The following is a 144,179-nucleotide window of genomic DNA, read 5'->3' on the forward strand; positions in this document are numbered from 1 at the left end:
TTAGTAATAAAAAAACACAACAAAGAAAACTAATCAACAAATTCAAACTTCTTAGTGAAATCAACTTCAACTTCACCCCTAACTATCTCTAACTTATAGAAAAGTATAGAAAGAACTCTTTCATAAGGTATGAGGAAAGTTATTTCCTCCCGAGAAGTCTTTATCATTTCCTTCAAGAAGTTGAAAATGGTAAGAGGAAGATTAACTTTGATGTTGTAGTTGAGGAATAACACGAGATGCTTGTCATACCAAATAAACGTTTCTAGTTCTTTCTCTCTTGGGCGGAGATTTGCCACTAGAAGTTAAAACCAAATTTTTTCAATTGAGATTAGAGAAGCACGGGTGGAGAGATTATTTTGGTTGGCGAAAATTATGTGAAGGTGGGTTGCATAGACATTATTGAATTCATAATGTTCAACACAACTACCAAACTCTTCATAGTGGATTGTCATAGCAATCAGTGATGGAGTAATGTATAAATTAGTGGCATTAACATAGGACTGAATGATTTCTTGATGACCAGCTGAAACAACAGAGGCATTCAACCAGAACTCTTTAACGAGGTTAGTGTATATGGGGCCATGTAGAATATTGTTAAAGTAACCATTCAACTTTTATTTGTTAACAACTTTCCTCAATTTTGGTTCAAAACGTTCGAAATCATTAAAATAAGCATACTTTTCATTGATAATGAATAATAGATTTGCATCCATTTTTTATAAGAAAAAAAGGAATTTGAAACAAGGAAACAGAGAGTTGGTAGTAGGACGTTGATACATTTATAAGAGATGTTACAACTAGATTATATAGTTGATTATTGTTATTCTAGTTATATGATTCAAATGCATGCGCGACACGTCGACATTCTAATCTCTCTTATAAAGGAATTTTTTATTTGTAAATTAAATTTTCTAACCCATCGGTGTTCCTAAAAACCGAGGTAACATTTAGTGTTAAAATTGAAACCTCTATATTAATTGTATTTTTTATTTGAAAATTAAATGTTCTAACCCGTCGATTTTTCTAAAAACCGAGGGATAATTTAGCGTTAAAATAGAGCGTTACAATTGAAACCTCTATATTAATTATATTTTTTATTTGTAAATTAAATGTTCTAACCCGTCAATTTTTCTAAAAACCGAGGGATACTTTAGCATTAAAATCGAGGGCATTTATCAAATTATTGCCGTCCATTAATTTCATGACTATCAACGCTCAAGATATTACCATTAGTGATTTGCGCGAAACATAAATAACTTCCATTATAAAAAGTTCTCTATCATGAATTGCATTATGAATATCAAGAATTACCAATCGTTAGTTGGTCCAGTGGTGATTGGCGCTGGACTTGGTAGGGAGAACCACGGTTCGATCCCCCGCAACTGCAATCGGGAGGGGGCTTGACCCACTTGATGCCAGAGCTGTTCCCCCGAACCGGACTAAACCGGTGGTTATAAACCAAAAAAAAAAAATCTAGATCTTCTGGAAATTAATTTACCTAACCCTTTTTTTTTTAGTTTTGAGAAAAGAGTTTTCTAGTATTTGATCTTGTCCAGAATATCAAGCAATTGAAGATTCAACTTATGATATTCATGGACAATTAATGTAATATTTTGGGTAAACACGGTAACTAAGTTTTATTTAAAAAATGTAATATTATAGGTAAACACTGTAACGAATTTTATTAAAAAAAAACTAAAGACTCCTTGGTTTTCTTGATAAACTCAGATAAAAAAACGCTAATTTTTATAAATAATAAAAGTGTTGAAACTAAAGTTCGAACTCATGCGCTAATAAATTTTTACCTCAATATTTTAAATACCGAAGTGATAAGACTTTATTTTTTATGGCAATTTTATTTACCTCACTTCTATTGTTGGGATAAAACGTAGTTCTCGTCCGACATTAGAAACATTATTTATAGTAGTTAACTAGGAGTAAGTTAAATCAACTTCATTAAGCTGATGCACAACTTCAACTAAACCAGCTCCAAACAATAAACTTGTAAAAAAATGTTAGATATAAGATGAATTTTTGGCAGATCATTCTATATAAAGCAAAATCTTCAAACCTTTTTCATTAGTTAAATCTTACAAGTAAAGTAACCTCCTCATTTTGTGTAAGAACATTGTATACGAATTTATTCTTGTTAAGTTCCTTTTTCACTATATAAGCATCTAAACTTGCAAAATAAGTCAAATATAAAAACTAGAAAATAGAGGACCTTTTATTTTTAATGCATAAAAATTAGTCTAACATGCTTCTGTCCAAATATAACCTTATATAGAACTAAAACAACATTTGGGCATTGTTGAGTATGATAAATCCTATTACACAACTGCATGTAGAGTAGGTTGTAGACCAACAAAGGAAGAGGACAAAGGAGTTGTAATATATTTGTTAATAAAAGACTATGTAAGAAATGTCTCAACAATTGCATTTGGCTAGAACTTCATTTTCCATAAACAAAAGACTAATTTGTGCACGTGTTTTACTCATAGTTGGGATATTAGTGATGCATACCATAAATTTTTTTTTTATACATGATTATATGACCAGTTTAAAGTTGCAAATACAAGAACCTCATTTTCCTTATGATAATTTTCTTGCCTAAGAAGATTTCATTAGTGGTCTTTATTAACCTATGGATAGGCTAATTTATCCAAGAGACGTGGGTGATAAGATGAGTGGAAGTAGAGATTGTAATGGTAATGCTGAAGAAGAAGAAGTTAATATTTAAAATATCAATCAAATCAATATAAATTGAAAACTATTTACAATAAAAACACCCATAAAAAAGAGAATATTTGTTACAACTCACAAAGCATGCATTGGAACAATTTGATATGAATGACATAAGAAAAATGGAAAAAAATTGGTTTCTTGTGCATAAGCTACTACTTTTAGCACGAAGAAATGATCAAAGAAGAGATAATGCATGTTCTTTCAAAAGCATAATAAAATTTATTGAATGATTAGAATGGTTACATACAAGAAAAGTCTAAACAAACTTGATACAACATAACTTGCTCAACACGTTACTTAACTAGCTTTAATTACTTTTTAATCAAATAATTAATTACTAACCAAATCTTAACAAACTGTTTGGTCAATCGCTTTCAAACAAAGATTGCAATTTAACATACTACTTAATTCATGTTTGAAAATGTTTGTATTAGGACTTTCCCACAAGGGCAAAAAGTCATCTACAATGGTATTTCATGGTGGTTGTTGAAGTCCTACTCTTGTGAGGTGAGAGACTCTACAGATGATCTGTGTGATTAGGTATAAATATATATAGCGTGTAATGATTTATCTCTTTCCCTTGAGGAGAGAAATATTTATAGAGACCATTTAGACTTAAGGATTTAGTAATCTTGGGTGGCGAAAGCTGCTCACCCCTAATTAGAAGAAATTACTTATCACCTATTCTTAATTAGGGGTGTTCAAAACCAAACCAACCCAATGAAAAACTGCAAACCAAACCAAACCAAACTGAAACCGCAAAAAACCGCATTTGGTTCGGATTAGTTTGAGTCATCTTTTAATAAAACCGCACGGTTTGGTTCGGTTTGCGGTTAGTATTTTGTAAACCGAACCAAACCGAATCAAACCGCATTATGTTACAACCTAACTTTTACTTAACTCACATCCAACTCAAACTTAAATCTATAATACCTTAACCTTATGATTACGAACAATTTTCTCGTTCTTACACATGATTTTAGTCCCGATCTTCTCAAATCTCTAATAGCATTATCGCGTCTTCTTTGCCACATACATCTTTCCTCTTTTTCTATAATTTCTACTCTCTTATATTCTTTCTTTTTCACCTTCTCATTTTTATACAAATGTTCCTTATTTCAGTTTCATTTTTATCGCGCATCTTCTCTAATCTCTCAACTCTTTTGTTTTTTTTCTTTTTCACCTTCACTAATATCTCGTCTCTTCTATTTATTTGTTTCATTCTAATAATTTTTATATTGTTTTATACTATTATTTTATTTTATGTTTATTATTCCACTTTTGTCTAATTTAATTTTTACAAATTAAATAGAAAGTTGTTGTCAAAATATGTCGAGTTTTGTTGTTATTTGATAGTGTATGAATGTCTAAATACAAAGTTATGTTGTCATCTATTTGTATATGTATGGTTCAATAAAATATTTGTAAAAAACCGAATCAACCGAACCGAACCAAACCGCATTAGTTTGGTTTGATTTGGTTCGAATTTTTTTTAAAAGCCAACCGAACCAAACCAAACCGCACGATTTTTTCTCTTGCGGTTCGGATGATTTTTTTCGTCAAAACCGCCCAAACTGCACCGCGAACACCCCTATTCCTAATCACCTATTCCTCAGGAGTTAGTGGAGGACTCTCTCTCCTATGACTAATATCTTTACACATCTTTAAGGGTCTTTAGAGCATCTTTAATGAAAGAACTTATTTTTGGTTGTTTGAGTTAATTTTTGTGGGACCAATTGCCACATGCATTTAAGCAACAACTAAACAATTTAAACCAATTTTTTTTTTTTTTTTTGCTTTTGCACTCTGGTTACTAGGTGAAAGGGGCCCTAGTAATTCAGAGCTCGTGCCGAGAGGTACGGGCACTGGCCAAGTATTGTTCCCACCTAGGATCAGTGTCCATGTGGATTACTAATGTTTTATAATTGTTGTCACTCTAAAGTTCAATTGTTTTCTCCACTAAGAAAAATCAATTGTCATACTTTTAGAAGAATTTTATTTTTCTTAAAGGAAAAGTCATGCAAATGGATCAGTGTCCACGTGGATTTGTCAGTTCTGCAATCTGCAGCTAAGTGCCCCCTATCTTGGAATTCATCTAAAACTAATGTGTGGACATCCATAGTGATTCGCTTAGTGAAGTTAGAGCTGTTGCTGTAGCTACCTTGCATGTATTTGCATACCATGTGCGCCTCCATCTCTATCTGAATTTATGGAAAATTATTGTTATATTTATAGATTTTCATTTTTTCTTCAATAAATGTAAAATTTGATTTTTATTGTATCGTTTCTTCACATCTACGTAAAAGGATTTCCATGTTTATTTTGTGCTGAATAGAAAATATGTGAACCTACATAATCATGAATGTGAATGATCGACGTGGAAACAAATGAGTTTGTCAATGAACAATATTTACTAGCACTACCTTCATCCTAGAATACTTATATCATTTAGTTATTTCATATACTAAAAAAAAAAGAATAAAAGATTTATTCAATTTATATTAATTATTAATAGATTTTTATTACCATAATATAAATTTGAAAAGTGATAGAATTTAGAATCCTTTGATTTATGAAAATGAAGGATTTGAATTTGAAGAGTAAGAGGGAGTAATTAAGAGTGAAAATATTTTCATTAATTTTGATAGCAATATATTCTCCAAAGTATTTATATATATTTACAAGTGGATTGAGATACAAACAACACACTAAATAATTAAAAATTAAAAATTTTATACCTGTAATCGGCTACTCAACATGTAACTGATTACAGTGGCTATAAAACAGAAAAATACTAACTTGGTTACCGATTACTGCGAATGTGTAACCGGTTACATGATAAGTGTCAAAATGTCGTTATTTTGAGTATATATTTGTGACACTTATCGATTCTATTTTTTTGGTTTTTGTAATAAAATCCCAACTTTTGCGTAAGTATTAATATAGTTGCGTTTTGATTCGTTTTATGTACCGTTTGATAGCTTTTCCTAGGTATTGATGCATATCGGAGCCTTGAGGAATAAAGTGTCGAAGGCACGACGTCGATTTTGCAGTTTTGGAGCAATAAAATGAAAATTATGCAGAAGCTCGCTTAGCCAAGTTGAAGCGTGCTTGCACAAACACAAAATAGAGAAGAAATTTTTTTTGAGCTCGCTGAGCCTGATTATCTCGCTTAGCCAGATCCACTGTACCAGATATTTATTGACAGCTCGCTGAGCGAGCCTGCGGAAATTTTTCTTTATATTCTTTCATTTGTAACATTTAAGGTTATGGGGTTTTGGAGATTTTCGCTCCCTAACTTCATCTCTCTCATTTTTAGGTTGGATTAGGTTAGAAAACAACTATGGAGCTTGCATTTGGATGATTGGAGGTGGATTGAGCGTCGAACAGAGCTGATAAATCGGGAGATTTTCGGTTCATTTCTCTTTCTCTTTGTGTTTTCTCTTATAGTTGGGTTTTGTGTATGTATTTACTTTGAAATCATGTATATTTTTCGCCCATGGCGTTATATAAAACCTGCTTTACAAATTTGTGTTGATTGTTGTCTTAATTTTTGCTTTGTGCTCGGGATTTGGGTTGTTATAGACATATCATCTCGACTCCTTATCTAGAATGATTATCTGTTAGTTTATGAAATCTAGAGATAGTTTTAGAGCTAATAATCTTTATGGGTGTCAAAGCTTAATGCTTATGTGTTGGTTGTGTCGGCTGAGAGATCGTCAATATGATTAATATGGATGTCTGATGTGTTGCTGAAGTGTGTTGAGAGATCGTCGTCGAGATGATATAGTAGTCCTCTCTACTTTGGATTAGAAATGACTTAGGGTGTGAGTGATGCCGGATGACATTGACAAGTATTGTAGGTTGAGTATAATTGCTCGATAAGTTTTAGTTTGTGATAAGTAGATTGTATGCAATACTTGATAAGTCTTTTCTTTCTGAAGAATGAATTCTTTTGTGTTGATATTTACTTTTCCGTTTTTATACTTTTTACCCATTCAAGCAAAGTTCAAAACCATAAAAGCCGTTGAATGACATTCTACACCATTCTCTGTGGACATGATAATTCCCGGATAAATATTTCCAAAAATTTTGTTGCTTGCCGCTATGCCTGCTTCAACATTACACCCTATACAAAATCACTTATTTTCAACTTATTTGACTTTTTCTCACACCTATAATCGATTACAATCCTGTGGTAACCGATTATAGCACTTGAACGATAGTTTTTTACTTAACACACCACCTTAATTCAAGTGCTCCAAGTCTTCCATGCACATGTTCATCTTCAATCTCTTGAGCACTTCAATTGCGGCCCTCTCGGTCATCAAATCAGCCACTTGGTGTTCACTTCTACAATATATCAATATCAACCTTCCTTCACTAATAAGCTCTTGCAAGTAGTGAAACCTCGTCTAAATATGCTTTCTCCTCCCAAATGCATTTGGGTTCTTAGCAATGTCTATAGCGAAAGCGTTATCAACCAAGACTGTTACAACATCACCCTCACCGCTGCTCAACTTTTCAAAAGATTCACTAGTCGCATGGCTTAACACCACACATCGAAGCAACAATATACTCGGCCTTACAAAAAGAGAGTGCCACTACCGGTTCCTTTTTCGAACACCAAGAGGTTGGTGTTCCACTGAACATAAAGATGTATCCAACTGTAGACTTTTGATCATCTTTATCTCCATAACAATTGCAATCGGTAAAACCGAGTAAATTGCATTTTATGCCTGTGTCCGCTGCAGGAAAGGAATTCCGTAACCAATATATCTTTTGAGGTATCTTATAATCCTTTCGACTACTGCCAAGTGAGACACCTTTGGTCTCTCCATGAATATACTCACAATATCAACACTAAATGCCCAATTCTACATATTGTACACGTAACGCAAGGATCCAATCAACCTCCTATACTGAGTTAGATTAACATCTTGCCCATCCTCATTCTTCGACAATTTTAGCCTCAGTTTAGGTGGAGTAATGGTAGCATTACAATGTTCCATTTCAAAATATATAGTGCATGCCTCATTTGGTGCATGAACAGTCCCTTCTTGGACTTGTGATACTCAATACCAAGGAAGTATGTCATGAGGCAAAGGTTGGTTATTTCTAACTCTTTCATAAGCTCACTCTTAAACATAGAAATGCACTTTTTATTGCTACCTGTGATCAACAAATCGTTTATGTATAGACAAAGGATTATCACCCCTTTATTTTTATCCCTCTTCACATACACACCATGTTCAGATACACAATTCTTGAAGCCAAACTCCCTTAAGAAACCATATAAAGTTTTCTACAACTTTGTAGAACTTTGACTCTTGGGTTTTCACAACAAAACCAAGGTCTTCTCTACATAAACTTCCTCTTCAAGCGGTCCATTTGAAAACACATATTTGATATCCATTTGATAGATAGACCAAATAGTTGTTATTCATAATACCAACGACTAGTCTAATGGTTTTAACTCTATCAACCATTGAAAATACCTCTTCAAAATTTATTCCATCTCTTTGCAAAGATCCCTTTGCAAATAATCGAGCCTTATGCTTGATTAGTTCACCCTTGGGATTTGCCTTGAGTTTGAACACCCATCTTACACCAATCGGCTTCATTCCATCAGGTAGATTAACTAACTCCCAAGTATTTTTTCCTCAATCGAATATAGCTCCTACTTCATAGCACAAGTCCACTTTGGATCACTCAAGGCCTTTTCCATCTTAACAGGTTCGGATTCGGCAATAAGTGTAAAATGGAGAAAATCACCATCATCACTGACTTTGTTGTCTCGGAACATCTCACAATATTGGAGTCTTGGAGGAAAACCTCTTTTCCTTGTTGATCTTCTCATATTTTCTTTAATTCAGGCTTCGACAGAGTCTGGTTCTACACTCTCAAACTCTACAAAATCTAGATTTTCAATGTTGTAACTGATTACAACTTTTATGTAGCCGGTCACAGGTTAGTGCAACTCTTTAATTTTGTCAAAAATGAATTCTTGGCCAATCACACCCCTTTTGTTTGCTGCATCATACAATTTTTAACCTCCAGTGGAATGATATCCGACATGTATCATCAATGCTCCCTTGTCATCCATCTTTTTTCTAAGCTCCCCCGGCAAATATCAATACTCTATGAAACCAAAAACTCTCAATTGGTTCAGATTCAGTTTGAATCTAGGCCATGCCTCTTCCATTGTTATCGTCTCAAGCTTTTTTATTGAACACTTATTCAACACATAGGAAGTTTTTGGATACCGTTTATCCCCATAACTCCTTCGGCAAGTTCTTCCATTCAACATGCTTCTCACCATGTTCATAATTGATTTATTCTTTCTTTCGGCAACACCATTTTGCTGCGGAGTGTAGGGTGGCACTACCTCATATACTATCCCCTCTTGATTAAAAAAATTCCCAAAGTCATTTGATACATATTTGCCTCCACCATCTATTTTGAGAACTTTGAGCTTGTGGTCGGTTTGTCGTTCAACCATGGAGTTGTGGCAGCTTTGTCTCTTGTTGTCGATGAATGTGATAAAATATATATTTCCACCAATCGAGTCAACTTGCATTGGTCCACAAACATCAAAATACACCACCTCAAGGTGATTTTTGGTTCTACAACCTGCATCCTTTCTGAATTTACCATTATGTTGCTTTGCTTTCACACATTCTTCACAAATTCCAGCCGGTATGTTGATCAATGACAAACTCGTTACCATTTCGCTCTTTTGCAATGCATTAATATCTCTAAAATTGATATGCCCAAGATGATAGTGCTATTGTAGCAAGACACCTATGCTCCATCACCTTCAATTCAATCTTAAAGGTTCTATTGGAAAACATACGAGCTTTTAAGACCAAAACCCTATTTGAATCCATTACGCGTAGCACCTTGTTCTTCATGTGAATCTTGTTACCCTTATGAAGCAATTGACCAATACTTAGAAGGTTACCCTTTATTCCTAGAATGTACAGTACATATTTGATCAAGGAATTTACACCATCTCTTCTCATGATCACAACATCATTGATCCCATCGACTGCTAAAATGGTGTCATCCGCGAACTTCACTTTGTTCTTCATGGCACAATTGATTTTAACAAACCAATTATTCCTCCCCGTCATATAAGTAGAACATCCAAAATCCAAGTATCATTCTTTGATGCACTAAACTCCCTCTTTCGCACTTATTATAATGTTTTTTGCTGCCCGTAACCAGTTACATCATGTTTCTATAGCATTCTCGAAACTGCTGCTATTGTCCCGCAGCCTGTTGCTGCAGTATTCTCCGTCTGTGATCATGACCAAGAGTGTGTGTGTGTGTGTTATCCTCATCAAACTCTTGTCTTGCAACCTTTACTTCATTCCCTTGAGGTTCTTTCTTATTCGCGTTACACTCTCTTGCAAAATGGTTGAACTTTTGACAATTAAAGCATTGTATCTTGCTTCTGTCAATCTTTTCCCTTTCACCTTTAAAGTTTCCTTGACCAGCATTCTTGTTGCAGTTTCTATCACCCTTTTGACAATTCGAATTCTTGGAACTTTGGAACACTCTTCCACTAAAATTCAAAAATCCCCTTTACCCGTCATGAGCCATTTTCCTTTCGACTTCTTGTTCTTCTCATTGAAACTACCTTGCAAAGCAATCTCCGCTTTTGCCTTGTCACTATTTCTCTCCTCCATCCTTTTCTCATGAGCCTCAAGAGAGCTTTGTAGCTCCTCTTTGTTCATCATCGCAAGATCCCTTGATTATTCAATTGCCAATACTATGTTGTCAAATCTTGTCGTCAAAGAGTGCAAGCTTTTCTTGACAACATTCTTCTCCGCAACAAATACTCCACATGCTTATATTTGGTTCTCCAATCGAGTAGTTCTCGTCACGTAATCGTATATTGTCTCATTTTACTCCATTTGAATTAATTCGAGTTGACGTTTATGAGTTTGTAACCTCACAACCTTTGCCTTATCAGTCTCTACATATGCCTTTTCCAAGATTTCCCATGCTTGATTCGATGATTCGCAATCATCAAATTTCTTAAGGTTGTCACTATCCACATATTAATGGATCAAAAATAATTGTTTGAAATATTTATTCTTCTCTTTCTTATGTGTTTTTAGCTGTGCATCTGTTGCACCTTCGACAAGAGGATTCACCCCATTCTTGATCTCTTCAAGAACATCTTGGTAGACAAATAACACTTGTATTTGATTGCACCATTTGTCCTAATTCTTCTTATTAAGGACATGTATGTTTATAGGGGTTCTTTCATGGAAGACAAAATTCATGTTGCACACTAGGTATTTGATGGGTCGAACTAGACTCTTGATATCAAATGTTTGAACTTGGAATCACTTGGTTGGTGAAAATGGAGAGTTTGAATATGGATTGTGAGAGAGATAGAGAGTTAGAGAGAGAAAGAGTAATTAAGGGTGAAAATATTTTCATTAAATTTGACAACCATATCTCCAAGGAATTTATATGTTTACAAGTGGATTGTGATACAAGTAACAAGCCAAATAACTAAAAACTGAAAATTCCGTTCCTGTATCTGGTTACACAAAGCCAACAACAGTTATAAATGCTACAAAACAGAAAAATTCTAACAATGGTAATCAGTTACTACGAATGCGTAATTAGTTACACCCTATACAAAATCACTTATTTTCAGCTTATTTGACTGTTTCTCACAACTGTAACCGGTTACAATATTGTGGTAACCGGTTACAACACTTGAATTATAGTTTTTCACATAACAAAGATGATAATCATAGTTTCTATGGGTCATGCATGTATTTGATGCCAATCCAATAATTAACCTAATAAAAAGTAGGTCTAGAAATATCACCTGCCCCCTTTTTAAAGCAGACAAATGGGTTGACTCGTCAATATATGTGTTTTAAAAATGTATTAATTAAGGTTCTGTTTGATTAAAAGAGTGGTTGGTTGATAAGCTAATTGATTGTTTATAGCTTATGACTAATGGTTGATGACCGATAATTTATAGCTTATATGTGATGGCTGATGACTTATAACTGATAAGCTAATTGAGTATTTGGTAAAATGAGTTGTTCAATTATTTGATAAGCTATAAGGTACAACGTTATTTGAAATAGCGCCTGAAAAATAAGTTATAAGCTAGTAAAATAAGCGATAAGCTTGTTATGAAAAGTCTGTTATCAAATATGTCTTTTATTGTCATATGAGCTTATAAGTTATAAGCTTAAAAAATGTCTTGTAAAAAAGAGCCTTAAAATATTTATGAAAAGTATAAAATTAAATGAATATATAAAAAATTTAAGAAAATAAAGATATGAGTTTACGAGTGCATTAAAAATATAAAATTATCATTTAATATATTATTATACCAAATGACTTAGACACGTATTTTGAGGACGCCCTAAAGGCATCCTATGGAGAATTCATTAATCTCATCAATGCCACATATTGACAATCAAATTTTGATCAATAGTTCACATCGTACAATCTAAAAGACCCAACATAGAATTTTCCTCGTAAACACACAGACTCCGACAGAAGGATAATAATACACATTCTCTAACTTTAAAAACTTCACACTCTTGAACAATATACTAATCTGATTTTCAGTGTGTATGTATGTATATTTCTTCATCTGAGAAGCTTTCATCATCATATATTGGGATTTTTAACCTTCATTTTTTATTTAGGTTCATTTCAAATAATCAGCGTCATTTACTAGGATAAAAAGTATACGATTTCACCTTAATTTTACTATCGAAATATAAAGTGGCCCCTAAATTGTGAGCATTGTGGTTCTTCCTTCCCAACCATTCATTAAAGAATTCAAACCATCATTGTAGTTATTTACTGTCATACCATAAAGTGTAATTAACTGGTTGCTTTGTTGGTATTTTAAAATATAAATAAACTAGGGGTTAATGGTTCTTTGACCATCAAAATCATAAAACCTAGTCACATCAATGAACTGTGGATTTTTGTTTGTTTCATTGCAGAGATAAATTAGAATTTTGAGCAAACTATACTTCAATTTTATTTCTATGAATAGATGATATACTCTCATTTTGCTATATATATATATATATATATATATATATATATATATATATATATATATATATATATATATATATATATATATATATATATATATATATATATATAATCCTTCATACAATACTAACTTATTAAAATAATTTATTATTGTGTTGCATCGTTTAATTCAGCTTTTTACATCATATGACAAGTTGCAAAAAGAAAGACAAGATCACTACATTATGTTATTTATTTACTGTCATACCATAAAGTGTAATTAACTGGTTGCATTGTTGGTATTTTAAAATATAAATAAAATAGGGGTTAATGGTTCTTTGACCATCTAAATCATAAAACCTAGTCACATCAATGAACTGTGGATTTTTTAATTTTTTCTAATCTTACAGGCCCACCCCTACGTCAATGTATCAGATATCAAATTAGTTACAAATTCCAAGATGAATGGTGTAAAAAGTGGATATTAGAAAAGTGTATCATGAGTCTCACATGTGCTTACTATATACGTTGATAATTTTTATTGGGTTATGCATGGTTGGGATGAACATGTGGAACTCCCGTATTGAGCCTTTGATCGGCCCAGAACACAAACCACAAGTTGTCTCACTCTCGTCTCTGCCACATTTGTAACCCTAATTCTCCGACACCTAGATTTTATTAAATGGTCACCACCTTTCTCTATTTGGGATTTGGGGATCTTGCACCATATTTATTCAAAGGAAAATATTTATGGTAAAGGGATAAGAGGTTCCCCTCCATCTACCAAAATATACGATTCTAATAGAAAATTTGGTCCGAGAGCTAGATAAATTTTCATAGTCCAGATCTTCCTCTTTTGAAGGACTTGAACTTAACATCGAAATTCTTTATCTCAATGCTTTGTTAGCAAAATCAACAAATATTTGGTCTCAAATTACATCTAGAAGCCATTTTGGTTTGATTTCCATAATGGGAATATACATGAGGGATACATAAATTGATAAATCTTCTGGTGTTGGGTCAGTCAGAGTTGCAAGTGTCAAAGTATAAACTATAAAGTGTATTGAAAAGTGTCTCTAATTTTCACTTTTGCGATGGCCAGTTTATATATGATCTCATAAAATCAATTTCAATAAAACCAATTAATTGGTCATTAAGATCTATGTTTCATTATTTTCATGAGGTCAATTAATTGGAATCAAATCATTTGCTTCTCTGTCTAAGACGAACCATTTATGGGTACTAATATATCTTAAATGCCCCATTTATGTATTAAATGCTCTATTTGCCCCATGGGAATCGGGTGGGTTCTGCTAGTCCTGGTTTAGGTCCGACCCAAATTACTGGATTATACAGAGTCCCTCAAACATAGGGATGACAATTGTATCCATACCTAATGTGTATCCGCAAAAATTACTCATAATAGGTAAGGTAAGAACCCACAAATATGGGTACGGGCGCGGGTACGAGTACCTTAGTATCAACTCCGCCCCATACCTACACAGTGTATATTTGTATATATTTATTGATATTCTCATATAAAAAATGTATATCTATAACTTTAAAAAATAAATCACAATTAAATTATTACACATTTTAATATAACTGTTCCTTTATTTCACAATTCAATAGTAAAATCTTTGAAGTTTTTGTTAATTTTGTTAAGAAATTAAAATAATATTATATTTTTCAATTGATAGATTTATTTTTAGTAGAATTGCGGGTAACAAGTATGGATACTTAGGTTCCCTCGGGGTATGAGTACGAGTATAAATTTTGATGCTCACGTGGGTATGGGCTCGATTACAGGGATTTTTTTTCAAACTGTGAGTATGGGGACGGGTACTATAGTACCCTACCCATACTCTAAATATTTTCATCCCTACTATAACTTGAGGTATATAAGAGTGAGATGCTTTGGGTGAGAGACCAGATTATACACAGTCCATTAAGCATAGAATTTGTAAGGTTGATATGCTTTGAGCAAGTGATCGCATTATGCATAGTCTTTTAATTGATGTTTTCCTTATATAAGTGCAATATGTCGATTCTTCTTTAAGGGTGAGATGTCCATTATTCTGTAATTTCGTGATGTGCATTCTTCTGTAATGGCAACATATCCATTCGTTGGTAAGGGCGAGATGTCCATTCTTCCGTAAAGGCGACACATCCATTCATTTGTAAGGGCAAGATATCCAATTTTTTATAAGGGTGAAATATTTATTCTCTAGTAAGGGAGGGATTTCATTCTTTTGTAAGGGCAAGATGTCCATTCTTCCGTAAGGTCTACACGAAGTCGCGACTTATCTTGTTGCAATTATTTTCTTGTCTCTTGACCTTTCTATTTTCACTAGGGACTTAACTTTGGTTAGCCCTAATTATTGGTAAGTGCCTTAGGACTCACATAGAAATCAGGTTATCATTAATCTCTATGTATCTAGGTGGCTAGCATTAAATGTGGCCACCTTCTTGTCTGCAACTTACGTCTTTAAATAGAAAAGCTCATTCCTATTCAAAATTAGGCCAACCTATGCTCTTACACAAAATTATTCTGCGATTTCTTCTCAACTCTTTTTCTCTCTTGTTATTATCCATTTTCTAACAATTGTAGGAAATCGAGTTTTGATGGTCCTTCATCATAGACAATAATTTGTACTATCTGCTCATCCCGAGGGGGTGGTACCAATTGAGGATGTGACACCCTATAATACAACTTAAAGTATTTGAAGTCAACATCATGTGGGATGTTAGCAGGTAAAAATGGAAGCCTCTCCTAAATATGTGTATAATCTAACCATGGAAGTGGCATATCCATTGAGGTGCTTGCAGGTAAACATGGAACATCTCCTAAATATCTGTATAATGTAACCAGTGTGGATGCCCTAGCTATATCTACCACAAACAAATAGGTTGGTAAATAGTTTCAGATATATTGCCTCTACAAGAGCAAAAGTCTTGTCGAAAAAAATAGTGGAACCAAACAACATCATCATGTAGGCTCTGGTAGCAACATCCATATGATCAACAACTCAATGATGCACAAATAAATCGAGCATCCACTCAATCTTATAATAAGGACCTCCTTCAAGCACAAACCTCTTTTATTTCCTCCTCTAAAGGCACTCCAAAAATCTCAACAACATGGTCAATAACACCTTCTTCAGTAATAACCTCTACGGGGTCCCAAAAATCACCCCTGATTGGAAGGTGTAGTAGACAAGAATCATCGACCAATTTAATGCTCATCTCATCAGATGACATATGAAAGGATGATGTCTCTAGGTGTCATCTCTCTACGAATACATTTAGTAGATTTTGGTCAATTCTACTCATACGAATTATCTGGAGGAAGATAAACCACCATCATCCAACCAACTCTCAAACTCTGGAAGAGATATATTGGAACCCACTCTTTCAACTTACTTCCATGTGCAGCCACTTTTAGTTCTTCCTTCGAACCTCTTTCATAAAAAATAATTTAAAAGATCAAAATTATTCTTTATAAACAATAAATAAAATTATAGATTATTCAACAAAAAGTATCTAAGATTTACTTACCTCATTTTACCATAAATGACGAGCGACATACTGCTCATATCACACGAGAAGAAACATATTGTACGGCCCACCGGATAAAGAAGCGTTTGCTACACATATCCACCTCCATGATCCTCCTATACATCTTGTCCAAATAGCACTCCTCGTTCTACACCTCCACGATGAATGATTCTACCATTACTTCCTTTGTGTCTCACCATTGATCTAAAAAAACAATTTTTTTTATCAACTTTCCAAAAAAATAAAACAAAACCAGAAGACTTTCACAAATGACTTCTGATGAAAAAAAATCAAGGGTTCAGAGAACTTACTCTAAAGTATTTCGGTATATTAAGCTTGTGGACCGAATAACTGGGAAGTAAGACTTCTAGTGATCATATGTGGACCAGAAGACTTGGAAAAAGAGTTTAAGTGTCGATATGTTGACAGATAACTTGGGATAACGTCTTACAGTTTTGTTTCGTTGCCAGAAAACTTGGGGTAAATATTTCGGATGTTGTTTTTTCTATCAAAAAACTTAAAAATTTATGGTTTTAGTGTTGTGGATCAGATAACGTCGTGGTAAGACTTCTGGTTCACAAAATAATTTTCAAAATTCTCTATACTTTTTTCAATGGACTATAAAATTTTGTATTGGAATATATATATATATATATATATATATATATATATATATATATATATATATATATATATATATATATATATATATATATATATATATATATATATATATATGGGGTTTGCTAACGTAGACCCACTTGATTTTATGAAAGTCTATTATTTAGTTAAAGCTTGCTAAAACACCCCTTCATAAAAATAAGTGGGTGTATTTTAGCAAACCCCACAAGGGTTTGCTAAAATAAACCCACTTATTTTTATGAAAGTGTGTTTTAGTAACATGCACCTTAAGGTGCATTTAACCACTTTTTAGTTTACGTTTACTAAAATAGACATTCATAAAAATAAGTGGGTCTACGTTAGCAAACCCTTGTTGGGGGTGGGGATAAATAAAAAGAAATGGGTTAAAATTTGACAATTTCTTTATCCACCCCCAAGGGGTGAAAACCCCTGCTGAAAACCCAAAAATACCCTTCGGAAATGCATCTCCGAAAAAATTTGAATTTTGGTTAATTCGAAGATGCATCTCCGAAAACACCCAGAAAAATTGAGATTTTGGTTAGTTCGGATATACATATCCGAAAAAATCCCCAAAAATGGTCAGAGATTTTTTCGGATATGAATATCCGAAAAATATCAAAAAATTGAAAATTTGGAATATTAATTAATTTAGATATTATAAAATTGATATAATTTATAAGTTATGAATAATAATGATAATTATACGGTTGATATTTCTATTCTAATTCCAATTATAAATTAAAAATTAAAACTCATAAAAAATTTAATTATTTTTTAATAAATTTCATATTAATAATGGCTAAAATTATAACTAATACATAACAACTATAATTATATAAAAATTAAATACATTAATAGTTATTTAACAAAAATTTAAAATAAAAAAATCAAGTAAGAATAAAATTATTTACTACTTTATTTATATTTTAATATAAATTTTGAATTACATTGTTTTTCAAAATAATAAATAAAAATCACAAATATAAAAAATATTTTAATAATTAAATATGATAAAAAAAATCATTTTTCATTTAGTTTAAAAAAATTACAAGATTTTGTCTTAATTTTATTTAGTGAATAAATTATATATTTAATTTTATATGATTCAAAATTTACTTACGAAATATAATAATAATATTTTTCATTTATACAAGTTAATAAAATAATTTTTAACTTTAAAGTTGTTTTGTAAATTTTCTTTATAAAATAAATTTTTTTAACTATAAAATTGTTTTTGAAAATTAGTTTAAGAAATGATTTTTTTTATGTATCGTAAAAAAAATAGTAAATAAATATTTTTATTATTATTCTGATTATTATTAATTATATATATAAGAATATGGTGTTGATTTAAATATTTATTAGACTAATATTATTATTATATTTTGATTGTAATGATATATATTTAATAATATATTTTAATTTTTTAATAATTATTGAGTATATTCGGATATGTATAGTTCGGATCTGAATCTCTGAGACACCCCTTTCCTAAAAAAAATGGTGTTTTCAGAAATGTATCTACATTTTTTTAATTAAAAAAAAGTGTCTTCGGATATGCACTTTCGGAATCACTTTTTTTTTTCAAAAAAATACATCCACAGATGCATTTTTGAAATATTGAAACATTTAAAAAATTTTGTCGCAAATTTTTAAAAGGTAGGGACGGATAAAGAAATTTTCTAAAATTTCTTATAAATAATTGTGAGGCCCAAATTAACATAGACTATGGATTAGTATGTAGTACACTGGGCTTGTGAGTCATTGTTGGTATATGATTTTCCGATTTCCATATTGCTCGTATATTTATTAAACTTTGTAAAGTAGGTGAACATTTATTAAAATGATGAGTGTTAATACTTTCAAATTGAAGAATCAAATTAAAAATTTACATTAAAGAGCTAAATAGAATAGTTTATTTTTAACATAAAATTTACTTTCAAATTAAAAAGTTTATATCCTTTTAATCAATCCTAATTAGTATAGTTCACTTTCAGCATTTTAGAATATGTTTCGTAATTAAATTTTTCGACCTTGGACACCTTAAAATATTTATATAATTTTAATTAATATTTTTGAGCTTCAATAATATTAGAAGTACATAATAATTCAAATGTATGGTATAAGCTTCTATAAACATTTTGGTGGAAACAGTTTAAAAAAATAAGCTATTCTAAGATGCAGGGACTGGTTGTTTCGTTGGCGTAATCAATTACGCCAAAAGATGTAATCGATTACAAAGGCTTTTTTCTGTTTTATATTCTCATTTGTAACATTGAAATTTTAATGTCAAATTATATTCTCATTTTTACTCTCTCATTATTCATCTTCTCTAGTTAACGCATTTTCTCCTTTGATTCACCATAGAATTTTGTGTATGTTCTAATATTTGGCATCAAGAGCTTGGTTCTGATCCATAACTTTTGCAAAGATGACTATCGTCTCCGACGATCGAGTCCCACTAATCTTTCAACCCTTAATTCGAAGAACTACGATAAATGGTGCAAACAAATGAAGGTGTTGTTTGGCTATCAAGATGTTCTTGAAGTGGTTAAAAATAGAGTTACTCCACTTGGGACAGAAGCTACAGATGCTCAGAAGGCTGCACACAAGGAAGAAGAGAAGAAAGATTACAAGGCACTCTTCTTGATTCATTCTTGTGTCGATGGTGACAACTTTGAGAAATTGGCGATTACGATTCGACAAAGCAAACATGAGAGATCTTGTAGAAATCTTATGAAGGGGCTAATAAAGCAATGGTGGTGAGGTTACAAACTCACAAGCGACAGTTTGAATTGGTTCAAATGGAAGAGAATGAGATAATCAACGACTATGTAATGTGCATTATGCGTTTGGTGAATCAAATGAAGTCTTGCAGAGAAACCGTTTCGAACAAGAATGTTGTATCAAAAATCTTGCGTTCTTTGACACCAAAATTTGACAACATTGTAGTGGCGATCTAAGAGTCGAAGGATATTTCAACATTGAGCAAAGAGAGCTTCAAAGCTCTCTTGAGGCTCATGAGAAAATGATGGACAAAAGGGGAAATGACAAGGCTAAAGTGGAGATTGCGTTGGAAGCACGATTCAACGTGAAGAGTAAAAGATCAAACGGAAAATGGCCTTCGAAAGGAAAGGCAAATTTCCAAAATTTTGGTGGAAAAGATTCACAAAATTTGAAGGGTTCGATTGGGAAAAGAGGTGAGAGCAGCTCCAAAGATAGTGGTCAAGGCAACCACACCAAGAAAATTGACAAGAGTAATGTGAAGTGTTACAGTTGTCATAAACTTGGTCATTTCGCAAGAGATTGTAATGCAAAATCAAGGGAAGATCAAAGAGATGAGGCTAAGGTTGCTCGACAGGAGGTGGATGATGGAAAAATGCTTTTAGTCATGATCATAGAGGAGAATTATGGAATTAATAAGCTGACGGACAATAACATTAGCAATTGCAAGTTGTTGGACAACAGCTGCAACAGTGTGAAAAATGTTGCAGAAACGCGTTCAGAGAAAAATGTAATGGTAACGGTTCGAGATGGAGTTCAAGGAAATGATGATTGGCATTTGGATTCTGGTTGTTCAACACATATGACGGGTAGAAAGGATTGGTTTGTCAAAATAAATCAAGCCACGAAGAATAAGATGAAATTTGTGGACGACATGACCTTAGCAGCCGACGGGGTTGGTGATGATTTTATCATGAGAAGGGATGGTCGGCATTGCTTTGATAAAATATGTGTTATACATTCTAGGAATTACATGTAATATCTTGAGCATTGGCCAATTGTTTGAGAAGAATTACATGATCCGCATGGAAAACAAGAATTTACGTGTTTTGGACCGAAATGGGGTTTTAGTCCTTAAAACGCCTATGGTTTCCAATAGGACTTTCAAGATAGAGTCGAAGGTGATAAAGCATAGGTGTCTTGCTATAACGGCAAGTCGAGAAGAGTGGTTGTGGCATTACCTTCTTGGACATCTCAATTTTAGAGACCTTGACGCGTTACAAAGGGATGGTATGGTAACCGAGTTGCCCAAAATAATGTTCGAGCTGAGATATATGAAGACTGTGTGCAAGGGAAGCTGCACAAGAGTAGTTTCAGCGAGGATGTAGGTCATAGGACCAAACATCATCTTAAGGTGGTGTACTCTTATGTGTACGGTCCAATGCAAGTCGACTCGTATGGTGGAAATAGGTAGTTTGTCACTTTTATCGATGATTTTAGTAGGAAACTATGGATATATCTAATCAAGAGAAAGGATGGGGATATTTGATGTGTTCAAAATATTCAAGTCTATGGTTGAGAGGCAAAGTGGTCATAAACTCAAAATTATCAAAATGGATGGTGGAAGCGAATATACCTCAAATGAGTTTGGGAAGTATTATGATGAAGAGGGGGATATTTCATGAGATTGTTCCACCCTACACGCCACAACATAACGGTGTTTCCTAGAGGAAAAAACGTTCGATAATGAACATGGTTCGAAGCATGTTAAAGGGAAAAGACTTGTCGAATGAGCTATGGGGTGAAGCCGTTTCTACAACCGCTTAATACTTATAGAATTATGTAAATGCAAGGAGTTGTTTCTCATAACTTGCTTAATACTTCTGTGTTAATATCTCGTGTACTTCATATTTGTCTCGTGTACTTAACATTTGTGTAATCCGCTTGTAGAAAGCAATCATGTAAACACAACTTTTAAATCAATTAATATTAATTACTCCTTGAGTGACTAAGTGTTATTCTGTAGACTCAAGAAGACTTTGACAGGTTGTCAATATGGAAAAATCACCTTCAAGGGACCAGATAGGTCCGAATTCTTAAGGAGTCAATGATTATTAAATTTCTTAGGGGGTCGGGTAGGTTATAATTCTTAAGAGATCACTAACAGGTTGATTATTGCTTTGATTTTTAGCCACCGACAATTATCCCGTGCATTTGTAATTATTTTGATGATAGTGGATTAAGTCCTTGTTTAAGGCAAAATCACCTTAGTGGGTGGATAGGATTAACCTTTCTAAGGTGAATATGTATAAAGTGTATGTGTCATACTTTTCTTCATAGCACTCTCTTTTGTTCATCATTTGATTGAATAGAATTTATAATGGGAAAAGTTTTTAGAAAACTCAATTCAAACCCCCTTTCTTGTGTTTTTTTCTCAACCTTAATAAGAGCTTGGTATCTTCTACAGTTTGAGGATATGATGGTATTACTTAGTTTCTTGATCATTTTCAAACTTCATATAGCTAGAACAATGTGTTTTGATTATGCATTGTTTACTTTATGCATTTTTGTGTCTACAACAACTGCATTCACTCTTTGATACTGTCTGTGGTGCCATAAAGATACTATCAAATTTATTTTATTTACATATTATTCGATTGTTTGATTCTTTACCCAGATAATGAAAAAGAGCAACTTCAAGATTGCAACTAGAGATAGAATTAATGTTGCAGTTTTTGGACAAGATCTTCTAAATCTTCCAATCAAAGTTAGTGAATCTAAGGTTTACAATAAGCTATATGATAAGTTAATTTTATGATTGATTAATGATGTGCTTTTAGCTGTTACTAATATGTTTCTTTTTGTTGTTGAATGTAGCTTGATAATAAGCTTTTGCAAAAATATTTTGAAGTGCATCCCTATAATAACCTTCCAGATTTCTATTATAAGGTAATGTATGAAAACTACACTTATTAACATCAAGAACATGAATCAAAGGATGATGCTTCTACAAGAATGTCATAATCTCCAAACTACATATCCTACATAATCCATAATCCATAGCCCTAGTAGCAAATGGAACAATATTCTCAATAGCCTATTTGTGTATTTTGTTAACTTTTCTTATCAAGAGTAGTACTTATTGTTATATTTATGAAGTTTTCTTCTTTAATGTATGCTATTTTCTCTTTCAGGGTGTATTTATAGAAAGATGTGGAACAACCCTAGACCATGGTGTTGCAAGAAGATGGAAGGTCTTGCTTTTGGTAAGGGTGTTGCCCTACTGAGTCTGCTGCTTGCTGTGACGATCATTACAGTTGTTTCCCTCATGAGTATCCTGTTTGTGACACTTATGTAGGTTATTTTGAATGTTATATATATTTAACCGTTCCTAAATGGTTATTTTGAAAACCATTAAAACAATGTTTCTCCTCAACAATTGGCACAAGTTTTTCTATAAATAGAGATACTTTATTAGGCATAAAAGACATATAAAAATAATGTATTTCAAGAGCCAAAAATCACATCTAAATTATTTCCTTATTTTTTAGTGAACGAGAATAAATGAGGAAAATTTATTCGGTAAAATATCCTGAAAAGGATTCGTCGGTTAACTCATTTGCATCCAATTTTTTAAATTGGTGGACGAATCGAACCTAAAGCTTAGTGTAAACACACGCTTTGAAATTTATTTTGTGCAATTTTTATCGTACCGTTTTCATCTTCTTCTTTTCCATGTTTTGTAGCAGACCCCAACACAAGATCTAATAGACTCGAGATTGTATTAATGAATTTTCTAGAGTGTTTTTTGGCCTATACAATAATATTAGATTGATATAGGTTATGAACATAAAATATCATAAAACAATTTTAAATTTAACATTTATATTTATTTGTTTTCCATTATATTTTATTAAATATTTTTTGTTTCATGTTTTCTTTATCTTCATAAGTAGAAAGTGAGCAATGACTTCTTTAAACCTTTTCTTCTTTATAATTTTTTTTTTTCATTTTTAATCTTTAATAATCTAAATCTATCATTATTTTTAATGATATTTCAACAAAGATTTAAGATAATGAACTCTCTCGTGCAGACACACGAATCTTCTACCAATCATTATTAAAAACTTATATACAGTTGTGAGTATTACAAATTGAACTTCAATAATGATGTTCAATTTGACAATATTGATTTCTGTTATAGAACTAAATTTTTTAAACTTTTAGAAACATTTTCAAGCAATATGCAATTTGATATTTTAATTATGTTGGTGTAATTTTTTACCACCTTTTAAAGAAAATCGCTTTTAATATAAGGGAGAATATAATTTTCGTTAAAAAAAATCTTTCTATAAATTTTTTAAAAAATAAAATAATAATTTTAAAAAATAAAATTTTTCAAAAAACCTTATACACAAATATAACTAAAATACTCAAAAACCTTATTAACAAATATAACTCAAATACTCCTATTTAAAATAATTTAATAAATTCTAAATAAACCAATCTTAAAATCAATAATATTGAAAACTTCCCCATATATTTTTTAAAATAACTATCTTTTTAATAAAAGTTTCAAAATATACATCTTTCTCAATTAATTTCTCAATTAATTTCTAAAGTACGTAGGTTTCAAATAAAACAGTTTGCATTGCAGAGCATTCGCCAAACTAATTGGCAACATCATTGAAAAAGTAAGAATACTAACCAATTGAATTGGCGACTATACTATGTTTAGCCAATTAAATTGATGATAGTGTACAATCCAAAAGAAGAGTCGCCAATTCAATTGGCTCTTTTGTGTGGCAGATTTTTTAATTTTTTTTAATTAATAAAAATAATTAATTAATAAAAATAGTTGAATAGAAATTAATAATATTTAATTTAAGTTAGATTACATAAGAGAATTTTTTTACACTAAAGATGATGATCCATTTGATCATAAATGCCACCGATGTCTTTTGATTCACCCCAAGTATTTGAAACGAGATTTCTAAAATATTACCATCATCAGATTCTCTAATAAGTTCTTATAATTCAACCTAATAAAGTATATGTCTCTTCTCTCACGTTATAAAACTTTCCGACACTAGCTTTCATACTCTCTAACACAATTTCGAAGGTGATTAATAAATCAATAAAAAAATAAAAAATATCAAAAAGTATATAACACAATTTGGGAGGTGACTAAAAAAATAAAGAAAAATAATGAAAAGCCTTGACTTCAAACTTAACCCTAATTATATTATAGTGTCAAATTATTTTTATAGACAATTTTACCATTTCTTGTGATCCTCTCTAATTCGAAAGAGTAATCTAATCGAGTTCATAAAATACTATGGCAAAAAAAAAAACATGCATTAGATATCTTTCCATTTTCTTTCTATCCTTAAAATGCATCAAATAAGCTTTGTAATCAATTCTACGAAACCAATTAAATTGAAAAGTCAAGTCTAAACAATGAAATCAATCAATCAATAAAGTCAAATTTATGAATGGCTTACAATATGTATGCAAAAAATGTAACAAACCAACATGGGGTGTAAGAGATCATTAAATGTATCTATTTGGCAGGTGTTTTACTTTGGGCCATGTGGTGTTGTTGGTTTTAATATGCAAAAGAAAGCATTCAAACCTTTTCTGGTCTAAATCTAAACATTAGTCTTTGGATTCCCATGACATAGTACAGTTGGTGGGGTTTCTGATTCAGAAAATCACAATGAGTTTTGCATTCTTCAATAAAACAGTACAGTTACATCCACTTCTTATTCCATTCAGAGAAACCTTTCAAAACATGAGTAAAGAATCAAACTACTAGTGTTTCCGTCTTTATAGTAATTGATGTTTATTATAACTTTGGTAGTAGCAATGAATTCTGAATTTTCTCTGATGTATTGTCTATATCAAAATTGAAAGACCTTTGCATTCACAATTGAAATATGTAACAAACATGAATGTTATAGAACTCGAATTTATAGACGGATGTAGAAGAATCTAGAGAAGTTGGTTAGAGTCAGTTACAACTACATACATCTGGAGAAGTTGGTTACAATTCTGTTACAGTTTGTTAGTTAGTTACAGTTTGTTACATTCAGTTATTGGCTATAACTGATGTAACTGTTTTTCATGAAACAAATTACACTAATTAATAGATTGAAATTGAGGGATAAAAAGGTTTAATTTCATGGTTACATATTCAAGGTTCTTAATTGATCGGGCTTCTCAATTTTTTTATCTGCAGACGAAATGATAATAACCACTAAAAATTCAGAGACATAATTATACGAGTCACCGCTCGAATCCTGGTGTTGACATCCAATCTAACAATATCGACTTTTGTAAATTGAAATCTTTGATGTAGAAACTAAAATGGGGATCGAGGGCGCTTTTATAACCGGGCGGATATTCTACAAAAGTGAAGCTAAATAGACCATGAATACATTAAATTTCTAGAAGTTTCTATACTAGAACAAGAATCATAAAATTGAAAAACAAATTCATTCATATAGTTTTTATTTATTAGCAATTTAGCATATACAAACATAAGCACTTCATTTAATTGATCACACAATTCAGAACAATTACATCAAGAGTAAAAAAGGTGACAACAACAACATCAAAATATATAAGGAATTTGGAAGAAATCATCAACAGTTTCGTTTCGACTAAACGACTGAGACGAAGAGCTATGACTAAAATTATCATTAAAATCACTGCAAGAGAAAAACTCCGGAAAAGGCGGCAAACTAACATTAGAATTCATCAAATCATGCGAAGAAGAACTCGGAGTATTAGCAGCAGCAGTAGTAGCAGCAACAGCAGCGCAACAGGCGAGGCGATCCTTCGCCACAGCAAGATCATGTTGAAGCTCAACCATCTTTCTTTGCAAAATCGCTATAGCACCTATGCATCCATAAACAGGATCTTTAAGCCTGGCATCAGCTTCATAAGCCAAAGAATTCACAGTTTCTTCCCTCTGTTCCTCCGGAACTTCGATCAGAATCTTGCTCACATTGCTTGCTCCGAAAACTTTGTGGACTTTGGCGAATTTCTTGCACTCGTCGGAGCGAAAGTAGGGTGCGAATATACAATTTGGTATGCATCTTCTTTTGAGAAACTTGCAGGCTGCACAAGAGGAACTTGACCTTGGTTCATAGCCTTTCATGATGATGATGAATGTATGGTTCTCACTATTGGTATTTTTTTTGTGATTTGTTTCTATTTAAAGGCAATAGCATTTATTGGCCTATTAGATCATGTGAAGTCCTGGTTTGGGAATTGCATGGGCCAATGCTGTCTTTTCAATACACTTTTTCTGTATAAAATAATTAGGTCAAATGGATCCCAACTCCTGAGAGTTTATCAGATTGTGAGTAAATGACTTAAGAATATCAAAGAGAAAATTTTACTTATTTAATTCAAAAAATTGATTGAGATGGTAAAGATTTTCTAAATTAAATAGAGGTCTTAGATTTGAACCTCATTCTCAATGGTTAAATTTTTTTAAAGAGAATTTTTTCTTTTGTTAAAAAAAAAATTTATTTGAGAGATTAGTTTTTACAATTACGTGTTTTTAATTTATATAAAAAATTAATAATTTTTAAAATAATATTAAAATTTAAATCACAGATTTAACTTGAATATTTACTTAATTGAACTGACTTACTTTTAATTATTGGAAAATGTTAACCAGTGTCCTCAGGGTAATGATTAAAACTTTAAAATAATAAATTTATCTCGATAATATGATATTTAATGTCTTGAAAATTAAAATATTCAATTTTTTATAAAATATTTTCTTTTTTTTGGAATGCTTAACCATTGCCCTGAGGGCACCGATTAACGAGACCCTTAATTATTTTATATTTTTATGTTTTGGGCTTAAATTTTATTATTTATGATTTCTTTGGCTTTAGTCAAACAATTCTCATTATAGGTCATATTCATTTATATTGAGAGTGCTAAAGTAGGTCCAAATAATTGATTCATGTGGAAATGGGTGGTATGTATTGATTGTTTTCAAGTTAGACATGATAGTGCATGACTTTTTGTAAAAAAAAAAAATTATTGAAGTAAAGAAATCATGATCTTAATAAAAGTAAAATTTTCCTCAATAAAAGCAAAACTAAAATTATTTATGGTGGCAAAATTTTAAAAAAAAATGGAAAAATTGACATAATTGATTATGTAAATTTAAAATTTTGATCCATCATGCAAAAAATGAGATGATTCGGAAATGCAACTTTAGTAACAAAACTCACATAAAAACGGATGAGACAAAAAAAAATTACTAATAACTAGGGGTGGCAAAACGGGCCCGGCCCGTTGGGCATGCCCGTTTTACCCGCACTTTAGTACAGGGCGGGCTAAGGTTTTAGGCCCTCACCCTCTAATGTGACCGCTCCACCCCGCCCCGTTTTCAACGCGGGCTTTTGCGGGCATGTGCATTTTCATAAATTTTTATGTTTTTAGGCTTAAAAGGTGCAATGCCCACGGGCTTTGCCCGCCCCGCCCTCACTTTTTTGCGGGGCGGGGCTAGGTTTTAGGACCGCATCTTCAACTATGCCCGCCCCGCCCCGCTCCGTTTATTTGCGGGCTTTTGCGGGGCGGGCTAAACGGGCGCGGGCATGCCCGTTTGCCACCCCTACTAATAACAGCATATATTAGACAAACTGGACCCGTTTTAGTACCTTTAAAATTATCTTTTCAATAGGAAGGATATGGCCACAAATACATTAGGGAAACAAATAAGATCAAGTTGAGTACTATTTACATGTAGTTGAAGTCTTCAATACACATATTGGAGCCAAAATTAAAACTATTTAAGATATTTATAAACTTTCAATCATTGGATATTTCATTTGTTTGTATTGTTATTAATATTTTATTTTTCAATTCTACCTGCTTTATAAAGACCGAAAGTGGAAGTTTAAGGTGATTCAGAATATAAAATAAGATGCGACTTTCCTTTTTTATTTCTAAAAGAAGAAACAAAAAATGTAGGCGTAGGGTCTATATATTTCCTTCTTTTTTTTTTTTAACAAAATCACTGTCTGTTTCTACATATTTATCATGATTAAAATTTAATTAAATATAAGTTCTACACATTTTATTACAGTTGAACCGTTACTAATTAATTAAAAAAATGACAGAAAATATTAAAAAAATTGAAATAGCCACATGAAGCTTCCTAGCACCAAAAATGAAGTTTACAAAGATAATTGAAATATTAAAGTAAAGAGTTTAAAGTGTGTTGAAAATGAAGATATGCAAATATTCAACTAGGTAGTAAATGTCATGAATAACGACTTTCAATCATTGATTATTAGAATACAATTGTGGGAGTGCAAATGTATAGATCTTCTGTCACATTATAGAATCTTGAGTGATAATCAAGAATTCATTGTTAGGTACTCTGATAGCCCAGTTTGGAGGGACTTGCGTCACCAGATTTAAACATTAGTTAAAAGATTCTTACACACAATTTCTTAACTATAAAATATTGGATTTAATTTTCCTTTATTAGAATTATTAAGCTCTTTAACTTTTAGATATTTTATGGCATGCCAATTATTCATTTATTTATTTTTAATTTTTTTTCAAAATGAAGTTGACAACTTTTGCCAAAATGCATGCGTTAATTCTTCGAATCGAAAAGAATTCTAATAAGTGATAAAACTCTCTCTTAAACGTGGTTGGAGTCGGCCAAATCAATTGAAAGATATTGTTCGAATTTAAAAAAGGAGTTTAATAGAGATATTTGCATTGCGGTTTGAATTTATTTTGAAGAAAAATGCAGCCGACTCAAAAATGAAATTACTTAGGTTTTAGTTTGCTTTTGAATAATAGGTTATAAAATCCAATTCAATTCAATATCATGCAATTCAATTTGGATTAATTTACAATTTTAATTTAATCAATTTAGATTTAAACACCTCTAACTCTACTATATATATTACATATAATATTACATATAATAGTTAGTTTGTTTTGGATTTATAGTCACACGATTTATATTTTTCTAAGAAGATTTATACTTTTTAAATTATATGAATAATCAGATATACCTCTGTTATTATATTTGGTCCCCTCCGTCAATTTCAAGCAACAAAAAAAAAGTTAAGTTCTGGTGTCATCTGTTATTCTATTTGGTCTCCTCCGTCAATTTCAAGCAACAAAAAAAAAGTTAAGTTCTTGTTTCATGGATGTTGAATAAGGCTCAAGGTTCAAATATGACTTAGCATTTGTACTATAAATTAGGGTTTCCACTTAATGTAATCTTATTGTGGCCATCTTTATGACACCTACTTGAGTGGAACCCCTACTTATAGTACAAATACTTAGTCACATTTAAACTTTGAGCCTAGTTGTACATGCACATCATCACTACTTGACTTTTTTTGTTGTTAGAAATTGACGGAATAAATCAACTAAGATAACCGAAGTGAAGTTAAGGAACTAACTTGTAATTTTTTTTAGTTAAGAGACTAAAATGGAAGTGTAAATTAGTTAAGGGACTTGTGGACTAAATATACCATATTTAAAACACAACAGCTTTGTGCAATTCCTTTTAGGATTTATCCTATGTTTGGTATGAGATTAAAAAAGATAAAATAGATTAATAGTATTAAAGCAGTATCATAAGTTTTTCTTTAGTCATTACATAATAAATTTGTCACTAAATATATATTTTGTGGTGCTTTAATTAGAAATTAACAATGATTTGTAGGGTAATTTTAATAATTTATTGGATAGTTTTTTTATTGCCTCACATTAAAGGGCCTAACTCGTTACAATTTATCTTTTCATAATTATTTAATTTAATTTACTTGATGAATACATAGGTTTTTTGGGGGCCCTTAAAATATTGAGGCTCTCTATTGTAGCACTGTTTGCACATGCACAGAGTCGCCCCTGGACGTAGTCTTATATTAGTGTTGCGGGTTACAGATTTTTAATAATTATGAGGCAGCCTAAGGTCAAAAGACAAATAATGCAAAGAGTAAATTTTACTAAGAGTCGCCTTTAATACTAGAAAGATAAGTATTGTAAATTTACTGAGATTCAACATGGGTAGTATTATCTTCACTTATCTTGGTTGCCATATTTTTGTGAGAAAACCAAATTCTATTAATTTTCAGGCACCGGCGGATATGATCAAAACCAAACTAGAAATCAAGGAAATATCACCTCTTTTTATTATGGGAAGGGCACAATTGGTAAGATAGGCCATTTATTCATTCCAAATTTATTTGTGGTCTAGGAAGACTATAGAAAAATTCCTTAGAAATCCCCATAATATTTAAGGGTTGTTTGACATTTGATTAAAATGTTATTACTCAATATTAAGATGATGAATTTCAGAATTTTTATGGCAAACCTGGCCATAACTTTTATCTGGTAACTCTGTTACAAATTCTTAAATTCAGCATCATGATATTGAGTAATAATATTATAATCAAATGTCAAACATCCTCTAAGCTAATGTTTTAGGATTTCTAAAAAATTAGCTTATCTTCTAATATTAACCATCTAACTAATTATCCTATTACTTCAACCACTTAATCATGTCCTAAAAGAAACTCACCATTAGCCACACTTATGTCACTCCCTATCATTTATCATAATTTAAATTGATAATATTACTAATAATCACATTTTGAACATTACACTTTCATTGCTCTCAATAGAAGACTTTGTATCCTGAGTAGGAATCACGGTGACATGAGGGACTTCGTCTTCCCCGTCTACAATTTGGGCGTCCTTGATGTTCTTTACCCCAGTTCGGTAGATGAAGTCCACATGTTCTTTACCCAGTTTGAAATACTTGTCAAAGGTCTCGACCTTTTCATCTTTGCACTGTGATAAGTCATCCATTCTCTTCTCTGGAGAGAGAAAGGTCGCCTTAAGAGATTCTTCAAAGTTCTTTAGCTTATTTTCCATCTGAGTGAGCGTCTTACCGACTTTCTAGGAATCTTCCCTTGCCTTCTCCAGGGCCTCTTTTAGTTTCCCTTCAAGTCATTTTATCTCATCATGCTCATCATTTACAGTCTTCAGTGTTCTTATTCTTGAGCTAGTGCCATTTTCGTGGTATTCAACTCGACCTCCATGTTAGACATATTCCTAGTCCCCATTCTACTCACCACCTCATAGTCGTTGGGAAAGTTTTTGGTGATGGGGAGGCGAATAGTCACATAACTTTTGGTATTGAATTGTGTATTCCAAAGGGATGGCTTCATAGAACCCTCTGGTTGGTTTTCAGAGACTTCTTCTCTGATGGGAGATTTGATTTTATCATCTTCATCGGTCACATCCTCCAAAATGATCGTCTCCACATTCTTCATGTCATTATCCTTCTAGTTTTGAGCGGAGGTCAAACTCTCTATAAATTTGTCATTCTTCATAACTTTGATGGGTTTGAGGTTAAGAATGACATTCCTCTCAGTATATCTCTTTCTACCTTTGATCATAAGGCCTCTAGAGTAGATTTTTGATTATCAGTCTATTTTTAACCTCGACTAGCTTTCTTTTTAGCCATGCAATCTTCCCTTTAAGTAACCTGCACGGGTGTCATTATTTTTGTAAAAAAGAAAACATTAAGCATTAGGAGATAAAAATCCTATTAATAACTGAATTTCCTTTTGGATTTGTTGCATTATGCAAAACAACATGAAGTTTGTTCAAGCTAGTTTTAGTGCAGAAGGGACACATGTGGAACCCGATGTTCCAACATGTGTGCTACAAAATCTAGTCTCTTACAACAAACAAATGTTATTGCAGTTATTATTCTGAGTATTCTATCTAAGATTCACTCTACAAAGAAGATCTACATATTCAAGATGAAGAGTTACTTTGGATGTACTGGTGCAACATGTGTGCAGTGCAACATCTAGCCATATGGATGTTGCTTGGTACGCAATTTATGATTGGGATTGAATAAGATTTATTGCAGTTATTTTAACAATGTTTATTTGATTTGTTTGACAGCTGAAGATGTTCAAATCACATTTAAATGGAGATTAAAATTTGAATTTGAAATATAACAAATTGTATCTTATTGTTGGAGACAATCATGGAGAAGATCATATCCAACTGAATCAACTATTTTTTGGACTAAATCAAATTAGATATCCAAAGGAGAAAAGCTTAGAAGACATTGCTATATAAGGAGGCTTAGTCTCAAGTTTGATACGTGGATTTTGTGCGCAAGGTTTAGAATCTTTATGCTAGGGTTTGAGTCTTTGTAACTTGTATTTCACGCAATTGCCATCATAAGGAATAGTGTAGAATCTTTGTGTACACCACTTTATGTTTCAATAACTTGGCATAGTTGTCGGTTTTTCTTAATTGATTTATAATATTCAACATTCAATAGGATTGTTATTGAAGTTGATCACTTGGGATTAGTGATTAAAAAAAGGTGAGAGAGGTTATCATATTTAGTGAGATACCTAAATAGAAAGTCACTAAAATTTGGAATAGGCATTGAACAAAACGGGGTTGTTGTTCATAGAAGATTAAGTGTACAAATTCGAAGTAGTGAATTTCCTTCCTTGGGTAGAATGTCCTCCAGATGTAGATGTTGTTTGCACCAAACTAGGTTACCAATATCTAACATTATTAATTACTTTTACATTGACTATGTATTACTATCTATCTATATGTTAAATTTGGCTTAACTTGTTGGACTAGTTGTTCCAACACCATGTCCAACATCTGTCCCTTTAGGAACATAATTTCAAGAACACCTGAAGAATTTAAACTTACGCAAATACTTGTCAATTTTTTTAACTTCATATCGGTCGAGCTCCAACATCTGTCCACTTACACTTTTTTTAACAACGTTATTGAAGCCTCATATGTTAGAGATCTCACGAAATTGTATAAATATTGTATGAAAAATGCAAGTATAGGTAGATGGTGGAGTTCTAGAACCGAGCCGAACTGAAATTGTACTCGAACTGAACCAAAGCTGAAAAATGAAAAATACTTAAAATAAATTAAAAAATTAAAAATATTGAAAAATTGTTTAATGGTTCGGTTCTTTAATAAACGGTTCGGTTTGAGAAAAAATTATCTTCTAACGGTTCAATATGGTTCGAGATTTTGAAATGGTATACCACACCAATAATTTCAGTTCTTAGTAAATTGAAACGGTTCAGTTCAGTTTGAGTGATTTTTACTATAATTTAATTTGGTTCGATTCAGTTTTTCTCACGAACCATATCATAAACTCTATGTGTATCTCATCTATCTTGGTGGTAATCCTGTTTCATGGCTCTCAGGAAAACACGTTGTCCATGTTTTGCATGTCTCCAACAAAGATCAAAATTGCACGTTTACTCGGTAAGCCTTTACATCGAACTAAATTTGAAGAACTAAGATCCAAGATGCAAGTCTTTGATGGTATATTGAAGCACAATCGAGCATGAGTCAATGACAACACGTTAACATTTCACCAAATCCTTGTAACAACCTTCTAAATCAAATTTGGTTTGCATGTTTTCTAATTAATATGATTTCATTCATAGTTACAGAAATGTCACATTATTTCGTTTTGTTATTGTAAGGTTTCATAAACAAAACAAAAAAAAGGGCATGTCTTGTATTCTTATTTTGGCTAATAAATACGCTTTTTTTTTTAACCAATACTACTGCTTAAAAAAAATTTTGTTTAGTAAGATATGTTTAGCTTATGATTTATTTCTTATAAATTCATATGATAATTTAGACTCGTTTAGTAACGGTCTTTTCATCACGAATTTATAGCTTATTTTAATAGCTTATAGCTTATTTTTCATATGCTATTTTAAACAGCGTTTTAGCTTATGTCTTATAGTTTATTATTTTTCTTTTTTTTTATTTTTATTATTTTAATCAAAATTTATTTTTTAATTCTTATAATTTAAAATAAAATATAATTATACATTAAATATCTTTTATGTTATTTTAATTGAAATGTGTTATAAAAGTTCACTAAAGTCAAAACAAACTTCAAGTTATTATAATTTTTTTTACAATTATTAGTTAAAAAGTGAAACACACAATAATTATCAATCATTTATCTAATTTATGAGTGGTAACACATCCTAGTTGGAAAGAAAAAAAAGATAAACAAAGGTAACTTTTATGATTATATTAATTTCGATTAGGTATGAAAGTGGGGTACCCTGAAAAGAAGAAGATAAATGTCACTTCAAACTCAAAGTCTATAATGTGGTTGTAGAATGAAGAAAATGATGGGTGATGATAATGCATTGCATGCACCAAAATATCAAATTTCTAAGATCCATGAGCCCACTTGTTTAAATGCGCGTCGTTTTCCCTCAAAACAAAAAATGGACAATGGAATGTGGGGGTGAATGGCCCTTTAATAGTAACCGTTGGATTGATATCGACGGTGGGTGAACAACACGCGCGTGAGTGGATCGCGGAATTACGGATAATATTTTCCGCGAAATGGGCCGGCCCAGAAATGATTGGATTTGAAGATGAAGATTCAGACCCACTTTCTCTCTATTTATTTTTGTGTTTCGATTAAATTTGTAGGAGATAAAGTGAGTGTCTATGAAATCAGATTTTTGATTTTTGATGCTTTGTACTATGCTTTTATGGACTTATAGGTTGACTTGGTCATAAGGTGGTGGTGATGAGTGGCAAGGTATCTTGATGAGTTCTCGCTGCTTTTTGGGAAATGGAACTTTTTTTTTGTCTAAAGAATGATGAAGGAATTAAGATTTGTTGTAGCAATTGAATCTCGCAATCACGTAATTAAGTAATTCAGACGATTCGATTAAGATCGGTGGTTTTGATTTAGGTTTAATATTTTTTTAAATTATAAAATAAAAATAAAATAAGTTTTTGTTATTCTACGATCAAGATCAAATGATTAATATTATTGTGACAATGTAACTGCGTGAAAAAATTAACGGCGAGGAATTCAGATTTGCAATGAAGTTGATTGAAGAAGAGGATATTTGTTTTGTTTGTTTGTAAACAAAGTGGTACTAACAATTAAAAATTCACACACAATTGTGAATACCAAAATTTGAATCATGATAATGACGTCTAACCTAACAACATCATAAGGTACAATTGATTATAAACACTTAAAATGAAAGAGAGGATTTTTTTTAATCTAATCATGATAGCTTATACATTATACAACTAAATGCTCATAATTCAATCTAGTTTATTAAGTTTAGTAAAAAAAATAAAAGTTTTCATGTTTCCACCTAGAATTCAACCTAGTTATTTTAATTTTTTTAGATTTTAGATCTTTCACCTATTTTTGAGGTTTTTTTAAGACGTGGCAATCTAATTTATGGTGTAGTAGAATAGTCTTCCTTCATCTTAAAAAAAGTGTTCATCTGAATATTTCACACTTATTAAGAAAGTTTAATAAGTGAAAGAGAGAATATTAATTTTACCACATTATTCTTACTAATGATTATAATTATAAGTGCTAAGTGAAAGAATAGTAAATTGAGAGTGATGCAAGTAGTATTAATTGAAGAATACAATTGAAAGAAAAAAAATGAAAATTTCATTGGAAACCAAAAGCGACACTTATTTTAGAATAAATAATTTGTTAAAATGTGATATTTATTTTGGAACGGAGGGTGTATTTAGCATTAAAAAGTATTCATGTCATTTATTAATATTATTTATTTTTATTAATATGTACTGGTCAAAAAGTATAGGTGTGCATGTTCCCCTTATAAGGGCAGAGAGACTCAGAGATCTTAGTATATTTATAACACGGTTTGGTAGTGAGGACTTGCCCACGACGATGAGAAGCCCAGTACAGTGGTGTTTTGGGGTGATTTAGGAGACTTGCTCACACATGGGGGTAAAGGATTTGTTGATGACCGATGATGCAAGTGTATAATTGTTGGCGCTTGTGTGTAAAAATTGTAGTGAGCATTGTGCTCTTTAGGGTGTAGAGAATGTGTATTACTCAGGGTTCGTCGTTTCTCCTTGAGAGACGATGTATTAATAGAGGTCTCCAGAACCTAGGGTTTTCACGGAAAGGGACACCGCCCACTTTGTCAATAGTGGGCAGTTGAATCCATATTTCCAAAGGAGTCGTGGGTTAGTTAATGATCATGACTTTCTCTCTGCTAGAGAAATGTTTTTTATCCCACATTTCCCATGTAAGGTCGAGGGAAGACTATAGGATGAGGCGATACCTCCCTTCGGACGACCTTCTATCGTCGCCTCTTCTAGAATGGTCCAAGAGTATCGCTCTAGGCTAGGCCTTTTACAAACATAACATTACATAATAATATAAAATATTTTATTAGACTAAAAAATTAACTAATTTTAACTTAAATTAAAAATTCATAACAGAAACCACAAAAACCTTTTTGTCATTTAAGCTTAAATACATATTTCTGCTTCATTGGTATCAAGTTCTTGAAAGCCAACACTGATTTTTTGTTCTTCTACTTTAACTTGTGTAATGTACAGTATGTTATCGGATACAAAATATTTGTTACGGCGCCCTTATCTCGTTGGGATTTTTATTGAAAAAGTCTTCCTTATCAATTTTAACATGACATGTTGTGTTTTAATGGTAACTCTGGTCGTCTCATTCAAATGCTTGGTTATTACGGTCTTAGTTAAAAATAATTTAGTTATTAATATACTCGCAAGACTTGGACCACTTATGACAAATTAATAGTTGAGACATGTTTTGATTCCACTATTTCATAAAAATGGGGCCTCATATTTTTTGGTTTGGGCTTTAAAATTATAAAATAAATTATTTATGTATACTTTATGTTGCAAAATAGTACACAAATGTATCTGTGGTGCAACGGGTGTCCTCTTTAAGTTGAATTTGAAGGTTGTGTTTGAGCGACAAACATATGTTATTTTTTTCAATTGTTTACGAAACTGCCATATATTATAATTTTAAAAGTAAACCATGGGTTTAAACAACCATAAATAGTGTTACTTTATAATTATATTAATATAATTTTTAACTAAATTATTATGATTAAATAAATATAATTAAATTAGTAGATTTAAAATATTTTTGAACAAGAATTTATAATAGATTTAATAAATATATATTATTAAACACTTATTTTTTAAATTAGAATAGAGCCCCTGTTACCGAATATTGATTTTAATAATATGATATATTTTTATGTTAATTATATGAATAAATGTCTAACTTTGATTTTGTTGATATGACTTATATTTTATAATTTAAATGGATGATATATTTTTTTATAAAAAATATTTTAATTTTTTGCCCTGGGCCTCTAAATTGTCATGACCGGCCCTGTTGACGTTTATGTGGAGCACGTGTTGATACCCCAATGATGAGGAATGATCATGTATAAAAGATAATGATTTAATATGGGGTGGAAAAACATGGGTGGAAAGAGGAGGTTGAACAAGGAGGTGATAATGATGGAATTGATGAGGAGGTATGAGAAGAAATTTATTAGAAGGTAGATCGTGGTGGTGAATAAGTCAATGTTGAAGACCCATTTGTTCAACAATCTAGAAAAGAAATTGATAAGGAGGTTGTACATGGTAGTTAAGAAGTCCATGTTGAATTAGATCCCTTTATTCAACAGGCTAGAGAGGGAAGTGAATTGAATCTTGATTATGCTGTTAATAGTGAATAAGAAAAGGATGTTAGATCCCTTTATTCAACAGGCTAGAGAGGGAAGTGAATTGAATCTTGATTATGCTGTTAATAGTGAATAAGAAAAGGATGATAACAATTATTTCAGTAATTGTGATTTTGAAAAATATTTTGATATTGACTAGACTATAATACTCTTCAATAAAAGTGATAATATTGAGGCTACACAACATCTAAATCCCATGTCTGATATTGAGAGTTGTGATTCGGTTGATTTGCACAAATGATGATGAAGACACAATGGAGAATTTTACAACTTTTAAAAGGAGTATTAAATTTGAGTTGAGAATGGTGTTCAAGGATAAGTTGCAAGTAAGAGATGAAATTAAAGGTTATATAAAGGAGAATGCAGAAAATTTCTTTATAAAAAATTGACAAGAATAAAAGTACCGAAAGAGTTTCCTTTTTATATAAATTTTAGCAAGAGGGGTGCAAATGATTTTTTCGCAACTAGTACAGAATGAAAGTACCGAAAATAGGAAACAAAAAAAGATTAAATATTCTAAAACAAATATATGAGATAATTCATTGCCATAAGCATCATCATCCCTTGTGGCGATTTTCTTGATCCTGTCCTTATCCTTGGCTCGATTCTGACATATTTTCAATACTTTGTCGATCTTGGTGTCTTCTACTTCTTCTGGCTCTTTTTCTTCTTCTTTGATAGTTGGATCATCTTGTATTTCTCCATGTTCGACGATATTTTTTATTTCTCTAAGAGTGGTGTAGGTGATCCTATGGTTAATTGAGTTTACAACTTCATCCATGGTATCAATATTAAAGGTTTCTAAGAGCTTGGTGATCATTGTCCCATAAGGGACTCATGTTGACTGGTTCTCTTTGGAGCGAATCATGTGGTTAAAAATTCCTTCTACCCAATTTGTTGGAATTTATTAGGTTAAAAGCCATAGGGGTGCAACATCGTATCTAATGACATAACTATGGTTCACATTCCTTGGAAAGAGAATCCTAGTTAGAAGGAAGTGAAGGATCCGAAACTTTGGTTTTAACTGGGTTGATTTAAAAGGGAATTTCCTTTTCTCCATAGGATTGTTAACAAGGCTATTTAGGATCGTGGAGTGTTTGAAGTTTCTAAATCCTAGGGGTCTATCATGGAAGTAGGATTTTCCTTCAAAAGGTAGCGTGAAGATTCATCCAAAATTATTCTTGTGGATATCTATTTCCACTCCCCTTACCAATGTTCTTAGTAAGGTTCCTACAAGTCTTAGGTTTAAATAGAACTCTCTTACAAGACTTGGAAAGGTTCTATCTGGTACGTGTGTGAACAAATCTTTTAGAGAGGCTTAACAGATTTAATGACATGGCTTGTGAATTTTTAAGAGGCTTGGCTCCAGGTACCAAAGCTGAATCACCTTCTTCCCTGGGATCATCATCTCCTCTTTTTGCTTTCTATTTATCAACCAAGCGGTGAACACATCTCTTCTTGGTGCTTCTATATGTTTTTTTATTGAAGAGGCTATGATGATACTTATGGCAAGAGTTAGAGATTCACACAAGAAAGATGCTAGAAGATATGAATTTTGAGATGCAAGAAATATTAAGAGAGCATACTTATTTATAGTGTGTCTTCTGACATTTTGATCATGTATTTTTGGAAAGCAACCAATAGAGATATGCTAATTGATAATCAAATTGAAATCATTCCAAATCGATTGGTTAATAAAATCTTTATGGATTTTAAGCGTTCAACATCAATTTTGGGATTCAATTGCCTAGGAACACATGTTTAGCTTGAATTTGATCTGAAAATGTGTGTGCCAAGCTCTTCCATTCGATTTCCATAAGAATAATTCTTCAAGAGATCCTAAATACTCCTTGAGGTCTAAGTTGAATTTTCTAAGTTTATCGTTCTCTTCAACCAACTTAGCAATAATTGTAAACAATTGCTTGTAATAAGGTTTAGTTACCTCAACATCGTCTTTCACGTAGGACGCCTTTAAGAAAAATTCGTCTTCTTCATTGGAAGCAAGTTCTTTTATGTTTCTCTCTGAGGTTAATGCCTTTTCTCCTTTTCTTCTTTTGAAGATTCCAATTGAAGATACTTCATCTTCATAGTTTCTTACACATGTGATTCCTTTGTTTGATGTTGAATCTTTTGAAGATCCTTCTACCACTGAGTATGTTCTTTCGAATGAAACTATTGGAGTTGTTTGGTAGGAAGTTTAATGAAATTGGTGTTTCTTCAATTTTTGAGCTTTCTCCTTCATCTTTAAGTAATTGAACTAGTTCGTTCAATTTATCTATGATTTCCTTCTTCCTTGATTTTTCCTGAAGTCCGTGAAGGATCCCATCTCTTGATTTAAGGATTGGATTAAACTTCTATTTCTTAACTCTTATACATTGGTTAGCAAAAAATGTTCCAGTATAATTTTTATTATTTCGAAATGTTAAAAACATTTAAAAGTAACATATTCATCTTCTTTGCCTCATGTGTTCATATCCTCTTGCTTGATACTTAGAGAAACTTTGTATATCATTTCAAGAATATCTCACATTTTCTTGGCGGTTTTGAAATTGTGAACATAAAATAATTTACTATCATCTAGAGACATTACTATAAATATTTTGGTTTTGAAATTTGTTTCAAACTGTCTCTTTTCTTCTTCGGTCCAAAGGGAATCAGGTTCATCCATTAATTTTCCATTTACTTTGTAAGTAGGGATAAATAGAACATTAATTACAGTTTCCATAAATTCATGATTAATAATTTGAATAAAGATTCTAAACCTAATCTGCCATAGTTAACACCTAATACTATTAAAAGGTGGAGGTGTGTTTAGAAAAGATCATGTTAAAAGTGTGTTAAAAGTCATCTTCCTTTGAAATGATTAGTCTTTAAATAGGAGTTAGACTCTTATGCCACTTGTTAGACATGTGACTTCACATACAAGACGGGGAGGGGGTGAATTGCGTGTTTCAGAAAAACTTAATTTTGAAAAACTTTTAGAATTAATTTCATAGTTTTAAAAAGTTTTAGAAAACAACAGTAGAAAATAAAATTTGCAAAAATTAAAAAGTTAATGGATAGAGAGAAAACACCAGAAGTTATAAAGGTTCGGTCAAAAGAAAAATACTTAATTCTCTCCCCAAGATTTTAGTTCTTGAGAGTATCCAATAATATTAAGTTCTTTTAGTAGGTTGAAATCTCGAACCCTCTTATACAAGGAAAATGAAGTTTGTGGCTAACTTTCAACCAAATATTAAACACGGAGAGAAGTAGTGTCTTCCTTCCAAACGATTGATCGAAGCGGTTAGTCTTCAATCTTCCAACTAATATTTTAGACGGACTGGTCTTGGACCTGGGTGAGCTTTTAATATCGAGATGAACTCAGAAACCTTAGAGATTTTATATTGGGCTGATCTCCAACCTGAACAAGCTTTTAACACTGAGTTGAGCTTGAATCGAAAAGAGGTTTTACACAGGATAACCACCAACCAAGATGATATTTTAACCACTGGCTGATCTCGAACCGTATGAAGACTTTTGAACGAGCTGATCTCGTACCGAATCAAGACTTTTGAATGGACAGAGCATTCGAACCAAATTGGGTTTATCTTCGAACACAAATAAATAATCACTAAATGGAAAAATTATTCAACCAAGGATAAGACAAAACTTCCTTGGTGAATTTACAAATCTACCCTTCCAAAATTACAAATGTCTCACTTGCAAAACGATTTTCTCGAAGGTCTCGAATGAAAACCAAGATAAATATTTTAAAGTGAGGAGTGAGGAATGAAAGCTCACTTTTCTGAATGTGAAAATATGTGGGAAGGGACATCTATTTATAGGCTAGAGGTTGGACAAAAAATAAAAAAATTTATGGATAAAATAAATGAGCCAATCGATTGGCACATGAGCCAGTCGATTGTTTGGCCTAAAAATAATCGTTTGATTTGTTTTAAAAGGAAAGAAAAGATCTACATCCGTTACCACTCATTAAGATGTTTTCGTAAACATTTAAGACACATTTTTGCACTAACCCAATCGATTGGGTGAAATGCCAATCGATTGGCAAGATCAAAAACTTTCCTAGAACATTTTTTACAGCTCCCAAATTATCTGGCACGACTTCGGGACATTTAGAAATATTCTCTTGAGAAAAATTTGTTGAAAAAAATGTTTTAGTGTGTGTGTGATTAGTCGTATAACTTAATGAGAAAGCCCATATGCTTTTACAATGTTAATCATTCAAGCGCCTAAGAACGAGCTTTCCCACACTTCAGATCTTTTTAGATGCTTCATTCTTGTAGAATATTGCTTGAGATTTACTTTGAGATGAGGTTTGAGATATATTCCATTTAGGCGCCATCATCATAGAAATAGACTTATCAAACCCTATTGATCTGGTTTCATCTTTAACTATTTTACACTTTACTTTACTTGTCATCATCAAGGACTAGTAGTCATCATCAAAAGCTTGTTAATCTTTAAGAGAGCTTCCTTGAGACGAATTAGGCTTAAGCCATTTGGGCCTTTGGTAGCCCATAACACTTATTATATTTCAGGGAGTAATTCTAAAATAGTTCCTTCAGTTTCGTAGGGTACTGAACAATATAACTGTATTGTATTATTCTGTAGACTTCATAGTTGATAGTTTGCTTCTACAATTTTGAAAAGTGTTGCAGAATGTCATAATAACAAGAAAGACCTAATCTCTTTGGTGGCAGAGTTTTTTAAAATTATTTTATTATATAAACGATAGGTCCTCTAAGTGGGACCAAATCTTGCATAAATATGGAGCTTTTTCTTCCAGAAGATTTGAGATTTTTTGAGTTTGTTAACAACCATGAAGATGTGCAAATTTTCATGGTGGTTTATTGAAGAGGGTTAAAGCATGAAACTTTTCATGTTTTTTTAAGAAATAGTTTTTTTTTGTTATGTTTTTGAGTTAGCCAAATGTCCATTAAGACTGGTACAATTCACTGGCCCATTACCACAATGGAGATTCACTAACAAACATGTGAACCCTCGTTCCGGGACACCGCTTAGAAGTACAACATCTTTCTTCATCTTGATCGCTAATCTACGTTCAATGGTCGCTCACACACACTCAACGCCAAAAAAACTGGGAATGATTCTAACAATATCTTTTATATAAGTGTAACCCTGAGCTTGACTCGTTTTTTTTTACACACACTTGTAAAGTTCCATGTCATTCAAAAATAAATTTGAATGTTAAAATGTTAATCTTATGTATATTTCTTTTTTATCACTGGAAAATTATAACCACCGTAAAAGCTTTAGTGTGGTGATCACCTTTAACCATTTACTTATTTTAATTTCAATACAAAATAATTACAGAGATAAAAAAAATAAAACACTAACAAAACTAAGTATTGGTACCATATTTTAGAGTATAGTTTTCTTTTTAATTTAGATGATGCCGCGTCAATTTTTCTTAATAGAAGTTAATAATTTGAGACTAAAATTAAAGATCAAAAAATTCTAAGAGACCACTATTCAAAATAAAATTCTTGCTCTTGTACGAGTGACTCCATCTCTTGCTAGTTTTCATAATTTCTTTGATATTCCAGCATGTATTCAGAATATTGTTATTAATGAAATGAGTTAATCTTTTCCCGTCAAAAAAAAATTCAAAGAGACTAAATATAAATATTAAATATTTATAGAAACTACAATTATATTTTACTTAAAATATATAAAAGAAATTTTTTGGTAAAAAAATATATATAAAAGAATCTTTAATAGCAAAACTATACTATAAAATAGAAATCTAAAACTTAGGTATAGTTATTGCATTGCCATGGAGGTTTTGTAGGATTTGATAATCCAAAATAATCCGATATTTTAAACTGAATGTGTTTGATGTTGGACATATTACATTATTATCAATGTTGATATCTAGGTGTTTGTGTTGTAACTCCAGAAGCATTAGAGAGGAACCAATAAGAGATTAACATTTCCTATAATATTTATAAAAAAAATTAAGATTTCGTTAATATTACGGCATTAAGCTTAATAAAGCAATTTTTTGTTAATCTCACTGTAGATTGATAGCTAGAGACTTGTTGGACTTGGTTGCTACTTGCTTTTCAAAAAAAGTCTATAGTTAATAGGACTTCTAATTTGTTCTTAATACCTAAACCTAATATAATTAATCATAATTTTTGTGACTTTTGGCGATGCATAAATGTTAATGAGAAACTTTGAGTGAGTTAATTGGAGCATGAATGTTGAAACATTCTATTCTATAGATGCTAGTTCATAAACGACAAAGATCAAGTAGTTGAGGGAGGGCACGACGATTTTGAATTTGCCGTTTAAGGATTCAATGAGACATAATCTACAATGTAATGCTAGGTTTTTCTTAAACGACAAATCAATAAAATTAAATCTTGTGTATTTGGTCGTTGGTGCTGTTGTACTGTGCATATATATATATATATATATATATATATATATATATATATATATATATATATATATATATATATATATATATATATATATATATATATATATATATATATATCAAATGGCAACTTGCTCATTGAATAGTAAAATGGACCAATCGTTAGTTGGTCCAGTGGTGATTGGCGCTGGACTTGGTAGGGAGAACCACGGTTCGATCCCCCGCAGCTGCGATCGGAAGGGGGATGGAACCACTTGATACCCCCCGCAGCTGCGATCGGAAGGGGGATGGAACCACTTGATGCCAGAACTCACCCCCGAACCGGATTAAACCGGTGGTAGAAAGCAAAAAAAAAAAAAAAAATAGTAAAATGGAGAATTATTGGAGATCTAAGGAGCCATTTCCTTTGGGAGTAACACATGTTTAGTTGCTAAGGTTTCAATCATAATTACAAATGATAGAATATAATCACATGTATTACTTGATAAGGTTTCCATCAAAATTATAAATCATAGAATATAATCAATATTAAAAGTTGAAGTAAGCTTAGATAACTCCTAAAAATTTTAAAGACTTATAAATTAACTATAAAAACTGTGAGAATGTTGTAGGTCGTGTTATACACACTAAACAATCGTTTTGAATATTGACATGTGTTAGATATTTGACAATGAAACACACCCGTAGTCATGAACATGAGACTAATATGAACATATTCACACATGCGTCAAGATCACATCGGAGTTGGATATTGACAAGTATCAAATATCATATACGCCTTCTTTAAAAAAAATCGATGCTACAAATTAGCATGGTTCAAAAAAGATATTGATAGTATCTTTGATTAGTGAAGTGAACTTTTGTACAAATAGTACGGAATCAAATCAAATAGCAAATAAATCAAATTGACTTGAAATTGAAAATAAAAATGCTGAAAAAAAATTAATTTCTCTAAAAAAGTTTAATAAATCGACTGTATAATAAATAGTTCGATTTGAAAAAAATTATCTTCTAACAATTTAAAATAAATTATATAATTCGATATACCTAATCAATAAATTTACTTCTAAATAATTTTGTTTGATTCGGATAACTTTTCATTATAATCCGATTTAGTTCGATTTGATTTTCCGAGGGAACTGCACAACCCTACTATCCTCTAACTTAAAGTTAAGAAATGTAAATGAGGACATACACATTACTATCATATAGTAAAAGAAGCTGTTGAAAATCATGTTTGACAAGGCTCATTAATTTTAAAAAATGAATAAAAAATAGCTAAGGAATGTATAGACTAATCTTGCAAGCCATGAAAATCCTCCAAATGGCAGCACACCAGAAACCCCTAACTATCCTACAATATTTTTCCTCTTGTCATTATTATCATAATCACACAAATAGAAAGAGTCAAAATACCATACATTAAAATAAAAACCATGCCTCTTTCACAATTAGTTTACACTATTTTAATCTATTGAAAAATCAAAAAAATGTCTTATACAAGCTCTTAGAGTACCTCAATTTCTTCCACTAACCACAAAAATGAATGATCATAGATCAAAGATGATGATCATATCTCCAGGTTTATTACCAACTGAATCATTACTAGATTCATTGGTTTTAATCTCCAATGAAGTTAGTTCAATTGAAAATTTTCCATTAGTACAAATAAAAAATGTATCATCCATGATAAGAAGGGTCAAGCTTCTTTCATCATTGTTTGAAGAGATTCAAGAATCCGATTCACCGCTTCCGCCTTCGTCGATTCTTTGTTTCACAGAACTCTTTTCCATGATCACAAGAGTGAAGATTCTCATTCAAGAATGCAAAGATAGAAGCTCTCTTTGGAGTCTAATACAGTTGGAGTTCGTTTCGAATCAGTTTTTCGTGCTTGTGAAAGAATTCGGAAGAGCTTTCGATATTCTTCCTTTGAATTTGCTTAATGTGACTCATGATATAAAGGAGCAGATTGAGCTTTTGCATAGACAAGCTAAGAGGGTTGAAGTTGAATTGTTTATTGATCCTAGAGAGGTTCAAAGAAGAGAAAAGCTTTTGGAAGTAATGTCGAAGAATTGCTTGCAGAACAAGAAAACTAATAAAGGGTTTATTGATTTTGTGAAAGTGGAAGAGATAATGAGTAGCATTGGTTTGAGAACTTTATCGGATTACGTCGAGGAAATATCGAAATTAGAGGTTGAAGCTCAGAATCAAGCGGGGACGGGAGGACTAATCGTCGTCTCGAATATAAACAATCTCATGTTGCTCGTTTCGTATACGAAATCGATGGTATTCAGAAACGACGACGAATCAGAAGAGTGTAAGCCGTTATCTATGTTTCTATACAACAAAACTAAAATACATGATAATGACAGTTCTTTGTTATCTTCATCTTCTTCTCGATCGATGATGTCGTCGATGGTTAGTATTCCGGACGAATTTCGTTGTCCGATTTCGCTAGACCTAATGAGGGATCCTGTGATTGTTTCATCGGGACATACTTATGATCGAGTTTCGATTGCGGAATGGATAAACTCTGGTCACCATACTTGTCCTAAAAGTGGACAAAGACTAATCCACACTGCTCTAATACCAAATTATGCATTGAAGAGTCTTGTTCATCAATGGTGCTACGAAAACAATGTCTCGGTGAACGAATCGAAGGAAAACAATAACAGTAGTAGCAAAAGGCACAAGAATGAGAATGCAGTTGATCATATTTCAGCAAACAAGGCATCAAAAGATGCTGTCAAAATGACAGCAGAATTTCTTGTGGGAAAATTAGCAACCGGTTCAACCGATATCCAAAGACAGTCCGCGTACGAGATTCGCCTCCTTGCGAAAACTGGTATGGACAACCGAAGAATCATAGCCGAGGTAGGCGCGATTCCGTTTCTAGTAACACTTTTAGTATCTAAAGATTCAAGAATCCAAGAGCACGTCGTGACAGCGTTATTCAACCTATCGATCTACGACAATAACAAGATTCTAATCATGGCGGCCGGAGCGATTGACAACATAGTCGAAGTACTCGAGTCAGGAAAAACAATGGAAGCGCGAGAAAACGCTGCAGCGGCTATATATAGTTTATCAATGATAGATGATTGTAAAGTGCAAATTGGAGCAAGTTCTAAGGCAATACCTGCATTAGTAGGACTATTAAAAGAAGGTACACCAATTGGTAAAAAAGATGCTGCTATTGCATTGTTTAATCTTGCAGTTTATAATCCTAACAAGTTAAGCATTGTTAAAAGTGGAGCAGTTACTTTGCTTGTTGAGTTGTTGATGGATGATAAAGCCGGGATAACCGACGATTCGTTGGCGGTGCTTGCCGTGTTGTTAGGTTGTTCTCAAGGGTTGGAGGAGATAAAGAATAGTAAGAGTTTGGTGCCAATTCTTATTGATCTTTTGAGATTTGGATCAGTGAAAGGGAAGGAAAATGCAATAACACTTTTGCTTGGATTGTGTAAAGAAGAAGGTGAATTGGTTGCAAGGAGATTGTTGGCAAATCCTAGGAGTATTCCTTCTCTACAAAGTTTGGCTGGTGATGGTTCTTTGAGAGCTAGGAGAAAAGCTGATGCATTGCTTAGGTTGCTTAATAGGTGTTGTTCTCAACCTCATCATTCTTTGTGAGGGGAGTATAGTAGGGTTTGTTTAATGAGTAATGTGATGATATGTGGATGCAAAAATGTATATTTTTGTGAATGTTATACATGGAAAATTTGTGTTCATTTGTTGTTGTAGATTTGTTAAAGGTTCAAAAGCTTTTCAAGTTCTATTTTTTGGTATATCCATTTGTTTAATATAAGAAGAGTACAAACAATTGATAGAGAAAAATTACATTTATCAGTTATTGTTAGGATTGAACAAGAAGTTGGATGAAGTAAAAGGAAGAATACATGCAACTAAACTTCTTCTCAAGATTCGTGAAGCTTTTGTTGATGTAAAGAGAGAAGAAAGTAGAAGGAAAATTATAGGAAAATTAGAATTCAAGTAGCAATGTAGAAAGCTTTGCTCTAGCAGTAAGAGAGCCTCAAAAGAATATGAAAACCAGAAGTTGGTGTGATCATTTTAATAGGCCAGGGCATATCAAGAATGCGTTCTTGAATGGTGAGCCCGAAGAAAATGTCTATATGAGAATTCTTTTTGGCCTATACTCGCCATAAAATTTTGGCAAGGTGTGTAAGCTCAGAAGTCACTTTATTGTTTTAAGCATTCCCCTCGAGCTCAGATCGAAAGGATGACACTCAATGCCAAACCAACTATTATGTTTGTAAAATACTCAAAAGAAGGAAGGGTGAAGTAAATGATACTACTCATTTGTCCATAATAGTCCATAATCTATATGCAGACTGAGTTGGTTTGGTTATGGATTAGAGGTTCAAAATGGGTACTACTCATTTGTTTAGGGGAATAAAGTAACTTGTAGAAGAAGTAAGAAACAATAGACCTAGCAAAAGAACTATTTAAATGACATTGCATTTATTTGATTTGTATTACAACAATATTCTAGAACTAGTTTTTAAAAGATGCATGGTTTGGTCTTCTTCTAGATTGTGATGCACTTAACATTGATTATATGTTTGTAAAAATTGATTTTATGATCAACAAACAAATTTGAGTAGTCGGTTATTAGAATGCATAAATTTATTTATAGAGGAACTTTTTTAAAATTTAAAAAACAAATTTGAATAATCAATTTTTAATTAACAAAAATAGATTAATGATATTGAAATGCTTAAATAACTAAGTGATGATCTGAACTATGAAAGCTAATAACGATATTGAATGATTAATTAAATGATAAAACCAAACTAATTGAGTGGTTAAAATCTGTTAGGCCAATTGATGTGGGGAATTCGATTTATAGGATTCTAAAATCCGATGATGGAAGTAGAAATCATATATTTTGTAAGGGTTGTAGAAATCAATTTTTTAGATGTGAGAAATGGATTTTTATGCAAAAAGAAACTAATAAATCTTGGTGATCTAGGTATAATAAATACTAATTAAATATAATTAGACCTAATTAGGTGCATCTACTAGGATTAGTCAATAATTAAATAGTAAAGACAATATTAAAAAATTCTTGATGACAGGTGTTAGGCTAAATGATATTTAATGGTGAGTGCAAGGTTTGATGATGAGTGTTATATCATATGAAGTTGTTGATGATATATGATAATATGTCCATTTATAATGTATTCATATGTGTAGATGATAATTTAAAGGGTTATGATATTTGAGTTGCAATACGAGGTAGGTATGTTATAGAAGATTTAAGTTCAAGCCAATGAGTGATTGGCAAGTGGTTGTCATAGTAGCTGGATATTTTCATTACATTGTTAATAAATTAGTTCATGTATGGTTTGAGAGACACTCGAGTTATTAGAATCACTTGTGTGCAATGTGACAACAATTTTAGGATTGTTCTCTATTTTTTATTGAATATTTTATAATTATGTTTATTCCGTAATACGGGAGTTGTGTGGCTTTCTTTTTTATTCTTAGCTCTTAAATTCCATGGCTCTAATTAATTAGAATTCGGCTGAAAGAAAAGTAAATAAAATTTGACCAAAAATTATTCTTAAAAAGTCAACATTGAGTAAGGAGCTCCATTCCTTTCTTTTAACCTTCAAAATATACAACATTCATATAAATTCATCCCACTTCTCTCAACAAAACATTGTAGAATTTTAAACATACATGTGGTTGATGTTCCCTGAAAATTATTATATGCTTTTCATATCATTTTCCACAAGGAAAATGGCTTCTTTTTTTTTTTTTTTAATCATTCTTGTGCATCGCAACTCACAAGGTTGAACTTATCACTTTAAAAAGATTAAAAATTATAACTTTCATCAAATAAAAAGACAAGGATTAAAAGATAACTTGACTATTCAAATAAAATCTAGTATTATTCTCTTTTATTTTTTATTTCCAATTAATCCAGACATAGTTTAAAACAAAAACATTTTTATAGTAAAACTACACAATATGCAGCAATTTCCACAAGGATGATATCTAAAACAGTATTAAGAATAGTTATTGGCGGAAAAAAAATAAGTGATCTTTATTCTGTGGCTTCAGGGTGTTCTAAAATTGCAGAATGCAGTACATTAATGCATTATTTTCAAATTTCATCCACCTTTGCCGTGCAATCAGCATCTGCTGATACATTATTAAGATTCCTAAAGGGGCGGTATCACTTCAAAACCAGATTCGATGCATCATATAAAACAATGACCTCTCTTGATTGTCAAAATGTAAGTTAAAATGGTAAGAAAATGAAAAAAATAGTAATGTCTATGCGTTGGCGAACAAACAAAATTTAATGTTTGAAGAGTTACATAACCAAAAGGAAAAAGAGAGAGAACTCAGCTGCTACATAGGAGCTGAGAAGCTGAACTTAAATCCAGTCTTCCCACGATCATGCTCATCCTTCCTAAGAATGTGGAAGTGGTTAACCTGAAACAACAAATATGCTGGTGAATAAATCATAGAAAATTTTAATAGAAAACGAGCAAACACCAAATCAAATGGGAGGCGAGATTCAGTTGATTGTTTCCCCAAAATATGTTACTATATTCAAATAAGTTTATACAACAGGTAGCTTCAGGAAAAGTATATACCATGGATCAGAACTGCATGCAGATAGTATTATTATGTTATTAAGAGCTCAGTTGAGAACTAAAGCGAGATATGAAGAAAAAGGAAAGTAACACAAGCAATGTGATTTCTAGCATACAAGGCTCTATTTTTCTCCCTTTCCTCATACTTTTTAATGTACAAATATAAAAATAAGATTACCCAAAGTCCTCTATACTTAGCCTACAGCATGGAGTTATGGACATTTAACTTCAATTTTCCCCCCACTGTTTCCCAACATTTGGTTGATTTTATTTGTTTCATATATTAAAGAAATTAAAACCGAAGCTAACCTCCAAGCGGAAGAGTCTAGTAGGAATAACAATTCCACATCCGACAGACAGTCGAAAGGAATCTAAGAACTTCCGTGGAGAAAAATGCATGTATTCGCCCTGAGTTAGTTTAGCAGTATTCCCAGTACCAGCAAAAACGTGACCATGTATTCCTTGCTCTCTCAACCACCTAATAGGAAGGTCAAAAGAGAGGTCTGCAAAGGCAGTAACAGCAAGATCTCCTCCAATGAAGTCACGCGTAGACGAATCACCACTGTCATCATTTGATTCATCTCTTCTTTGCCTCCGCAGTTCAGTAGGGCCTACTCCTCTAGTTTTAAATCCCCATAATGTTGCTGGTCCTCCTAGGGTGCAAACTGGAGAAAAATCACCACCCAAATAAAACCTTTCGGGAAGGGGAGATGGCTTGGTCCTGAACCCTTGCCCCCATGGAAACACAGCCCCAGCAGATATGCCAAGGTTCAGTGCTGTATTATAAAATCCAAAAGGGACAGCAAGGCGAGCATCAAACTCCTGCATTAGAAGAATTAACAGACTTACATGAGAGGGGAAAAAAACTCTAATAAAGAGCAGAGAGAAAATAAATTATTGCAGCAAAATAGTAAGACAAAAATGCATATATGTTACTGTGACCATGGTCCGTGCCTTTAAGGCTTTACTGTTTCCAGATCCGGATCTAACCTATATAAATCATACTGTTCTAGATTCACAAGACTTTCGGAAAAACCTCTGCACTCAGGGAAACAGTACCTTTGCACATGGTCGAAGTGGCAGACTATTTTTTCTCTTCTCGTCACCACAGTTACGGCATATTTTCTTCCTGGTTTGGCGGTTCTTATTGTTTTTCAGGCTGGTGTTAACAACCAGGTTTTGAAATCTTAACCAGGAAGCAATTTTAATAATATGTTTTTTCTGTAACCGATTTTGAAATTTTGGTTTTTAATCCAATCCATTTTATTTGAATATGGATTGGATATCAATATATCCAAACCATGAACACCCTTAGTATACTTCCACACATTGACTGAGTTGCAAGTGGTATATCCCTCAGATCGTATTATCTTCTGGAAACAGTCCGCCTGAAGAAAAAATTGTTTGACTGTTCCGACATTCATAGAGGTAATACTTCTATAATCTATTACTCATCAAGGATGATGATCAAACCAAGAGTTAAATGGACCAGAGAATGATCCATTAGAGCCTATAAGCCAATGAAACCATCCATTTGAAATATATATTTTACAAGAAAGCATGCAGGATAGAAATAACTGCCACCATGACCAACTATTTTAGGCCTGCGTGATTTCTCCTGAAATACACATTAAAAGGGTGGTTTAGTTGGGTTGTAGGTTATTGGATCATTGTTTGTCCATTTAAATCTTGGTCCTAGTTAGTTTCTCTAGGAAAAATAGCTAACCTCGTGTGCACCACTATGAAGCATGCACATAATTAACAGCCATTAATTAGAGGAAAAAATCACTGAGACAGTTCGCAAACATTCAATCATTGGAGGGCACTTTGCATCAACTTCCAGCAAAATTGGCTGTAAGGCAAGTGTTTCCTCAAACCTCATGCATGTGAAAGCCCTCCCTAAACAGTTGCACCAAATTGAAATCCTAGCATCTCACTCTCAAAGAAATGCAATAAAGAAACATACAGCAATAAATATCCAAATATCCATTAGAGTTTTAGTACTAATACTTTTATTTATGAATATGCACCAAGGAAGAGTAGTCAGTAGTATCACTCTTTCCCCATAACCAACAAAACATAAGCTGAATGATGTCTGCATTATACCAAATGACAAACAGAACTACATATTCTCTTCTATGGGAACAGGGTCTGAAATTTGCTTCCCTGACCAAGGAGATGTGAGCCTACCATACCCAAAACATCTATAGTTTAAACCTAATTTTCTGCTTAGTAATTCATCAATTAATTTTCAAACATTAAGAAATTTTAGCCTCTGCCAATATTTTTTTCATTAAGTTTGAAAGCACTATCACTCGTTAGAAGGTTACTATACTTCATGCATAACACATTAAATTGCGAGAAAACAGATCAAAATTGAAGTCAGTAGAAGAAATTAATCATACCTGGCGCAGAAACCGCGAGCTCCGGTGATCCGGTGTAAGACCACCCAAGTGAGTGGTGGAAACGAAAGCATATCCTTTTGTAGGCCTAATAGGCGAATCTCTCCTATCAAATTTTAATGTATACTTCAAAGCCGATAGTAACCCATGGCCCAGCTGTCTCCTTACAGATTTTGATGCCATTTGTGACGGATCCGTTAAGGTACGCCATCCAAGAGTGTACACTAAGTCCTGGTGCTTTGTTGAAATCAAGTCAAGAGACATGCCTAACAACTGCTCTTTGTACGATGAAAACTCCTGCCAATCTTGAGAAAGCATGAACATCCGTGCCACAAGAGGAGTTAAAAACCCTTTGAGGCGAGGGGCATACACCCCTAAGCTCACCTCTGTCGCTTGGCTGCCACCATAGGCTAAAGAAGCATCCCATATATCACCATAACCAAAAATATTCTTATACTTAACAGTTCCTTCGGAAGTCCATGTATTAACCTACAAAAAGCATCACACAATTTCCACAGAAATAAATAAAAAATACATTAGATTCTTTTTCTCTTGTTCATTCATAACCTCAAACAAAATAGAAAAAAGAAACTATTGTATTACACACACGCGGACACACAGTAATCTTCTCATCTCTCAAACTCTCACATGATACTTCCCTTTCCTAAATATACAAACACACCCATAAACTGCAAAACTTCACTATATTTGGATATATGTCACTTTGTTCATGCCTAAACACACCTGTTTGGATTTTTACTTATTTGAACTTATCTACTAATAGTAATATAAGCACTTGTGAGACAGTTTAGAAGAGCTTATGAAAACATCTTAAAACATATCCATAAACTATCTTCAACTTATTTCCATGTGTTCTCTAGGATAGCTAATGAAATTGAAAACAACTTTTTAGCTTATATGAATATAATTCAACTCTATTTTAATTTTTGTTATAAAAATAGCTTATACTTATACATAAACAAGGCTTTGTTGAGTTGTTAATTTGAAAAGAGCCTTTAAATCAACAGCATTATTAGTTCGATCTATGAAGCACGGAAACCCGAACGGTATTGATACTGACACAGCGACACCAATAATAATTCAAAAAATAAACAAATTAAACATAATCCAACCCGGACACGGACACACATTTTTCCAGAGGTTTCGATAGAATGCAATGCATCATATCACAGAAACATCTCAATTTTTTTTTTCTTTTGTATTCCAAAGTAACATTTCCCACACTGAGTCAACACATTATGAAAAAGAGAGAATAAGAAAGTACCGAGGGTTTCATATAAACTCCAAATCCACCAGAAAGTTTGCTATCAGTCTCAACAACATCGACGATAACATTCGCCGTGCCTGGCAATTCTCGAGGTCCAGCTTCGAGCTTAACATTGCAAGAATCAAAGATTTCAAGCCCTTGAAGCCTTGAGATAGCGATTTGCGAAGCTTGCATGAGCTCCTGCATTGTAGTGGCTTTCTCGATTCCATTAAGTTCGGCTTCGATTATCCAATCCTTAGTCTTCGTGTTTCCGTTGATTATCACGTCGTGGACTCGGATTGGGACTAGTTCCGTTGTTAATCGACGGGAAAAGGCTTCCACTCGGAAACGTTGCTCGCGTAATTTGGATTCTACGGATTGAGGGATTTGGTGATTCGGTTCGTCTTCGTCGTCGTTTTCGTATTCTTCTTCGTCTTCATCTTCTTCGTCGTCGATGGGGTTGTTGTTGTTTTGTGCGTCGGTGTTGGTGTTGGTGGAGTTTGGAGTGTGAGAGTTGGAAGGAGAGGGTTCTTCTTGTGTAATTTCCATTTGATTTGTGGGATGAAGTTAAAATGTGTGAAGTTGAGTGTGTGAGTAAAAGCGGGTCGCAATTCGGCGGGGTCACGGCGGCGTAGAGAATGAGGAGGAAATGTAATTAGTTGGTTACTTAGGCCCATTTGATAGTTTTAAAAAAATGGCTTTAAAAAATTCAAAAAAAAAATCAGAAATTAAGGTATTCAGATTTTTTTCTCATTATAATTTTCTTGATTTTTGAAAAATAATTTTAAGTAAGCCCCTATTAAGTCAACACATATTGCCACATGTTCTTGATGAAAGATTATGTTACTTCATCTTTTATCTTTACGGGAGGTTACAATGTCTAAAAAAGTGTGCGTAAAAGTAAATCGTAATTCGACGGTGTCCTAAAGATGCAATTGTATATACTTATATAAAGGATCACAAAAATTTGTTGATCTATCACCCGAATATCTCTTTCTTCTTCGAATGTGACCTAAGCCATATAAAACCCCAGAGAGTCAGTGTATCGTTGAAAGCATGTAAGTTAGAGCTCGTGTAGGGTGAAAATTTCTCCTTATTCAAACACAACTTTTCGAAGAGTTATGAACTCCCCAAGAGAATTCTTGAAATGTCTAGGTTGGTCTTGGTTTTTATTATTACTAAGGAGAGATCTCATTGGAAATTTCATATACCTTCTCGTTGTCTCTGAACCATTTGATCGGTCTTTTTAGTTTTTATTTAACGCATGTTTCTTCTTTCTTATCTATTTTCGTCAGCTCGACGATCTTCCTTTTTATTGTCTCCCTCAACGGTGTCTTTAGACGGGGGGAAGCCTCTAGTGATAGATGTGACGAAGTTAAAGCTTCATGTCATGGACGTTATGAATTATCGCTTTCCTATTCAAGTTTCTTCCTCATTGTCACTATTATCCTTGTTCTTCTTGACTTTCTCGACAACCTCAATCGTTTTCTTCGTAATTTTTTAGCTTTTGTGATTTTTTTGAGAGACTTGGGAATTCTATAGTGAATAATGTGCATTGAAAATTGATTTCGTCAACGCTAAAAAGTGGTCTGACGTTTTTTCGTATCTTTTCTTTGAATGGTGCGATGGAGATCTCCTAACTTGCTGATCTTCATAAGGTGTGTGGCTATCATCCCCACCTTATCTCTTATTTTATTGTTTTTTATCTTTCTAATTTACTTTTCTTCTTTTACCCTTATCTAGCAATGAGGACTCTTCAAAGGAAACTACTTTTCGAAAATTATAAGTGTCAAAGAGTCTAGAAACCTGAAGGATTTAGTTCATCGGAAAGAAATATATGTTAAATACGAATAGAAACTCAACAACATAGAGGATGTGAGAATAAAATAGAAGGGGAAGTCCAAGTTGACCTTCCTCGGAGAAAAATACTTGAAAAGTGCCAAGAAATTAGACCATACAGGGAACGCAAAGGACCAATAGTAAGATTCAACGATTAAACTTCCTCTCGCGTCTTCTAAGGAATATATAATAAATCATGAATGTTTGCTGATTATACTGATCTTAATAGAGCATGTCTCAAAGACATATCTTTTTCTTAACATTAACAAAGTAGTTGATAACTCTCATGATTTAAATTATTGTTCTTCAAAGAGCATGTCTCAAAGACACATATCATTTTCTTAACATTGATAAATTAGTTTATAACTCTTCACGGTTTAAATTATTGTTTTTCAATGATACATAGTCGAGATACAACAAAATCCACGTAGTCAATTTAGATAGAGTAAAACCAACTTTCGTGGCCGAATTAGAGAATTCCTACTACAACATAATTCCAGAAAAATCTTAAAAACCAAATTAGAGATTTGTTAAAAGTTTATATGGAAAACATCATTGTAAATTGATCTCCTTGCTTCAAGGAATTAGTCTCTGACTCAGGCCTTTCTTCCAGAAAAAACTAAGCACCTCAAAAGAACTTTACTATACATTTTTTGATCTCATTCTTATAAAATGTTTTCTGAGATCAACCATCCTATAATAGATTATACAACAAGTAACAACTTTTTTGTACCTTAAAACAAACTAAAACTCATGAAAATGCTAAAACCTCTCATACTTAATTACAAACTACAATCTGATTCACTCATTGATTTCAATTTCAACATGCTTATGCAGAAGAAATCTCAAGCTCAGCCCACCAAAGTGGAGAAAGTTTAGGAACTACAAACTCAGGCGACATTTTCGTTATCTCTCTCAATCTCTCACTCACTTCATCCATTCTCGGTCTCTTCTCCGGATCAGGATCGACACAATCTTTTATCAACTCAGCAACTTGTTCCACTTGATTCTCTTGGTACGATGCTAAAGCTGCATCCACCATTTCCTTGAAAGGTTTGTCCCATTTTAGATAATGTGATGCCCAGTTTTCAGCTGAGCTATTATCAACCGAATAAGGGATTCGACCGGTTACTATCTCGAATAACAAAACACCAAAGTTATAAACATTACTCTCTGGACTTGTTGGTTGCATCTTATCGATATCAATGTCTTTTCTACCATCAGGTTTCTTTTCAGATGAATCTGTCTCGTGCGAGAAACTCAAATCAGAAATCTTCGCAGCATGATCATCGGTTAGACGGACAGTTGAAGAACTCAGACTGGTAAGGGCCACAGGAGGGTCTAATCCATGCATGTGTTGTAGGCAGTAAGCCATTCCCGTCGCAATTCTAAGTCTCGGTCCCCAGCTCAAGTGCTCAGCTTCTTTTACTGCAATTTCAAACATGATCAAATAAATCAAACATCATCGCCGAAACAGAAACAACTTAATTAAGCGCTACTAACGAGTACTCACCGTGTAAATGCTCGAATAGCGTTCCATTTGGTGCATACTCAAAAACCAACATTCTGGTGAAAGGTTCTTCTTCTTCACAGTATCCAATAAGATTGACAAAATTCCTGTGGTTCACTTTTGATAATGTGTCTATCTGAAAACCAAAAATAATAGCTTTTATAGTTAAGTCACAATTGAAATATGCTTAAATTGCAGCTTAATATTGATTACCTTCTTCTTAAACTGAGCTTCTAAATTCTTTGTCCAAGTCTTGGATAATCTCATAGAAACAGAAGCTACAGCAATTTCAACTCCACTAGATAAAGTTCCTTTGTACAATGTACCAATCGGCGAATTACCGATTACGTTACTAAAATCTTCACATGCTGCTTCAAGATCTATTCTCTTTAGCTTTGGCACACCTGTCACAAGTGCTTTTTGAAGCTGTCCACTTATTCCAGTAGTCCAAGGTTTAACAATAGATACTTTGTTGGTCTTACAAAGATATATACCAATGGTTGAAATAACAAGAAACATGGCACTGCCGATAATAACTCCGGCAAAAATAGGCACTTGATTCTTCTTTGATGGTATACTTTGAGGAGGAGAATCGGAAGCATTTTGATTCGGAGAATCTGAAGCATTTTGGCCCGGAGAATCTGAGGCATTTTGATTTGGAGAATCAGAAGCATTTTGATCAGGAGAATCTGGTCTCGGGACTGGTGGTGCTTCAGCGACCGATGGAGAAAGTGAAGGAGAATGTCTAAAGAGAGGCGAAGTATGATTACGATGGTAATGATAAGGACGACGATGTAGTTCGCGATGTTCCATCAGGCTCCTAGGAACTTCATTTTCTCGAACACGCCTTCAAAAGAAAAGAAAGTTCTAATTTTAGAATTGAATAACCGAGGTTACGTATTAATAGCATAAAATCGACACAAAAGAACTTTTTTGACGAGTACGGAACGAACCATTTGATGGATCTTTCTGAACAAGATGGCGTGTTAGCTGCATTGATGAACTGATTTTCATCTACTTGACACTCAGAGAGCATTTTCAGTTCATTGATTTTCGGAGAGAAACCAGAAAGGTGCTCATTGTTGTCTAGCAAACTGTAAAGAGATGTAAACGTGTATATGCTTAAGCGACAGTTATTTTGAAACGAAACGAGTACTAAAAATTGAACTGTAGTAAGAACATCATCTTACAGAATTGTTAGTGATGAGATATTATGCCCAAAATTAGCATCTAGATTTCCACTGAAGTTGTTATATCCCAAATCCAAAATCTCCAATTCTTTTAAGCCTACAATTTCTTCAGGTATGGTCCCATAGAAAGAGTTGTTCCTTAAAATACTGCACAGCAAAATTTGAAGGAAAAAAATATTAAGGAACTTCTTAAGACAGTGCAAATCAAGTACTCAGCAGAAAAAAGTGCTTACATAGATTTTATGTGAACAAGGTTCATAAGCTCTGGTGTCAAAGTTCCTTCAAGGCAAAGGTCTCTCAAATTCCTAAGAAAAAAAAAACTAATTAATCAGCATCAAATTTTGAGGACTCCGTAACAGCATCTCAACCGCGATTCTGACCGCATTAAACTCACTTTTTGTCAAAATATAAAGGTTTGCAGCCTAACCGCGACCTCAACCACAATTTAAAATAATAGTTGGTATTATAGTAAAACACTTGAAAGTCTCAAACAAGAAAGTGAACATAAGGTTTAGCCATATAAAGAAAAAATATGCATATTCCTATTATTCTTTTTCTTGTTCTACACTCTACACACAAAAGGGTCAACCAAGGTTTTAGAAAACACCGCGGCCGCAAAAACGGCTGCGACAAAACGGTATCAACAAGGACTGATACCCTTATTTACCGTTTTTATGTTAAAGAATATTACACCGCGGCAACCGCGCGTTGCAACACATTTACCCACTGAAATCCCGAAAGTCTTTATGCAACCGATTTTTAAAACCTCGGTCAACATATAGAAAATGAATCAGTACTTACAGGACAACAACTTCTCTATCTGAGCATTCAACTCCAAACCAATGACAAGGGTCAAGAGAAACTCCATCATCAACCCAATTTGACAAAGCATCAAAAGGGTCACTAGTTATTCTCTCCTTCATCTTCAAAAGAGTATTACCTGCACAATACACATACAAATTACAACCTTATCTCAGAATCTAACCAAAAAGATGAACAATATAATTAACAAGACTCAACAAAGATTAAACTTTCTCCACTAACCTTCTTCATTCAAAGAATAGCAGCACAAACTCAAGTTAAGAAACAAGAACCACACAACTACATGCCAAAAAGCTGCAGAAAGATTCATGTTCTTGATCATTTCTTGTATTTTTTTTGTGTGTGCAAGAAACAAGTTCAGTCAGAATGAAACAAGACTAAAAACTTGTGGAAGGAATAAAAGGGAAAAGGAAAATGAAGTGGAAGTTGAAGTACTAGAAGACAAAAATGGTGATATCTAAATTCTAAACCATGCTGTGACAGTTTTTTCCTATAGTTACTGGTTGCATGTGAATTTGGTGCATTGACCCTCAAAGACTTTAATAAACGCGTTTACTATTAATTGTTACCTCATTTATCAAATCTTGTTCATTTGGAAAATCAACTAATTTTTACTAAACTATATGCTATATTTTGAGTTTCATTTTTTAATTTATTTATTTATATAAACATAGTAGTGCCGTGTGCAATAAATGGTTGCAGGGAGTATTGAATAAATGGATGGTTGTGTTTTTTATCATGTTGATAAGATGAGGTGAGAATGAGATGATTCTCGTGACTTGACTTTTCTGTGTGAGAATCATCATAATGGTACTTCAAACGTCATTGTCTTTGTCTTTGTCTCTCTCTCTCTTTAACTAATTTTTAGACTTGGTAAGAGACGCCTTTATGATAACGTTAACTTAATGGGAGAGTTGAGACATACCATGAAAAAGCACCCTAATGTTACTTAAAATTTCAAAGGCTTCCTCCACAATTTCATTTGGTGTATTGTTGAGCAATAAATAAATGTGCGTGCCTTTTTTTGGAATTTAAATTTTATTTCATCATCATATCATATTACGAGAGAGAAACATATTTCGTTATACTTTTCGTGTTCAGAAAGATGGGAACAGAGGACAATGATGGACTTATAGGTGAAGAAAAATTAGAACGAATGATAATGATGGGTTTAAATGTGAATTTTCAGAGGAGGAGATCACAAGAGCGGTATGAGACTGTGTTAGTTTGAAGAGTCTGGGTCTGAATAGTGTAACTTTTGGGTTCATTAAAGAGTTTTAGGAGGTGATTAAAGGTGATTTTATTATAATTACAGAATTTCACACAAAATGGTTGGATAGTACGTGGTTTTAATAGCTCATTCGTAACATTGATCTCAAAAATCGTTAATCTAGTGAAGCTGAATGAGTTTCAACCTATATTGTTAATCGGATGTATGTATAAAGTGTTGGCAAAGTTGCCTGCAAATAGATTGAAGAAGGTGGTCCACAAGGTAGTCTCTGAATCACAATTTTTCTTTCTAGAGGGACGCCAATGCTAGTTTGTAAACTTATAGCGAATGAACTAGTTGACGACACTAAGTGAAGGAGAAAAGAAGCATTAATCTTCAAAGTCGACTTTGAGAAAGCTTATGATTCGGTGGATTAGAAATTTTTCGACTACATGATGCAGAGAATGGGATTCAATGAAAATGGTGGGGATGAATTTCAAAGTGTTTGCAATCTGCAACAACTTCTGTGTTGGTAAATGGAAGCCCAACTAAAGAATTCTTAGTTGGAAGAGATCTAAGGATAAGAGTTCAGTTTCTCAGTTTCTTTTTTTTTATAGCAGCAAAGGGTCTTAATCTAATGATGGCTAAAAATGTACAAAAGAACCTCTTGGATTGATACCAATCAGGAAACAATGAGGTGAACATTTCACATATACAATACGCAGACGATACTATTGCAGTGGGTAAGAGAAGTTGGAAAAATATTTGGGCGATTAAGGCAATTTTTCAATTATTTGAGTTGGTGTATGGGCTGAAAGTAAATTTTTTAAGAGTTCACTAATAGGAGTTAAGATTCATCAATCCTGGTTAGAGGAGGCAACAAAGGTTTTAAATTGCAAAGTGGGATGAGTAGAATTTAAATATTTGGGGCTTCCAACTGGAAGCAATCATTAAAGGGTGGGGAGTGGAAATCAATGGTGGAAACAGTAAGAAAGATATTATTTGCATGGAATAACGATCATTTTCCAATGGATGGTCGTAATATCCTCTTGAAGTTTGTCTTGTACGCCTTACCGGTATACTATTTTTCCTTATTCAAGACTCCGTTAGATATTTTTTTCTAAACTAGAAACGATCTTTAAAAACTTTATGTGGGGTGGGGGAATAGAAAGTAGGAAAGTCAATTAGCTTAAATGGGAAAATTTGTGTCGTGAAAAGGAAAAATGGGGTCTAGGGATAAAAAAACTTAAAGACCTTTAATTTGACCTTAATAGGGGAGTGGAAATGGGAGATTTTAAATGAAAAAGATTGGTTGTGAGCTAAAATCTTAAGTTGTAAGTATGGGGGGAATGGCAGTGGAGGGTATAGGGTCGATAAATATAGTTCTTTGTGGTTGAGAAATGTTCAGTCTATGGGTATAAGGGTGGGGGCTTTAAGTAACAATGGTTTGAGAACAAGTTATATAAAGAGATTCGTGACGGAGAGGACACTATCTTTTGGGAGGACCCTTGGGTTAAGGTGTAATGCCCCGATATTTTGATTTAATTATTTAAATTATTATTTGATGTTTTGATGTGATTATAGGAGTCACGATGATTTATTGATGATATTTATGTTGATGTGTGTGGGGTAGTTGAATTAAGATGTTAGTTAGAATAATAATATAAAAATAGCCTAATTAGCATTGTTATTATTTAAATAAAATAAAATAAGTGATAATGAGGAAGAGTTAGTAAAGGCATATTAGGTATATCACTAATAGGGATCCTAAGCCTAACTAGGTAAAAAGAGAAAAGGAGAGAGAATTTCATTAGTCGTAAAATTTTGGAGAAAACGAGAAAAGAAAAGAGAGCTAGGGCAAGAGAGGAGAAGAAGAACGATCGTAGAATTCGGGAAGAGAATCAATCAAGATAATAATCTAAGGTAATGAGATTATCCTAATTATTATGTTTGCCTTAAGGGATTGATAATTGTATGTTGGTTTGGGTTCGGGGATTCTATGGTGAATGTGATGATATTGATGAAATACCATGATGAATTGTTTGGATTGCATGATTAATATGATGTATGATATTGTTGATTGTTGTATTGGTGATTAATAACATGATTTAGGCTCGAATCCACCATTATTGAGGATTTGAAGGTCTAGGGTTTGATGAAGAATGATAGAGGTATGATGAATATGGGTATTTTTGTGATTAGAATGATTAATCCATATTAGAACTAGGTTAATAGACCTTAAATCGCAGGAAAATAAGGATTAAAATCAGTTTGGGTCTGATATGATGCAGGTCGCACATGAATTTTCTGCAGAATCACAGATCCCGCTTAACGCGGTGGAGCCCGCTTAGCGCGCTCTTAAAAATAAAAAGAACCAATTTACAATAGAGAGCCAGCTTAGTACGGTATAGGCGTGCTTAGCACGGTCCTTAAAATTGAAAACTTATATTTTTGAAAAATGATTTCAGAATATGGTAACTTATATTTTATTATAATTTTTTTGAGTTTTCTGGAATTTACTATGTACGTTTGGGTAGGTTTATAGGGAATTTTGAATGAAACTTGGTTTTGGGAATTCTTGTGTTTCTATATTGGACTTTGGTGAATGTTGTTGTGTTGATTGATAACATGATTAATTGAGGTTTGTGTGTTGTGTTGAACAAGATGCTTGTGATGTTGTATGCTTGAATGATGACATGACTTTGAAGAATACATGAATGATGATGTCATTTTGACTAGCCGTGGTCGTTGATTTTGGGATGTTGAGCATCATGCATTCATAGCATATTTGTAGGACGATAGTCCAGTGTGTTGTAGGACCTTTGGTCCAGTGACAGCCCTTAATCTCATTGTGTTGAATAAGTGCAATTTGTTGATGTGCTCCAGTTTCAAGCGGGAATTGATCCTATGGTGGGGATCTTTGGAGAAGGATGATGGAGTCATGAGTTACGAACCGGTACCACATGCATGAGTCCATTGTTATTGCATTGCATTGTTGTAATGATGTATGGTTATATGATATTGATTATGTTGTGAATTCAATGCCAAGAACAAAGTATAAAATAAGGGATGAATAAAGAACAAGGAAGAAGAAGAACACAAGAATTGGTTATAACTACTATTCTTTTACTTTCTCTTAGAAAACAAGATTACAAGTTTACAAGAATAACAAATAACCTCTCTCATCCTAAATTAGGATTTGTTGTGTGCAATGATGAGAGACTAGTATGCTATTTATAATAAAACCTAACATACTAACTAATGGGCTTTTTTCACAAGGCCCATTACACAAGCCAACTTAATAAACAAGCTAACTTAACAAATTAGGGTTTAAACACTAAACCTAATTTAACATGCTAACAACCCTAGCATCTTCAACACAAGCATGTGAACAACCTTCGACTTCACGCTTAATCCTGTCGAACCAAGAAGCTACCCTTCGACTATACTAGAGTTCGATCCAATATCTCACAGATTAGTTATGATGTGTAATACTTAAGTGATAATTCTGATTGGACCGTAAGGTGAGCTTGTAAATATGTGATGATGTGCAGGTGTGGGTAAGTATGCATACATGATGGATACATTGTATTGGTATATGTATAGTTGGTTATTTGTTTACAACTACTATATCTATTCCTTATGTCTTACATAATGATTATGAAATACTCACCCTTTCTGTTTGAATGTTGCCTCCACATGGGTAACGCGCAGGTAATCAAGAGTAGTTTGCTGAAGTTTGAGGATAGCCTCATGGAGTCCTTTTACCGTTGTTTAAATTTGAAGGGAGTCTTGCTTTGATACGTAACATTGGGGATGGGGTCGTTATGTTTAGAACTATTATGTTCACTTTGATTATTTGAGTTCGAATTACATTTTGATGTTGATGCTTTGAGTTATAATTCATGAAGCATGAGGTTTATTTGATGATTTATGAAAATATTTCTAAAGATGTTTAAGTTGTGAATTCTGTTACGAGATAATTTATTTGTGTGTTGCTATGTTAAATAAAATTTAGTTTTTAAATGATTGTTGAGAACCCATATTACGGAGCAGGACTATTGTTTATGAAGTTTATATGACGATGTGACGTCCTTGTTGGTGATTTTTATTTAATGTAATTCGTATTATATTACAAATATTCCTTGTGGGTTAGAAGGGTGTTACATATGGAGAGAAGGTTGAAGAATGAATATTTGAGTTTATATAGAGTAGTCGTAGAAAATAAGTGTTTGTACGGTGTTTTATTATGTGGATGTGAAACGAGTGTGGAATAATAGGTGGGAGTGTATGTTGGATGAGGAAAACAAGAAATTAGAGGAGGAACTCAAAGAAAAAAATACAAGGAATATGTTTGAGGGATAATGTGAAGGATGTGTGGAGGTAGTCTAAAAGTGAATATTCGGTCAAAGAAGCATATTCGGTGATCATGAATGGGTTGGTACCTGAGATTATTGAAGATGAGGTTTTCACGGAGGCTTGGATTAAATTAATTCCTTTAAAAGTTGGGGAAATTTATATGACATACCAAATGAATAAGATCAATCATTTCTCCTGCTTCCCTTTATGTGGCCATTAATCGTACTCTAAATGACTACTTTAATTGCACTAGGAGTGTGAGACAAGGTGATTCCTTGTCCCATTTACTCTTTTGCCTCGATGAGGAGGTGCTTAGTAGAAACATCATTAATCTTGTTTTGGATGGATGCCTTCATTTGATTAAAAGGAACTAGAAACACAAACATTCAATTTCATGTTCTATATGCTGATATATATTCATCTTCTATACAGGTAGCACAACCAACATACATTCCCTAACCAGCCTTTTCACTACATACTCAAGTTCTATTTCAATGAGAAGACTTGATTTCTTAATTATTTTGACAAGTTTCTCTTTAGAATTTTTTTTTCCCTACAATTACCTTGGCGTGCCCTTTTTCAAAGGCGGGGTCAAGTGCATCTATCTGTAACTTGTAGCGGATAAAATCATTTTCAAACTTGCAACTTAGAAGAGATCCATCTTATCAATGGCGGTCCGTGCTTGTCAAGTCAGTGATCCAAAGGAGGATTAGTCACACAACCACAACCACTATATACTCAGGGCATGTCTCTCTTCTCAAAAGCCTATAAAAGGATTCTAGAATTATCATTTGGAGTGGCAATGTTAGTAATAGAAAGACGATCATGGTAGCTTGGAAGAAAGTCTGCTCTCCTCTCTCAGATGGAGGCCTTGGTTTAACACCCCCCCCCCCCCCCCCCCAACATCCTCAGTAAGGCCAGCAACTTGAAATCGAGCTGGGATAGGCTGACTAGCATATAGCCTTGGACAAGAATCTTGAGAGCCAGAACTTGGAGACCTTATGGAGTTATCAATCATCTCATCTTCTCCTCCATACGGCAAGGGATTAAGATTGAAATCAAGCTTCTCAATGGTAATTTATGTTGGCTTTTGGGCAAAGGAAATGACATCAAATTTCGGCAATATGCTTAGTGTGACCAATCTCTTCACGTGGAAATAGACTTGTATTTTACTGCTTCTCAAGGAATCAGTACCTCAACCAAAGTCTCAGAGTTATTTAATGAAGGTCACTAGAACTTGCCATAATCTTAGACATCTTTATTTCCTTTCCTTCATAATAGAATACCAACCATTATCTTGTCCAACCTTGATGATGATGATGATGATGATGGGGGAATAGTCATGGAGATTTCATATTTCCATTCTATGAAAAAGTCCCTCCTCTATTAAAGATGAGTTCAAAGCAATGATTAGGGCAGTAATAGTTGCTTCTAAGAATCATTGGCAAAAAATTTATATTGAAACTGATTCTCTAATGGTAGAACAAACTTTGTCTAACTCCTCCTTAATTCCTTGGCAATTAAAGAAACTTTGGAATAAATGTTTGAATATTGTTATATTTTTTTTTTCTTTTTCACATTTTTTTGTCTTTCTCACATTTAAAAAAAAAACGTTTTTTCTTCTTTCTCACATTTATAAAAACGAGAATGGTTGTGTGGATTTTTTTTTTCTAATAGGGGTCTCATACCGATTTCCCTAATCCCTACAAAATACTTTATAAAAAAATAGACTTGAAATGGTTTTCTATAAATTCAAATTTCAACTTTTTTTAACGAATTTTGCCTAGTCCCACTTTCTGTATAACTACTTTTTCTGTGCACTATATTATAGTTTTTCAAATTTTTGTATGACTACTTTCTTTGCACTATATTATAGTCATTCAAAAATTTTAGCAATATAAATTTATGAATTTTAAATTGTAGTTTTAGGCTTGTAATCATTAACCGAAAATGCAGAATTTTTTTTTTCTTTTTGAAATGAATAATTTGCTTGTCTTGATAAACTTGTAACATGACATACAATAATATAAATTTGTTAGCGTTACTGTGGTTTTTAATTTTTATAATAAAAAGAGTTGTCATTAATACTACTAGGAGAGCAGAGTATGTATATGTTTCTGAATATTTGATTACAACGACATACTCTTTAATTTCAGATACTTAAAATCCCTAAAATTTGGAGATTTCAGACTTGCTGAGACTATATACAAAATATTAAAACCTAAGTTTTTTTCTTTCAGTTATTTGATTTGATTCTATTTGCTGAGTTGTTTGTGAGCTGTAACTAACTGAAAAACTAAGCAATCAATTTGGTGTGTCGCGGCAGCACGAAGAAACATGCAGGGCACCTAATCAAGCCGTTAGAATTGCAAGATAAACAGCTTCTAAAACCACTTTTCTCCGTAAACACTTTATGACTTCCGTTACACTCATCACACATTACAAATCTGAACCCTCCACAGCAATCACAACCAATCTGATTACTCTTCGGTAACCGTTCGATCAAACGGTTCAGTTTACCGTTCTCCAGCATCTGCTTAACCTCCTCCACGCCGCCGATGTAAACACCGCCGATGAAAACCCTAGGGAGCGTCACGTTTTTCCGACCTAGAATCTCGTGCAGCTCGTCGCGGAACCGATCGTCGAGCGAAACGTCGCGCTCGTCGATCGCGGCGCGGAAGCATCGGAGAATTGATCGGACGGCGCGGCAGTCTTCGAAGGTGCGGCGGACGATGCGGAGGCTTGTGTAGTAGACGACTATACGCTGGTCGAGGCATGGAGATGGAGATAGTTCGTGTTTGGGAGACGGTGGGAGAGCGGTGTGTGAGGCGGCTAAGGCGCGGAGGACGGAGGTGGAGATGCGGACTCGACGGAATAACGAAGGAGATTTCGGACTGTTTGGCTCTGGATCGGGTTTGTCTTTGAGAATGGTATGAATGTCTTTGAAAGATGAACAAGAGAAGTCCACGGAGCGAGATAGAGAATGTGAACGTGACAGTGGTGGCGAATCGCGGCGGTGACGCCGTGAACTTATCCATTCTGGCCACATTTTGGATGAGAGAAGAGAGAAAAAAAGGAAAGGGAATTTGGGTGGAAAATAGTGGAGTGAAAAATGAAGAGAGGATAGAATTGAGAGAGAAAAGGAGAAGGATTTGAGAATATATAATAAAAGGGAAAATATTTTGGAGTCTTAATCCATGATTCGGTTCCCAATGATAACTTACCTACTATACCATGTGCGTTTGTTTTTTCATTTTTTTATACGGAAAATAGTTTCCAGTAAAGGAATTTTAACATTCATTTCTTTGCACATTGAAAGTGATACCAGTGTGCTTTTTATAACCAACAGAGAAAACCAGGGGGTGCTTAATATGTAGGTGGTTTTACTAGTTTCATTTATTTCTTTATCAAAAAATTAATTTTATATATTATTAGTATTTGAAAATTATATAAATTAATTATAACAATAAAAAATGCTGGTCTTTATTACAAGAAAATTTTTTAAATTTTAAATACATTAAATAAACAAGGTATATAATTCATATATAGTCTAAATACATTATGAAAATTTATATTTTTTATAATAAAGATAAAGACGAGAGGGAATGATTGATGAATTAAGATGTTTTAATTTTTATATGAAAATTGAATTATTTTTTATCTAGTAGTTTAATGACAAAAATTTAAAGATAGAGAAGAAGTTGAATGTTACATATTGGAATTTACCTCTTTGCAATTGGATGTGCATACACAACTATTGATTAAGTTTGTTTAACATCAAAAATTGAATTCATATTTAATTGCAAGAAATATTGTTACAGAAATTAATGAAAAAAATATTTTATATATTTATGTGTATATTGTTTGAGAATGTTATTTATATTTTTTGTTTTTATAAAAAGAAAAGAATATTAATCATATTTTTAAAAGAAAAAATAAATGTACTAGATAAGATCAGTTGATAATTGATATTCTATATAATAATTAAAATTTTGATATTTTATTTAATGAAAAATGTTTAAAAGTAGAAAAATCAATACTTTTGTTAATAATTCATAAAAACAAATAATAAACTTTTTTTTATAAGGAACAAATAATAAACTTGATTTGATCAGAAAGATATAGTTTAATGTTAAAAGCATTTTTTAATAAAAGAGTCTTTGACCGAATCAACATATATTAATAAAAATAATTTTTTTTTCATAAGATATAAATTAGCTTGTAAGTGGATCTTAATAGTTTATTTATTGAGGATATACATATAATTAATGAACATGGATTCTCTTCGTTGTGATTTCCATGTGAGAGGGAGAAGCAGTATGGATCCCCTGTTGTTTTATGGTTTAGCAATCCCTCTATTTTGTAATCTAACGGTGGATAAATCACAAAATAGTAATTATGAATCTTCAAAACCAAACCAACTCAATAGAAAATCTCAAATTAAATCAAATCAAACCAAAATCGTAAAAAAACTGTATTTGGTTCGAATTAGTTGGAGTCATCTTTTAAAAAATCGCACGTTTCGGTTCGGTTTGCGGTATTTTGTAAACTGAACCAAACCGAATCAAACTGCATTATGTTACAACCTAACTTTTACTTAACTCACATCCAACTCAAACTTAAATCTATTATACCTTAGCATTATGATTACGAATAATTTTCTCATCATTACAAATATGATTTCAGTCCCGATCTTCTTAAATCTCTAATAGCATTATCGCGCCTACTTTGTCACATACATCTTCTCTCTTCTTCTCTAATCTCACTCTTTTATATTCTTTCTTTTCACGTTCTCATTTTTATGCAAATGTTCCTTATTTCAGTTTCGCTTTGATCGCACATCATCTTCTTTAATCTCTTAACTCTTTTGTTTTTTTCTTTTTCATCTTCACTAATCTCTCGTCTCTTCTATTTTTTTTGTTTCATTATAGTAATTTTTATATTGTTTTATGCTATTAGTTTATATTTATTATTTCACTTTTGTCTAATTTAATTTTTACATATTAAATAGAAAGTTGTTGTCAAAATATGACGAGTTTTATTGTCGTTTGATAGTGTATGAATGTCTAAATACAAAGTAATGTTGTCATCTATATGTGTATGTATGACTCAATAAAATATTTGTAAAAAATCGAACCAACCGAACCGAATCAAACCGCATTGGTTTGGTTTGGTTTGGTTTTTCTCTAAAAATCAACCGAACCAAACCAAACCGAACGATTTTTTCTCTTGCGGTTCGAATGATTTTTTTTTGTGAAAATCGCCCAAATCGCACTGCGAACACCCCTAATAACAATAGCTCATTATAGATAAATAAATAAAAAAAGTGAATGAATGACTAGAATTGGAGCAGAAAAAACATGAGAAAAATGGGAATAGAGGATCCATATCCAGGGAGAAGTGTGGATCTCCGAACCTTTAACATTTTCTTTTTTATTACCTATTTTCTTTTTTATTAGCTATTGTAATTTTAAGTGGTTCAGATTTAACTTAATATTTTTTTATGGATTCCTTCTCATAATTAATATTAATGTATTCAAAATAGAATGGTCTGACTGCTTCAACCAATTAATTAATAATCAGATTTTTATTCAGTCTATTGACATTTTGAAATTGATTTGTTTCAAAAACGGAAAAATCATAGTAAGGGTTTTAATGTTGTGATTTGGGCGGTTTTGAAGTTAAAAGTTTTTTGAGTTATTAGAAGAAAAAAATATGTTGTTTGATTTAATTCGATTAACTTTTAAAAGTAAAATTGAACCAAACTAAACTGATGTGGTTTGAGTTGGTTCACTTGATTCAGTTTTTATAAGATTTTTATTAAGTCACACATACACATATATAGGACAAAATAAACTTGTGTTTCATCATTCATACATTATTATAAAATAAATTTATTGTCCAATTAAATTTATAATTTGATGCATAAATATGAATTTTATCTTACAACTTTATCATATGCCTATAAGGATGGCAATGATCGGGATACAATACTATATGTCCTCATACTCGCGGTATGAAAAATGTCCGTACCCGAGGCCAAACTCATGTGGTATCAATGTTCATATCTGTACTCATATCTTACGAGTACCTCAATACTTAAATTCGTACTCATTTACCTGCGTTTCTAATAAAATTAAATCAATTAATTATAAAATATCATAGAATTTTAAATTTTTTTAACAATTTAAAAAAAAAATTGGATGTTATTGTTGAGTTAAGAAATAAATAAAGACCTCAATTAAAATGTGTAATAGTTTAATAGCAATATATTTTATATTTTTTAAAAGTTGATAAATGTGCTTTTTTATATAATAATACAAATGACATTATATAAATATGTAGTCCGGATTTGGGATAAGATGGGTAGTAAGGTACTTGTGTCCACACTCATACCCGCTTATTTTAATTAATAATTACCCGTGCGTGTACCCGTATCTATTTTGCAGATTTTTATCCTATCTGTTATGAGTATTTCTTACGGATATCCATAAAATATGAGCTAAATTGTCATCCCTTAATGCCTAAACGACAATATATATGAAATTGCATTTTTAAATAAATTTAAAGTATTATTATATTTTATATATATATAAGTAATGTATCAAAACTTTTTTTTTCAATTTTATCCTTAAATAAATATATAATAATATTCATTTCAAATAAAATTAATAGTATTTATAAATAAATAATATTTTATTTTTTTATTAGTTTATAAATTAAAATAAATATCATATTAAAAATATGATATATATATATATATATATATATATATATATATATATATATATATATATATATATATATATATATATATATATATATATATATATATATATATATATATATATATATATATATATATATATATATATATATATATGGTTGATTTCTCTAAAAAATTAAAAAATATATAATGATTCATAAAATTTTGTAACATAATTTGATTTATTTAATTTGGTTCAGTTTATAAAATATAAACTGCAAATTGAATTAAACTTTGTGATTTTGTTAGAAAACAACTCAAACACATTTAAACTAAAAGTGATTTTTACAGTATTCGTTTTGATTTAATTCGCTTAACAATTTTCTATTGAGTCATTTCTCTTTTGAACATTCCAACTCAAAAGTAAAGTATAAATTGAGAAAATGTGATTCATCACATTTTACAAATTATTCTAACTTTTTTATTTATATTTTTTAATTAAAAAGATTTAATAAAAAAATTATATTATTTACTATTTGTCACACATTTACATGAAATTACGTGAGACTACAATCACATTTTCTCAATTTATACTAACTTTTTTATTTATATTTTTTAATTAAAAAGATTTAATAAAAAAATTATATTATTTACTATTTGTCACACATTTACATGAAATTACGTGAGACTACACATGTTAATATATATATATATATATATATATATATATATATATATATATATATATATATATATATATATATATATATATATATTAAGAGTACAAAATGATATATTATATATTATTTATCATGCGTTTTAAAATTTCACTGTCAATCTTACAACACTTGTTAAAAGAATGTCTCGTCTCACATAGTGTGAAGGTAATTCTTATGTTGACAAATTTTGCGAATTACGATCATTCAATTGCATACTCATTCAAAGTTTTATGGTGAAAGGTGTGTGGGTTCTCCCACTTATAAATGCTCAAGTCTAGCTCCATATTTTTAACAAATGTGGGACTTCCCACACTACTCACATTAGTTATTCTTTTTCAACACTCCCCCTCAAGTGCGAGTTTATCCATATTACTCTCCCTCAATGAGGAAAGGACGTCCTACTGAGATGGGCATCAATCCAACTGATCAGTCCCAAATTAGGATGTAGTAATATCGTGAAACATGTACCAAGTTGGAATTATAAGCAGTATATGCAGGAGTGGTTTCATTAGCACTCTAGTTGAACCTTCTGAGCCTGTTTGGTTGAAGTCAGGAAGGGATGATAATAAGACTTTAAATGGCCAACTCACATTTCATTCCATATTTGATTAGATTATTGGAATGGGATGAGAGGTTTATTAATGTAGATACTGAAGGATAGAAAAACACTTAGAAAGGGGGGAGTGAATAAGTGTGACTTTAAAAACTCTTAAGATAAAAACAAATAACACAGTTATTTTTATCCTGGTTCGTTGTTAACGAAACTACTCCAGTCCACCCCCTTATAGTGATTTACCTCAACTAAGGATTTAATCCACTAATCAATCTTGATTACAATGGTTTTCCACTTAGATACCCTCTAAGTCTTCTAGAGTATTCTGATCACACCTTGATCACTCTAGGAAATACACCACTTAGAAACTTCTAAGTCTTCTAGAGTCTACTGATCACAACTTGATCACTCTAGAAACCTTTTACAAATCAATGTAAAATAAATGTTTACAAGAGTATTCAAATGCTTCTTAAAAAGCTATAATCACAACTGTGATATTTCTCTTAAGTTCTAAGCTTAAATCTCACTAAGATATTACAAGTGAAGTGAGGTTGAAGATGAAGTTTGAGAGCTTTTCAAATTGACAGCTGTTTTTTTTTTTTGCGCAAGAGTTGTGTATTCAGCTTCTCATCAGTACTTCTATTTATAGGCGTTTGGGAAGATGACCGTTGGGAGCATTTAATGCGTTGCGTGTTCCGTACAGCTTTGCATTTAATGTTTCACTCTTTTGTCAACTGCCTCGAGCCTTGCTTTTACTGCTTCTACTGACTTTGCCTTTTGTAGCTTCTAACGTTCCTTTTGTCAGTCAGAGTAGCCTGTCATCTTGTACTTGCTTCTGATCTGATCTTTGTAGATACAACGTTTGAATAATCAGAGTCAAACAGCTTGGTGCAGAGCATCTTCTTGTCTTCTGACTTTGAAGTGCTTTAGCGTGATACCATAAGAACTTCAGTGCTTCTGCTTCTGATCTCATGTTCTTCTGATGCTTCATAGACCATGTTCTGATTCTTCTAGACCATCTTCTGATGTCTTGCGAGAGCATGTTCTGATGTTGCATACTTGAACCTTCTGAGTCAGTGCTTCTAGCGCTGATTTGTGCGTACTCCTTATATAATTCCTGAAATGGAAAATGTAAAGGATTAGAGTACCACATTGTCTTATACAAAATTCATATACATTGTTATCATCAAAACTAAGAATATTGATCAGAATAAATCTTGTTCTAACAGATACTACAACCTAATTGTTGAATCAACAAACACAATTGATCTTACCGGGATCATAAAGTTGTAGTATAGTCGGCGGACATCGTGGACTTGGCGGAATCAACGGAGGAGGGAGTGTCTCTACAGACACTTCAATACTAAAGTATCGGTTGTAGAGGTAGCAAGGTTTAGAGTATAGAAAGTGAATAACTGACCCTCCTATAGAGGATGGTATTTATAGTGAGCCCCCGGTGTTGGGCCAATGGTCTCCATTATATGCTGGATATCCAAACTCATAATGGATGACTGCCAAGATTTCCACGTGCAAGTGGGGGAGAGCAACACATGCTCACCATCCTAGATCAAATGCTCAGTGATCTTCGGAGGCGTGGCCGAATTTCCCGTTACAAGAGGCAAAATCGTTATGCTAGTCGTGCACAACGTGGGAGACAGTTCATGTCGTGTCTTCGGTCGAGGAGCAAGTGAGAAATGTGCTCTTCACTGGCTATAGTAGATTGGGCAAGTATTTTGGGTCGTCCTCGACGTGGATTGGACTCTGCCCGAAGGTGAGACAGCTTCAAGCTTAGTCCAGAACAACAGTCAATGTCTTTTACATCATATTACCCTATAACCCCATCAAGTAGAGGAAACAAATTACATTTCTTTTATAAAAAATGTAAATTTGTCTCCAAATATTAAAGGCTTAAATATAATTTTGATCCCCTATTTTTAAGTTTTTTAAGTTTTAGTCCTCCATTTTAAAACCAGTTTTCAGGTCCATAAACTTTACCTTACTCAGAATTTTGTTGGTCCCCCTCTAATTTTACATATGTGACAATAATAATTAGAATAAAAAATTTATTTTTCTTAAATGGTAATATTGACTAGGATAATTAATTTACTAATATTTTTTGTTAAATAAATTAATACTTTTATTTAAATTTATTTCTTTCAAAATATTTTTAGAAATTAATATGAATTAATAATTTTATTAAGGGATTTGTTAACATAGACTCACTTCTTTTTATGAAGGTCTATTTTAGCAAGCATTAATTAGAAAATGATTAAATGCATCTTAAGCATGTTGCTAATACAACCATTTATTTTTATGAAGGTGTATTTTAGCAAATTTTAACTAAAAAAATAATTAAATGCACCCTAAGATGCATGTTGCTAAAATAGACCTTCATAAAAAAAAAAGTGTGTCTAAGTTAGCAAACCCCTTTTATTTATTCGAATTAATATATTATTTAGTATAAATTTTAATAATAATAAATGATTTTAATTGTTTTTTAAGTATTTATTAAAAACTTTTAATAAAGCATTGTGAGCTTAGAAGCCCAATAGTTACCAACTTACCACATTTCTTTACTATATTAGTCGACACAATGACTAGTTAGTGAAAGATATATAAACATTCTAAACAAGGGTACACCAACTAATGTAGGACTAGTTATTATGTTCTCTCTATGATTCATCATCCTAGGCTACCACAAGTTCTGAGGCGAAAGCTGAAAGTTTCCACTTCTTTCACTAATTGTCCCTTCGTTCTTTTGCAAGATGTAATCAGGGCCGGCCTAACACATGTTGAGGCCTAAGGCAAATCTTAAAATAAAATATTTATAAAATATTTGAATAAAATTATTATATTTCTATCTAATTTTTTATAGTTTATTTAATATCTTTTTATTCATAATAAAACTAATCTATTTAATCATTGTTGAAATATAATAGATTCTAAAGCTTCAACTAATTTCACTTATTTTTACTTTCTTTTATTTTTGTAGTGTTTTAAACATTTCAATTCAAAATTTTAAAATGAGATTTTACTAAAAAAAGCAATAAATATACACAGCAGACACAAAAAAAAAAGTATAAACTAAGATTAAATGAAAAATATTAAAATTATAAAACTGAATTTTGAATATATTATTCTACATACCAATATATTTTAAATACTAGATGTATTGCTTTGCCAAAATAAAATTGTTGACTAAAAAATTGTTAAATAAATATAGTGGAAAATAATATTTTTGAAAATGTAACTAGTTACTTAATTAAAACAAAATAAAATACTAACTACATAACAATATTATACAAGATTAAAACTTACAAAGATAAACAAATAAAAATAAAAATTATTTGTTTACCACTATTGACTATAAAACTAAGTTATAACTCAATTAAACAAATGTACAAGAGCGAGCACAGTGACAACCAAACAACAATAAATATAATAGAACCTCAAAACTGTGCGCACCTAAAATTTTAATGATATAAACATAGTACTAAGTACTAATAGTTAATATTTTTAAATGTATGGAGGCTGGTTAAAATTAGAGGCCTTAGGCAACTGCCTTTGTTGCCTTACCCAAAGACCGGGCCTGGATGTAATCACCTTACATTACTTAATACATTGTCATGAACACGACAACATGCAAGAAAGATAGCAAGTGAATAAGTATCAATTGCATAATACAATGTCCACCAGAAGCAACCCGTCTTGAAACACAATCTCAATACATCATTTTGAAAATAAAAAAGCAACTAGCAGAAGATTATATGAAGAACAAAGTAGAAAGTGGAAAAGAAATATTTAACATGGTTTTAAGCTTATTGATTGCATTACTTTGCCTACACTACATGCAAGCAAATCAGACCATGCATGCAGCCTAGATTGTGGTATTTGAATAAACCATTTGGCATTATCAGCTCACTAAAAATAATTATTATTGTCATATATGCAGGAGATCAATAAAATTCGAGTATTAAAATGAAAGACTAAAACTCAAAAAAATAAAAAAAATAGAGAAATTAAAACTGATTTAAACCAATATTATATATCCAAACTAATCATGCTCATAATAATTTAGGAAATTTCATTAGACAGATGTATAAAACAATATTCCTAACTGTTTTGTAGAATAATACAATAATCCAAAATGTCTAGTAATAATAATAACAAATAAAATACTATAAAATTTTAAATCTTAGTGATTGCTAATCCAGCCGTGTGATGTACAATGAGGTACTAATAATTGCTTATAGAGGAGTCACTCTTGTTTCCTAAATTAAACATGATCATCCACCTGCTATTAAAGATAACAATTCATTAGTAATGTTCTACAAGTTCAATGAAGAGAATAGAAATGGTAAGAAACTTTTGATTTGGGAGGAAACCAAACCTTCGTCAAATTTGAGATCCTTTAAAGATAAGTATCGGTCCATAAGCCTCCTTTTGCTCAACTCTAAGGACATCCCGGGTAGCAAGAACTATGCAAGACAAAATTAAAACATATATTGAAACATGGTGATGATGTTCAGATCATTAGAGGAATAATACTAATGTAACTTGTAAGTAATAATACCGCAGGTGTGATAGAAAAGTTGTGCGGCTGCTTTTTTGGTCATTCCAGCAGCTAGGACATCTAAGGATTCAGATTCAGGAACTCCACCAGTGCTAAAATGTGCTTTCAGCTGACTGTAACATTCAAAATCAATTTAAACAAAAAGCTTTGTTATTACCAAAAATGTTATTTATAATATAGGTGAGTAAATGACTCATACGCGTGGATTGATTCGGTCATCTTGTCATTAGGAAGATTGGTGTTTCCTTGTGTTTGTGTGGGTCCTGTCTCCACAAGAAGTTCTGAAAAGAAAATTACAAGGGTCAGATATGTGTTAGTGGATAAAAGATTATAAAAACTACAGGAGCCTTAACAAGTAATGTACCTTGATCAGGTGTTGGGTCAATGTCAGACAACCTAGGTAACTTGAAATTTCCAGCCTTAAGATTTTCATCTACTGTCGGAAGCCCTCCGCTGCTCTTTCCAGATGAATGCACTCTCTTTCTGAATCTGTTATTTGACAAACTTCTTTAGCAGACCACGATTTTGATAAGTAGGATATGAAAAGATTGAAATTTATCTGGATTTGTTAATGGAAAATTCAAATTGTGTGTTACCTTCCTCTCTCCAAGTCTGATTGTGAGGAATAACCATGTTCAGATGCTGTACTTGGAATGGAAAGTGCACTGTTTCCTCCTGCAAAACCGTCTGAAGAACAATTGCATCGCAATTGTTAGTTATATTACAGGCATACACTTAAAATGAATGATCAAATGATCAAATCACCAAATTAAGATGAAACACACCAGATTTCCTTGAAGAGGCATGGAGAGTAGATTCAGGGACTCTCAAACCATTCTCAAGGATCTGCGTCCGCACCTTCTCTGCCGTAGCATTAAATAGGTTGTCTAGGTTACCATCAAATTCCTCAAAACCCTTCACATTTGGAGATTTATCATGAATGAAGTTATTATCCTTCTAAAACATGGACGAGAAAACCAAAAGATGGATGTAGGAGACTAACATATCCTGTGAAATCATTGTTCTGTACTCCTGGAGGTGATGTTGATGATGGTTCTGGAGGATGATGTGATGTCACCCTAACTGCATAAGATAATGATGTTTGTTACTTTCTGCTTAACTCTATCAACTTTAAGGTAGAGTACTTTCACAAAAACATAAAAGAGACTCTACAGACCTGAAGGTGAATCATGGGGTGGTTGAGTGGCTTTAATCCATAAGTCAAGGAGAGGTGTTGGATAATATATATCTTTCTTTACACTTGAAAACAAGCCTTCATTTAGCGCAACAGGTGGCACCTCCATGAGGTTAGCTATCTTAATTGAAGACATGATACCATGTCGCTGCTGCAACTGAGAAAAGCAATATTACACTCTCTAAGTATATAGATGTCTAAATCATAGGAAAAGGATGTCTAGATGGAAATGAATATCAATTGAAAACCTTTTTCATTCCTCCTCTTTTTGAGACCAAATCAGAAGTGTTTTGAAGCCAGTTTTGGTATCTAGGAGCCGGGATTGTGGTTTGCTCCTCGTCCATTTGTATTGGTTTTCCTCTTTTCCTTTTATTTGGCCCTCGCCTTCGAGGTTCCTGTGGCATTGCACTTATGCAGTTGGTCATTTTGTTTTCACAACATCATAATGTTCTTTGATTAGATAAATGATATAGTACCGCTCTAGCATTCATGTTTTCATCATCTTGCTGAATGATCGGGGGCTCAGGATGTTTGTCTTCAGTTGCATCATCTGCAGAATAGTTATATCAGTGACAGAACAAAAAGATATACATGGGAAGAATCTTTAGAGCATTATGTTCCATGGACTTGCTTCTAAAAGAATGTGGATGTCTTAGTTCATCTAGAAAGGGAATCCTTTGCTAAGAACATGGAAACAAAAGCATTTTTAACAAAAAGTATTCCAATTTATCAAAATAAAAAATCAAAATACAAAAGACCAACTCTTGTTTATGCCCCCAATCCAACACATTAAATAATAATTGAACTTTTACTTGTGCTTTTGACAGCTGATAAGTGATAACCTTGGTAGCAGCTACCAAGATATTGTAGTTTCCTTTGGAGACATTGTATTTAGTCAGTACATCTCTTACTGTATTTATAGAACACAATGTATTGCATAAAATGTGGCCAAACTGGGTTACACGGACTAAAATTAAAATGAATTCAACCGAAAGGACTCAAACTTTTAGCAAGGTTCCTGAAAATTTTGATGCTTTTTAACTCAATGCCAAACATATTACTTAACCATTTCATAGAGTTATAGAGAACAAACAAATCGAGCAATATTGATTAAATTCTAAATGGGTGGAAAATAATTCATACTTATTGATTCTAAAGGAAGTTCTGTTCTAGCTCACTACTCCCAAAAATACTAGTATGAACTACTGCGGTAGAGTACACAATATTGAAAATATGGCTTAAAAAACTGTTATGCAATTAAGGTGAAGGAATTACTTGTTCTAACAATTTATAATCTACTCAATATGGATAAAACAATCTGGATTATTGAAAATCTATTCACCTCTCTTTGGGTCATCTGGTGGAGGTGGGGAGGGTATAAGCACGGGTGGAAATTCAGCATAATCCCCTGAAATTACATTTAGTTGTGTTTCGTCATCTCCTTCGATGTCAAACCTGTCATAGCATTCACAAAACAAACAGGTAAATGATGATAATAATAAATCATTTTTTTAGGATTTAAGAATGAGCTTAATTGTTGGTTCATTGATTTATGAGACATGGAAATATTTACAACTACATCTAAATTCTGACATACATAGCAGTAGCACAAAGCTTAAAACTAAGAAGGCAATTACAAACAAAAGAAGGATGGTGTCAGCCACAAACCTCTCAAATCGATTATGTGGCTCCATATAAGTTTGGAAAGAGTCCATTAATGTAATATTCTCCGGAGCAGCTGAGAATGTCAAAGAGTTAGCATGGGAACAATTAGACAGAATGCAGGCATGTAAATGATGAACAAATTCAAAGATGAAAACCTTGATGGAGATGAATCATTGGGTCTTCCTCCTCTCTGCCTATATTACCAATATTAGGTTCATCCAAAGAATCAAGTCTCTGCAACAATAGAAAAGCATTGATAAGCCCAAGTGCCCAACCACCCCTGTATAGAAAAACAAAGAAAACAGTAGGAAAACAAAAACAGTTTGCAAGGATTTTTCACATTTTTCTGTTTTGGGAATCAGGCCTAATGCCTTATATTTGTCTACGGCAAAGTAACCAAGTTAATAACAATCAACAAATCAAACATTATCTTATCATGAAATAAACTAGTTTATTTGATAGCGAGTCGAAGCTAGTTTACAAATTGATTGCCGCCTTTATATAGGAAAAGTTTCCATTAGTAGTAGATTATAAACTGATCGGTGCACTATGATCAACATGATTAAACTAAATACTATATGCATTTTCTAAACAATAGATTACACAGTACACACCATAGAAAAAAAAGATGTCTGCTGGAACCCCATTGTAGGGGCTGCATTGGACCGAAGGGACTGTTCAATTTCTTCCCGAGTCATCTGTTCTTCATCTCCAGTAATTGCCGCTTTCCTGTCAAAATGTTAATACACATAGCAAAGGGGAATCGAATTAAATGAAAGAAAAATGCAAGAGAAACAACTTGTCCTTCTGCTTATTAAGTAATCCATAATTTCAAACCATAAACAAGTTAAAATTCAAAACAATTATTAATCAGAGCAAATATGACTAACTTGGCTCGAGATTTTCCTTTAGGAAGCCGTGTAGGATCCGGGGCATTCTTTACCTTCCATGCTTCATTAATTTCAACCTTTCACAATTTAATTTTAAATTAAAGCAATTATATAGTAAAATTTAAATCTATCTAAAAATAAAAACATATGTAGAAGTTGAATTTTATACCAAAAGACGAGAAACATCATCTGCACAAAAGAAAAATAAAATTAAAATCAAAGCCAAATAGATAATTCAGTAATGTTGCTAAGAATTTTTGAGTACTGAAACAGATAAACAACAAACAACTTAATCATTCAAACATTTAATTAATTAATCATGCAAAACAAGGAGTCAAGAAATTTACCATAAAGCAGCCTCACTTTTCTTTCATAAACAATCACTACTCCTCCTAACAAAAACGAAACATCGATTAAATAGATTCACAGAGAGAATAAATAAAGAAGTATCAAGTAGAAAGAGTGTGTGATTGTAATTTGTACCCATGAGAATTCCAGAGAGTCTGAGAGCCATGGGAATCGCTGGATTCAGAATCTCTTCACTGTGAACAAGCAAAAACAACACCGCATAACGATTTCAATTAAAGAAGAAAAAACATGCATATAAATAATCGATTATCGATCATCGTTACCAGATTTTAGCGATGTTGAGCTTATTCAGCTTTCTTCTGTTTATCTTCGCGTGCATAGTCGCAGCCATCCTTCATTATAAACAAAAAAGCGATTACGATTTACGATTCTCGTTTTAGCAACAATCAAAAAACGCAAAAGCTGAAGAACGATTTTACATTCTATTTTTGAATCACAAGTTCAACATTGCAAAAATCAGTTCTACTGAGACTAAGTTTTGCAGAAACAGAGAAATGAACATGTAAATTCAAATGCAGTTTAAATAAACGATAGATTAAAGTAAACGAAACGCGAAAACGTGATGGAAGTACCAGATTTGGCCGAGTGGTGCTTTTCGAGCAAGAAGCTGATGAGAGTAAAACATTTTTTAGCTATGGAGATGAAGTTGCAGAGAGTAGGGTTAATGGATTGTTGAAGAAAATGAAAGAGAAAGAAAGAGTGAAAAAAATGGGTAAAGATGAAAATCTGTGAAATGTGAAATCTGTTATTATACCCGCCAAATGCAATGTGCAACAAGCAAGAAACGCACCATGGTGAGGGACGTAGTAGTAATAGTGAGCTTTGATAAAGTTACCAAGGTATGTACAGAATTGCTCAATGCTACAGAACAAGATTTATCCACGTGTACTCATCAACGGTTTAAGTTTAATGAAGTGAGGTGTGGCACGGGGAGATTATTGTTTCACGTATTCTTGGCTGTTGGAGTGGGCCCATGTGAATCAACAACTTTTTCTCTCGTCTGTAGTAGACTAGTAGCCTAGCGAATTCGTTATGAAAAGTTGAACTTGTAATAATTTAAAAATTTTCACACGAACTTTTGTCTTTTAGTGTTTAAGGCTGCGTTTGGGTGTTATATTTAGCTGAAAGTTAGTTTTTCAAATTCATGTCATTTAACTAAAACAATTATCTTCTTTTGCAATATGTCATCATGTATTTATTAACAATTTCCTATATTTCCTCTTGGGTTTATTAATAAAATTAGCAACCAAAGCTTATTTCATATGACATCTATTTACTATTATAATTATATATAAAAAATTGGCATGCTAATTAAATCTGATCTAAGTTATGAAATGCAATGGTGAAAGATTGAACCATTTTTCTTAAATTTGCTAAATTTGTTAAATAACTGATTTATTTAGCCTCAAATATAAATCAAATATATAAATCATTCAACAAATTTTAAGATCAAATACACTTTATTCATCTGGGTTATAAATCATTTGTTTCCCGTCATAATTCTTTGAAATAATTAAATTTAACTAATTCATTTCTTTTTATCTACACTTTAATTGTGAAGTTCAAAGATCAAATACACTAAACACTTGATATATTGGAAAAGAATTCTGACAACCAAAATTTAAATAGTCAAGCAATGATAAATCGCCAACTAGTGCAAACAAAATCACAATTGCAAAAACAGGAACACGTAGAAAATAGTTTACCCAATTCAATCAAACCAACCTACTTTAAGGATAAAGTAGTTATTCTATCTCGTGTCAATTAAGAGTCTTAATCGAGAGATTACAAATTAATTATAAGAAAATAGCTCTCCTGGTTCATAAGAAGATCTTGTATTTTCTACTCAATTTATGACTTAATCTCTCATGTTATAAACACTTGAAACACTCAATCTAAGTGTGTTTAAAAGTATTTCTCAAATATTAGATAATATATTTGTGGTGAGTATAGTAGTAGTGACCTTGCCTAAGATATGCCAAGCAAGAGGTATTTAGTCAATGATTTGTCAAGAATACTATCCTCTCATCTAACCCTAGGGTAAGTAGATAAAGCCTTTTAGGCTTAGTGAAATATGTCGTGCCTTTAGGATTTCTTCTCCTTTTAAGGAAATCTCATGACACGTACATCCAAGCCACGTTTTGAGCATGTGATCACTTTGCTAACTCTGATTTAAGACCTTTAACTCGTCCCACCTGACTTGAGCATAGTTGGATGAGATTCAGGTTTCCCATAAAAAGGTTCCTTATGAAGGTTGTTGGTATTCTCCATCAAAAGGTTCATAATTAATCAACTGTCTTGAAAAGGCATTTAATATGAACCCTTTATTATGCACTTTCTTGGAATCAAGACCATTGTTCTTCTAACACGACATGATGGATTTTGGAGCGAGAAACCCCACCCGATTTTGCTTTTGCTCCTATATATTTTAGGAAAAATTATCTAACATCTTCATATTTTTCTACTTTGAGCAACCTTTTCCATTTTCATTTCCTTGTTCTTGTAGCTTTTCATATCCTCGCCCATGTAGCAAGCTCGATACGCATACAACGCCACAATATAGGTATTGCCACAAAGGAAGATGGTGTAACTTCTAAACTTGTCGTTACCCGTCTCGGACGAATGAGTAACACCCCGGTTTTTTTTTAATTTAATATTTTTAATTGAACTTAGAGTACTTATTTAACTTAATTATAATTTTTTAGATTATTAAATTTTATTAAAATTATTTATGATTTTATTTAATCAAATTAATAGAGAATAAGGAGATATTGAGCTTTGGGAGGAACACAAAATTTTAATTAGAATTAAGGTGGACAGGCGGAATTAGTGAGAATTGAGGGGAGTTAGTGAATTAAAAAAATACTAGGATTTTATTCAAATAGAGAGGAGAATTAGAGTTAGGAGTTGTTTGAGAAGAATAAGCTGTCAGCAGAGTCAGGGAAAACCCTAGTAGAGCAAGAAGTATGAGAAGAGAGAAATGCCATTGTTGCAACTCGAAGCTTGCTACGAATTCGAGGTAAGGGGAGGTTGTTCATTTTTATGGATGTTTAAGCATGAAGGATAAAGAAGATTATTTATCTTCTTTCCCTTTTCGCTTTTTATTGACTTCCATTAATGAGTTTTGCGAATCTTGAGATGGTTTGGGCAAAGCCTCTCTTTATTGAGCTATGACGTGAAATTCGTGTTCTGCTAATAATTAATTTTCCTGCAAATTTGTATGAGTAATTCTGAGTTTAATGTTTATGTTGATATGTTTTAATTTAATGAGCTTGATAATGAATTTGTGGCTTAATTGATGGAATAAAAGATTAATCTGTGCAGTAAGATGTGTTAAATATTATGTTATTAATGTATGATGTTGAATTCATGGTGTGGCGATTGATTGGTTCTGTGCTTCGAGTGAAAAATGTTGGACAAAATATTCCGAACAATCAATTGGTCCCCTGTAGCAATGGATTGGTTTCCCTGTTTTCGCCATAACTTGAGTTTCGTTACTCCAATTGATGTGTGGTTTGAAGCATTGGAAAGCTAACACGTAGGAATAAATCATGGTAATATCCTAAAAGGCTAAATGTGTAATTGATAATGTGAATAATGATACCTCATAAGGATGAAAGAACTTTTAATTGTTGCCATTGATTGAATTAATGAATACCTCATAAGGATGGACATTGATGTTGATTTTGATGATTAGATGGGTATTGATGTTGAGTTTAAGGATAAAATGGTGATTTTTTTTTGAACAAAGAGGGTTGAAGCGCAAACAACAAAGGAAACTACACACACACACCAATCTAGTGACCAAAAGACCTATACTATCATCCTCTAACATACTCAATAAACTATCAAAGACCGAAGAAAAGAAGGCAAAGTTGGCCTGACACTACAACCAATATTAGCTAACATGCGTGCACATCAATTCGCCTCCTTGTAAGAGTGACACAAACTAACATCTTCAAATGTTCCCAATAATTTGCTAATGATCGTCAAACTTTCTTGCATATTAGAACACCCTCTCTCAATAGCCTGGGCCACCAAAATAAAGTCCACATGAATTTCAGCCTTTTGGTAACCCAAAGATATGAGAAGCTTGATTCCTTTAAAAATACCTCAAAGCTCTGCCATAAAACAATTACACTCGCCAAGTAATCTAGCAAAACCGCCCACCTAAGCGTTATACTTGTTTCTAATGACTCCTTCACAACCAGGAATGTTGTTGTCTTAGCTAGCTCCATCAACATTTAAATTAACCCAGTCTCTCTTCGAAGGCGACCAAGCGATCAAGTTAATCTCTTTCTTTCTTCCCATAATGGGTGTTAGTAATACTAACAGCTTCAGCATACTCCTTTGCATTCTAACAAACGTATGCTCTCGGGTCAAACGGACGCTTAAAACCATCTGCATGCTCCTCTTTGTTTCTCCACAACCAAAGGAAATAGCACCCCATAGCCCAAATGCACTTCTAGTCGATACCATCTCTCCTTCTCTTGTTGGCGTTGAAAGATATCCACGCATCGAACTCCAACTGGAAGAAACGGATAACCATATTCGTCGGCACGATCTTCGACCACCTTTACATGGTTCTAGGGCAATCGCGAAACCCATGCAGAGAATCTTCACGCACGTTCCCACACAACATGTAGGCTGCAGACCCCAACCCCTTTCTGCTTTTGTTGAAGTTAGTTAAAATTCTATCATGTTTCATAAGTCACACAAGACTTCAGACTCGCTCTAACGCATCAATCTTCTAAATCTTCGATCAGTCTTGATCATCTAATGCATTATCACAATTAGCTAGAGAGTTATACTTGTTGAGAAAATTCCTAAACCAATACCGGCTACAATAAACTTATTTTTAGTGAAAATATAATTCCCCTTAGAATATGAATTAGAAGTATAATTCTTACCATTAATAAATTATCCTCGTGCTATAGCTTTTATTAAATTTGTATTTTAAATTAGAGCTTTTATTTAACTTGTATTTCAAATTATAGCTTTTATTGAACTTGTATTTCGGTTAGTTTGGTTTTATTTACTTCTCCAGTCCCATTTTTTACAAAAAAAAAAAAAAAGAAGAAGTGATTCTCTATTCAGTAATACAGTTGTTTTTTACAGATTCCATTGTCGCATTTGTCACGTGAATTCCAATATTCTCTTCTTTCCACATAAACACACAACCAAAAAAAAACTTACTCTTGAATCCCACTTTCCAGTCCTAAAGATCCACCCTAAAACCCAGGTTTGGAAGATGGAGAAGCTGGTGGAAGTATGCGAACCAGCTGAGGTTCGGATAGAATTCACACTGAACACCAAATGCCGAGCCACGGTACATCTCAAATCACTCCACTCAACCACACCAATAGCTTTCAAAATCCAAACCTCATCACCCAACAAATTCCTGGTTAACCCACCGAGTGGACTCATTCCACCTCTCTCCATCTCCACCTTCCAAGTAATCCTCAAACCTCAACCCAATCTCCCTCCCTCTTACCCTCGCTCACCCTCCGACCGCTTCCTCATCAAAACCGCCGAATTTACATCCAACTCGTCCGATTCAACTCATCCCGATTCCATCAACTCATGGTTCGCTTCTCGACCTTACGGATTCTCAACTTACGATATCAAACTCAAAGTAGCTTTTATCGGTTCGTTTCTTCTATGCGACGCCGTTTCTCGCGGTGATTTGGAGACTGCTAGAAGTTTGATTAAACGGCAGCGTTCTGTGTTGTCTGGTTTGTCTCTCGACGAGTCTAACTCGCTTCTCCGGGTTGCTTCCGAGTTAGCTGATCCAGATGATATGGTTCATCTTCTCCTCGAAGCTGGATTGAGAATTCACGAGACCGTTAGATCTGTTAATTTCAAGCGTCGCGATGATGTACACGTGGCAGATACGAACATAGTAGAACACGTGAGTGTCTGTCCACTTTATAACTAGTTAAAAAACCGTGCATCCGTCTTAATTTAGATTATTCGATAAGTATAGTATTGATTATTTTTTTATTAGGTGGAAGATGTGGAGCATGGAGAATTGGTGTTAGAGGCATCAAGGAATGGAAATGTGAAGGAAGTTGAGACACTGTTGCGAAGAGGTGTGAATTTCAGTTACCGTGATGCTTATGGTTTAACAGCGGTTCATGTTGCGGCGTTTAAAGGGCACAAGGATGTGGTGTTAATGCTTTGTAAGGCAGGGTTGGATTTAGAATGTGAGGATGATGAAGGTCATGTGCCCTTGCATATGGCGGTGGAGAGTGGGGATTTAGAGACTGTTAGGATTTTTGTTGACGAGGGTGTGAATGTTAATGCTATGAATAAGAAGGGTGTGACGCCTTTGTATTTGGCTAGAGTTTGGGGACATGAGGATGTGTGTGAGTTTCTTGTAGGGAAAGGAGCGTTGTCCGCCCTTTCTCTTGCCTTAGTTTAAAATTTGTATTTTTTGTAATCAACCATAAAAGTTGCTTCTTTGTTAATAGAAGTTGTTCAATCCAATCGTAATTAAAGTTGTTTTCTGGTTCTCTATTTTTTTTTTACTAAAAAAATATTTATTCATTTAAATTGAAAAATATATCCATCATTACAAATTTAAGATCGCTAAAAACTGAAAAAGAAGAATCTGCAAACAATCTTGCAGCACCTAGGTTAATAGCATACAACGGCAACATGAAAATGTCTACTAATATAATAAAATAAAAGTCACCAGGATATTCATACTTCTGGATTTGCAACATTGACGCTCAAGTCTTCCTCATATCTGCAATGATTTGAAGTAAATGTGTCAATCTGAACCAACAAACACCGTACTAAGACAGGAAAACCAACAAACACCGTACTAAGACGGAAAAACCAACAAACACCGTACTAAGACGGAAAAACCAACAAATACCGCACAAGATGATGAAAACTTAAATACACACAAAAGAAGAAGCAACTCTACGTGGATAAATAATTTCTTCTTTTTTATTAAATTTAAAATTTAAAATTTGAACATCTTACCGGTTATCGATTTCATTTTTTAATAGACTATCTATCGTAAGTGTCTTCTTCTATTTACTTTGAATAAATGGATCTTACTTAAAATATTAGGGGAGCTCTAAAGACCAATTAATTTTTTTCTAATAGAGTAACAATTAAATTATGTATGATTATAGTGAATTTTCCCATAATAAAATTATCGTAAGTACAACGATAGTACAACCGTAATAATCTTGTTTGTGATGCGCTAAGTAGATGGTTTTTAATCCAGTCTTTAATATGTGATTTGTAAAGAATGTGCTATATCGATCTAATCCTTGTGAAGGTATATTTGACTCATTTTAACATAGTGAAATGTGTAAAGTCTTTGATTTTTTCCTCGAATTTAGTCAATTTGACTCCACTCCATAAGGGATCGTGGCTGGAAACCATTTTCTGATGAAGACTTGTGAGGTAGCCAACTCACCCATGTGTCGAGCATGTGCCCTAACTTGTTATGTCCCATTTAAGACCTCTTGTGTGTTCCATGTAACTGCAATATGTCAGGCCAAGATCTTTGATAATGTGTGGATCTGAGTTGTAGTATTTATGATGGTCAACTGTCTTCCAAACACGAGACATGTAAAGAAAAATGATTAAAGATAAACAAGACGATCCACAACCTCTAAGCACGAAGGCTTACTATTTTTGCAGTAATCTTTGAAACAATCACTAATTCTATCTACTTAGTGAAATAATTCACACCTACAAGTAAACAAATGAATTGTCTTGAGGTTATGGAGAATGGTCTCAAAATGTTACCTCCTCACACATAGATGATCATGGCAAAGTTTTGAATGAAGGACCTTGACTGGGTGTGACGTATGTCTCAGAATTATTGGTACTTGTCACATTTATTGACAAAGTTTGAGCTACCTCTTTGTAAAATCGACCAATAGTATTCAGAGCATGAAAGCTTGTTTGCTAGTTGGCTAGTGTTTTTCCCCTATGTGAATTTCATAGACGCCCTCGTGAATATTAATTAATATCAATTTCATTTTGTTCTCACCAATGCACCTTAACATAGGCCACCCCTTTCATATGCCTACGCAAGGCCACCTCATTCAAGATTCTAAAAAAGAGCAAGCATTTGATGAAGAATGACACACCTATGATCATCATCTGCATGTTAAATATGGTGATATATTTCTGAAAGTCGTTGTTCCCATCATGTGTTACCAAATGGGGGAACTGGAAATTTTCTAAGACAAAAGTGTCATATCTTTCGATATAAATGGGTTAAGAGTCTTCAACCTATATCCCTTCCTAGTGTACGTTGGATTGTTGTTGTTGTTCAATTGTCTGGACGATTGCTTGCAGAATTTGGTTCTGACGACGTAGTTTATCCATAGTGACATACATCTCCGTCGAGGCTTCCTAATTGCTAAAATTAAATGTAACATGTGTGGCTATCATTATGAAATGACGGTAGATGAACAAAACTCTTGAAAAGGTATGGTCAGTGAATGTTTTACAAGACCACACGTGAGTGCCAACAATAGTTGTTAGGAGTATAATAGTAGTGATCATGCATGCAATGCGCTAAGAAGTGTATCTTTAGCCAGTGATCTGTAAAGAATATAATGGATCAATCAAACTCTAATGATGTGTATCTATAACCCATTTTGACCTAGTGAAATGTGCACAATCTTTGGGCTTTCTCATAGGATTTGGTTAGCTTGACCCCACTATATTAAAAATCGTTACAGGTGACCACTTTTAGAGGAAGTGTTGTGACATGACCAACCCGCCTATGTGCTAAGCACATGACCTAATTCATTCTGTTCCATTTAAGACCTTTCATGCATTCCATGTTACTACTTGAACGATAGATTTGATAATTTGCGGATCTAAACCATAATTTTATGATGGTTCATAGTCCTTCAACTACAAAGCTAACAAGAACAAAATAATTAAAAAATATATAATAATTCAAAAAGAAATGATTAAATCTCTATAGAATTTACTAATTTAAACCTATAAGCTATTTTATTTGTCTAACAATAATATTTTAATCTCTATACAGACTTGAAAAAATTAACTATTACCCAAAATACAAACACAATCTTATACAAATTTATAGTTTTGTACTTTTATTATACATGTTTTCTTTTTTGATAAATTCTAAAAGCAGAGATATGTATATATTGAAATATCAAAACTTTTCAATTTATTTATAATATTTAATTGATTTAGTGTTAAATTGTAACTTCTTTGTGTCAAAAAAATTTAATTTGATTTAGAAGTGTGGAAATAGTTTATTACATGCAAATTTGATTTAAATTTAAATTAGATAGATTTGATTTAGATCTAAAATATATTTGGTTTAATTTAATTCTAAAATAAGTATTTTGAAATTTTATAATTTTGAACATTGGTTTAGAAAACAAGTTAACTTAAATTTATAAATAGCTCATTTCCCTTCACGAAGCTAATACTTAATTTAAAAAGAAAAAGAAAAAGAACCTAAGTTAAAGTACAACAAAATGAAAATAGTAAAACCGTGCACCGTCACCAAGAGACAGAGTAAACGCGTCTAGATCCTAGGAATGAGTTGAAAGTTGAAACTATGTTCACTTCTTAACACCAAAGTAGTTCTTTCTACGTACACATTCCTCAAACTCAAACAACAAACCCAGATTTCATACACAAAAACCAAAAATGGCCATTCCAGTTGAACACTTCTTCAAGCAAAAGAAATACCCATTCATTATATCTCTCTCCATCTTACTCATCTCCGTCACACTCTTCCTCGTCACCACCGACATCACCACCACTTTCAACCCCCTCATTATCTACTCCGATCTCAAACACCAACCTCAACCACCACCACTCAACCCTACAGAATCAGATTCCACTACAATTTCAAAACAAGAAAAGCTACCATCAAAGGAAGAAGAAGAGGCTCTTCTTAGTGGTGGTAATAATAATAATAATGTTAGTATTGATTGGAAGCTTTGCAAGGAAAGTGTGACGGTTGATTTTATACCTTGTTTGGATAATTATAAAGCGATTAAGAATTTGAAGTCGAGGAGACACATGGAACATAGAGAAAGACATTGTCCTGAAACTAGTCTTGACTGTTTGTTGCCGATTCCCAAAGGTTATAAAAAACCAGTTCGTTGGCCTAAGAGCAGGGATATGGTGAGATTGTTGGTTTGGTAAGATATTGTGTGTTTTTTTGTTGTTGGTCTAGATCTTTGTTTCTTGAACTTGTTTTTATCTCATTTGATCTATAATAGTATTAGGCCTTTGTTTTAGTGTCTATGAAGCCCCAGATACATCAACACCAACACTGACACGAACACACTTTTTTCATAGGTGTTGGTGCTACATAGCTTCGTGTTCTAGTTTTAGCTCAATTTTACCATGAAATGCTACCTTATGCTCAATTACTTCCCTTTTGTGTTATTAATTGTTTGCAACAATTGAATTTTATAGTTCTGTTTAAACAACAGATTTGGTATGATAATGTCCCTTATTCGAAGCTAGTTGAGTACAAGAAAGACCAACACTGGGTTGTGAAATCTGGCGAATATCTCAAATTTCCAGGAGGTGGTACTCAATTCAAAGACGGCGTTGATCATTATATTGACTTCATAGAGAAGGTATAATTTTGTGCGCGTCCACTTAATTTTCCTTTATTATGATATAGGACTAGTTTTTGAATGCTTATGCCTTGTAATTTGCTGATTTGCTTTTGCTGTGCCCTAGACATTAGCGAAAATTCAATGGGGGAAGCATGTTAGGGTTGTTCTTGATGTTGGTTGCGGTGTTGCTAGCTTTGGTGGCTATCTGCTAGACAAAAATGTTATTACCATGTCATTTGCCCCAAAAGATGAACATGAAGCTCAGATACAGTTTGCTTTGGAGCGGGGAATTCCTGCGACTCTTTCGGTTATTGGAACACAAAAGTTGACTTTTCCTGATAATGGTTTCGATATGATCCATTGTGCACGATGCAGAGTTCATTGGGATGCAGATGGTAATTTTCTTTCTTTTTTCACCCTTTATTTCCATATAAGGTTAGCTTCTAGAACTTCCTTAAATGTTCAGTTAATATAAATATCTGAAACTCTGGTTCACAACTTTAGGTGGTAAACCGTTATACGAACTCAATAGGATTCTTAGACCCGGCGGTTACTTTGCATGGTCTGCAACACCAGTTTATCGCAACGATGATCGAGATCAGAAAGTATGGAAAGGTTTGTCTTTCTATCTCTCTCTATGTTGAATTTTTGTATATATGTAGTAGGCACACAGTTTGTTATACCTTAGGAGATCAATGATTCTGTGTTCTTATCCCTTGTGCTTTAGAAAAATAAAAAAAATTCCTTTTAATTTATTTTTCAAAATGCAGCCATGGTGGCTATAACAAAAGCTATGTGCTGGAAAGTTGTGGCTAAGGCTGATGATTCATCTGGAATTGGACTTGTTATATACCAAAAGCCGACTTCATCTTCTTGCTATAAAAAACGTAAAGAAAACAATCCACCTATATGTGAAAATATGGATGGGAAAAATAGCTCATGGTATGTGATTGAAAATTTTATTTACGCCGTCGCAAACCAAATCACTATATTGTTGCTGCCTTTTGCTTACTTTCTTTCTATTCTTATTTCCGGTGCATTATTATTTTTTAGGTATTCCCGACTCAATAGCTGCCTTACCCCTCTTCCCCTTGATGGTAAGGGTAAACCGCTGAGCTGGCCCATGCCTTGGCCTCAGAGGCTTACTAGTAAGCCCCCTAGCTTACGTCACGATTCAGATGCCATTGATGAGTTCAACAAGGATAGCAAGCACTGGTCTCAACTAGTGTCAGATGTTTATGACAATGGCCTTTCGATAAGCTGGTCGAGTGTTCGAAATGTAATGGACATGAATGCTGGTTATGCAGGGTAAAGTATAAGATTAGTTTTTATTTTTTCCTTCAACATTTAATATGTTATTGCATCAACACAAGCTGGCTAGATTCCCTTAAGAATCTTTCAGACTGATACCAAGTGTGTAATTTTCAGATTTGCGGCAGCACTTGTTGATCGGCCCATTTGGGTGATGAATGTAGTTCCCATTGATGTGCCGGATACACTTTCTATTATATTGGACCGAGGATTAATAGGAATGTATCATGATTGGTGCGAGTCCTTTAATACCTATCCGCGCACATATGACCTCCTTCATGCTAGCTTTCTTTTCAAACATCTTGACCAAAGGTATGCTTATCGTAAAAGTGGATTCTACCTTAGGCAGTAGGCCAGCTCGAAGTCCTCTTCAATATAGTCATCCTTATGGTTATGTATTGATTTGAGACATGTTTCTGACATATTTCATACTTTGACAGATGCGACCTTGTAGATGTGGTTGTGGAGATAGATCGCATATTGAGACCAGATGGATATCTTGTGATTCACGATTCCGTGGAAATGCTTAGCAAACTTGATCCAATCTTGCGCTCACTTCACTGGTCTGTAACGTCGCATCAAAATCAGTTTATTGTCGGCAGGAAAAGTTTTTGGCGTCCCACAAGTTTATGAAGCTAAATATGCACACAGGTTGATGAACGTGATGTTGTATTCTTTTCTTTTCATTTTCCATGTTTCAATGTATTCTAAATCAAAATTACTCGCAAGATTTTGGATTTTCAGGAATATTAGAGTGTGTTTGGATGAGGTAATTAGAAATTTTAAAGTAATTTAAAATTCAAAGCAATTCAAATGATTCAATTCAAATCCATTCATTTTTAAATTGTTTTGTTTGGATGGAGTATTAAGATAATTCATTGTTAGATTTTTGGTGTCATTTTGTATAAAATTTAAATTTTTTGGACCTAATTAAAAAATGAAAAGTAGAGACTAATTTGTAATTTTTAAAAATTTGAAGGACCAAATTATAAAATTTAAAAATTATTAAGGACCAATTTGCAATTTTTAAAAAATTTTTGGGGTCAATTTTAAAATTTTGAAAAATATGAGGACCAATTTGTAAATTTTGAAGAAATAATAATAACAAATACATTCCATGGAACATGAGAGGAATTTCAAATTCTTTGATGTTTGGTGTCATTTCAAAATGATTAAATTTAACTTAGATGAAATACTCCATAAATTTCCATCATTTTAACAATTCTTTATTTTTGTATCCAAACAATGGATTTTGGTCAAATCATTTTAAATTCCCTCAAAACATTACTTTCCCTCGTTAAAATGCTCCATCCAAACACACTCTTAATTTATTCTTCATGTAATCTTGTATGAGTGTGAAATCAGTTGGTAAACATGTATTTATAGTGAATATAGAGAATATCAAGAGTTTGATTGCTTCTTACCTACTTAAAAGTGTAACACTACCATTCCAAGTAGATTCTGAATGTGAACAAATTAGTCACATTCTTAAATTTTAAGGAATAACTTCTAATAAGTTGAAACAATTGTGTCTTGAATTTGAAGAGTCTAAACTAATGTTTGGTTCTTAGGTGATGAAAATTGATTATAAATAAATTGGTTATGAAAAATTGATTATGTGAAAAGTAAGTTGAAGTTATAGTGGTTACATTCACGCATCAATAAATCTCTATAAAAATCACGTTTAGACTCAAAAACTACAAATCATAGTTTAAAGATCATAATCCGTTTCATTTTTGATGAATCAAATAAGACTCAAAAACTACAATTCATAGTTTAAAGATCATAATCCGATTCATTTTTGATGAATCAAATAAGTCCAAATCAATTCTTCATGTCTAAAATGTTTTTTCCGTCCAAAATGAAAACCAAATACGAAATATGGTGACTTTTAATCTTTGAAGGATTTACTGCCATGGTATTAAAGATACCAGTTATGCAAATCAAAGATAGGTTATTGCCACAAACTAGCATGGATGGCATCAGTGGCTTGAACAAAACTTAATGCTTGAAGCTGAAGTTGCTGATCTTCAGGCTTTCCTCTGCTTGGGGCCATAGGGGACTGTGTGATTTCTAACTGCATGGGATTCAATCTCCATAAACTTAGGATTCTTTTCTACTTAAACTTAGGATTCTATTCTACTTACAAGCAAATAAGTACTTTTTAGCACAAATATTTTTTGTTGCATGTGTCTCTAATATCTGTCGTATTCAGTGTTTGTGTTTTACAGGCAAAAACATCCATGTGGACAAGATTTTCTTTTTATCATTATATTCCGTTCATCAAGGTATCTTTTATTTTCGTCTATGTCTAGATCAAGGCACAGTGGCACAAATGAGAATAACAGAAACATACAGATTAAGAATGTACTACACAAAACTACACAAAAAACCTATGTAGTAGGAAACTACACAACTAGGTACACTTGCTGCAAGAGAAACTACAAGGAATTTTCACAAATAAAATCCGAATTGTCAGTAACAATCCTGCCATTATCAGCTGCAACATTCCGATTATAGCATCTCGACTTATCAACATGACTATAATTTTGCTTCGTGCTCGCACGACCATTTAGAACCGAATGACCCTTCACATTAATCCATCCCTTCGATTCCTGGACATTACTAATCGAATTCATGATTCCCTTACCTTCATATCGCTCGATAAAACCATGAGAAAAATTACTAACAAGCTTATATCTATCACCCAAACCCGGTTCAGTCACGGTAATAACTCGCAGAGGATACTTGCGCTTAACTCTTAACTTAGAAATCATTTCACCCTTATTATCACTCACTTTAACAAGCTTCCTGGCTTTGAATCTCTGCTTAACTATCTTATAAGTTCCATTGCTTTTAAACTTAATAAAATTAGTAAAACTGAATCCCTTCGATACAACGGTGGTAACATTGCCCGAACTCGATAAAACCCAACCTGTCACTAATGTGTTCTTCTCTGCTGCCACATGAAACTCACCATTAAGTCCTCTAAACTCTTCTTGCCGTTGAACATCTGTTTTCGGCCCATGACGAACAACTCTATTCGCATGAACTATAGAAGATTCATGATCTAACCAAAGGTGCAAATTCGCATTCACAAGCCAAAATGATAATCCTTTACTCACACCAATTCCGAAAACATGCCTTCTCCCATCAAGAACCTTACCCAAAAACGGTGTCAATTCGATATCATAAGAAGGAAGATTAAAAGCACCAATAGCAACAATTGGCTCCCAAAACAATGGATTAATTCCTCCGGTGAAAACAACCGGAAACGGAATCTCCGATCCAACAACCTCCCCGTCGATCGTCACATAAACTTCCCTATAAGCTCCATTCCCTCTCCCGGTCGTTAATCCGTTCGTCTTGATATACGAATTCGGAGGATTCGAATACCAAAACTCATCATTTCCATGAAAAGAAACATACAATTCAAGAACAGCTTTATAAGTATTCCGCGGAATTCGAATTCTTTTTACTCTCAAATCCCTTTCTTTCTCTAACCTAAACCAAAACCCTCGTTTTCCATTTTCAGATACCGGAATAATCAAATCAGCTGGTAATTCCTTCAAACGCTTAGAATCCGGTACTTTTACTTCTTCCACAAGAGACCTAATTGAACTTCGATTAAACGGAATTGTAACGGTGTTTTCGTAATAGTATAAGAGAGTAACGGTGACATGATAAACGCCAGTGAATTCGGTGTTTATGTAATTCTCAAGCATCATAGTGAGGTTGAGGTTTGATTGGATAAGTAGGGAGGTGTATTTAGTAATGTCTTTGTGAATGTTCCAGAAGATTCTAGAATTCGAAGGCTCGGCGGTGCTGGTACGGAGAAGCTCGACGCCGTTGAGCCAGATTGCGGCGATGCGATCGTACTGTTCGCCTTTGGTTTTGGCGTGGAAGTGAAGGAGGACGCGTGACCATGGTGGAGGGCAGTCGAAGGGAGGGAGGTAGGGTGTGGAATAAGGGGGGGTGTCGATAGTGTTGGCGAAGGAGTGGTGGAGGACTTGTTGGGAGCAGGAGGGGGTTGGTTGGTGGGTGAAGGGAGGGTTGGTTACTTCTATGGATTCTTTGGGCCCATTTGGGAGAGGGTGTTGAGAGTGGTATTTAGATATAAAATGGTGTGGTTGAGAGTGGGAGTGAAGTGAAAGGGTGCAGAGAAGAATGAGGGAACATGAGAATAAGAATGTGTGGAGTTGCATTTTGGGGTGGAAATGGTGAATTTGAGAGAAGTGAGGTGATTTCTAGTTCCTGTTAGAGGGTTCAATAGTTGTAGTGTTTTGGAGATATTTATAGATTGATTGATTTATAAGTAGCATAAAATGGATTTTTGTGTGTTACCAGGAAATTTCTCAGTTTGAATAGAGGTTGAGACCTTGATAATTGATATTGATATTGATAATACTACTGTGAAGGAATGAATGTTTTAAAATCTATATAAAACGGTGCGTTTCGCAAAAACGTTGAATAAGTAATACTATGAAGGAGCGAATGGTTTTGAGAAGACTATGCGTTGCCGTTTTGGAACAAGTTTTAAATATGTGTAAAACGATGTCGTTTTGGAAAATGTTTGAATGAAAAAGTTTCGCCCACCGTGGGGCTCGAACCCACGACCACAAGGTTAAGAGCCTTGCGCTCTACCAACTGAGCTAGACGGGCTTAGTTGGTAGAGTTCAAATCGTTTCAATCTTCATATTGGTATTCAGATACTAGCTCATTTGCATATACTTCACGTATTATTGTGCACTTTATTCCTTGAATAAAATTTTACTTATTTTGATTTGTGACAAAGGGAAAAGTATCCCACTATCAAACTCAAGTAATAAAACATGTATAATTGAACTAGACAATGCTCATAATAAATTACTGAAATTTCTATGAGCAATTTAAATTTGTCAATATTTTAATAATAATGATAAGATTCACAATATGAATGTCTCATTCAAATCTCTCAAACATCTCTATAGTGCACAAAATCAATCTTCTATCAAAAGAACTCCTTCTAGTTTTAGAATTCAAATTAAGAAGCACTATTTTTGAGTTCACATGAAACTCAACTTACATAACATCACAAAACCTAACAAACTTTAAAATGTCAATAACTCACCCCATAATTATACCATATATAAGCACTGCAACATCCCACATATTTAGAGAAACAATGAAACCAATTCTCCTTTATCATTTTGGTTTTTTTAGATGCAAAGAGATAAGCACATTATTAACCTCCAAGTCTCCAACCTGAGAACAATGCATGTTAAGAAAAGAGTATTGAAAATTGGAAAAGTGTAGCGCAGACCAAAACTTCTTATTTAAAATAATTTAAATTAAAAGTTAGAGAAATTAATTTAGATAACAAAATTAAACAATAATCAAGGAAAATATTCTATTAATTTTGGTATGAAGTTTTTTAGTTTTGAGCCACATTCTCACACTTTAAAAAACAATAAATATTTTTATTTTTATTTTCTATTTTTTTTAATATTTCAAAATCAAACAATATATCAAATATACTATTTCTCGTGTATTTATTACTCTTTTCACATACTTTTCTCGTCTAACTTTTTCTTTACAACCAAATCAATTTTAATATGATTAACAATGAATGGGGCTAGTCTCTTATATTTGATTTATAAAATTGAATTTAACAAAATTAAATGGGAATTGATCATTTAAATTTTGTTTAACCATATAAATTGCACTTTTTTTTTTAACATCATCAGTTAAAAGAAACAAGTTTTTGTGCTTAATTTTATTAATAATTGGTATTTTTTTAAAAAGAAACAATAGTTAAACATAACAAATATATATCATAAATGACTCTTATAAATTTTAATTATAATATTTTATTGGTATTTGTAGCAGTTTCTCTTATTATTTTAGACAAGATTCGTCATTGGCATTATTTGAATTTATTTATTATTATATTTTAACTTCTACACATTCATATGGAAGTCCCATAAAAGAATTTGCGGCAGGAAGAGGATTGAGACAAGGAGACTCCTTGTCACCTTTTCTTTTCGTGCTGGCAACAAAAGGTTTCAATCGAATGATGGTCAATAGTGTGCAAAGAAACTTTTTGATGGCTATGAGTTCGGGAATGGTGAGGTGAAATTTCTCATATCTAATACGGTGGCGACACTATAGTAATGGATATACTCTGTTTAAATACTTAGGGATAGTTGTTGGAGGTAATCAGCGTAGGAAAGGCGCATGGAAACTAGTGATCGACACAGAAGCATATTAGCTTCTTGGAACAACAATCAACTGTCAATTGGCGGTCATATCGTCCTTCTTAAGTAAGTTTTGTTTGCCTTACCAATATATTATCTTTCCTTCTTTAAGGCTCGAATAGGTATTATTTTTAATATTGAATCTATATTTATGAAATTCCTGTGGGGTGCAGTATTGGAGAGAGAAAAGTGAATTGGGTGCAGTCGGGAAAGATTTGTAGAGATAAGGAAAAACAAGGTTAATGAATAAAAAAGGGTTAAATATGTTTTTAGTCCCCATAAAATTACCACTTTTGACTTTTAGTCCCTATAAAAAAATATTGACTTTTAGTCCCTATAAAATTACTTTTGCACGTAGATTTAATCCCTCTACAGGGACTAAAACTGCGTGTAAAAGTAATTTTATAGGGACTAAAAGTCAATATTTTTTTATTGGGACTAAAAGTCAAAATTGAGATATTTATAGGGACCAACAACATATTTAACCCAATAAAAAACTTAGAGGCTTTTAACTTAGATTTGTTAGGTAAGTGGAGATGGAGGCTTCTTGTTGAAAAGAAGATGTTATGGGTAAGAATTCTAGAATGTAAGTATGGGGAGATCAGATTCATAGGAGGCGAGGTTGATAAATTTAGTTCATTATGGTGGAGAGACTTACAATCCTTAGATAAAAAGGAAATAAGGTTTCAGCAAAATTGGTTTGATTTTAATTTAGTTAAAGAAGTAGAGGATGGATCAGAATCATTATTTTGGAATGAACCTTGGTTGGAAGCAAGAATCCTAAAAAGTACATATCACGAGCTACATAGGATCGCTAGTGATAAGAATTATACGGTGAGAGACGCAATTAGAAATGAGGATGAGAATCTAGTTTGGAGCTATAACTGGGAAATCAAACTAGAAAGGGAAGATGAAATGCGAGTGACTGAAATTTTAGAAAAGATTCAAAGAGTTTCTTTGACGACCGTCACTATGGATTCATGGATGTGGCACATGCATGTGTACACAATTAAAGACGCATATTCATTATTCATGGAGGGGTTGGTTACTCCTGTAGGGGAATTAGAAATAATGTGGAGTAATTGAATCCCCCTGTAGGTTTTGGTTTTGACTTGGAGAGTGTGGCAAAACAGAATTCCCACTAGAGATAAACTAGTTAAGAGATGCATCTTGGTTGATTCTCAAAATTCATGCCCATTTAGCTCTGATAAAGAGGAAAGGGTTGCTCACATTTTCTCTGAATGTTTGTTAGCTTGGAATGCATGGAGCGAGGTTCTAAGATGGATTCCTTTTTATATGTTTCTCATAATTCCGCATTGCAGAATTTCAATCAATTTGCTGGTATCAACAGTAGTGGGAGAGTGCTAAAAGACAAAATTTTCGTCATTTGGTTCGTGTGTCTTTAGGCAATTGGGAAAAGGAGGAACAAAAAGATTTTTGGTACCCCAGAGCGGAGTAGAAGTCCTAGCATATTCGATATTCAGGAGATTTCTTGGAAGTGGTTGAAGTCAAAGGTCAGGGGCTTTTGTTTCGCCCTAAATCAGTTTATTTCAAACCCAAAAGTCTGCATAGAATGATGAAGCCAATATGAGGTGGAAGTCCCGAAGAGATTCTAGACGAATGTTTGGAGTTGTGCTTTCTGTTTTTCCTTTCTTATAATCTTTGTAGATTTGTTCTGGCATAGGAAGTGATCATTGGATGCTAATTTGGGGATTCAATTGTGTTAGCCTTTCTATATGTTTCACCCGTGGGGGTTTTCAGATGTAGATGGGTGAATTTACTTGGTCAAATCAGATTGGGTTTTTGTTGTTAAATTTTTACCCATATAAATCAAGTGGTTTCAAATAGGCTTAGCAGTTGCTAATTTGTTGTGTGGGTTTTGCATTCTATATCCCAGCTAGTTTGTAGTGTTGTCATGATTAGGTTGTTGCAGTTTTGGAGTTGTGTTGGGATTAGTTGTGTAGTTAGAAAGCCTTTTTCATACTGAGTAGATCTTTGAAGCATTCTTCTAGTTCCTTGGTTAATGATCCCCATTTTCGGGTCGGGTGTTGTGTAGGTGCGAGAAATGAAGTCAGTCTTGGTTGGCTGCCTCAATAGAAACTTGTGTCAAAATAGGTAGCAGTGGAGTAAGAGTTGGATCGGCCAGGAGTTGGCTGTATTGGTGCATTAATGTGTAGTTGCACTATCCCATAGAACTAGACGTTTTTCTACTGTGTTTTGTCTGCAACCGATTATGATTTTCTATTAACAGTTAATTATATTTGAAAAAGATTTTGTTACAAAAGAAATGAAAATGTTTTCAAGTTGTAGCATAATCGTTGGTTTGGTTTCTGTGCAAGGGAGAAATGGGGACCAATGAAGTGTGCTCTGCAAGAGGTGTCGCGCTCATAATGAAATTTGTCTCGAGTTCTCTCCAGGCGGATCATCTTCCTCGTTTGCAATATTTGTTCATTCAATCAAATCATGAGGATTTGTTGTTTTGTTCCACAGTTGGAGATTCCAAGTTGTTTAGGCTGCATGTCATCTTGAATTGATGAAGATATTCTATAGGCTTAATTTGTTGCACATGTATTTGTGTCTATTTTAATCTTTTCTGGCTTTGTTTTAGGCTAGTTTTTTTTCCAAGCAATAGACTTGTTTTCTCCAATGGAGGAAATGTGGCAAGGAAGATGGACTAACCTTTATATATTATGATGGGACACCTAAAATAATAGTCCCAATTAAAGAAAATGGGACGATGAAAAAACCGGTTGGATTTACCTCAACAACGTAACGACACTCTAGTACACTTGAAGACCCTAGAAGGAAGTAGCACCCCCAGTCAAAGAAACTAGTGCCACGTGTAAGAACAATAACGCACGATGTTTCAATGATAACACTAGCATTTAAAGCGCATGTTCCTAAGGTCATTTGCCCCAGCTCCCAAATATTTCCCATTTCTCCAAGCGTTTGACCTAACACGGTAAACATGGCATAATTTTATTAAAATTTCCCATTGCTACGACACGACAAGCCTTGTGGAAACTGTTACAGGTTAGCTATTGGTCCAAAAGGAAGAAAGCCAATCATCAGTCCTGAAAACTTCACTAAAGCACATAATTATAACCTTGACATAGACCTATGTACTGGATCCATGCATAGGGTTGCTGCATACAGTTATATATCATTGGATGATCTCCCATATTCCACTCTGAACCGGTAGGAAACATCCATAACCACCATTGATATATAAGATATCTCATGTGAGACGCGTATTTTCTCTCTAACCCATAATAATTTTACTCCTCATCCTTTTACTACCTTAGGCGTTAATGTTAACTTTGCAAGTTCACCATGTGTCACCGTATCGGAGATCCACATCGCCATGTTATTATTTGAATTTTGCCTAACTCATCCTTTGAAAATCGGCTTGTAAGGTGATGAATGTCATTCTATATAAACTCTTTCATGCTCTATCTTCAACCAATGTGGGACTTGAGATTTTCCTAATACACCCCTGACGCACAACACTTTTTTGGGCTTGGTACGTGGATATTAACGACGGGTAACCCATGATCTGATCGATACCATGATAGAATTAGAGTTTGGCCTAACTTATCCATAAATTTTTGGCTTGTAAGGTGATGAATGTCATTCTATATAAACTTTTTCATGCTCTATCTTCAACCAATGTGGGACTTGAGATTTTCCTAATACACCCTTGACGCCCAACACTTTTTTGGGCTTGGTACGTGGATATTAACGACGCGTAACCCATGATCCGATCGATACCATGATAGAATTAGAGTTTGGCCTAACTTATCCATAAATTTTTGGCTTGTAAGGTGATGAATGTCATTTTATTTAAACCCTCTGTGGGTTCTATCTTTAATGAATATGAAACTAGAGTTTTTCCCAATACACCCCTAACGCCCAACACTATTAAGCTCGGTGCATGTATATAAGAAGCAAGTGGCCCGAATTATCGATATGAGGGACTTGATTTTTCTAATACCCCTAAGCTTGATGCATATATAGACAGTGGGTGACCCAAACCAAACTCTAATACCATATTAGAATTTGACCCAACTCATCTTTACAAATCCGATTTATAAGGTGAGGGGTGTCATTCTATATAAACTCTTTGAATGCCCAATCTCCAATCAATATGAAACTTGAGATTTTCCCAATATACACTAATGGTTAGCCACTCATTCATTTTTTCTCTTTATAAACTTCTATTTTAGTCAATTAACAATTAAAATATAAAAACAAGAGGTGAATGAATACAACAACATGAAAGAATCTACTTATACTTGAAAAAACTTATACACTATTCAAGAGATTTGAATTACTTACCCCTAAAATTATACAAACTAATTAATATTAAATCTAGTTTAAAAATGCATCAATTTTTTATAAAAAAAAATATGATTCTATGTACTAGTTTCTTACCTCAATACCTAAAAAATATTTTTTTAAAATCAACACTTTAGTGAAAGAAAAATACTCAAAATAATTTCCCTCATTTAAAATTTAATTAAAAAAAATGATAAAGCTCAATTGGGCTGCAAGTCAAGAGAGTATGGGCCAGCCCAGACTCTATTCTTTGGACTAGGGTTACCTTATTAATACAAACAGCCCACGTCGTCACTTCAGTCTTCAATCTCCTCATTGTTGCGCCGATAGGTTTCCGGCTGCTCAATTCCCAACTCACAACATGGTTTGTATTCTCTTCCTTTTCTAAATCTCATTCTATTCAATTCATCTATGTGATTTGTTAGAGTTTTCCGAATCACAAAGCTGTTATTAGATAAATGTTTTGAAAATTTTTCAGTAGCTTTATGGAATCTGTGTTATTTTCTCATAGTTGTACTTGATCTGTGCATTTCGATGATTTTGTAACAGGCGAGAGGTTTGAAGAAGCATTTGAAGAGGCTCAATGCTCCCAAGCATTGGATGCTTGACAAATTGGGTGGTGCTTTTGTAAGTTGATTTTTTGTATGATTTTTCAGTTGATGATTTTTAACTGTATGTTTTAAAGGCTGATTTTTTTGTTGTGTGTGGAATTGTTAGGCTCCTAAACCCTCATCTGGACCCCACAAGTCAAGGGAATGCCTTCCACTCATTCTCATTTTGCGAAACAGGCTCAAGTATGCTTTGACATACCGTGAGGTTATTGCCATTCTCATGCAACGCCATGTCCTTGTTGATAACAAGGTCAGGACTGACAAGACCTATCCAGCTGGATTCATGGGTATGTTACATTCCATTCGATTTTTTGGAATTAGTACTAAATTTATGAAGTGGTTACTATTTAATTTGGATTAAATTTATTGTGGTTTTTAGGTTTAGTAATGATGGGTATGTCACATGCCATTCAATTGTCAATATTAATACTAAATTCATGTTGTGCAGTTAGAATAGTTACTTAAAGTAATTTGGATTGAATGTATTGTGGTTTTGAGGTTTAGTATTGATATAATTTTTCATTCTATATGATTTTTTATATGTTGTGGTTTTTGTATATTGGTGCTTGAGGATTAAATTATGCTAGATAAGTTCTTGTGTGTTGTGGTTTTGGTATATTGGTGCTTAAGGATTGAATGAAGCTAGATGATTTCTGATGTATTGTAGTTTTTGTATATTGGTGCTCTAGGATTGAATGAAGCTAGATGATTTCTAATTTATTGTGGTTTTGATTTATTGGTGCCAGTGGATTGAATGAAGATAGATGATATCTGATGTATTTTAGTTTGGTTTATTGGTGCTTGAATATTGAATGAAGCTAGATGATTTCTGATTTATTGTAGTTTGGTTAATTGGTCCTCAATATTGAATGAATGGAGAAGTTAGAGGATTTTTGGATTTATTGATTTATCTTTGACAAATACTTGATGTTGTTTCTTTGATTGTTTAGTATGTATTTTTTGTGTATTCTAGCGTTTATATAACTAAACTGTTTGCTTAGAGTTTCTCTATTCCATTTCTAAAAAATTTCAATTTTTATATTTATCTTGATTTGATTAACTAAAAATTTGCACCTCTACAGATGTTGTCTCTATTCCTAAAACAAATGAGAACTTCCGTCTGCTCTATGACACTAAAGGCCGTTTCCGTCTTCACTCAGTTAGGGACGATGAGTCAAAGGTATGCTTATTTTCTTGCCGAATATTTATGTGTACTCTTCTGTTCCCTTGTGCAATAATTCGTTATTTATACATCAGCATGTTTTGTTGGTTTTGTTTTAAAGTTTGTTGTAACAATATAATAAACCTTTTTTTAAATAATTTCGACACTAGTTTTAAATGTTTTGTTCTATGTGATTTTCGTTTCAGTTCAAGCTTTGCAAGGTTAGATCAGTTCAATTTGGGCAGAAAGGTATCCCATACCTCAACACCTATGACGGTCGCACCATCCGCTATCCAGACCCAGTCATCCGGGCCAATGACACCATCAAGCTAGATCTCGAGGAAAACAAGATCGTCGATTTCATCAAGTTCGATGTCGGTAATGTTGTCATGGTTACTGGTGGTAGAAACAGAGGCCGTGTTGGTGTCATCAAGAACAGGGAGAAACATAAGGGAACCTTTGAGACCATTCACGTTCAGGATGCTACTGGTCACGAGTTTGCAACCCGTCTGGGCAATGTCTTCACCATCGGTAAGGGTACTAAGCCATGGGTATCTCTTCCTAAGGGTAAGGGTATTAAGCTAACTGTTATCGAGGAGGCTAGGAAAAGGGCTGCTGCAGCTCAACAAGCCATTGCTGCTTAGATCTCTTTTGAATGAATTTATAATAGACTTGAGTGTTTGGTAGTTTTATTGACGCTTTTGGTTTCTTATGTATTTTGTCTTGAGATTTTATTACTTGAATTTTGACTTGTTGCTCTATGCAACTTTTGTTGTGCATGCTATATTTATTCTTGAAGGAATCTTTTCATTCCCTAGTTTTGAATCAATGTGGTAGAACATAATATTTTCTCCTGAGATATTGAATGATAAACTCATTCAATTCATGATGAGGAGTTTGACCATGCTCAGTGTGCTGTAACCTGTGTTTTTAAAAATTGAATTTTGTTCAGATCTTATGGGGGATGAAAATGATCATCCTAATCTCTAAAATCAGTTTCCAACTGACTTTATAGAAAAACATGGGTATACTTTCTAAAAGAAAAATGTGAAGCCATTCAAGTTTTTAGAAGATTCAAATTACTGTTTGGTACCTTTAATGCAAATAAAAAGATAAACATATAATAACTTATTTAGAGTGTTAAATGGATAATTTGATATTTATTGAGAATGTTAAAATTTATTTAGTGAGTTTAAATGATTCATGATAAAAGAATTTGAGATGACGAATTTAAGAATGATAAAATATTTTCTTGACATAAGTGGTTCAATCTGCAATCTGCAAGTGGTATTTTGTGTATGTTGTCAGCCTCAGTGGTTCAATCTGCAAGTGGTACTTTGCGTATCTATGACAATGACTCGACCAAACTTAGCCTCAGTAGGTTTTTAGAATCACCAACTGAATTCCTTCTTCATCAAGGAGTAAGAGAAATACTTCACTATTGAAAGACACTGTTAACTATGATTTCTTCTTTATGAGAATTGAAAGGAATGAACTAGCTGGTTATAGTGACAATGATTATGCTAAAAATTTGGATGATTGCAAAAATACATCTAAATACGTCTTTCTCTTAAATGGAGCTGCAATCTCCTGGAATTCAAAGAAACAAAGTATTGTCACTACATCACATGCTTGTCAAAGGTTTGGCTTAAGAGAATTTTCAAAGAAACAAAGTATTGTCACTACATCACATGCTTGTCAAAGGTTTGGCTTAAGAGAATTTTGGAAGAAGCAAACACATTGATGTGAGATTATATTTTCTTTGTGATCTAACTAAAGAGGAAGTGGTGAAACCATATTACTTCAAAAGGAATGAACAAGTTGTAGTTATCTTAACAGAACCTCTGAACTTTCATAAAGTTAAGAGCATTACTTGACATGTGTTCCATGGAAGAAATAAATTGATTGCTTATGAACATTGAGTTTAAGGGAGTTTTGAATTTCATTGGTATTTATTTCATTTGTTTATTTAGGAAGTAAGAAACATGAGAGGGTTGGTCCAGCGGAAGGGAGCTCGGGTCCCAAGGGTTTGCTCCCTTTAGGTCTCGAGTTCGATGGATCTCGGGACCAAAAAATCTCAAACTCTCAAGCTATATGCGGGTAGGAGAGTTCAATCTGAAAATACATTAGGCAAATAGTAAAAACGAAACAATTTAACATTATATAATACAAAAAGACAATAGTAACTTAAAATCTTTTTTCCATACATGCTTAGAAATTTGTCCACAAAATTACATAGGTAGCAAAAATTTGCATGAATTAACAGATTCAAATTCTTCTTGCCATGTGAAAAAAATAGTGCATTTTGTAATATCATGTGAAAACAATTTTATCAGGCATTTGATCAGTTCAACAGTGTTTGGTAACTTAAAACAGGAAGAGAGTTTTTAGAAGAAAAACAAACCACCATGGATTAGCTACTAAACAAACTGAAAAATTATCAATGACCAAAAACAATCCAAGTATATGTAGCCACGGTTCAGTTTTAATTTCTAGTTATAGCAAAAAGACTTAAAAGTAGTCATCTATATGAATAGATACAAATGACTAAAAAGGGAGGAAAATGTAATCATCAAGCTGCAGCTGCTTCCTCTTTGAGCAACACTTGATCAAAGTGCCAAACACCTGAAAGACCATAGAAAAAAGCCACAAAACTTAACACAGAATATCTTTGAAAAAGGACATGTAAAGAAAACTATGAGACGAAAATAAGATGCATGAATAAAGCAGAAAATGAAATTCTCACCATGTCCTTTGCCAACTCTTCTAAGCTGAGCAACATACTCGGATATTTTTTTGATGGCTTCAACCTATGAAAGGAAAAATAAGAATTAAAGAGCGGAAATTGAACGGATTAAGCTTCCTTGTAGTCTTTTGCTAAATGCAATTTGTCACAGAGAATTATGTATAATCCCTTATACTGGAAAAATAAATATGGCAATTTGCAAAGAGAAGTTATGCATACCTGTTCACCCAAAAACTGACTTTCCACAAAGTCTGCCAACTGCACATCACCATTCTTTGAGGCAACCTGTTGAAAAATGTACATAAAGTTAACAGAGAGGAATTTCTATTTCATCAATTTCAATGTCAGTAAGCCAGAAAGCAAAACTTTAACCCAACAAACATGACGTACGCTGTGCAGGTTAAGGAGTTTTTCATTTGTTAACTTCTCCAATGACAGTGCTAGTTCCATTGCTGCAATAAAGAAAATATGTTCAATTCGATTAATTGAGAATCCATGCCAGTAACAATTGTACAAATTTAACCTCCATATCTTGTGTTACTCATTAGAAAATAACCCTTTATAGTATTTATCATTTTGGAAGCAAACATTAATTGTTCATCAAACTAGTAAACTAGGGGCATAAAAAAGCATAAATGTAATCTGAAATCAGGTTTCAATTTATGTTACAAAATATTTCAGAGGCCAAGGGTATCTTCTTTATGATTACAATAAAGAAATTGGAACATGGTCATAATTAAGGTCCGGTATCCGATTACAAACTAGAATCCCATTCCTTTGGAAATATCATAATTGTCACTGGTGAAATCATGAAAATGATTTTTGAATTTACAAGGATTCTAGTATGTTGAATTTCACAATAAACCATATTAGAATTGATTTTGCCTCCAATAAAGCGTGATATATATCCTGGTAGGGTTTTTTGTGTCATAATTGACACCATTGGCAAGCCTCAACTTGAAGAAAAGATGATTATGTAATTTGGAGAAAATTGTCTATTTTTAGATCATCCTTTGTGACTAAAACCATTCAAACACAAAACTCCAGTTCAAACAAAATTATAATCTAATGAGTAATAGTTTTATAAAATTAACTCTATTCAAAACCACGTTTATGTATAACACTTATCCAGAACAAAAATTCACTCATTATCTTCAAAACTCAACACCCAAAACAGTCATATTACCATAAACAAATATTTTGATCCATAAACTCTACACATATCACAATTCAGACTCAATTAAATGAAGGAATATGCAAAAGAAAGAAAGAAACCATTAAAACCAAAAAAAGAAACTAACCGTGCAGCGCATCACCCTTATCAGCATGATCAAACTCAGACAACGGCATCACTATAGATTGCAACTTCACTTTTCCACCCCTTTTATTCTAAAATCAAAACAAAAATAAACAATCAGAACTAAAACACCACAGGAAAACACCAAAAAAGCCTAAAAATAAAAACATACAAAATCAGTAAAAATAAATCATACTTGAATTGAAAATCATATTTGAACAACATAACTCAACAACTTTTTAATCGGTTAACATATTTTGTACTCGTTGTTAACCTATAAAACACAGACACCAGAAACACGACACCGATACTAACACATCGACACCTGGAATACTTTTTAAAAATGAATAAACTGAAAGTAATCACAAATGCCGGTCGACATCTGTTAAAAAAAATTCAAGTATAGCTTCTAATAAGTAAAAATAGAAAAACCTGATATTCCATCAATTTCTCAGCATGCTCTCTTTCCTCTTCACTTGATTCTTTAAAAAACCTATAAACAAGCATTCATCAACGCTTAAACAATCATTTCTAGCAATAAAATAAAAATAAAAACTAAAAACAAATAAATCATCATCACTTACTTAGCAAGACCTCTCAGCGCAACATTATCTCTATCAAAATACGCATACAGCGCATGGTAAACATACGAAACATTATACTCCACACTGTACAACAAAAATATATCAAATTAATTAAATAAATCAAAATAAAATTACTCAGATATAAAAAGAAAGGAACGAAAACGTACTTGATCTGTTCGTTAACAGCAGCTTCAGATTCAGCATGAAATTTATGGCGAGCAATAGAATCTTGAGGAACAATAGGAACAAGATCGAGTTCCTTTTTCACCTCTTCAAAAGGCTCAAACAATACACCAGTTAGAACACGGTCATTGCTAGAGCCTTTGGAAGCAGAAACAGATAATCGGTTCGGTTTACTTCCTCTGTGAAGAAGCGGAAGCAAACGCGAGTTTTCGGAGTTGAAGAGAGAAAGCGAGGAAGAAGAAGCGGTTACAGCGGTTTTGAGAAGCATGATTATTGATTTAGCGATTTTCTACAGAAAGAAAATGGAAAGAAAGAAATAAGAGAGAATTGACGAAGAAGAAGGTGTTTCTAATCTATTTGGTGGTGAGGAGTGTGGTGCGTGTGTGTGTGAGGATGATTGAGATAAGGGAGCGATTTTTTTGGATGATTGGAGATGTGATGACCGTTGGATTTGGAGGTACGTGGAGGGTTTAGATGAGAGGGCGTGTGTTCTGCTCGTGTTGTGATTTAGCTAGGGGTATAAATGTCATTTGGCCAACGAAATATCTTGTTCTAATTTGTCCAATTAAATTGTTTTAGGTGTTGATTTTCTATCCGTTAAGATGAAACTGAAAGGGAATGTGGTGGTTTTGTGTCGTGAGTCATTTGTTTTCTTAACACGTGGAGTATATACTATTCCATCCATCTGATAGTAGATGATCATTATGATTTGTGCACTTTTAAATATTAATAAACTGCAGGGTCGGTGAGATACCTTTCAATTACCTTGGAATACCAATCGGTGCCAATCTAAAAACCAAGAAGATATGGCTTCCGGTGGTGGAGATCGTGAAATCGAGATTATCAAAATGGAGACACAAGCACTTATCGTTTGGAGGTAGAGTGATCATGTTAAAATCTGTCTTGTCGTCAATTCTAGTCTACTTCCTATCCTTCTTCAAAGCTCCCTCAAGTATTCTTTCTAATCTTGAATCTATATTTAAACTCTTCTTGTAGGGGGGTAGTGAGGATGAGAGAAAAATCAATTGGATCAAATGAGATAAAATATGTCGACCCATTGAAGAGGGAGGACTGGGTATTAAGAAATTGAGAGACTTTAATGATGTGTTACTAGGCAAGTGGGTGTGGAAAATTAAATTCGAGAGACAGGGGCTGTGGTACAAAGCAATAGTAGATAGATATGGTGAATCTGAGGCACTGTATAGGTCTTCGGATGCAAATAGTTCGTTATGGTGGCGAGACATATGCCAATTAGATAGAGGGCAGTTAGAGACTGCAGAGGTGTATTATGTGAAAGATACTTACAAGGTTTTGAGAGCGGAAAATAGGATAGAGACTAATAAAGCTTGGCTTGAAGTATGGTTAAAAACGGTCCCGTCAAAGGTCACGTGCTTAGTATGGCGGATGTTTCATAATAGAATACCAACTAAAGATAACCTTATCAGAAGAGGCGTCATAAGTCACGATGAAGGTCTGTGTATAGGTAGTTGCGACGTAACCGAATCTGTTAATCATCTTTTCTTTGAGTGCCCTATTTTATGCAGGTATATGGTCCCATGTTATTAGGTGGTTCGGAGTGGGGACAGCACTGCCAAACGAAGGCTGGGAGCATACGGAGCAATTTGGATCTCTTGTCGGCAAAGCGAAGAACTCGATTCAAAGAGTCAAAACAGTCTGGTTCGCTTGCATCTGGAGTATATGGAAAGCAAGAAATAACATGATTTTTAACAATAAAAGAACGACAATGGATCAAATGCTCGAGTATATCCAAAGAATGTCTTGGTTCTGGCTAAGTAACAAGAATAAAGATATTCGCTACAACTCTCATCAATGGCATCAAAATCCTCGGGACTGAGTCAGCGGCATTCTGAGATAAAAGAGACATCATATGCTGCAGCATCATTTTCTGACAGCCTAAGTGGTGTGAGGTGCTGGATAAGGATGGTTTTGAGCCTGTCGGTGCCTATCTGTTCGGATTAGAAGCATATGCAATTGATATTTGATTTAGGGTGGTTTAGATGCTGAGGATTTTGTCTGCAGCTTCATATAGTTGGTTGTGTATCAATGATCTGATCTGATGTCAGCTGTCGGAAGTTTTCGGTGAATGCAGGCCATATGGGTGCACTGGTGGTATACTGTTATATTAGAATTTTGTGGTGATTTTGTAGTGTATTTGATCTGCTTAGTTAGGAGTGAATAATTGTGCAGTTTCGTTATGCTTGATTAGGGTGTGGGGTAGCAGAATATATTCTGTACTTTTATTTTTGTATGACAAAGGAGGGTGGGAAGCAGTTTAGCTGAAAATGACTCTGAATATTTCGTGCGTTGTAGAGTATGTAGGCACATCTTGTGCTTAGAGTTTATTAATAATATTTTGCCTCTTCCAAAAAAAAAAAAATTAATAATTCTTTATGTTAACTAAAATAAAATGTTGAGTTTCATCTATTAAAATATTTTTCTTAATTATAACTAATTGATTTGTTAATTAAATTAAAATCTAAAAAATAAATTTTTAATAAAAAAAATTAACAAATATTATATATGTATTTTTTTATAAATAACACATTTAATGTGATATGAGAAAATTAGAGAGAACATGTTGAAAACATTATTTTGGCCAACTAAAAATAATAGATTAAACGGACTTGTCACATCTACATGTAAGAAAATAAAAGGTGCCGTAACTTAAAAAATATTGATTTATTTTATAGGCTAATATTTTACCATTGTTTAGTGAATATAACGAAAATAAAAAATATAAAGGTTTTAAAAATTCATATAAATATCTATTTGGACCATCATAAGCTTCTAATATTTATCAAACCATTTACATATAGGATATCTTAGCCACCATCGATTAAGGTGCCAAATACTTCACTAAGATAAGTTTATATAACAAGGTTAGCAGCGTCATACTCAATCAAATAATATTAAGACACAACTTAAAGTGAGGTCTAACTCGACCATGTATCATCAAACCACATCTAAAGCAAGAGCGTATATGTCAGATGTATGAGGTCGAGGGCCATGACCAATACCACAATTATAATGAACATATGAACCTTTCATTCTCTATTTATTTGGATTTAGAGCAGAACCTTAAAGTATCCGCATTATACCATATATTTTAAATACTATAAGATCTTGTTCATGAAACATTGTTGGGTAAATCCATCACATATTTAGTAAGAACATGTAACACCGACATTGGAACCTCCATAAAGACATTTTTCACAACCACATTCATACCTTAGACCAAAATGATGCAAGTCTAACACGCTTATGAGGATATTGAGATTCTCCAAAATATTCAAGCCACCATGAAATAATCAAAATGTTGAAATAAGAACAAGGAGTCGTAGGTCCTACAAATTCAACAAGAAAGTTCTGGAGGACAATTTTGACAAAGAACTGGACAATCCTCCATTGCCGTGTACAGAAATCTGGAAGGACCTAGTTGAAGAGAATTCAAATTTTCTTCACTTGGAGACTTTCAACTCAAAACGAGATCTTAATGAACGCCTAATAATTGTTGGAGCTGCGTAGCCCTGAAAGTAAAAGCTCATCTCACAAACTTTGAGGATCATTGTACGTTGGTGGTACACAAATCTTCTACACCAATTGATCACCGATTTTAAAAAAAAACTTATTTCACCAACTCTTGATGATCCAACATGGACGAGTGTTAGCGAAGAAGCTATTCAGCATCTATCAAGTTTATACTTTGAAGGATTGTGTAACCCATTTTAATGAAGCCACAATATTATATTTCAAAACGGTTTGAAGGCTAACCATTTCAATGAGTACCTAACACATAAGACAACCACTAGCATGCAGGAAACCATAATGAATGCAGAGTGTTACATCAAATAGGAAAAGCGTAATTAAAAAATGAACCTAGGTGCCAAAGAAGAGGCAACGAAAAGGAAGACAATTTATTAGTTGAACGCCAAGAGAATGCATGTTTTGAAAGAAAATTGTACATTAGGCTGAGAAATCTTCCTAAGGGAACATAGATTTTCTTGGCATTTCAACTAGGTCGTTGAGAAACTAAACAGATTCCTTTTAGGAAGGTAGCGAGTCGTTATACTAAGGAGCATCACACTGTTTTGAAGAATAATTTTTCATCCTTTTTGGTGCTTTTTCTTTGACACCTCAACTCATTTTCTCTATGTTACTATCTTCCCCTTTGATTTAATATTATGTACACTTAATGATTTCTTGCATGTTGATGATTGTCTTCTGCACTAAGGACTCATTAAAATGGTCGGGCATCAAGATGTTTGGAAGCACACCAACAAACATCTCATGATTCAAGATGATTATGCTTACACTGATTGCGTTGAAACATGCTAGGAAGTCATTCAAGGTCTCGGTATAACCCTAACGGGCTTTGAACATGTTTGTTGCTGACACTTGATGGCATTTATCACTAAGAACCGGTGAATTATTTTTTGAGAAAAGTTGGTGTAACCGACATGGAAGACTCATGTACCAATGAAGCGGAATGTTCATCCTTTAAATTTTTTTGGAAGGACTTGCATTTTAAGGAATATGCATCATCTTAGCGTGTGTTTGGATTGGCGACGGAGAAAAATAATTTTGGCATAAACTTAGTGCAGGAAGAATAAGACTTCACTTCTAACTGTGTCATAATAATTTTTGACTGTGTATCGTAAGCCCCGCCAAATAGACTTGTTTTACTCGAAGTATTTTGAGCTAGCAGGGACAAGGTATCGAGAAACTTATGACAATATAATATCGACGGGGAAGAAAATAATCATGTACCTCCAAATTTTAGGGCCTCAACACCTTATGTTCACGAAGTGTAACATATATGAAGGAAAAAAATAGCAGTCAACCAAATTTGAGATGGAGAACCAATTCCAAACTCTCTTTTTCTTTTTTCCCATGCATGCTTATAACACAAAATTACTTGGTGGTTAACCAATTCAAAAACCTTTCTACTTTGCAAAAAATTGTGCAGTTGGTAATATCATGTGAAGACAATTTCACAAGGCAATGATCAATTAACCAGTGATTGGTAAATTAAACAGAAAGAAAGCTTTAAGTAGAAAAAAAAAACCAGCATGGATCACGTACTAAAACTGAAATATAACTAATAAAGAGCAATCGACATTCATTTTATTCAGACATAGTTCAGTTCCAACTTCTAGTTCTAATAGTTCAGTTCCAACTTCTAGTTCTAGCAAAAAGACTTGAATATGAACATGTACAAATGACTAAGAACAAGGGAGGAAAATGTAATCATCAAGCTGCAGCTGCTTCTTCATTAATCATTACGCGAGAACCTGATCAAAGTGCCAGACACCTGAAAACACATCAAGAAAGTCACATGAGTTAACAGTTTGGAAAAGCACAGAACAATAACACTATATCAAAGAAAGAAAAATAAGATGCATGAATGAAGCAGAAATAGAAATTCTCACCATGTCCTTTGCCAACTCTTCTGAGCTGAGCAACATACTCGGATATTTTCTTGATGGCTTCCACCTATGAAAGGAAAAATAATAATTAAAAAGCATAATTTGGATAGAGTATCCTTCCTTGTAGTCTTTTGTCTAATGCAATGTCACACACTATGCAACAGAGATTTCATGCATACCTGTTCACCCAAAAACTCACTTTCCACAAAGTCTGCCAAGTTCACATCCCCATTCTTTGAGGCAACCTGTAGAAAAAGAAATGAAATTCCATTTTATCAATTTCAATGTCAAAATGAACAAGACAATACAAGCACAACTAGTAAACTAGAAAATAAAACTAAAACCCAACAAACTTGACTTACACTGTGCAGGTTAAGGAGTTTTTCATTTGTTAGCTTCTCCAATGAGAGAGCAAGTTCCATTGCTGCAATATAGGAAAATAAAATGTTTAATTATGATTTATAGGGAATCCACACAGTTAACAATAGTATAGGGAAACAAATTATCTTACGCAATAGAAAGAAACAGATCATGTTACCAATCCCCGAACAAAAGATCTAAACTAAGAAAAAGAAACTAACCATACAGCGCATCACCCTTATCAGCATGATCAAACTCGGAAAGCGGTGTCACTATAGATTGCAACTTCACTCTTCCACCCCTTTTGTTCTAAAATCAAAACAAAATTCACAATCAAAATTTCTAAAAAAATAAAACCACAGTATACCACCAAAAAGCAACAAAAAAAAAAACCAGAAAATCATACAAAATAAGTAAACAGAAATCATTATATATTAACCAAATTTAAAATTTCATGAACCATCACTATTAGAGTTCAAACTTCAAACACCATTTATGATAAGTAATAGTAGAAAAACCTGATATTCCATCAATTTCTCAGCATGCCCTCTTTCCTCTTCACTTGATTCTTTAAAAAATCTATGAACAAAACAAAATTCACAACATTTAACCATAATTTCTAGTACAAAAATTAAATAAAATTAAATCAAACCAAAATAAAATAAATAAATTATAGTCACTTACTTAGCAAGACCTTTCAGCGCAACATTATCTCTGTCAAAGTATGCATACATCGCATGGTAAACATACGAAACATTATACTCCACACTGAATACAACAACAAAAAATCAAATTAATTAAACAAATCAAAATAAATAAATAAAATAACTCAAAGAGAAAGAAACGAAAACGAACTTGATTTGTTCGTTGATAGCAGCTTCAGATTCAGCATGAAATTTATGGCGAGCAAGAGACTCTTGTGGAGAAACAGGAACAAGATCAAGTTCCTTCTTCACCTCTACAAAAGGTTCAAACAACACACCGGTTAAAACACGGTTATTGCTAGAGCCTTTGGTAGCACAAACCGCTAATCGGTCCGGTTTATGAAGAAACGGAGCCAAACGAGGGTTTTCTGAATTGAAGAGAGAAAGTGATGGGGATGAAGAAGCGGTTATGGCGGTTTTGAGAAGCATGATTAGGGTTTTTCTGCAGAACGGAAATGGAAATGAAATTGGGAAAAAGGTTAAGAGGAGTGTGGCGTGTGTGTGTCTGAGAATGATTGAGATAAGTGTGGATTTTATTGGGGGATTGGAGAAGTGGTGGCCGTTGGATTCGGAGAAACGTGGAGGGTTGAGAATGGAGGGCGCGTGGTATGCTCGTGGTCGTGGTATAGTTGGTTGGCTGTCATTTTCCGCATAAAATATCTAGATTCTTTTTTTGGCATAAAACTAAATTATTTTTTTATTAATGTGTTTTCTGTCGGTATGATAAGATTAAAAAGGGAAAGTATGTAAATAAAATGAATGAGTGTCATTTTATTTTTTGTAATAAGTGTGGGAACTTATTGGATGATTGGAGATGACATTAATCGTTAGGTGAAAGTCTACAAAAGTTTAGAGAATTTTGATTTAATGCGTCTTCTCTTATTTATAGTATGTAATCATTAAATATAACTTTTTTTAAAACATTAAATATAACTTTTTCTTATTTATTAAACAAAAAACATAATAATAATAATAATAATAATAATAATAAGAATTTTAAAAAATATATATTATTTATATTTATTATCTCAACATAAGAATTGAAATTTTTTAAAAGAACTAAAATTGAATTAAAAGATATTTACAGTGTACTGTTCACACCTACGGCGAAGAGTAACATACAGAGTTTTGATTTTTTCTTTATATTTTTTTCTCTCTTCAAAACAACTTTGGTTAATAGTTTGTAAAAATTTGGTTAGTTAATACAATTTGTACTTTAGTTAATAAATATCATAATATTGATTAATTGAGTATTATAAGTTGGTTAATATAGTTCATAGTTTGATTATTAATTTCCTAACATTAAAAACTAAACTTTGGTTAATGTTATATATAAAGTGGTTAATACAGTTTATAAATTAGTTAATCATTTCTCAAACATATAAATGAAGTATAAAATCTGGTTAATGCATTTTATAATTTAATATAAGAATAGGAGTAATAAAAATGGTTAATAAATTATAAATAAGTGGTTAATAACATATATATTTTTTATTAATATAATTGTGAAGTTGGTTAATGACACAATTTTATATTTATAGTTAATATAATTGTGAAGTTTGTCAATAACATTTTTTTGAAATTTTTATAAAAAAAATAACAAAAATACCTTTCACCGTATAAGCGTGTGTTTGGATTAGCTTTTTTCCACCGCCACCGCACGTTAGGAGAGCTATCTACCATAAAAATCAGAAACTCCAAAGTATAGCTTCTATACTACTGTAGATTTTCACCATACTTTTATATTTTTATATTTTTTGCCGCCAAATCAAACATGCATTAGATACAATAAAAATCATATTGAGTCTAAAAATAGTGTCAAGATAACACATTAAAAAGTATCATTGATTATTTAACTTTTTTAGGTCTAACACTTTTGGAGTCCTTAATTATGATTGGGATAAAATAGAGCAATTATATTATGATAATGGTCAAATATAATATTGGAAAGAGCAATATTCATCCAACAATTGTAGAAAAAAAATAATTTTCAATGACGAGAAAAACATATTTAATATTTAATTAACTTAAAAAGTGCATTTTTACTAATGACAAAAAGTATATAAATAAAAATTTTAAGCTAGGTCAAAAAGAAACCTAGATCAAAACACACGTTAACAATGGTGAAGGAGAATTCAACCTCCATTGATATGATCAGCAATTTACCAATAGAGATACTCTGTCACATACTCTCTTTTCTTCCTATCAAACAAGCTTTCTCAACCACCATTCTCTCCAAAAGATGGACCTCACTCTACAAACTACTCACACATCTCCATTTCGACGATGAATCGGTTAGCGACGAAGACGCCTTCCTTCGCTACGTTAGCTTCGTCAACACAGTCATGCTATCCACCGAACTCATCAAAACATTTCACATCAAATATGGATCTACACATTGGCAAAGAGTTAGAAATTTCAACCTCATCGACAGTTTGATCCAAACCGCAAAACAACATCCTGTTGAGAATCTCCAGTTATTCAGTCCGCTTATTGGGATCAATTTGCCGCCAACTATTTTCAGTTTTCCAACCCTCGTTGTTCTCAAATTGACGAAATTCCGTATTACTTGTAATATTAATATCTCAGTAATTGATCTTCCCTCACTTAAGACTCTTCATTTGATTGGTGTTAGTTTCAAAGACGAGGAGAATTTCAACAAGCTTCTTTATGGGTGTCCCGTTTTGGAAGATCTTGTAGTTTTCATTTTCTGTATAGAACGATTCGAGAATGCTAGTGTTGTGAATACAAGAGAATTTAAACCCTTGTCCAGCTTGATCAGAGCCAGTATCGACGAAACTTATGTTCCCCTTACAGCACTTTATAATGTCCAGAATTTAGAATTAGAAGTCAGGTTTTAAATGGAATGATTGCTTTTTAACTATGATGTTGTCGACATTATACTAACTTTTTTTTATTTTTGGAATTTTTATTTTAGATGAGTTATAAAATTTTTCAGCAAGACATCGACTCCTATTACAGAAGCTTTCGTTCATTTCGAAACTTGATCTACCTTAAACTAGAGCTTGACAACTTTCATCATCAATGGGACAATGTAGTGGGAGTGCTCCAGAATTGCCCCAAACTTCAAAAAATTCACATTTTAAAGGTTTTGTTTTTTTGGACTGTTTATATTGCTTCTTTTCTTTTTGTTTGTCTGTTCCACAAATCTTACTTTGATATATGTTTTACAGGAGACAGACATACTTAACCTAATTTCTGGCAACACTTGGACATATCCATCTTTTGTTCCTGGGTGCATTTCTTTTCACCTTAGATCATGTGATTTAAATTTTACTGGCATTGTAGATGATCTACGCTTCGCAACATTTATTATAATGAATGCATCACTTTTAGAGATCATGAAGATCAACATATTGCGCGCCAAGCACCCCATTTTTTCCGATGAAGAATATCCAAATCAGGATGCTTTAGACGAATTTACGTCGTGTCGAAGGAGTTCTCCCAATTGTAAAGTTTCTATAGATTTCCCCTAGTTTCTACATATTTATTATTTTCATATGCAACAATCATATTTTGGCCACTCTTAAACATACGAGTAGCTTTTTGATAGTTTATTGATTTTGTTGAATGTAGTTTTTAGAATGCAATTTTTATTTATATGGTTAGAATTTTTTCATACTTTAGTTTTATCCATGTTAGTCTCTCAACAATTGGTTTTTCTTGAAATCTTACTATGTATGTTTAGGTATTTTAGCTATTTACTAGTGATTATAAATTCACTTTGATTTATGATCAAATACTTGCCACGGTGGAAAGCTAACAAAATGTGTTAAGAGACCATGAATGAAAGAGAATGGGGAGATATGAGAAACTTATGATAATCTATAAGGTTTTTTCTTTAGCCACCTTCCTATGGGGTCATCCTCAGCGAAAAACCCAAATTACCCCTGCTTCGGAGATAAACTTCCGAAGCATTTTTTTTTTTAAAAATTCCACAATTCAGAAGTGCATCTCCGAAAACACCTCATGGGGGGTGTTTTCGGAGATGAACTTCCGAAAACACCTTTTTCAGATTTTGGGGGGTTTCAGAAATGAACTTCCGAATTATGCAGAAACTGGGTTTTTTTTTTATTTATGTTTTTCTTAACAGTCTCTTATTTTTAATTAAAGGAAACCAGGAAATAAAATAAATGACATATAAACAAAAAAACTAATATGATAAAAAAGTAATATATACAAGCCGATCCAAATCCAAATAAAAATAGTATGCTAAAGATACAATTCGAAAACAAAAAATAAATAAACCTGACCACTACTGGGTGTGCCTAACCCTCTCACCCCGGGCCCTCCTCTGCCCCTGTATGCCGTCGCACGGCCCGCATCAGTGACGATCATCTCCATCATGGCGACTGCCTTTGGACCGCCCTGATGAACGACACCTCGATCCAACGCGTCCCGCCCAAGCATATCTATCCACTGGCAAATCGACAGGAGATCAATGACGTGGTCATCCTCGGCATACTGGTTCTCCAGGATCTCCTCGTGTGCTGACCTAGGAGCACCGGGAGCGTCGGGTGTCAGCAGAGGATGAGACACCCGGTAGAACCATGTGACGTACCCCTCCACACTGTGTCAGTCCTGGGTGACCCGCATGCAACGGTACTCCTCTGGTACCACATGATGCTCCCAATCGTCCCACATGGCAGTGAGCTGCACTCTGGTCACTGTGTCGGGAGCAGCCTCGAAGGGTGACCTGGGTATCATCTGCACGAATCCGAACTGCCGCATGCACCGCTCAGGGAGATACCGGACCATGATGGTAGTCCCGCATGCCAACCACCCAGAATATAGAGATATGCCATCAAAGGGGACAATCTGAGTGTAGTCGTTGAACGGCCTCCAGGTGATGTCGTCGTGCATTGTGCGGTCCAGGTACCCACGGTATGGTCCCACCGCATTGTTCCCCCTCTGGAGAACGTATCTGGCGGCCCTGGGCATGGCGTCAACGTACGCAGGATCGATGTGAAAGTCGTGGATGCGGGAGATGTAGGAGATGATCCAGCTCTGAAACATAAATGAATACGAAACATAAGTAAATACGAAACACAAATACGAAACATAAATAAATACGAAATAATTAAAATGAAACGTACAGTGAGTAGTGTGCAGGATCCGACCAACTGCCTCGTCCTCCAGTTGGAGGCCTCATTCAGCTTCTGGTAGAGGTATGCCAGAGTAGCTGCCCCCCAGTTCCACTAGTAAACGGTATCCAGGTCCATGAAATAACGGAGGTAGGTCACGTCGACGTACCTTGCACTCTTATCCACAAAGCATGCAACACATACCTGTTAGCTGAAGATTTCGTTTTATAGTGTTTGTCCTTCGAAGGAGTAGGAAATCGAAGGAAAGATGGTTGCTGATGGCCATCTCTTTAAAAGTAAAAGAATGGCTACTGATGGTCATGCTTCGAAAATAAAGACTTCTAAGTTCCATGAAGATAGTGAACATTGGAAGACTAATGAAAGCATATGTCTTCGGGACTTAGACAAAATTTATAAAATATATTCAAGTATTACTACTTAGCGTGTTTTCATAGTGTTTTTAATACACTGCCACGCGTCGAAGACGAACTCAGGCGGGAAGATTTGAAATTCGAAGATGGTTTCGTAACTGTCCAGTAACAGATGGCTTCGCTGGAAGTTCTTATGAGAAACGTGGCAGCAGATTAGCGTAGGACCGTTAAGGTCGAAACTAGTATAAATAGAAGTCTTAATGTTAGGATTCTAGGTGTGTTCATTTTGTACAAATCACTCACATATTTACTCAAGTATCAAGCGTTAAGAGAAAGAGTTCGCTGAGAAAATGTACGTATGACACCACCATTTTAATACATGTGTATTGTATTTCGTTTTCGAATATATTTCAGAATTACTGCATTCCAGTTATTTCTTGTTATTTACATTCCTGTATCTTTATTTTAATATCACTTACTTTCGAATTTACTTTCACAAATATTTACTTTCAAAATCTTTAACGTTTCTGCAGTTTAAGATTCTTTATGTTTTAACAGTCTTTAAGTTTCATATGTTATGTTACTTATCTTTTCGTTGAAGTTATAATTACATATAGCAAAGCAATTACCAAGATTATTTGTTCTTTGATCGAATAACTCTTGTCGAAGAAGACGGATCATGGATATGATTCGAATGAACATTGATAACAATCTTTTTGACTATGTGTCCTAGGATCAATCTAGTCGATCCTGCGAGTAACCAAATCATATTTATTATAGTTTGGAAGACTAGCGGTTGTTTACCGGAAATCACCGTAAACAAATTGGCACACCCGGTGGGACAGTGTCAAGCGGATTGTTTTAATCAATTGTTTTGTTTTTGTCTAGACAATATCAAGATCTTGTATGAACCTTAGGAACGGTAAATTAAAGAACAGTGCACAACCGATTCCCAAACGAAGGTACAACAGGAAAATGGTCGTTGCGGCCAGTCCAGGGGGTGATCAGGATCCCCCACAAGGTTCAGGATCAGGAGCGGCAAATTCGACTCCCAGTCAGGGAACACGGAATACGACGGGTCCAAATGGATCGAGACCTGCAGATAATTCCCAGGCTATGCCTGAAAATACTACAGGACCCTCAGGGACTGTTCCAGTTTCAACGTCGACAACCGCACCCTCATCCACAAGTGCAGAGGATGTACTGTTTCCCTTGACAAATACTGCAAACAATTCGTTTGGTCAAGGCACAAATTCTGCTTTCGAATGGAGACCAAATAGTACATATGGAATGCCATACCCATTTGGAACAGACGTACGAGGGGCAAGACCTGTAAATGCCTCAACTAATAATGCGACATTTTCACCAAATGTTAGTTCAGTGGGTCGAAGTGGACGCAACACTAATTTTTCTACCCAAATACCCCACTTCACCACAAATAACCAAGCAGCATTTCGACAAGAAATGGATGCAAGCAACCATGATATGGTAGGGGTTTTGGCCAGAGAATTAACTTCAGTCTTGAGCCCACTAATGGCAAATGTTACTACTACAAATAGAGAAAACGTGGAAATTTTCCAAAAGATATCATCTCAAATGAATCGAATGGCAGAATTCATGGGAGTACCACCGCCTAAAAGGAAAGACAAACAGCCCTCGAATCAAGAAGAGAGGCCTATTTTGGAGCGTGTACAAGATATAGTTCCGCCACCGAGGACAGCTACTAGGGATGTAGGCCCCTCACGAAGAACAGAGTCGTTTGAAAGAACCCCAGTAATTAACTTAGAGGATTCAAGTCAAAGAACCATCCCCTTTCGACAGGAAATGGAGGAAGAACGACCCAGATTGAGGATTGTGGGTAGGGACGAACATCCAGATGAGATTGTCCAAAGAGTTAGAAGAGAAAATCTGGCCACAGAAAATAATTTAACTGCCATGATAGAAAGGGTTATGGCCAATAATGGCCTTAGTACTGGACTTAGACGTCCAAATTATACATCTCCTATATCTGATTATATCATGCAGACAGAATTGCCTAGGGGAACTAAGGTACCCAAATTCACAAAGTTTTCAGGCGAAACTAACGAGTCAACCGTGGAACATATCGCTAGATATTTGACAGAAGCAGGAGACTTGGCGGGAAACGAGGATTTAAGGATCAAATATTTCCCTAGTTCGCTGACAAAAAATGCCTTCATTTGGTTTACTACTTTGCCACCAAACTCGATAGATGCGTGGGCATACTTAGAAAGGCTGTTCCATGAGCAATTCTACATGGGTCAAACTAAGATAAGTTTGAAAGAATTGGCCTGTGTGAAGAGAAAATTCACAGAAACAATTGATGACTACTTGAATAGGTTCCGTCTGTTGAAATCAAGGTGTTTTACAACAGTCCCGGAGCATGAACTTGTCGAAATGGCTGCGGGTGGTCTGGATTATTCAATAAGAAAGAAATTAGATACCCAATATCTTAGGGACATGGCCCAATTAGCAGATAGGGTTCGACAGGTCGAACGCCTGAAGGCAGAAAAAGCTAGGGCAAATAAAAGTTATAAGAAGGAAAGAGTGGCATACGTCGAAGCCGAAGATGCTGATGATGAGTCTTTCAATGACTCATATAACCCTGAAGAAGTCGAAATAGACTTGGCTGAATTGAAAGAAGCGCCACCTTATGCTTGCAAATTGTTAAGTCCTGCAAATGGAAAAAACCCAGTAGAGAACGATAAGAATGATAGGTTCCCTAAGAAAACTTATACATTTGACATTACCAAATGTGATGAAATATTTGATTTACTGGTAAAAGATGGCAAATGATACTACCTCCAAATTCCAAAATTCCTCCGTTGGAACAACGGAAGAAAAGAGGTTTTTGTAAATATCATGGTTTTTTAGGCCATAAAACTTCTCAATGTTTTCTTTTCAGGGATCTAATTCAAAATGCTCTCAATGATGGAAGGTTGAAGTTTGCTGACAAGACCAAGAGTCAAATGAGGGTAGATACCAATCCTCTGAACATTGCTGACGCTAGCTTCTGTGAGGTAGAAGATATCAACATGGTGGAGGCGTCTGAAGTCGAAGTTGCGGAAACTAAAACAATGTTCAATGGAAAGCAGGCTACTGAAAGCCTAAATGGTGACATAGTCTTCGATACTGATGTTGAAGAATCTTCCAAGACAAAGATAACTGAAGTCTCGAAGGAAGAAAACAGCGAGGCCACTGAAGACCTCAGGATGAAACTCCAGAAAATCCAGATCTCTGAAGTTCCTCCAGCAGCAGTTAACATGGTCAGCGCCAGACGCCCAGTGTCTGAGTTTGGCGAATTAGAGACATGGCTGACGAGGCAAAATGGGGGCATCGAAGTCCCGCCAAAAACCGAAAGCCTCAAAGAATATCTCTGGAATTGCCACGAGAGAAATGGTGGTAAGCAATGGATGTGTCCAAGGTGTTCGATCATGCTGAATCGAAGAGTCGAAGCCAACTTCGAGAGGGCTCGACGCGAAAGATGGGAACATCCAGGAAGAGAGCCAAATCCCCTACTACAACTGTACCCAAGGATGGAGGAAAGCTTGGTAGGATTTTTGGTCAGATGCCACAAAGGGAACACTGAAGTTGCTCTGTGCCCCAGATGTGGGGCAGTCTATGATGAAAGGCTCGCACGATCATTCGAACGCGTGTACTGCCATATGAGTAGAGAAACTCAGGGGTTGCGTCCTAACCTTTATGGTTTCGACATATGGACTCCAACAAAGAGGCCTGATAGCCCACACCCTAGAGCTCGAAGGGTGACTTTCAAAGTCCCTGCAGATGCACCCAAGGATAGGTGGGTGCAAGCTGATGCAAGAACCAACAAATGGCGAAGTTGGGACCAAGGTGGAAGAACCGCAATGGCATATAGGAAACAATTTCAAAGACCAAATCGAGAGGCGAATCGATTGGAGAATTATAAAGGAAAAAATCCTATGTCTCGGTCCCAGTGGAGAAGGCATCAGAGGATGAAAAAGTCTCAGAAGGAATACAGGCCAAGAGAAGCTGGAGAATCTAGTAGCAACCAAGTCTCATACCAGGGGGCAAAGTCAAACAAACCTCCGGTGGAACGCAGATTATTCGAAGCTGAGAAACTCTTGGATGAAGAAGAGAAGATGCGTTCAAACTCTTGGAAAGAAGAGGACAGAATGACAAATGATTTTGATTCTGATGGAGTGTCATCCATAAATCTGAATTGCAATGTGGTATCCGTACTCCCTCACGAATTTAATCAGGAAACTGAAGTAGAAGACTGTGAAGAGGCTGATATCGAAGAAATGACAAAACACAGACCTGTGTGTTACTATGTGCCGAATAATGGTGCAGTAGAAGAACAGAATGCTTTCTTCGAAAGACCGGATGAGGGTATGCGAAACCATTTGAAGCCACTCTACATCAGGGCTAAGATTGAGAATGTTGGCATTAATAAAGTCCTAGTTGATGGAGGAGCGGCAGTGAACCTAATGCCTCAATACATGCTGAAAAGAATTGGTATGTTCGATACAGATATAAGGCCACATAACATGGTTTTGTCTAACTATGAGGGCAAAATAGGACAAACACTGGGAGTTGTTCAAGTCAACTTGACGGTAGGCTCAGTTACCAGGCCAACCATGTTCATGGTTATACCAGCAAAAGCAAACTACAACCTTTTGCTTGGTAGGGAATGGATTCATGGGGTAGCAGCTGTACCCTCAACAATGCATCAGAGGGTGACAATTTGGAGAGAAGATGGTATAGTGGAGAATATCGAAGGTGATCAGAGTTACTACATGGCTGAAGTCAACCAGGTGAACAAAACCAACTTCGATAGAAACCTGGCAAACATAGGCCCTTGCCATGCTGCTGAAGAGATGTATACCCCAAATAAAAATGCATTGTACTATTTGACTTTACACCCAAATGGATTCCAATGGGATAGAGAGATCATGGATGGTCCACCAGATACAACACCATTGGAGAATTATCCAACAGTACGGCCAACAGGCTGGGACGATGACATTAATCATGTCTGAGTCTGCGTTCTTCGAAAAGATTTCGGCCTATGTGGCCGAGAACAAAAGAAAGGCGGCTCTCGAAGCCGAACTATCAAGTACAAGGATAGATACAGTTCTAACCAAAGAAGGAATAACAGAATTGGAGATACGTACGAGTTTCGAACTCCCTGAAGACACGGTTCCAGTTGAAGAGATCATAAGAGAAGAACCAAGTCAGAGGTTGGATGCAATATACGACGAGGAACCTTTGGGATTCGAAAAAGACCCGATGGCATCGAACATAAAGATGTTGGCCCAAGATCCACTTGAAGAAGTAAATCTTGGAGACAGTGATCAAAAGAGAATAACATATATCAGCGCGAAACTAGAACCAGAGTTGAAAGCAACGGTCATCAAAATGTTGAAAGAGAACAGAGATTGTTTCGCTTGGGATTATGATGAGATGCCTGGTCTTGGAAGGGATTTAGTTGAATTGAAATTACCAATAAAAGAAGGGAAAAAGCCCATAAAGCAAACTCCCAGAAGATTCGCGCCAGAGATTCACTCGAAGATTAAAGCAGAGGTCGAAAGACTCTTGCGTTGTAAATTTATCCAAACTACAAGGTATGTCGAGTGGATTGCTAATATAGTACCTGTAATTAAAAAGAATGGTTCATTAAGAGTATGCATAGACTTTCGTGACCTTAATGCAGCTACTCCTAAAGACGAGTATCCCATGCCTGTAGCAGAAATGCTAGTAGACTCAGCCGCAGATTTTGAGTATTCGAGCATGTTGGATGGATATTCGGGATACAATCAAATTTTTATAGCAGAAGATGATGTATCCAAGACAGCATTTCGTTGCCCAGGAGCAATAGGCACTTACGAATGGGTTGTGATGCCTTTTGGTTTGAAAAACGCTGGGGCAACTTATCAAAGAGCAATGAATTCTATATTTCACGACTTTATAGAAACATTCATGCAAGTGTATATAGATGACATTGTGGTAAAATCTACCTCGGGTATAAGTCATCTCGATCATCTGAGCCAATCATTCGAAAGAATGAGGAAATATGGCTTGAAGATGAACCCCCTTAAATGTGCTTTCTTTGTGCAGGCAGGTGATTTCTTGGGTTTCGTAGTCCACAAAAAAGGGATAGAAATCAACCAAAACAAGACAAAAGCCATTATGGAAACCAAGTCTCCATCCACGAAGAAAGAATTACAATCATTATTGGGCAAGATAAATTTCTTAAGAAGATTTATCTCTAACTTAAGTGGACGCACGCAAGCTTTCTCGCCCCTACTACGGCTTAAGCAAGGAAGGTTCGAATGGCGTGCAGAACATCAAGAAGCTTTCGATCATATAAAGCAATACTTGACGTGTCCACCGATTCTGTCTCCCCCAAATGGGAAGAAGCACATGCGCCTATATATTTCAGCATCAGATAAAACAATAGGCAGCATGCTAGCCCAAGAAGATGAGAATGGCATCGAAAGAGCCATTTATTACTTAAGTAGAGTACTCAATGATGCAGAGACTAGATATACTGATATAGAAAAGCTCTGCCTTTGTTTGTATTTCTCCTGTATCAAACTTAAGTATTATATAAAGCCAGTTGATGTTTACGTTTCATCTCATTGTGATGTTATAAAACACATGTTATCTAAGCCAATACTACATAGTCGAATTGGCAAGTGGGCTTTGGCCCTTACTGAATATTCACTAATATTTCAGCCTATCAAGGCAATGAAAGGTCAAATTGTGTCGGACTTCATTGTCGATCATGCGGTGGTTGAGAATCATCAGCATCATGTGGATTTGAAACCTTGGAAGTTATATTTCGATGGTTCAACACATAGAGAGGGTACTGGCATTGGAATGTTGATAATTTCTCCTGATGGAATTCCAACAAAGCTCAAGTATAAAATCGAAGGTCCATTATGCTCCAATAATGAAGCTGAATACGAGGCATTAATTGCTGGACTTGAGGCTTTGTTAGAATTGGGGGCAACCAGAGTCGAAATTAAAGGAGACTCCGAATTGGTCATTAAACAATTGACAAAGGAATACAAATGTATCAAAGAGAATTTGATCATGTATTTTGTCATTGCAAATAGGCTACTCAAGAAATTCGAATATGTGGAATTAAAACACGTATCAAGGGTGAATAACCAGGAAGCAAACGACTTGGCACAATTAGCTTCAGGATATAAAGTATCAAAAGAAAAGTTGGAAGAACTGATTGAAGTAAGAGGAAGAGCAGTGTTTACTAAACTTTCGCCAAGTGATCTGGAGAACTCACAATTGGGTTATGTCAACAAAGAACAATTCGAGGTACTAAATATAGATTCATGGGCAGACACAGATTGGAGGAGTCCAATTATTAACTATCTGAGAAATCCTTCGACGGATACAGACAGAAAAATCAAGTATAGAGCCCTGTCATATTTTCTGATGGGAAATGAATTGTTCAAGAAAACTCCTGAAGGGGTATTGTTGAAATGCTTGGGAGAAGCATAAGCATACTTGGCTCTGTCGAACGTACATAGTGGGGCATGTGGTGCACATCAAGCAGGACACAAAATGAAATGACTCTTGTTTCGATATGAGATGTATTGGCCTTCGATGTTAAAAGATTGCATAGAATTTGCAAAAGGGTGCCAAGAATGCCAAGAAATTCACCCCAAGTCATCCAAAGGTCAAAGATACATTTTGGTAGGAATAGACTATTTCACAAAATGGGTCGAAGCAATACCACTGGCAAATGTGGATCAAGAGGCTGTGATTGAGTTTATTCAGAAACATATTATATATAGGTTTGGAATCCCAGAAAGTATAACAACGGATCAGGGATCAGTCTTTACTGGACGAAAAATGCAAGACTTTGCCAGAGAAATAGGTTTCAAGTTATTTACTTCTACACCTTATTATGCTCAAGCAAATGGACAGGTTGAAGCAGCAAACAAAGTAATAATTGGCCTTATTAAGAAACATGTGGGAAAGAGACCCAAGAATTGGCATAAGACTTTAGATCAAGCACTCTGGGCTTGTCGAACATCTCCAAAAGAAGCTACAAATACAACTCCTTTTCAGTTGACGTTTGGACATGACGTAGTACTCCCAATTGAGATATGTTTGCAATTGGTAAGAATACAAAGACAAGCAGACATTCCTCCCAACGTATACTGGGAGTTAATGATGAATGAGTTAGTAGATTTGGACGAAGACAGACTTCGAGCACTGGAAATGATAAAAAGGCAAAAGGAAAGAGTGTCCAGAGCATATAATAAAAAGGTGAAAGGTAAAAATTTTGTTAATAATGATTTAGTTTGGAAGGTTATTTTACCTATAGATCGAAAGAATCAGGCACTTGGTAAATGGTCCCCACATTGGGAAGGACCCTTTCGAATCTTAAAAGTATTCTCGAACAATGCTTACGAAATTGAAGAGTTAGCAGAAGATCGTAGGATCTTAAGAGTAAACGGGAAATATTTGAAGAAATATAAACCAAGTATGTACGAAGTAAAGATTGCAAAAACGTAGATACTCAGGGTATCACGAAAGCCAAAATGGTCAGGCATATGTCAAAACATATACGTCACAATGATCAAAATGGTTTTACAATCAGAATAGATTGTTAAATGAAAAGGAAAAAGTCTAAAGAGACACCAAAATATTTTTCATTCAAAGAGCAGAACATGTACATTACAAAAGATCCAAGGAACTGGATCTGAGATTACAAAAAGAAAAGAAGGCATATAAAAAAAAAACCTAAGGTAAAAACTTGCTAGTTGATCCTTTGGTCTAAACCTTCCAAAGACAGCACAGGAGAAGGTTCAGCCTCGAACATATCCCTGGCTCCAGAATCACGCATCCTCCTCACTACACCTTTCTTAAGAAAAATGTAACTGAGGAGTCTCCCGTATGGAAGACAAGTCACACTCTCTCGACGGTCAACACCGATAGAGACAGCTTTAACAAGCCCTTTGAAGATCATCAAAGGTATGTTAATCTTTCTCCCCCGAAGACCACAGAGGATAAACTCCAGGTCTTCAACCATGATATTGTTCTCATCGATCACCCGAGGTTGGAAGTTTCCTACGAGCATCTGGTGCCAGATCCTGATGGTTTTTGCACTGAAACGATCATTGTCCATAAGTGTTCTCAACATGAGATGAGTAGTCATGCTGAAAACATTATCATCAAAAGTTGCTCCGGAGTTATTGCATCTTATGAGATTGGCAATAGTAGTGGGAGTGATGCTAAGGTGAGCATGTCGAATGGATGAATCAATGGTGGCTCTACCTTCAGGGTCTATGCGTAAAGACGCATTCATCCAGAACTCTGCCACCATATTGGGGTAGATGGCACCCTCCAGGACTTCCTCAAAGTAGAAGTTCAGTTCCTGGTTAGCAAAGAGGGTTTCAATATTAATGAAGTGACGGACAAGTTCATCCTCAGAGAGTCTGAACTCACCCTTGATGAGAGCTTTGATATCATTAAAAGAGAGAGTTCCAGCCATTGCAAGGAAAAGTGGTGTTGTGAGAAAAAGTTGTGTGTTTTCTTTTTGTTTCTGTGTTTTGGTTTGGAGAGGAAGCACATGAATGAAGAAATGAAGGTAATATTAGACCCTTTATATAGAATGGGAATACTGAAGGGTGGGTTTACATTGTTAATGAGTGATTGGACTGCGGTTGGTTTTCCAAAGTGAGAAGTTATGGCTTCCGCCGTTTCCCGCCCTTGGAAGTTGAGAAGTAATCATGAAACTGATGCACGCACGTCTTAAAACCGACGTTTTGGAGAAAGTGACGTCACTATTTAATGATGATTATGGCTAGAAGAAGTGGAAACGTCAAGTCTAGAGGCAAGAACGCTGCGAAAGAGGTTCAGGTTCTACATGTTGTATTTAATAAAAGTACTGTAGGAAATCCAAAGATATATTTTGGCAGAAAATTGAAAGATTTGCTAAATTAATGCTGGCAAATATTATAGATATAAATGGGAGTCAAGCATACAAATATTATATGTCTACAGTAGTCTCGATTACAAAATAAAGGTGCAATAAGTAACAAGATTGAAAACATCTAGTTAAAATCCTTAGGGAGATCCTTTTTGATCTTCAAGTATTGAGTTTCCCATGAGGACATACGAAGTTCAATCAGTGCCCGTTGTTTCTTCAACCTTTCGATCTCTGGCACTAACTTCTGTGCACTCTCGAAATGTTTAATTCCTGACTGCACCACTTCGAGCAAATCTTGTTGATTAGATTTTTGGAGGGTTGCTTGATTACTTTCAGCCTCTTTTATCTTGCTCTCGAGTGCTTTTATTTCTTGTTTCCAGGAGCTGATTTTCTTCTCATAATCGTCAATGGCCTTTTGATTCTCTGAATGTTTAAGCTTGAGGGCCTCACCTTGTTTCGTTGCGTCCACAGCAGAATTCCATGAAGAGTCATGAGAGGCCACTGTCTCAGATAATTCTTTTTCGACATTTTGCTTTCGAAGAATGTTAGCCTGGAGTTGCTCAAGTAGAGAGCCTAGCAGAACAATCACCTCTGAGACTTCTGTGGAAACTTGAAGCAAATCTACTTTCTTTAGAAGTTGATTTAAGTTGTGGCTCTTAATAGGGTCCCGGTTGAGAACATCTACAAGATTGACCCCAAAGAATCTCTCTTTTATTTGTCGAAGAAGACTAGGAATATCTTCCTTGTCACTAGAGTCTAGAGTTACAGCTGGTGAGACATTAAGTTCCGGAGGCGAAGGAGTATTCACATTCATGATAGCCTTTAAGAAACCAAGAGGATCAGTTTGCTTAAGTTGTTCAAGCTCCGAAGGAGTAGGCTTTGCAGGGGCAGGCGTCGAAGTTGTCTCAGGAATGGTTTTTGCATCGGGAGTCGAAGTTCCTTGAGAATCTGGTTTTTCTGGTTGAGAAGTCTCGTCCATAGCATCTTTCTCCGACGCAGAATCTTCGTTGTCATGTGATTGCGGGTTCACATTGTCGCTGCCTGAGAATGGATGATCCTCTTCCAAATTTTTGCCTTGATGAGTAGGTGGGGATTCGTCAGTAGATTGGCTTTCTTCGATTGGCTCATTAGGCAATATGGTGGCAATTGGCCTAACGTCTTCGAAGACTGGTGAGAGAACATGAGTTTTAGCTCGAGAAGTATCTGTTTTGAACGAAGCAAAGTTAGTCGTAAGGATAAGCCTTTGAAGGGTTTAATTGACGAAAGTTGAAATTTAACAATTACCATAAAGTTTGTCAACATCAATGGTGAGGCCATGGTCTTTAAAACCGGAAGTAGCAGTGCCAGCATCATCCTGCAATAACAAGGTAAAATGTCAGTGCAGTTATTTAGTTAAAATCACAAGATAATATGTGGGACAAACCCAAAATACCTTGGGTGGAATATTGTCTGGACTTGAATTATGACTTTCCACAACAAAAGCGTTGCTAACAGTCTTCAAAGGAGACTCTTCAGAGGACGCCTTATTGCCAGGAGAAGCAGCTTTGGAAGGACTTGTCTTTCTCCCTTTTCTTGAAGGGGTAACAACTTTGTGTTTCTTTTTCTGTCCTTGTCTAGTCTGAGGAGGGGATTTATCTTCGCCATCTGAGCCAGTTGTCGAAGAAGCTTTACGCTTCGAGCCCGTTGGGGGTTTCGAGCTCTGGTAAGTAGAAGATAAGAAAGATGAGTACTATTCACAGTTTGTACAAGATTGAGAATATGAGATGAGTATGTACCGTGGGCTTCTTATCGGTGACGATGGAATCACTCTCACTTGGTTTATTGCTTTTAGATGTCCCAGAGTCTTTTGGGGCAGAAGCTTCCTTAATCTTCTTCCTTCGTGCAACAGCTGTAGTTGAGACTGAAATCAGTATATCAGTAAAAGAAAAGAAAAGTCAGTCGAAAAGATTGTCTTAATCCAAACCTTCAGGTATTGGAGTCAGGACACGAACATGTTTAAGATCTATATGAAGATGTCCTTTGAAAGTATCCAAGGTATGCTTAGTCGGAACCACTCGTTTAGCACGTTTTTTGGTACTTTCTCGAAGAATTTTGAGAACATTCCCACACACAAACCAGTCTGGGAAAGGAGGACTTAGAGCCACACCAAAATCAGCACTTGGTAGTGGAGGGAATTTTGGAGGATGAAGTTTGAAAGCCACTTCATAACGTAGTTCTGGTCGAACATACGAGGGCAATTTCAACTTATTCAGTTTGGCGGAAAACTTTTCGCGCAAAGTGACTGCAGCCTCACGAACGGTCCGACTAAGATCATCAGGCCTATAGATAGTTTCAAAGAATTTTTGAAAAGCTTGGATTTCTTTAATATGAGTTGAAGTACCTTTTTGGAAGTTCTCCTGCACATCAGTGAAAGCTGCGGTTAGTTCCTGAGCAAGGCTATCAGCATCAAAAATTTGAGAGCTATAATACTCCGTCCACCATTGATGGAAATCTGGTGTAGAGTAAAAAGAAGGTTCGAAAGGAATAGGAGAAAGATTGGTGATGCCAACGTATTTGTTGATTTTTTGTTCACATTCTTCTTCAGTCAAATACAAAGTGTGGAAACACATATGGTTCCTTTTCTCATATAAGCACTTGGGTGTTGTTTGAGCTAACCCAAATTGTCTCGAGACCAAATTTGGTTGATAGCACATGAGGATACATTGACCTTTTGACGGTCGAAGACGGTGGGAAAATAATCTTGGAGTCAGAAAAGCTTCCCAAATTTCCATAGATTCAATTTGTTGATCTTGAGATGTTGGTGGAAATTTTCGAGTAAACCATTCGGGACCTATTATTCTGTGTACAAATGGGGCCATAGAAGGATCAAACTGGTCACGCCGAACAAACATCATTGAATACGCCAGGAAATGTTCATGAAGCTTTCCCATTTCTTCTTTTGGAGTTAGGTAAGCTAACCTGGTCCCCTCTATAGTTCGATTTCTGATTTTGCTATCCTCCTCGTTGACGTCTCCTCGAAAGGGAAGATGAGTTTCGAATGTAGCATTAAGCCACAGTTGCAATAGCCAGAAAGGACCAGCGTAAAGTAAACTGCCAGATTTGAAATTCTTGGTAAGGTTTGCAGCTTCACTTAGGTTTTCATAAAGAGACCCCAGAAGCAGTTGGCTGAGATTGAGTTTTTTCCCAGCGTGCAATTGATTAGCCATGCAAAGGTACCTCTTTGCAACCTGGATAGATCTCGAGCAGAAGGCACATCGTGAAAGCCATAATGCTAGAAAAGCAATATGCTCTTCATCAGATACTGTCGTTTCAGTGGTGATATGATGCTTCTGGATGAATGCCGTGTAAGTGACTTGCGAATCATTAAAACCAATAGTGTCATTATCCATTTCATTGGGATCGAAGGTTTCGCCAGTTGGTCGAAGTCCTGTAATAGCGGCCACATCGAAAAGCGTGGGGGTAACCATTCCACATGGGAGATGGAAAGTGTTGTGAGAAGCATCCCAAAAATGAACCGCTGCTACTAACATGGGTTGGTTGTATTCTAAACCTGTTTTTGACAGTTGAATCAAATCGTATATTCCTAACGATTTCCAGAAGGATCCTTTCTGTTTCTCTACTTTTTCTAACCAGGCATAGTACAAATCAGGATCTTTGGCTAAAGGGAATGACCTAAATACTTTTACAGAGTTGGTCATATAGTTTAACCTAATTTTTGCCAAAGCTAAAGGGGTTGCAGTTGAAGTTTCCTCAACGTTAGCAGATTTGCCTAAAGGAGAACGACCATCTTCATCTATCTTAATTTTGCTAACTAATGGTCTAGTCTTGTAATAAGCAGGGAAAAATTTATTCAAAGATGGGATATTTTCACTTGGTAATGGACCCATAAAGGCGAGAGTTTTTCCAGAAAGTTCAAAGGGAATAATTACCTGGGAAGCGTAAATAGCACGTATTTCGTCAGTGTTAGGGTTTGGAACGAAGTCTCGTTCCCCAGAACGTGTTGTTGATTGAAGCTTCAAAGCAGGTTGAAGAACATTTGAAGATGAAGCCATAGAGAAATTTTTTATTAAAAGAGCAAGATTCTAAAAAGAGTGAAGATGTTTCAGTTTTTCGGTGAAGAAGATGAATGAAAGGCTGTATAGAGGCACAAGATCAAGTATTTAAAGGTTTAACGGAAACCCTTTTTGAATCTTTTGGGTAAAACCCAAGGGACACGTGGCGGCTGGTGATTTAATCCAACGGCGGTCGAATGAGTTAGCTTCACTCCTAGTATGTAGGAGTAATGGTCAGAAAGTATGGTTAAAACGTGGGAATGTAAGTTATGAGAAGACATCTTTGAAAATGACAAGACGTTTCGGAAACAGTGTTATCAGTGATTATGACGTTAGATTAAACAGTCTTGGAACTCTCAAAGATCAATAAGAAACGAAATCTTATGATACAAGAAACGCCTATTTCTGTTGACTTTCGAAACAGGCATTTATTGGGGGCAATTTGTTAGCTGAAGATTTCGTTTTATAGTGTTTGTCCTTCGAAGGAGTAGGAAATCGAAGGAAAGATGGTTGCTGATGGCCATCTCTTTAAAAGTAAAAGAATGGCTACTGATGGTCATGCTTCGAAAATAAAGACTTCTAAGTTCGATGAAGATAGTGAACATTGGAAGACTAATGAAAGCATATGTCTTCGGGACTTAGACAAAATTTATCAAATATATTCAAGTATTACTACTTAGCGTGTTTTCGTAGTGTTTTTAATACACTGCCACGCGTCGAAGACGAACTCAGGCGGGAAGATTTGAAATTCGAAGATGGTTTCGTAACTGTCCAGTAACAGATGGCTTCGCTGGAAGTTCTTATGAGAAACGTGGCAGCAGATTAGCGTAGGACCGTTAAGGTCGAAACTAGTATAAATAGAAGTCTTAATGTTAGGATTCTAGGTGTGTTCATTTTGTTCAAATCACTCACATATTTACTCAAGTATCAAGCGTTAAGAGAAAGAGTTCGCTGAGAAAATGTACGTATGACACCACCATTTTAATACATGTGTATTGTATTTCGTTTTCGAATATATTTCAGAATTACTACATTCCAGTTATTTCTTGTTATTTACATTCCTGTATCTTTATTTTAATATCACTTACTTTCAAATTTACTTTCACAAATATTTACTTTCAAAATCTTTGACGTTTCTGCAGTTTAAGATTCTTTATGTTTTAACAGTCTTTAAGTTTCATATGTTATGTTACTTATCTTTTCGTTGAAGTTATAATTACATATAGCAAAGCAATTACCAAGATTATTTGTTCTTTGATCGAATAACTCTTGTCGAAGAAGACGGATCATGGATATGATTCGAATGAACATTGATAACAATCTTTTTGACTATGTGTCCTAGGATCAATCTAGTCGATCCTGCGAGTAACCAAATCATATTTATTATAGTTTAGAAGACTACCGGTTGTTTACCGGAAATCACCGTAAACAATACCACATGCATGTACCAGCACCGGAGAGCGCAACCGCGATGATACTGTGTGAATAGATCGTCACCCGCAGTTTCGGCATCGGCCGTCGCGTCCAGGTGGTACTCGAAATAGCGGCTCAGTGTGGGGAACCGGATATGAGGCCCAGATGTCGTGGCGCACTCAAAGTCAGCAACTTCGGGCTCCATGCCCAAATAGAGCGCCATCCACTGACTGGCCTCGACCCTTTGGATCCGGGAGTGGGTCAACAGCGCCCCCCTGATGGGCAGGTGGAGAAGACACTGCACATCATGCAAGGTGATCGTCATCTCCCCAATCGGCAAGTGGAAAGAAGACGTCTCCTTGTGCCAGCGCTCCACAAATGCCCCCTGCATGTCGTGGCTGATGGTGGTGTACCCCGTCATGCAGAGCCCGCTAAGCCCTGAACCTCGCACCGCGTCGTTAAACCACTGAGCTGCTGGTTTAAACAGACTAAAAATCTTCCGGGCATGGTTCACCATTTTCAAAGGCTCTCCCTCCTGTTACAAAAAAAACAAATAAAAGCATATGTTAAATAGACCGTTAAGAAAATATCGATTAAACGTCTAAATTATAAATAGTTAAATTAAAAAAAAATACCTCTCCCTCACAGATTCACCGAGCGACGTGGTTGCAGTAGGATATCAGCACGGAAGTTTCAATGGGCCCTCTCGGGTAACTGTCCTCCTGCTCATCCTCCTCCCCAGGTGGAGGGTCAACATCCGGTACCCCCTTCGGCTCATGGTATGGCACTGCCACCTGCTCCTCCTGCTCCTCCTCCTCCTCCTCTCGATGGCGGGAAGAAGATACCCGAGCCAACCAACTCCTTGATCCAGATGAAGAGGTACCCTCTCCCACGTCCACGGGAATTCGCACACGTCGTCCCCGGCCCTGCCCCCGTCCCTGGGTCGATGCCAGCTGCGCCGCCGCCCGCTCGCGTCTAGCCGATGCAGTCTGGGTCTCTCTACCCTGTCTGATGCGTGCTGGTTGGTTGCCTGACATGTTCCTGTAAACAATTGAAATCGATTAATATGCGAGACAAATGACAAAACAAAAAAAATGCACTTCTGATACAGTTCGGAAGTTCATTTCCGAAAACTGGGATGGAGGTGTTTTCGGAAATGAACTTCCGAAACGACCATGCGCAGAACTTCTCTACAACCTACAATGGCAGACCCCAAAACCAAACTTCAAAACAACCCATAATGCTTCTAAATAACCTAAATACTACTAACAACCTACCCCTACATCATTTATGCAATTGAAAATAACCCTAACATGCATTTAAAATATGGATCTAACAAATATAAAACTTACAAATTGAGTGATTTGAGGGCTTTTGAATGTAGTATAACAATGTGATTGGAGCTTTGATGCAGCCTTGGAAGTGTGTTAGCAGAAAATTTCAGAGGAGTGAGTTTGATATTGGTTTAGGGTAAATGATTTGGGGGGAGGGGGGCTATTTTGCTTAATCTGCAAAACGCGCAATATTTCAGAAATGAACTTCCGAAATGGTGTTTTCGGAAGTGCATTTCCGAAATAAGTCAATTTTTTTTTAAAAAAAATGCGCTTTCGGAGATGCATCTCCGAAAACACATTTTTCTTGCATTTCGGAAATGCATTTCCGAAGTCAGGGGTAGTTTGGGTTTTTCACCAGAGGTGGACTAGAAGGTTGGGAGGTGGCCAAAGAAATTTCCATCTATAATATCTTTTTGTTAGTTGGAGAACATTATATTAACATCAAACTCACATATATTATCTCTTGAGGACAATGTGTATGATCAAAAGATAGGCTCTTTGATTGGTCTGTTATCGAAAAATGATGGAGATTTTCTCTTTTACTTAAGAACACGTTAGTACTTCTTTAAGTGTAAAGGGTATCCTCATAGCATTAATACTAGATTAAACTTTTTTTAGTGTGTTCTAAGGAGGATATGAGGTTGCTCTTGCGAGTTTTTCACTTGTATCGAGTGGATGAATCTTAGGAAAAATTAGATATCAAAATTTCAAAAAATCACTTAATTTTGAAGCTATTTCAAATAGATTTTCGTAAACATCGTTTTTGAAATACAACTTTTTGAAAAAATTGCAATTTTGACAAAGTTTTGATCATTAATAATGTATGTTTATGTTATAGGATGTCAAAATTAATGTTTTATTTTAGAAAAAAACGAATATAAAAAAACTTATAATATTTTTAAAATTAATTTTAGAAAATCTATTTTCAAAAATACAAAGAAAAAATCCATTTTTTAAAGCTGAAACAAGCAGGCCTTAAATAGTGAATGTATTTAAATGAATTAACATTTACTTAATTGTATTAATTTAGTTTTTTAGAAATTAATTTGAAAACTTGTTAATTAATAGACGCGGACTGGGTCGGACAAATTTTGGGGTATGACAGATATCCATGCTTAGTAAAGTAAGTTTCAATAGTATGATTGGTGCGGCCACAATGTGTACACACTTTATTGGTGCTTCTTGGAGCATTGGGAACTTGATTCTTAGCACGAGATGTATTGGAACCTTGCTTAGCAGCATAGTTACCATTAGAGGTCCGAACTTGCAGAGCAGAAACTTCATCAATAGTGCCTGCAGAAGGAATCACACCAGAAGCCAAGCTATCCATTTCCCGTTCTTGTTGAATGACCAATGAAAAAGCCTTATTGATATTAGGTAAAGGATTCATCATCATTATTTGTGACTTCAAATGAGCAAATTTCTCGTTTAAACCCTTGAGAAAACATATGACATAATCATGTTCCCTATACAATTTGACAGATGCAATCGCACCGCAAGATCATGGTATAGCACAAGAACAAAAGGGAATTGGACGATAATTTTCTAATTCATCCCATAGAACTTTCAGCTGAGTAGAATAGTTTGAAACGTCGAGAGTACCTTGACGAAACTTGTAAAGATCTTCTTGAATATCAGAAATGCGGAAGACGTTGCCGTGAGAGAACCGAGTCTGCAAATTTCGCCACACACCAACAACATTATCAATCCATAAAACAGATTTTGCGATAGATTCTGAAATCGATCATTGAATCCACGCAAGAACTATGGTGTTGCATCTAATTCATGGTACATACATCGCATCAGAAACTGATCATCACTAATAATAGTAACCTATTAACAAAAGAACACACATCTATAATCATGCACTATATTACAGACTAACAGAGAGAGAAATCAAAACTACTTATAACAATTATTAAAATGACTAACTCTCTTATGTTACTTGCACACGTGTTTGCGAAATTCTTTCTTGATTTTCACGTAACCACTCTTGCTCTCTTTTCTTGCTACCCTAACTTTTTCTTTTATACACCTCTCTCATCACACACTTGTTGCATGGGCCAAGCCCATAACAAACGCACTTTTTTTCTTTATTTTGAATTTATGTGAACTCATACATGAGAAGGGATCCACAGAATACCAAGTTGCTAATGTCCTTCTTATACTTAAACTTAATTTAGATTTTTGTGTGTGTGCGTTGTTCTGTATTTTCACTTGCACTCTCTTTTGAGTGAGTTTGTTGGAGTTTTTTCCCGTAGATCTTCTATCATGTTTTGAGCCCTTTAGCTCCCTTCCCTTAACTATTATAAAATACCTTTTTGTTTATATAGTTTTTTTTGGTGATAAAGTGTTTATACAGATTTTTAATATACAGATAATATATTAGTTCTAATATATAACTCAATACATTTAATGGGCTTTCTTGTCAAATAACGCCTTCAGCAAAATTGGGACTCTGTGAAAAATAGAAAAAAGAACATTGACAAATGAGTAAAGAAGACAAAATGGATTTAGGAGCAACAACTGCATGCACCCAAAATTCCTTTACAAGATCTGGGTAGACTGGTCCACAAAACTCAAAAAATAATGAGGTCCACCCTTGAAAAATGATGTCTTCCTTAAGATGAAAGTCATGCTCTTCCAGACTATCAAAGTCTACCATTAGTTCACAGATAACTTCCAGATCTTTCTTGGGAATAGAACAGGCAACAACCAGAATGATTTGCTGATTTTCTTCTTCTTGAGGATGGAGAGTGTAATACGGTGAACTGACTTTTATATCGAAAATGTCGCGGTAAGCAAGAGTCGCCACCGACTTTTATTTTATCCAATTGGAAAGGCTAAAAGAACAGGAAAGACCTTTTGAAAGATTTTGAGTTCGGGGGGTAAGTTATACAAAGGGAAGGTGTAAGGCACCCTTTGCATCCATGGTTTTCCATGGGCTCTTAATTTCTTAGCTCACTTTGAAAATGTTTGAATTGTTTGAAAAGTAGTGTATGAATAGAAATTCGGATAAGAACTTTAGCTTGTAAATAAGCGTAGTCTTTTTGAAAAGTATTTGAAAATTAATGGGAAAAAGAGTTTGAATTTTGAATTTGAATTGAGCAAGCAATTAAAAGCTACTTACCCTAAGTTTAGAAATTTGTTCTTTTAGCTTTTCGAGACGAAAGGATCTATCCGTACCATAAGAGGGTAGGAAGTCTTTCAATTGGATGTGAAGGGTCATCGAGAGTAATCATTCGCCATAAGACTGTCCCATGCTATAAAGAGGGCAGGTAGTCTAAGGGAAGGATATAATAGTCATTAATCTTTTTAGGCATCATGCGAGGATACCTTAGCAATTGGACAATCATCATATCTTTTTTACCGAGGCAACTTCGAGGGACAGAATCGATGATGATAATGAACTTAGGGCAACATTTGTTTTGCTTTAGGTATCCTCGGAATCGAGGGACTTTGACTATTTAGTACACTTAAAGGCAACAAGGCAACAGGCAACAAAGGCAACCAGAGGGATTACCCTAAAGGTGTGTGGGTGCAACAATCACGTGGTCATATTCGAATATTTTATCTTGTAATGTTAGTGATCTAACGCTTGATTCATGGTTTGCACTCCCTAAATTACTAACCACACAGTAATATAATAATGTAACATCACAGTTTAAGTGCCTTCAAGGCCAATCA

The 144,179-nt window shown here is 34.1% G+C and overlaps 14 protein-coding genes and 1 non-coding gene across 15 annotated transcripts; 5 read left to right on the forward strand and 10 right to left on the reverse strand.

Moving 5' to 3' along the window:
- Positions 1–9,503: 9,503 nt before the first annotated feature.
- Positions 9,504–9,881, reverse strand: LOC131619552 (uncharacterized). Its single transcript, XM_058890640.1, has one exon. It carries the CDS (start codon positions 9,879–9,881, stop codon positions 9,504–9,506), a length of 378 nt encoding a protein of 125 aa, XP_058746623.1.
- Positions 9,882–26,237: 16,356 nt separating this feature from the next.
- Positions 26,238–26,945, reverse strand: LOC131617642 (LOB domain-containing protein 21-like). Its single transcript, XM_058888899.1, has one exon. The coding sequence runs from the start codon at positions 26,873–26,875 to the stop codon at positions 26,327–26,329; it is 549 nt and encodes a 182-aa protein (XP_058744882.1). The 5' UTR covers positions 26,876–26,945; the 3' UTR covers positions 26,238–26,326.
- A 19,283-nt stretch (positions 26,946–46,228) lies between these two features.
- LOC131617643 (U-box domain-containing protein 1) lies at positions 46,229–49,267 on the forward strand. The gene has a single exon (XM_058888900.1). The coding sequence runs from the start codon at positions 46,318–46,320 to the stop codon at positions 48,403–48,405; it is 2,088 nt and encodes a 695-aa protein (XP_058744883.1). The 5' UTR covers positions 46,229–46,317; the 3' UTR covers positions 48,406–49,267.
- Positions 49,268–50,864: 1,597 nt separating this feature from the next.
- On the reverse strand, positions 50,865–55,738 carry LOC131621030 (uncharacterized). The gene is made up of 4 exons (XM_058892234.1): positions 55,092–55,738; positions 53,810–54,295; positions 51,714–52,226; positions 50,865–51,240 (listed from the first exon to the last, which is right to left on the reverse strand). Exons 1-4 carry the CDS (start codon positions 55,620–55,622, stop codon positions 51,157–51,159), a joined length of 1,614 nt encoding a protein of 537 aa, XP_058748217.1. The 5' UTR covers positions 55,623–55,738; the 3' UTR covers positions 50,865–51,156.
- Positions 55,739–57,440: 1,702 nt separating this feature from the next.
- LOC131621031 (probable inactive receptor-like protein kinase At3g56050) lies at positions 57,441–61,020 on the reverse strand. Its single transcript, XM_058892235.1, has 8 exons — positions 60,657–61,020; positions 60,414–60,552; positions 59,846–59,917; positions 59,613–59,759; positions 59,376–59,516; positions 58,636–59,269; positions 58,426–58,558; positions 57,441–58,340 (listed from the first exon to the last, which is right to left on the reverse strand). The coding sequence occupies exons 1-8, from the start codon at positions 60,754–60,756 to the stop codon at positions 57,742–57,744; spliced, it is 1,965 nt and encodes a 654-aa protein (XP_058748218.1). The 5' UTR covers positions 60,757–61,020; the 3' UTR covers positions 57,441–57,741.
- Positions 61,021–68,078: 7,058 nt separating this feature from the next.
- LOC131617644 (uncharacterized protein At3g28850-like) lies at positions 68,079–69,205 on the reverse strand. The gene has a single exon (XM_058888901.1). It carries the CDS (start codon positions 69,050–69,052, stop codon positions 68,300–68,302), a length of 753 nt encoding a protein of 250 aa, XP_058744884.1. The 5' UTR covers positions 69,053–69,205; the 3' UTR covers positions 68,079–68,299.
- Positions 69,206–78,139: 8,934 nt separating this feature from the next.
- LOC131619553 (sister chromatid cohesion 1 protein 1) lies at positions 78,140–83,298 on the reverse strand. Its single transcript, XM_058890641.1, has 21 exons — positions 83,246–83,298; positions 82,937–83,005; positions 82,788–82,846; positions 82,652–82,696; positions 82,474–82,493; positions 82,305–82,381; positions 82,029–82,143; positions 81,570–81,648; positions 81,418–81,487; positions 81,092–81,204; positions 80,226–80,299; positions 79,998–80,144; positions 79,732–79,906; positions 79,558–79,637; positions 79,340–79,469; positions 79,151–79,241; positions 78,919–79,043; positions 78,754–78,835; positions 78,555–78,667; positions 78,372–78,459; positions 78,140–78,275 (listed from the first exon to the last, which is right to left on the reverse strand). The coding sequence occupies exons 1-20, from the start codon at positions 83,296–83,298 to the stop codon at positions 78,377–78,379; spliced, it is 1,800 nt and encodes a 599-aa protein (XP_058746624.1). The 3' UTR covers positions 78,140–78,275; positions 78,372–78,376.
- Positions 83,299–87,810: 4,512 nt separating this feature from the next.
- Positions 87,811–89,192, forward strand: LOC131617645 (protein VAPYRIN-like). The gene is made up of 2 exons (XM_058888902.1): positions 87,811–88,584; positions 88,681–89,192. Exons 1-2 carry the CDS (start codon positions 87,925–87,927, stop codon positions 89,095–89,097), a joined length of 1,077 nt encoding a protein of 358 aa, XP_058744885.1. The 5' UTR covers positions 87,811–87,924; the 3' UTR covers positions 89,098–89,192.
- Positions 89,193–92,181: 2,989 nt separating this feature from the next.
- LOC131617646 (probable methyltransferase PMT23) lies at positions 92,182–95,407 on the forward strand. The gene is made up of 8 exons (XM_058888903.1): positions 92,182–92,828; positions 93,143–93,292; positions 93,399–93,669; positions 93,779–93,889; positions 94,045–94,216; positions 94,328–94,582; positions 94,703–94,897; positions 95,026–95,407. The coding sequence occupies exons 1-8, from the start codon at positions 92,346–92,348 to the stop codon at positions 95,216–95,218; spliced, it is 1,830 nt and encodes a 609-aa protein (XP_058744886.1). The 5' UTR covers positions 92,182–92,345; the 3' UTR covers positions 95,219–95,407.
- A 1,422-nt stretch (positions 95,408–96,829) lies between these two features.
- LOC131617647 (peptide-N4-(N-acetyl-beta-glucosaminyl)asparagine amidase A) lies at positions 96,830–98,988 on the reverse strand. The gene has a single exon (XM_058888904.1). It carries the CDS (start codon positions 98,788–98,790, stop codon positions 97,027–97,029), a length of 1,764 nt encoding a protein of 587 aa, XP_058744887.1. The 5' UTR covers positions 98,791–98,988; the 3' UTR covers positions 96,830–97,026.
- A 186-nt stretch (positions 98,989–99,174) lies between these two features.
- Positions 99,175–99,247, reverse strand: TRNAK-CUU (transfer RNA lysine (anticodon CUU)). The gene has a single exon. It is a non-coding gene; the product is annotated as a tRNA-Lys (tRNA).
- A 6,196-nt stretch (positions 99,248–105,443) lies between these two features.
- Positions 105,444–107,749, forward strand: LOC131621032 (small ribosomal subunit protein eS4z-like). Its single transcript, XM_058892236.1, has 5 exons — positions 105,444–105,523; positions 105,709–105,786; positions 105,877–106,057; positions 106,853–106,950; positions 107,139–107,749. The coding sequence occupies exons 1-5, from the start codon at positions 105,521–105,523 to the stop codon at positions 107,574–107,576; spliced, it is 798 nt and encodes a 265-aa protein (XP_058748219.1). The 5' UTR covers positions 105,444–105,520; the 3' UTR covers positions 107,577–107,749.
- A 1,596-nt stretch (positions 107,750–109,345) lies between these two features.
- Positions 109,346–112,141, reverse strand: LOC131621034 (ferritin-2, chloroplastic-like). The gene is made up of 8 exons (XM_058892237.1): positions 111,727–112,141; positions 111,560–111,643; positions 111,408–111,468; positions 110,980–111,067; positions 110,069–110,130; positions 109,898–109,963; positions 109,679–109,742; positions 109,346–109,557 (listed from the first exon to the last, which is right to left on the reverse strand). The coding sequence occupies exons 1-8, from the start codon at positions 112,008–112,010 to the stop codon at positions 109,505–109,507; spliced, it is 762 nt and encodes a 253-aa protein (XP_058748220.1). The 5' UTR covers positions 112,011–112,141; the 3' UTR covers positions 109,346–109,504.
- Positions 112,142–116,835: 4,694 nt separating this feature from the next.
- On the reverse strand, positions 116,836–118,774 carry LOC131621035 (ferritin-4, chloroplastic-like). The gene is made up of 8 exons (XM_058892238.1): positions 118,405–118,774; positions 118,234–118,317; positions 118,068–118,128; positions 117,771–117,858; positions 117,552–117,613; positions 117,369–117,434; positions 117,193–117,256; positions 116,836–117,074 (listed from the first exon to the last, which is right to left on the reverse strand). The coding sequence occupies exons 1-8, from the start codon at positions 118,680–118,682 to the stop codon at positions 117,043–117,045; spliced, it is 735 nt and encodes a 244-aa protein (XP_058748221.1). The 5' UTR covers positions 118,683–118,774; the 3' UTR covers positions 116,836–117,042.
- Positions 118,775–120,373: 1,599 nt separating this feature from the next.
- On the forward strand, positions 120,374–121,195 carry LOC131619554 (FBD-associated F-box protein At3g52670-like). Its single transcript, XM_058890643.1, has 2 exons — positions 120,374–121,107; positions 121,192–121,195. The coding sequence occupies exons 1-2, from the start codon at positions 120,374–120,376 to the stop codon at positions 121,193–121,195; spliced, it is 738 nt and encodes a 245-aa protein (XP_058746626.1).
- Positions 121,196–144,179: the final 22,984 nt, after the last annotated feature.

Source organism: Vicia villosa, linkage group LG7, assembly GCF_029867415.1.
Source record: "Vicia villosa cultivar HV-30 ecotype Madison, WI linkage group LG7, Vvil1.0, whole genome shotgun sequence".
Lineage (NCBI taxonomy): Eukaryota > Viridiplantae > Streptophyta > Magnoliopsida > Fabales > Fabaceae > Vicia > Vicia villosa.

Bases quoted from the DNA above. Each gene is read 5' to 3' on its own strand.
- LOC131617644 (XM_058888901.1), bottom strand. From the start codon at position 69,052: ATGTGGCCAGAATGGATAAGTTCACGGCGTCACCGCCGCGATTCGCCA.
- LOC131619553 (XM_058890641.1), bottom strand. From the start codon at position 83,298: ATGTTTTACTCTCATCAGCTTCTTGCTCGAAAAGCACCACTCGGCCAA. The intron at 79,242-79,339 runs GTGTGTTTCATC...ATTGTTCTTCAG, and splicing joins TGCCTCTTCAAGGAAATCTG to ACGGTTTTGCAGGAGGAAAC. The intron at 78,668-78,753 runs GTATGAGTCATT...TGAATGTTACAG, and splicing joins ATGACCGAATCAATCCACGC to TCAGCTGAAAGCACATTTTA.
- LOC131621032 (XM_058892236.1), top strand. The intron at 105,787-105,876 runs GTAAGTTGATTT...TGGAATTGTTAG, and splicing joins ACAAATTGGGTGGTGCTTTT to GCTCCTAAACCCTCATCTGG. The intron at 106,058-106,852 runs GTATGTTACATT...GCACCTCTACAG, and splicing joins CTATCCAGCTGGATTCATGG to ATGTTGTCTCTATTCCTAAA.
- LOC131617643 (XM_058888900.1), top strand. From the start codon at position 46,318: ATGAATGATCATAGATCAAAGATGATGATCATATCTCCAGGTTTATTA.
- LOC131621030 (XM_058892234.1), bottom strand. From the start codon at position 55,622: ATGGAAATTACACAAGAAGAACCCTCTCCTTCCAACTCTCACACTCCA. The intron at 54,296-55,091 runs GTACTTTCTTAT...TGCTTTTTGTAG, and splicing joins GAGTTTATATGAAACCCTCG to GTTAATACATGGACTTCCGA. The intron at 51,241-51,713 runs GTTAGCTTCGGT...TTGTTGTTTCAG, and splicing joins CTAGACTCTTCCGCTTGGAG to GTTAACCACTTCCACATTCT.
- LOC131619552 (XM_058890640.1), bottom strand. From the start codon at position 9,881: ATGACGGGGAGGAATAATTGGTTTGTTAAAATCAATTGTGCCATGAAG.
- LOC131617646 (XM_058888903.1), top strand. From the start codon at position 92,346: ATGGCCATTCCAGTTGAACACTTCTTCAAGCAAAAGAAATACCCATTC. The intron at 93,890-94,044 runs GTTTGTCTTTCT...TTCAAAATGCAG, and splicing joins AGATCAGAAAGTATGGAAAG to CCATGGTGGCTATAACAAAA. The intron at 94,583-94,702 runs GTAAAGTATAAG...TGTAATTTTCAG, and splicing joins ATGAATGCTGGTTATGCAGG to ATTTGCGGCAGCACTTGTTG.
- LOC131621031 (XM_058892235.1), bottom strand. From the start codon at position 60,756: ATGATCAAGAACATGAATCTTTCTGCAGCTTTTTGGCATGTAGTTGTG. The intron at 59,918-60,413 runs GTAAGTACTGAT...TTTTTTTCTTAG, and splicing joins GATAGAGAAGTTGTTGTCCT to GAATTTGAGAGACCTTTGCC. The intron at 59,760-59,845 runs GTAAGCACTTTT...TTTGCTGTGCAG, and splicing joins CTTGTTCACATAAAATCTAT to TATTTTAAGGAACAACTCTT.
- LOC131617645 (XM_058888902.1), top strand. From the start codon at position 87,925: ATGGAGAAGCTGGTGGAAGTATGCGAACCAGCTGAGGTTCGGATAGAA. The intron at 88,585-88,680 runs GTGAGTGTCTGT...TTTTTTTATTAG, and splicing joins ATACGAACATAGTAGAACAC to GTGGAAGATGTGGAGCATGG.
- LOC131619554 (XM_058890643.1), top strand. From the start codon at position 120,374: ATGGTGAAGGAGAATTCAACCTCCATTGATATGATCAGCAATTTACCA.
- LOC131617647 (XM_058888904.1), bottom strand. From the start codon at position 98,790: ATGCAACTCCACACATTCTTATTCTCATGTTCCCTCATTCTTCTCTGC.
- LOC131621034 (XM_058892237.1), bottom strand. From the start codon at position 112,010: ATGCTTCTCAAAACCGCTGTAACCGCTTCTTCTTCCTCGCTTTCTCTC. The intron at 111,644-111,726 runs GTACGTTTTCGT...TTTGTTGTACAG, and splicing joins GCTGTTAACGAACAGATCAA to TGTGGAGTATAATGTTTCGT. The intron at 111,469-111,559 runs GTAAGTGATGAT...GCTTGTTTATAG, and splicing joins GCGCTGAGAGGTCTTGCTAA to GTTTTTTAAAGAATCAAGTG.
- LOC131621035 (XM_058892238.1), bottom strand. From the start codon at position 118,682: ATGCTTCTCAAAACCGCCATAACCGCTTCTTCATCCCCATCACTTTCT. The intron at 118,318-118,404 runs GTTCGTTTTCGT...TGTTGTATTCAG, and splicing joins GCTATCAACGAACAAATCAA to TGTGGAGTATAATGTTTCGT. The intron at 117,859-118,067 runs GTTTTTCTACTA...TTTTGATTTTAG, and splicing joins AGAAATTGATGGAATATCAG to AACAAAAGGGGTGGAAGAGT.
- LOC131617642 (XM_058888899.1), bottom strand. From the start codon at position 26,875: ATGAAAGGCTATGAACCAAGGTCAAGTTCCTCTTGTGCAGCCTGCAAG.